This window comes from Tamandua tetradactyla, chromosome X (genome assembly GCF_023851605.1).
Source record: "Tamandua tetradactyla isolate mTamTet1 chromosome X, mTamTet1.pri, whole genome shotgun sequence".
NCBI lineage: Eukaryota > Metazoa > Chordata > Mammalia > Pilosa > Myrmecophagidae > Tamandua > Tamandua tetradactyla.
This window is the reverse complement of record NC_135353.1, coordinates 14221109-14365287: the sequence shown is the minus strand read 5'-3', so window position 1 is coordinate 14365287 and position 144179 is coordinate 14221109.

Sequence of the window (144179 nt, the reverse complement as noted above, 5' to 3'; positions counted from 1 at the left end):
AACACCTAAAATGGGTAGGAGAGTAATGAGATGGACTTGCCAGTTTGAGTTCCTCCCTTAAACTCAGATCCACAAGGTTATCAGACACACAGTAGCAGCTCTTCAGCCCAGGTATCTTCTGCTGTGATCTTTGACCACACAGCCACCCACAGCAGTGGCTTAGAGCACACATGTTCATACATAGGGACCCAAGGTCACATAGACTCATGGTGGGGCCATATTGGTAGGTGCATGCAAATATTCATCATAGTCTTCCAGAAACCAGCATGACCCATGGTGGAACTTTTGGCAAGCTGTGCACACTTTCAGCCTGGACCTTAATTTCCAACGCCTCTAAATGAAAAAAAAAATTGATTTTTTTGAACATTGATACCATCTGGTTCCTTTGGTCAGGATCTGTTAATATGGAAGTTACCAGAGGTAGATAAGTCGCACAGAAAGATGGAACCGAGCTGTTGAAAGGCAGTGCAGACTCCCGGCTGGAAGTTGGAGTGAAAGGGCAGCCTAGAGCATGAGAGAGGAGTGGGGCAAATCATAGATGCCAATGAAGAAAATTTGTATAAAAACAAAGAAAGCGGTCCAGCATTCTCAGATGAGGAACAGAAGAAAGGAAATCCTCTCCTGGATGGAAATAGTTGCACATTCTAGGGTAGCCTGGAAAGTTACTGCATATACACAGGGTATACACAGGTGCTGAAAGACCAATTTATAGCACTCTCAGACCTGTATATGCGCTTGCCCCCATCCACGCCCCTCAACTCTGGGAACATCAGTTTACAGCACTCCTAGACCTGCACATGCACATGGCCCCCAATCATGTCCTTCAGTTCTCGGAACATTTGTTTAGGGCACTCCTAGACCCATGCATGTGCATGGCCCTCTGACACACTTCCCAGCTCTGAGAAAAGGTTGACCTGCGCAGCTGGGTCACATCCCATGAAGGCATAACGCTGAACTGCTGCCAAAGCTCTGTGCATGTGCACAAAGGGCCCCACACTCTAGACCAGTGCACATCAGGGTTATGCACCCCCCGAGACCTGTGCACCACACAGCTAAATCCTCCCTGGCTGCTAAGCACCCATGTTCACAAGCACCAGCTTAACATTCCCAACCTGCATCTATCCCTGCACTGCAATGGATCACCTCACTGTTGTGCCATGCCCTGTACCCTATATCCTGCTACACATCCACCCGACAAACACAAGGTTTTAAACTACTAAAGGAAATCAAATCCCAAAGTATATAAATCAATATATTTACATGTGATGAAAACAACAGAAGATCACTAAGCATATCACAATGCAGACCGATATACAGCCCAGCCTAATGACCAAATTAAACACCAGAGAAGACACAGACATTGGAACAACTCATCATAGATGTTCATATAAGTATCCTTAATAAAATGAGCTGGGTGACTGAAGATATAAAGGAGATCAAGAAGACAGTAGAAGAGCATAAAGAGGGATTTGAAAGAATACATAGAAAAATAGCAGATATCACACAGATTAAAGACTCTGTTGACCAAATGAAAAACATATTAGAGGCACATAACAGCATATTTGAGGAAACAGAAGAAAGAATAAGTGATATAGAGGACAGGGTAACTGATTTCAAACACTCAAAACAGCAAATGGCCAAAAAGATGGAAAAACTTGAATTGAATCTCAGGGAAATAATAGATAAAACAAGGCACACAAATATGAGAATTATTGATGTCCCCAAACGAGAAGAAAGGAATAAAGGGCTAGGAAGGATATAATGCGAGAAAACTTCCCAATCCTTACAAAGGACATAAATATACGAGTCAAAGAATCCCAACAGAATAAATCTAAATAGGCCTTTCCCAAAACACATACGAATCAGTCTGTCAAATGTTGAAGAGAAGCAGAAAATTCTGAAAGCAGCAAGAGAAAAACAATCTACTATATACAAGAGAAATCACATAAGACTGAGTTCAGACTACGCAACTGACACCATAGAGGTGAGAAGGCAATAGTATAATATATTTAAGATCCTGAAAGAGATAGACTTTCAGCCAAGAATTCTGTACCCAGACAAATTGTCCTTCAAAACTGAGGGAGAGTTTAAAATTTTCACGGACAAACAAACCCTGAAAGAATTTGTCAAAAAGAGACCGGCCCTACAAGATATACTAAAGGGAGTTCTGCCAGTTGCATAAAAAAGGCCTTCTGTGAGGACAGCACAGAATTAAAGACTACCCGTAAGGGTAACGTAAGAATAAAAGACAAAGAGGGAAAAGAATATATAGATCTGACAAATAAGATAAAAAAGATAAGATGGTGGAATCAAGAAACCACTTTTCAGTTAGAAATCTGAATGTTAAATGGACAAAACTTACCAATTAAAAGATACAGATTGGCAGAATGGATTAAGAAATATAATCCAGCTATATGCTGCTTACAAGAGTCTCATCTTAGACACAAGGATAACAAATAGAGATTGAAAGTGAAAGGATGGAAAAAGATGTTCCATGCAAGTTGTAAGCAAAAGAAAGCAGCAGTAGCTATCCTAGTATGAGACAAAATACACTTTAAATGTAAGACAGCTTAAGAGACAAAAAAGGATACTGTATATTAATTAAAGGGACAATTTACCAAGAACATATAACAATTATAAATGTATATGCTCCCAACCAAGGACTTCCAAACTACATGAGACAGATATTGGAAAAACTGAAGGGAGTGATAGATGTTTTGACAATAATAGTAGGAGACTTCAATACACCACTGTCCTCTATAAATAGATTAACCAGACAAAAGATCAACAATGAAACACAGAAGTTTAACAACTTGATAAATGAATTAGATCTAACAGACATATATAGGTCATTGCACCCCAAAACACAAGGATATGCATTCTCCTCTAATGCTCATGGAACATTCTCCAGGATAGATCATATGCTGGGGCACAGAACATGTCTTTATAAATTTAAAAACATTGAAATTATTCAAATCACTTTCTCTAATCACAATAGAATGAAGCTGGAGCACAATAACCAGAAAAGAATGAGAACATTCACAAATATATGGAGATTAAATAACACAATCTTAATCAACCACTAGGTTGAAGGAGAAATTGCTAGAGAAATCAGTAGCTATCTGGAGAGGAATGAAAATGAGAATACAATTTATCAGAACTTATGGGATGAGGCAAAGGCTGTGCTGAGAGGGAAATTTAATGTCCTAAATGCCTATATTAAAAAACAAAAAAGAGCAAAATTTGAGGACTTAACAGCAAGCCTGGAGGAACTTGAGAAAGAACAGCAAACTAACCCCAAAGCCAATAGAAGAATAGAAATAACAAATATTAAAGCAGAGTTAAATGAATGGGAGAAAAAAAGAACAATAGAAAGAATCAAAACTAAAAGTTGGTTCTTTGAAAAAATCACTAAAACTGATGGGCCTCTAGCAAGATGGACAAAGAAAAAAAGAGAAAGGATGCAAATAAACATAATCAGAATTGAGAAGGGGTGCATTACCACAGACCCTGAAGAAATAAAGAAGTAAAAGAAATAAAACACTTATGCAGGTAGCCCAGAAACCATGGAGGCAAGAAGGCAGTAATTTGACATATTTAATTTGTAATTTGACTTCTTCAAGAATGAGGGAGTGTTTAATACATTCACAGATAAATACTGAGAAAGTTCATCACCAAGAGCCCTGCCCTACACTGTATGCTTGAGGGAGCTCTTCATGTTGAAATGAAAGGACAGGAGAAAGTAGCTTGGAGTAATATGAAGAAATGAAGATCCCTAATAATGATAACTATACAGGTAAATGAAAACATAGTATATGGTTTTCTCAGTATGTACCTCTACTCGTCATTTCTTATAAGATTTAGGATACAACTGAATAAGAACTTATATTTCTAAGCAATGGGCAAGCAAAATATTAAGAGGTAATATGTGACAAAAACAACATAAAGAGGGGAAATGAGGAGTGTATGAACAGAGACCGTGTGTGTTATTGAAGTTAAGATGTATCATTTCGAACTAGTATCTTATTCATGTAGATTGGTTAATATGGACCCTAGGATAACTACAAGTAAAGTTTTAAAAATATATAAAGAAACCGAAATGAGAAAAGCATCAATCAGTTATCACAAAACATCACATATAAACAAGACTGCAATAAAGGAAAAGTGGGACAAAAGATATATGATGCATAACAAAGAGCGAAATGGCTGAAGTTCTACTTCATCAGTAATTACACTGAAGGTAAATGGATAAACACTCCAATCAAAAGACATAGACTGGCAGAATAGATAAAATGGCAGAGCACAACTCTATGTTGTTTACGAGAGACTCACCTAAGACTCAAAGGTACAAATAGGTTGAAAGTGAAAGGATATAGCAAAACATTTCATGCAAATAGTAACCAAGAAAAGAGCTGGGGTAGCTATACTAATATTGAATAAAATTGACTTTAAATGAAAGGAAAACCACTATTACAAGAGATAAGGAGGGACAGTATATATTAATAAAAGTATCAACTCACAAAGAAGATAGAACAATCATAAATATTTATGTACTTAATTACAGAACCCACAAATACATGAAACAAACATTGACAAAACTGAAGAGAGAAATAAACATTTCTACAATAATAGTTGTAGACGTCAATACAGCACTTTCTTCGATGGATAGTCATGTAGACAGCAGATCAATAAGAAAATGGGGAACTTGAACAGTACTATAAATGAACTGTACTTAGACATATACAGAACACTGAACCATATTCTTCTCAAGTGCACATGGATCATTCTTCAGAACAGACAACATATTAAGTCACAAAACAAATCTCGTTACATTTTAAAAATTTAAATGATACAAAGCATCTACTCCAACCAAAATCCATGAATATATTGATGTTAAACAATATTCTCTTAAGCAATGAATGGGTCAAAGAAGAAAACAGGGGAAATCAACAAATTTCTGGAGATGAATAAAAATGAAAACACACAGAATAACACTTATGGGATGCAGTGAAGGAAGTGCTATGAGGGAAATGTATAGCTCTGCATGATTATATTAAAAATAGAAGATAGCTCTCTAATCCGAACCTTATCTTCACACCTGGAGGAACAAGAAAAGGAAGAGCAAACTAAACCCAAAGTCGGCAGAAGGAAGGTAACAAAGATGAGAACAGAGATAAATGCCACAGAGAATAAAAAATAACAGAATGAATGAAATCAAATCCTGGTGCTTTGAAAGAATCAATAAAATTGAAAAGCCTCTAGCCTGATTATATAAAAAAAGAGACAGATAAGAAATAAATTCAATAAATTATATAACCTACATGAAAGGGACAAATTCCTAGAAGTACAAAAACTACCTACATTGATTCAAAAACAAACAGAAGATCCCAACAGATGAATAACAAGTAAAGAGATCGAATCATTAATCTGAAAGCTCCCAACAGAGGAAAACACAGGACCGGATTACCTCACTGGTACTCTCTGCATGACTTTTCTGTAAAACTACAACTGCTTTAATTTTTAAAATATAAAAAACACATAAAAAACATACAAAGTTTCCAAAATGAGTTCATTTTTCAGTAAATTTTATCAAATTTTAAATTACAAATAATTCCCTCTTGACCTATGATGTTTTCTAGAATAAAAAGTGAAATGGGTATCCAATGCATTTGTGAATTCAGTTTACCTTAAAAGGAATCATACAAATAAAGTTATAGATCAATAGCACTCATATGTGTTGATAAAAAGCCCTAAATAACATATTAGGAAAATGAAGAGAAAGAATAAAATAAAAAGAAATTAACCATGTCCAAGTAGTTTATTTTAAAAATGTACTTATTATGAAAAAATATAATAATTAAAATGTGATATCAGTTGGTCAAATGTTTAAAAGTTTATGAAAAATCTATAAATAGCAGAGTATTTCATAAAATTCATATCACTTCTGAATAAAAGCCTTCCTAAATAAGTATATTTTTGAAAACAGAGTCAACGATATATGTCTTAAAACTATGACCGAAATTATTCTGACCAAAAAAAAATAGAAACTTTATGTTAAAAATCAAAGATAAGATGAAGATTCTGATAATCCCCATTATTCTTCACCATTGTCTGAGAAGTTCTGATAAATACAATAAAATAAAAAAGAGAAATACATTTCTTGGAAAGGAAGAGCAAATATTATCTTTGTTTGCATAGGATAATACTTTGTACCTAGAAAACTCAAGAAAATGAACTATAAAACTCTTAGAACTATTTAAAAAAAATTCTGAGCAAACACAAAAACCAGTTAGAAATGTAATGGGAACAACAACAAAAAAGGTAAAATGTTTAGTAAGGCATTTGAGAAAATAATCTTTTTTTTGCAAGCACGGGAGTTGTGAGGGTCTGAAGGGGAGAAAGGCTTTGCAGTGAGCATGTATGGGCCCTTTGTGCAAGCCACCCAGCTCAAAATTCTTAAGATATGCCATATCCTTTGAAAGAACCACCTCCTATTAGATCCCTTCACAGTTTCCACTTAATAAATGGATGAGTGAATGAAGGACCTTAGAGCTACTGAATTCCCAGGAAGGGAATATTTAGTCACTCCATTTATGGGCTCCCCTTTCATCTTACTGAAAGGAGGAATATCTGAAAAGTATAAATGAGCACACAAACTTGCAGAATGTCTGACAAGTAATTCCGCAGCTAATATGCTGTCTTTGGTTTCAGCTGGTCATAAATTTTTAAAGTTGCAGTCTTAATAAAATCAAAATCACATTTATCTCAGAAATTGCTTTGTTTTCCAGTTCTTTCAAATAATGCAATTAAGCAAATACTGAAATAATTAAAGGGACAAAATGATTAGCACATCTCAAAATTAATCAGGCAAATCTAATTGCCACCAATTACAATATGGTAACTTTTTGATACAGTTGTTTTTAAGATGTCATTCACTTGTTTATCACAAATAATTCAATCCCTACCCTATTCGGAAGGATACATCTTCAAAACATTATAATTCCTAAGAGAAAGGAAATGTTAATAAGTGTACAAAATTACACTAACAGTAAATTAGCTGTACAAAAACTAATTGCAATTGGATTTACAAAATACATTTGAATACTGACATATTCCTTCCTATCTTATTTAATTACTCGTCAATTTTAAAGAAAATATCAATTTCTTAAATTTATATCTAAAAACATGTTTTTTAAAAAGAAAAACCTATTTTATAAGAACATGAATTTCCTAAATAAAAATATTAGGAAAATTCATTAAACATCTAGAGAGATGTTTTACTAAAAAATGTACTTCTATAGCTAGTGTGCTGTAGTGACTGTTTGCCATTAGTAAGTTCACAATGCTTTTCATATTGAAGGGAATGTTTAGGTTCCAGAATAGATTAAGTAAATTCCCAATTGAATTAATAAGTTTGGGTACCTGCCTGTGCCAAATGTGGATCCTGAAACAAATTCAATCATTATCCATACAGCATCTGATATTTTAAGTTTTCTATGCAAAACACTAAACTTTTCTTCTCCAATTAGCTTTTCTATTTAGTGCTCATGAAAGTGAGAATAATAATTTAATTCTAAGTTATATTGACCAGTAAACTCTGGATGAGTCTTCCAGTTACCCATATCTGTCTTTGATTACATTCCTATACTAATTGTTTCTCGATTTAAAGAAAAATTTAGTTCTTGAGAAAATGGAAACAAAGTATAATGGCCAAATTTGTGTGAATATGTGTATGTACATGTACACACACACACACATATAACTCACTAAAGGTTATTCTTGATTAATATATGCATACACACACATGAAGAATCTCAAATCACATTTAGCTAATGATTCCTACATTAAAACTTTATTGAAGTCCCCAATATCCTTCTCATAATATTTTTCAACAGCATTCAAATTGGATTACTGAATCCCTGGAAGTATTCAAAGACTCACCCAGGGATCTGAGGGTATAGATATTTTTAAGAAAATCTCTTTTCAAATATATAAATTCCTCACATTGTCTTACTTAAAATAGACCTGTTTGTGAAGGCACCTGTGATGGCAATGCAAGCCAACCCTTCCTAATGTGTTTGCTGTTTATTAGGGAATATTTAATTCTGCTATAGAAGATGAGAAAATAATATAGGATAGATAATACTCATAAGGAATGTTTAAGGATAGACAGTAAGCTAGTAATTGAGGAAATGTGGGCACAATTCACATGCTAAGTATAGATATTGAGTAAGCAAGTAGCTTATGAGACAAAAGCAGCATTTATAACATTTATCAAATATAGATAGTACATACTCAAGATAGAGTAAATGAAATACAACAGAACAAAACGGAAAGCTACTTAGAAAGGGATTGAAAGACCAAGTCATGATTTATAATCATGCCAGCTCTTGGGCAACAGTTACAATATCTTTAAATTGCCCACCAATTGGTGACACTCAGTGTGATCCCATTATGGCCCTGAATGTGTTCTGCTAAAGAAACGCACTTAAAATCCACAGCTGTCCAGCCGGTTAGTTAGTAAGCCACAACTGTGTCCATGCATATTTTCACTCCTGTGACTCTGATAGAGCAAGTGTGTGATAGTTCCAAGTATCTATTTCCAGTTTTCCTTCATTGATAATACCAATCTCTTGTCTTCCTATCCATACTATCAACAGGGTAGGTGATGGGTGCCAGGGGGATAGCTGAAGATATGAAGAGTGCATACCTACTGTTTTACGTGGTATGGTCCTTCCATCCCACTTGCATCTTCCCTAGTGTGTTAACATTCCAATTCCTTTCCCTTCTTTGTCATTGTGTATTTAAAATTGTTTCAAGAAGCCGTGATTTGGGCTCCTTAATTTCTTCTCTGATACTTTTTGTTCTGTAACTTCCAGAGTTGCTTAGCTGATAGTGAATTTTGGGAGCTAACATTCCATCAGTGTAATTTCCCACACGGCAATTTTTTCAACAACTTTCCTTTCACAATTTCCCTATCCCACTTTACAAAAGAAAGGCATACTACTCACACATCCCTATTTTACCATGATGCATTGCCTCATGGGTATAAATATCACAAGAGAACCAAAGAAGGGACAATCTGAAATACTGGTGTCAGTTTTGAGAAACTAAATGAAGGAAAAAACTGAGTAGTTAATCCCCGGCTTGGAATTAGCCAGCACCCAGCATCACGGGAATGAGAAAGCCTTCTTGACTAAAAAGTGGAAGAGAAATGAAACAAAATAAAGTCACAGTGTCTGAGAGATTTCAGAGTTGAGAAGTTATCCTAGAGGTTATTTTTATGCATTATATAGATATCCCTTTTTAGTTTATGGTGTGTTGGAGTGGCTGAAGGGAAGTACCTGAATCTGCTGAATTGTGTTCCAATATCCTTGACTCTTGAAGAGGAATGTTTAACTATATAGCTTTTACAGTGTGACTGCGTGATGGTAAAAACCTTGTATCTGATGCTCCTTTTATACAGGGTATGGACAGATAAGTGTAAAAATAAAGATCATAAATAAATAAATACAGGGGATAAATGGTAAAAATTGGGTAGATTGAGATACTGGTGGCCAATGAGAGGGAGGGGTAAGGAATTTAGGATGTATGAGTTTTTTTTTTTTCTTTTTATTTCCTTTTCTTGAGTGATTCAAATGTACTAAAAATGATCACAGTGAAGAACACACAACTAGTCTTGTTATTGTGAGCCACTGATTGTATAATTTGTGTATGTGCATGGAATTTCTCAGTAAAAATATTTTTAAAAAACACAAAGTTAAAACTGTACAAAGAAAAACAAAATTGAAAGAAAATTGTAAACTGAAAAATCATTTGCATATTATACAGTATAACTTTAAATAATTGAGTTACAAGGTTCGTCAAAACACAAACACATACACACATGCATATACATACAGAAAATGACACAAAAGAGATAGATACTGAACCCTATTTCATCCAGGGTTTGATAAGTGCTATTCCTTCAGTAAGTGACATTCCTTCACAGATAAATTAATTAATTGAAAAAATGCTTCCTCCATCACATTAAGGGACACAATTGCAATGAAATTGCATCATTTTATATTTTTTTCTTATTTATCAAATTTGTAGTGTAATTTTCTTGGTTTGATCAAATGTGTACTAAGAATAGTATTGACAAATTAATCCGCATGTGATTTTTTAAACTTAGAGTTTATAATCATAGGAAATTTAAAATACCAGAAGAGTATTACATTCAAACATAAACTACATTTACTTAGGACAAAATCATGTAGCAGAAGTAGAATGGTAATATCCATTCAAGGGGAAGGAGTAAAGATATACCATGTTATAAACAAGAGCTTGTTCATAGATGTTTAAATGGATGGTAGCGAGTTTCAAATCAACATGATGTTTAGAATTTACTGGACATATTTAAAGGAGCAGTGAAACACTTTTATTTATAGAGGGTCTCTGAATTAAGGGTGGAAATAGGAGTAGTTCCTCTCATGAATGCACCTAATAACCCAAGAATAGACTTTTTAAAAAGTGTTTTATTGTGAAATATAAAGATACACAGAGAAAAAAAAGAAAAATCAATAATTTTCAATGTACTCTTTAACAAGTAGTTAAAAAACAGATTTTTCCTTCAAGTTGCTGCAAAACACTAGAGGCTAAAAGAAATATCAATATAGTGATTCAGCAGTCATACTTGTTAGCTAAATGCTATTTTCTCTGTTGTAACTCCTCCTTCCTCTTTGATTCTTCTCCCAGTCTACAGGTATCTTTAGGCAATGCCCATTCTGACTTTTTCATGTTGAGAAAGGGTGTCAACACTAAAGGATAGGGGGATGTAATTAGTTGATAATCTTGGAGATGCAGGTCCCTCTGAGTTTCAGGATTTATCTGGCCTAGGAACCCTCTGGGAATTATAGATTCCAGTGAAGCAATGATAGTGCATGAAACTTAAAGAGTCTTGGTTCAAGCTCTAGGTGTTCTTAGGAGTTAACAGAAGTAATGTTGGTTGAGGTTTAGCAAACCATGGCAATTAGCACTATCTAACTGAAGCTCGCATAAGAGTAGCCTCCAAAATAGCATCTTAACTTTATTTGAGCTCTCTTAGCCACAGATGTGTTATTTTATTATACTTCTTTTCCTCCTTTTGGTCAGGAAGATGTTGTTGATCCCATGGTGCCATCCCGACTCATCCTTGGGAGTCATGTCCCACATTATCAGGGAGACCTACACCCCTGGACATCATGTCCCATTCAGGAGAGTGGGCAAAGATTTTACTTGCAGAGTTGGGCTGAGACAGAGCGAGACTACATCTGAGCAACAAAAGAGACATCCTGGAAGCAATTCTTAGGCCCTGTTATAGGTAGTCTTAGTTTGTCCCCTACAGATATAAGTTTCATAAGGGTAAGCCTCAAAATCAAGGACTTGACCTATTTTCTTGGGATTCCCCAATGGTTGAGAGGGTACCCATGGTTTCCTAGATGAGGAAATTTAATTGTTCTTTTTTTTCTTCAGATCCTGTGCTGGTTTGAAAATATCATGGAGCAAAGATAAGTCATGCTCTTTTAATCCTCATTCAATATTGTTTAGGGTAGAACCTTTGATTAGTTTGTTTCCATGGAGATACAATCCACTCAATTTTCAGTGTGACCTTTTGCTTAGATGGAGCTGCGACTCTGCCCATTTAAGGTGTATCTTGATTAGTTTACTGGAGTCCTTTAAAAGGGGAAACATTTTGGAGAATCCAGAGATGACAGCCAAAACGATACCCAAACATTTGGAGATGTAGAAAGAAAATGCCTCCAGGGAAGCAGTTTGAAACCAGAAGTCACAGGACCAGCAGATACCAGCCATGTGTCTTCCTAGCTGACAGAGGTGTTCTGTACCTATCGGCCTTTCTTGAGTCAAGGTATCTTTCTCTCTCTCTCTCTGGGTGACATAGTTAAGACATTTTAGAATTATAACCTTTAAAACTGTAAATTTGCAACTTAATTCCCCCCCCCCTTTTTTTTTTTGCATGAGCAAGCACCAGGAATTGAACCTGTGTCTCCAGCATGGCAAGTGAGAACTCTACCTGCTGAGCCACTGTGGCCCACCCTTAACTTCCTTTTTAAAAGCCATTCCATTTCTGGTATATTGCATTCTGGCAGTGTTAGAAAACCAAAACAGACCCTCAAGGGACTCTTCCAATACTTTTTAATTATCAGGCCACCATGACCTGAGATGTATACAAGTATTACCTTAAACTATACAGAATTACAAGGCTTCATTCCTGTTCTGGACTCCAGGATTTTGGGTTGTATAAATGAGCTATCAAGACAGGTTGGTTTAGATTGTGTTTTACAGAACAATTAGGTTCTAGACACAGTAAACTTCTCTGTCTTTGGTCTCATATAGTAGGTAGAGGTCTAGAGTACATAAACTATCACCTTTTACCCTATATTGTGATTTTACTTTGTCCCAGCCAAGCTGGCTTCATTTTTATCTTTAATTGAAGCCTGATTTCTTTTTCAGTTACTTTAACTGTTATTGTATGTAGCTATGCTAACTTTCAAGGCTGCAGCATTCCATTTCTGTGTCTTAGGTATCACAGAACTACTCAATTTTCCAAGGAAATACCAGCAGATACCTATATAGCTCAGTATCTCAGGATCTGGAAATACACTTACAACTTCAGTCTAAGTGTGGCTGCTATAAGGCGTTATAATCTACACTCTAATTTTCTTATAAGTATTTTCTAAAAGAGACATTAGCATATTTATTCTTTTGTTTCCAGCTTATTTTACTCAACACATTGTCCCCAAGGTTTTTTAACTCCATTGCGTGCCTCTTGACATTCTTCATTTTTTTGTAGCCACACTGTATTCCATCATACAAATTCCAGTTCGCCATTCTTCTTCTCAGTCATTGCACACTTTGGCTCCCTCCATCTATTGAGCATTATGGATAATGTCCAAAATAAACAAACCATGTCTCACAGTGTCCTCACTTGGTTTGACAATCAACTGCACTCTCAATTTTAGGCAATTTTCATTGGTCCATAGTGACAAAAAATAGACAAATACAACCCCAGCAAATAGCAAATTTAAACTGCCCCTTATTACTTGTCACCTTCCTTTAATTAGTTTTGCTCTTGGAAGTGCTGTGTTACTGTTGATGTCTTCCTGTTAACTATTGGCCATAGCATGCAATTTTAGTTTTCCACCTATATCCTTCTACTATTAACTTTATGTCCAATTTCAAATCCTTGAAACAGTTCATGTAAGATCTTCTTTATAATTGTAGATTTAATCAGTGGGATATATGACCCTATACATCCCTTTTCAATCATATTAACCTTCAATATGGCAATGCTACTTAAAACCCCACTAATTATTATCACCACTTCTATCCATTCTCTTGAATTTAACTTCAACCTCATAGGGTAGACTTTCTCCCATCTCTAGCTTCTGTGTACCTCTAGGTCTGCAATATCTACAGTTTAATATCTGAGATTACCTTTAGCAGAGTCATAATACTGAAATTGTACAGTATCTGTCCTTTTCAGTCTGACTTATTTCAATCAGCATTTTATATTCAAGGTTCATCCCACGTTGTCATATGCTTTGGGACCTCAGTCCATCTTAATGCTGCATTGTATTCCATCACATGCATATACCACATTTTGTTTGTCCATTTGTCTGTTGATGGGCACTTAGATTGTTTCCATCTTTTGACACTTGTGAATAGTGTTGCTATGTACATTAATGTGCAAATGTCTATTTGTGTCACTGTTTTCAACCCTTCTGTTTATATACTGTGCATTGGTGTTGCCAGGTTATAAAGCAACTCAAAATTTAGTTTTCTGAGGAATCGCCAAACTGTTTTCCACAGTAGCTGCACAATTATACATTCCCACCAACAGTGAATAAGTGTTCCAATTTTTACACATCCTCTCCAACATTTATAGTTTCTTGTTTGTTTAATAGCAGCCATTCTTATAGATGTGAAGTGATATCTCATTGTCATCTTGATCTGCATTTCCCTTATAGCTAATGAAAATGAGCATCACCTCATGTGCATTTTAGCCACTTGTATTTGCTCTTTGGATAAGTGTCTATCCATGTCCTCTGCTGATTTTATAATTGGATTGTTTGTTCTTTTGTTGTTGAGCTGTATAATTTCTTTGTGTACACAGGACATCAAGCCTTTATTTGATATGTGGTTTCCAAATATTTTCTCCCATTGAGTTGGCTGCCTCTTTTTAACAAAGTCCTCTGAGGCAGAGAAACTTGATTTTAAGATGTTTCCATTTATCTATTTTTTTCTTTTTCTGCTTGTGCTTTAGGTGTAAAATTTAAGAACTGCTTACTATTACTACTCTTGAAGATGCTTCCCTATATTTTCTTCTTGAAGTTTTATGTTACTGGCTCTTATATTTAATCCATTTTGAACTGATTTTTATATACGGTATAAGGTAGGGTTCCTCTTTCATTCTTTTGGCTATTGACATTCAATTCTCCTATGTCCATTTATTGAAAAGACTATTCTGCCCCAATTCGGTGGATTTGGGGATCTGATCAAAGATCAATTGTCCAAAAATTTGGTGGTCTATCTCTGCACTTTAAATTTGATTCTATTGGTCAATACTCTATCTTTGTACCAGTACCAAGCTGTTTTGATAACTGGCTTTATAGTTTTAAAGGCAAGAAATGTTAGTCCTTTCACTTCACTTTTCTTTTTGAGGATATCGTCAGGTATTTAGGATCTCTTTCTCTTCCAAATGAATTTGATAACTAGCTTTTCCAAGTCTTCAAAGTGGGTTGTTAGGATTTTGACTGACATTGGATTAATCTGTAGATTAATTTGGGTAGAACTGACATCTTAATGACATTCACCATTCCTATCTATGAGCATGGAATGTCTTTCCATCTATTTAGGTTATTTTTTATTTATTATAGTAATGTTTTTTTAATTTTCTGTGTAGAAGTCCTTGACATCCCTGTTAAAGCTTTTTTCCTAGATACCTGATCTTTTGTCACAATTTTCAATGGAATTGTTTTCCCTTAATTGTCTTCACAGATAGGTCATTGCTTGTGTATGGAGACATTATTGATTTGTATACATTAATCTTGTATCCCACCACTTTTGCTGAATTTCTTTATTAACTCAAGTAGCTTTGCGTAGATTTCTCAGGGTTGCCTGGTTTAGGATGAAGTCATTTACGAATAATCAATGTTTTCCTTCTTCCTTTCCTATTTGGATGCCTTTTATATTTTTTTCCTGTCGAATAACTCCATCTAAGACTTATAATGCAATGTTGAATAATAGTGGTGACAGTAGGGATCCTTGTCTGATTCCTGATCTTAGGGGAACTGCTTTCTATCTCCCACTGTTAAGTATGATGATGGCTATGAGTTTTTCACATATGCCATTTATGATTCTGAGGCTGTTTCCTTTGATTCCTACCTTTTGAAGTATTCTATCAGGAAGTGATGCTACATTTTTTCAAATGCTTCTTCAGCCTCAGTCATAATCTGTTAATTTGCTGTATAACATTGAATGATTTTCTTGTGTTGAACTACCCTTGCATACCTAGTATAATCCCCACTTGGTCATGATGTATAATTCTTTTTGTGTATTGTTGGATTCAATTGGCTAGTACTTTGTTGAGAATTTTTGCATCTATGTTCATTAGTATCATTATGCAGTTTTGGCATTAGAGTAATGTTAGCTTCATAAAATCAATTAAGCAGTGTTTCTTTTTCCTCAATTTTTAGGAAGTGTTTGATCAAGATAAGTGTTCATTCTTTTTGGAATGTTCTTTCTCATATTTCTGTAGTTGCACAGTTAAGTCCTCGATTTTTGAACATTTTTTTGTTTTTTGCTCTTTTTTAATATAGGTGTTTAGGGTAATAAATTTCCCTCTCAGTATGGACTTATGCATCTCATAAGTTTGAATATATAATATTCTCATTATCATTTGTGCCAAGATATTACTGATTTCTCTAGTAATTTCTTTGACCCACTGATTAACAGTGTTTCATTAAATCTCCTTATATTGCTCAAGTTCTTTGGCGATTATCAATTTCCAGCTTCATTCTGTTGTGGTCAGAGAAAGTACTTTGGATTAAAAAAAATATAATGACTTTATCCAGGTAGGGCTACCAATCTTCCAGAAACTTCAGGAATGAAAACTTGGGTCACACCAGCAAACAAAGAACAATGACCTGCTGAAGTGCTTACTGAGAGTTAAGTGAACTTGGAGTAGGTAGTGGAAGAAGGTAGTGATAAGTATGGATTATAACCACATGGCCAGTTACAGAAATGAGGACTGTGATGATTTGAATATTTCCTAATTTTGTTATGAGTATGTTTGTACTTATACATGAAATTGATATCTTGTTTCCTTATATGACATAAATTGTATTGTTCATGAGAAGTTTCTCTGCCTCACTCTGAGGCCCTTCATCAGAATTGCCAGCCTCACAGCCTGCCCTATGGATCTTGGACTCATGCTTCCCCCAAGTTGTGTGGGACACTTTTATAAACCTCATGTTTATAGATATCTCCTTCTGGTTCTATTTATCTAGAGAACCCTGACTAATACACCAATAAAAGCAGGCTTACTTAGAACCCCAATGCAGTAGTTAGGTTCAGGTGTCAACTTGGCCACGTTATGGTGCCCAATTGTTCTGTTGCTGTGGACCTAAATCATCAGCATGTGAAATTCATCTGTGACTGATTACATCTGTGGTCAGCTGTGGTGGGGGGGTTGCCTTCCACAATAAGTGAAATTTAATTTAAGTAGCTGGAGGCTTAAAAGAGAGAGAGATCAGATAAGAACTCAGCAGTTCAGATCTGGATGTTTGGAGATACAGAAAGGAATCATCCCAGGGAGAGCTGTTTGAACCCAGAAGCCAGGAGGGAAGGCCAGCAGATATTGCTGAGTGCCATCCCATGTGACAGAGAAGGCCAGAGGAAAGCTAGCTGCTTTTCTTCTGAAGCAATATAAATTTGTAACTAAATAAATCCCCTTTATAAAAGTCACTCCATTTCTGGTGTATTGTATTCCAGCAGCATTAGCAAATGGAAACAGATTTTGGTACCGAGAGTCGGGTGCTGCTATGTTTCAAATACCAAAATTTTGGAACAGCTTTTTACATGGATAAGGGGAGGATTCTAGAAGAATTGTGTGTGAGGAGCTTGACAGAGAAAGTGTATATTACTTTGAAGAGACTGTTGGTAGAAATATGGACTCTAAAGATATTTCCATTGTAGCCTTAGAAATGAGAAATGTGTTTTTGCAAATTGGAAGAAAAGTGACCCTTGTTTTGAAGTGGCATAAAGTTTGACAAAACTGAATCCCGGTGCTGAATGGAAGGCAGAATTTGAGTGTGATAATCTGGGATACTTGGTTGGGAAGATTACCAACTTAAACATGGAAAATGCAGCCTGGTTTTTGCTTGCAGCTTATATTAAAATGTGACAACAAGGGGCTAACATAAGAACTAAACTTTTGGATACAAAGAGACCAGAGGTTGTTTGCCTGGAAAATTCTGGGCTTCCAGAAAGTGAGATTCCAGAGAATAGTGCTCCATGTGAGGAGTCACTCAAATACGGAACCAATCAGCCATTATAGGACAAGCCTGGTTTGGAGATGGGCTTATACAGAAATGATCTCTGGAAAGTCTGATGGCTTTGATCCTTGTATGCTACATGCCAAATTAACAAATTTTTTGTGATACCTATATAAATGGAACCATTGCCAATCTGGACTGGGAGGGACACAAAATTGACATATAGAAAGATAAATCACCTCAGAGACAGAACCATGGAAGCTAAGGTCTGAAATCAAGAACACTTAAGCTAGGAAAGTGGATCCACCTGTGCAGGTGGAGGGGCTGAGGTTGCTCTTGAGACAGAGGATGGGCCTTCCACCTTGATGTTCAGGAAGAGTTCTGGTGCCCAGGCCTCAGAGAGGGTAAAGCATACTCCCTGGGAATTGGGGGGAGCCTGACTGCCACCCCATTGTTCTGAAGGGGTTAAGCATGTTCTTTGGAGATAGTAAAGAATCTGGGTGATACCTAGGTGCTTGAGGGGGTGGGGCCAAGAAACGGGGGTTTTCCTAATATTGTAACCCTCATGCCAGTGTTTGGAGAGAACAGAGCCCTTGGAAAGGATGGAACTGCTGCCATCTAAAGCCCCAAGGTCGAATGACTCTCAGACTTTGCAATATAATGAATTGTCCCTGTCATGCAGGTTTTCAGAATTGTTTAGTTCTGATGACCCATTTTCCTTCCAATTTCTCCCTATGGCAATGGGATTATTTGTACTATGACTGCTCCTTCTTTGTATCTTGGAAGCAAATAACTTGCTCTAAGTTCACAGGTCCACAGCCAGAGGAGAATTTTGCTTTAGAACAGTCCATGCTTGTAACTGATTTTGATGAGGTTTTGTACTATTTTTGCGTTGGTATTGTATTTTCATTGTAACTGAAATGATTTAACGCTTTTGTGATATTGTGATGAAATGAATGTATTTTGCCTATGGAAAGATTTAGTGCATTGTATGCAGGACAGATGAGCACTGTTAGGAAAGAAAATGTCTGTTATTGTTTTCTATTTAGAGCTTAAGTATGGTTTAAGGTGATGTGTATAGTTGCCAAGTTAACAAGGGGTAGATGCTGTAGTTGTTAGGTTCCAATGTCAACTTAACCAGGTAATGGCACCCAGTTGTTCTGTGGCTGTGGATTTAAATCCTCACCATGTGAATTTCATCTATGACTGATTACATCTGTGGTCAGCTAAGGGGAGTGACTTCTGCAATGAGTGATGTTTACTTTAATTAGCTAGAGGCTTAAAAGATAGAGGTCAGATAAGAACTCGGCAGTTTAGACCCAGACATTTGGAGATGCAGAAAAAAATTGCCCCAGGGAAAGCTCTTTGAGCTCAGAAGCCAGGAGGGAAGGCCAGCAGATATTGTTGTGTATCTTCCCATGTGACAGAGAAAAGCAGAAGAAAGCCGGCTGCTTTTCTTCTGAAGAACAGTAAATTTGTAACTAAATAAGTCACTTTTATAAAAGCCAGTTCATTTCTGGTGTATTGCATTCTGGCAGTATAACAAACTAAAACACCTAATGAGCCAAGGTATTGATTAAAAGTAAAGTATAGCTACTTCTGCTTTCTTTTGGTTACAGCTTGCATAGAACTTTTTCCATTTTTTCACTTTCAATCTAACTGTGTCCTTTAGTCTAAGGTGTATCTCTTATAAACAGCATATAGATGGATTATCTTTTTTTGAACCATTCTGTTGGTCTGTATCTTTTAATGGGTGAGTTTAGTTCATTAACATTCAAAGTAATTACTGTAAAAGTGGTTCTTTAGTCTACCATCTTGTCCTTTAATTTTTATTTTTCAGATCTCCAAATTATTTTCCTTTTCTCTGTCTTTTCCTTTAAATTATTAGTATGAATCTGATAAAGCCATCAGTGTTTTGGAGCAGCAAGAAGAAAAATTCTGAGATGAGGGCATGGTAGCCCATGAAAAACTCTGGGAACTGTCAGCAGCTGATTGTTAAAGTGTGCTTTGAATTTATTGCTTTTTTCTTTCTTTTCTTTGTATATATATATATGTTATACTTCATAAAACAAAAAAATTAAAAAAAAAATTCCTGAAATAAAAAATTTGAAAATATTTAGTAACATAGTTCACTACTATAGCAAAGTTGATATTTGGAGCAACTTTTCCCGTGATATTTTGAGAACACACACAGTTTTGATAGTTAATCAAATGGTATTTAACATAGTGCTTAACATTTAGAATTTAAGCAATGCTGATATCTGTACCTATAGATAGTTCTCATTTCTTGCTTTAATTTGAAATTGTTTTATTGAACATATCATACAAACCAGCTTTACAATGATTATATAGATAGTTTTTTTAATATGCCTATGGATAAGCTAACTAAGATATCCATTTCAGGTGATTAAGATTTTCATATGTTAATTGTAAAAACATTTGTATATTCATATTTTCCTGAAATCAGGAAAATATTTAGTAACATAGATCTTACTATAGCGATGCAGATATTTGTAAGAATTTTCTACTTGATATTTTGAGAACATTCAGTTTTGACAGCAGATCAAATGGTATCTAAGTTAGTGTTTAATATTTAGAATTTAAGACCTTAGCTATTTGAATTTGTAGATTTTTTTCCTTGTTGCCTTAATTTTAAATTGGTTTATGAAACTTACTGCACAAACACAAGTTTTACAATGAATATATGGATACTTTATATAATATGCCTATGATTAAGCTAACTAGGATATCCATTTTTGGTGATTCTAAGTGTATTGTTTGTTTTCTTAAATAAAAAAAGTAAAGGGATATGGAATGGGTAGGAGAGAAAAGAAGTTATAAATATCAACTATAATCTTGTGACAGTTATATTTTTCCACTTCCCTTATTATTTTATTTAAGATATATTGATGTCACTAGGTCACGTTTTAATTTTTTAGATTAAAGAAAATACAGACGGTATTATTACTGAAATAGAAGAGGAACTAACATCTTGCAGAGTTAAATATGAGGATTTTATGTTTCCCTTTTTGGGGGGAAGAGTATGAAAGCATCCTTGTTTTCATGTAGAATAGTTTCTAGAAGGAAGCATGATATTCTTGTAAGTTTTCTTACATAGAACTTCAAAGATGGACAAAAAGATGAAAATGAATTCTAATCAGCCAAATGTGTGGACTTTTGTATTTGCTTTGGCATTTGTATTTGCTTTTGGCATTTGTATTTGCTTTGAGCTCCATTTCCTCTTTTCCACACCCTTCCCTGTAACGCAAATTTGCAAACTACTTCCTAGACTTCCATGCTAGTTAGCTTTCATTTAGTTCGTGTTCATGTTAAGCACAGGGGGAAACTGGAAGTGGAAGAAAGAGAGAGGGCATATTTTCTTTTATTTCTTAGGTTTCCTGTAGTCGTTCTGGGAAAGTCTGCTGCAGCATGGATGATCTAGTCTCCTGGGTGCTGCTCTGAGAGTGAAGTTGAGGGGTAATTTAGGTAGCTGGTAAAACACCAGGCTTGGAAGCGTGTTGCTCATGGGCTCTGGCTCTGGCAGCAGCAGCAAAAGTGATGGGTGACTCCAGTCTCCCTTGTTTTCAGAGGGTTAGTAGGAAATGAATGGTTTAAGTTATTAGGATTCCATTGGATATACTTTCAAGAGTGGTATAACAGCTCTGTTTTAAAATTTCAATATTTAAAATATGACAGAAATTACATCTTTTTCACTATCTAAAACTATGAAAAAATTTTAAATGTCAATGTAAAATGTGCAAGAGGGTGCAAAGTTTTTACAAACACCTTTAGTGGGTATGTGAACAAAAAGTGAGGCCATTATCCTGCAAAGTCAAGTCTGTCTCATAATAAAAAGTCTAATCCAGCTAATGGGAAGGGAAGAAGAGGAAGCCTGGGCAAGTAATTCCCTTTTAAGAAAGTGAGACAGAGGTTGCATTCCTTGCATCGGTTCGCTTTCCACTGGTGATAACATAGTGACACAGCCACACCTAAGCAACAGTCGTGGTGGGAAAACTTGACCATTAGCTGGGTGTCCATGTGCTCAGGTGCACTTACTATTTAAGAAAAGAAGACCAAGGTTTTATTAATAAACAGCAGTAACTGCCCCAATTTGTAAAAATTTCAATATTCCCAGTCTTAAATTTATATCCTTGACTTCCATAGTCTTCCTAGCCTTCAGCACCAATGGCCCCAAATTTCCACCTCTAAGAATATGTATAAATTTAATAGATATTTATCAAGCTGTCTCTATATGCCAAACACTCTTCTAGGTATGAAGATAAAATTCAGAATAAGGCAAATATTATCCCTACCTTCTGGAACTTACAGTGAGGGGACCAATAATATAGTTAATGAAGGAGAATAAAAAAAGGACAAATGTTAAGAAGGAAATGCAATGTAAGGATGTGCTAGAGATGGTAGGCTGAGGGGTGGACAATATAATAGAAGGTAGGCACAGCATTTCTGAGGAAATTATTAGGTCGGGGGAATGGGGAAGGGCACTGCAACTGGAGCTGTGGAGGCTGTGTCGCCCCTCCCAATCTGATTTCTGGAACTAATGAACTGCCCCTTCCGGACATCACCTGACCTCCATCCTTAAAAGCTGCCTGCACCAAGGCCCACGCGCTGACTCACCTCCCTCCATCTTGGGTTTGGTGAGCTCTGCCCGGGAGCGCAGAAATACCCCGCACACATACTTTAAATTTCCTGGTCTACCTTTCTTCTTTCTCACCCTTTCACCTCCTAAACCTTTCAGAAATGACTGTTTTAATCATTTCCTCTTTACCCTATTGGTTAGGGAAGGGTTCTTGCCTACAGTTATGTGGAAGGCTGAACACAAAACACCTGGAACTGCATAGTTGGGGTGGAGAGACATTTATTAGTCATATATACTCACAGCCTGAGGATGGAGGTGGCCCATGGAGGGCCAGTAGGAGGTTGAACTCAGGAACTGAACATCCAGGGGCTGGTGGAAGCAGATTCTTTATCATCAAGAATGTGACATGCCCCCTGTTTTTTGCAAAAGAACGTGATCTGTTTGAATAATTCCATTAGTTGTCAGGGAACCAAATGCTAACCAGGGATGAGCAGGAACTGTGTTTAGTCACTCTCATATGGCTTTATGGTAGGGGACAGAGTGGGGATAAGACCATGCAGTTAGGCCATTATTAGGCCTCTTAATTTTACCAAATGTCAAGGGACCACTTAATACCAAGTTTTAATTTTTTAAAGCAGTGCTATCGAGATATATTCACGTATCATAAAATCCATCCAAAGTGTACAATCAATAGCTTTAGTATAATCACAGAGTAGTGCATTCACCACCAGAATCAATTATAGAATATTTGCAATACTCAAAAAAAGGAAAGCCCCATATCCCTTAGCAATCACTTCACAATCCATCTATCCTTCTCCAGCCATACACAACGACTAGTTTATTTTCTGTCTCTGTAGATTTAATTATATTTATATTTCATATAGTTTGGATTATAAAATTTATATTTAATTTTATCTGGTTTCTTTCACTTAGCATAACATTTCAAAAAAATATTATTTGTTTTTATTAGAGAAGTTGTAAGTTTACCAAAAAATCATACAAAAAAGACAACGTTCCCATATACCACCCTATAATTGACACTTTACCTTAGTTCAGTACCTTTTTTAGAGTTGATGAAAGAATATTAAAATAGTACTATTAACTATACTCCATATTTCCATTAGGTGTATTTTCCCCATATACCATCCTAATATTAACACCTTGCATTAGTGTCATACATTTGTTATAACTCAAGAAAAAACATTCTTATACTTGTACTATCAACCCCATTTCGTTGTCGCAACAGGGTTCACTTTGTTATACATTCCAAGTTTTATCTTCTAACTTTGATTCTAGTAACATACATGACCCAAAACCTCTCCTTTAAAATACATTCACATACATAATTCAGCACTGTTAATTGCACTCAGAATAAAATGCTATCATCATTATCATCCATTTCCAAAACTTTACAGTCAACCTAACTAGAAATTATACACTAATTCAGTATAAGCTCCCAATATGCTCTACTCCCAATCTATCCCCTGGTAACCTCTATTCTAGATTACTTTTCCAAATAAATTTGATAGTTGTCTTTTCCATTTCCATAAAGTAGGCTGTTGTAAATTTGGGATTGCATTGACTCCGTAAATAAATTTGGGTAGAATTGATGTCTTAAGGATATTTAGTCTGCTAATAAATGTCTTTCCATTTATTTAGGACTTCTTTGATTTCATTTACTAATGTTTTGTAGGGTTTTTTTTGTATAAAGTTCCTTTATAACCTCGGTTAAATTTATTCCTACATTTTAATTCTTTTAGTTGATATTGTAAATGAAATTTTTAAAATGATTTCTTGCTCAGAGGTAGTGTACAGAAACACTAATGAATTTTGTGTGTTGATTTTATATCCTGCCACTTTGTTAAACTTGTTCATTAACTCTAGTAGTCCTGTTATAGATTTAATCAGACGTTCTATATATATATGATATTGTCATTTTCAAATACTGAATATTTTGCTTCTTCCTTTCTAATTTGGATGCTTTTTATTTCTTAATCTTGACTAACTGCTCTAGCAAGAACTTCTAGCACAATGTTGAATAGCAGTGTGGGCAATGGACATCTTTCTTTTTTGTTCCAGATACTACAGGGAAAGCTTTTAGTCTTTCACCACTGAGTATGTTGTTAGCCATGGGTTTTTCACACATGCCTTTTATCACATTAGGGGAGTTTACTTCTGTGACGGTCAGATTCATGTGACAATTTGGCCAGGTGGTGGTGCCCAGTTGGCGGGGCAGACAAGTGCTGCCCTGTCTGTTGCTGTCAGGATATTTCATGGACTTAAATTATGATCATGTTGGCTGTATCCACAGCTGATTGCATCTGTAATCAGCTAAGGGGAGTTTCTCCTGCAATGCATGACACTTATTCTAATCACAGGAAGGTTTCTAAGGAGGATTCAGAAGAGACAATCATTCTTCCTGCTTCAGCTGGTGAGCCTCTCCTGAGAGTTCATTGAGGACCTTCATCGGAGCTGCCAGCTCATAGCCTGCCCTACAGATCTTGGACTCTCACATCACCATGGTTGTGTGACACACTTTTATAAATCTTATATTTACAGATATCTCCTGCTGGTTGTTTCTCTAGAGAACCCTAGCTAATTGAGCCTGGCACCAGGAGTGGTTCTTGAGAACAGAATCTTAAAAATGGGTTTTTACAATTGGTTTTCTACTCTGACTAGACTCAAAGGTACTGATAATTCTGTTACCCATAATCAGAATGGCAGTAACAGTCCATGTGGTGAGCTGGCAAAAGAGATTGTCAACATGTCACCATTTGATTCTGCTAATTGTATGCTATATGAGGCCAGGCTCTGGGTGATAATATTTTTGACACCTTTACAGAGTTTTGTGGAATTAAGAGGTATAAAGATGTTGGCTGGTTATTGTTAGATATACTGGGTGCATTGATGAGGGAAAGGGATGAGCTGAAGCCTTCAAGTGAGAAGCTTACATGTCATATGACAGTTGTAAAATTTTCTATGAGTGCCGGAAGAAAAATCTTACTTCCTGTAGCTGCAGACTTGAGATCTCTGAAAATAAGACTCAGAGTCCCATTGTTAGAGTAGCAGCTTTGCGATGTAAACTGAAATCTCAACCTTGCAAGGTGTCTGCTATTAAAGTGAGGACATTGACTGGAAAGGAATAGGACCCTGAAAAATGGGGTGGCAACATATGGATGGATAATGATGGCAGTGGAGACATTGAAACCCTAGATTGTGTTGAATCTTTTCTATATAACCCTGTAATGGTCTGCCATGAGGACATAGCTGTCCTACCTCCAGCCTGCCCTAAGAAAATGGCTTTCCAACTCCTGTCAGTCCTGAGGAGTTGGCCACCCAACCTCAATCTGAAGGGATTAACCCTTCAGTGCATGAAGGGTTATGAAGCATGTAATCATCCCCCATGGGAAAACAGCCCCTGCTCCTCTGCTTGGTGTGATTAATGTTGTTTCACCAGATGAAACTTCAAAGGAATGCCTTGAAGTAATTGGCTTGGAAGATACTTTTAATTTTTTTCATGTCCTACCACCACCACCAGTCTTTTCTTCTAGACCTATAATTAGACTCAAGCCACAACAGGCCCCAAAATGTGACATATAAAGTGTCACCCATGAGGAGGTACACTATACTCCAAAAACTGAGTGAGTTTTCCAATTCATATAGACAAAAATCAGAGGAATATTTCTGGGAATGGGTTTTAAGGGTGTGTGATAATGGTGGAAGGATTTTAAACCTGGATCAGGCTGAATTCATTGATATGGGCCCACTGAGCAGAGATTCTGCATTCAATGTTACAGCTTGAGGGATTAGAAAAGGCATTAACAGTTTGGGTGGTTGATTGAAACAGTGATAAAAAGATGGCTAACATTACCTGAGGTTGAAATGCCAGAACTGCTCTGGTACAACGTAGATGACAGGATGCAAATGTTTAGAGAGATTGGAATGTTAGAGTGGATTTATCATGGAAAGCCTGCTCTTACATCCCAGGAATGCCAACAGGTCAAACCTTTTACCAAAACTGTGAGAAAGAAATTTGTGAGACTAGCTCCATAATCCCAGAAGAGCTCTGTAGTTGCCCTTCTCTGTAGGTCAGATATTACTGTGGGAATTGCTGTCACTGAGCTGTATTTCTTAAACACAATGGGAATGATCAGATCCTAAGCTGGCAGAAGTCAGATGGTAGCACTTAATCATTAGAGAAAAGGTGGGTGTGGGTATCATAATGGAAAGCAGACTCAAAGCAGGAGTTAAAATTATCTGACTCACAGAGACTTGTGGCATTGGTTAGTATATCATGGGGTACCTAGAAGTACAATAGATAGGCAGTATACTAAATTCTTATTTCAGATGTATAAGCAGAAGAGTTCTAGGTCAAGTGAACAGAAATCTAACTTGAATTACAAAAACAGAGAGTCATGGACCCTTTATCATTTTCCACACATGAGATAGTTTACAGACCCAGAGCCCCTTGAATGAGGGGAAGGCCAGGCCCCTTTGGGGAAGGTCTTTGTTACACTGCCACAAATTTATACCATTAATCTTCCTCCAAGTCTTCCCCAAGGAGACTTGTGGCCATTTACGAAGGTAGCTCTGCATTGAGGAAAAGTAAATGATCAGGTATTTGGAGGATAGTTAGATACTGGTTCAGAAGTGACATTAATTCCAGGGGACACAAAATATCACTCTGGCACACCAGACAGTGTGGGAACTAATAGAGGTCAGGTGATTGATGGAGTTTTGCTCAAGTCTGTCTCACATTCTTTGGTTATTTCCCTAGTTCCAGAATGCATAATTGGAATATACATACTAAGCAGCTGGCAGAATCCTGACATTGGCTCTCTGACTCATAGAGTGAGGGCTATTATGGCAGGGAAGGCTAAGTGGAAGCCACTAGGACAGTCCCTCACTATGCAAACAGTAAAGGAGAAGCAATACTGGATTCCTGGAGGGATTGAAGAGATTAGTCCAACTTTAAAGGCTTGTAGTATGCAGGGGTGGTGATTCCCACCATATCACATTCAACTCTCCTGTTTGGCCTGTGTAGAAAACAGATGGGTCTTGGAAGATGACAGTGGATTATTGTAAACTCAACCAAATGGTGTCTCTAATTGCAGCTATTGTCCCAGGTATGTTTTTCACTGCTTGAGCAAATCAACATATCCCCTGCTATTTCATACACAGCTATTTATCTGGCAAATGCTTTTTCTCAAAATCTGTTAGTAAGGACCACCTGAAACAGTTCGCTTTCAGCAGGCAAGGTCAGTAATATACTTTCACTGTCCTATCTCAGGGTTTAGCAACTCTCGGGCCCTATGTGGATTTTGAAACAAAGCCTTACCATCTGCTGAGAATAACTACTCTCTTTTGAAAAACAGCTTTTGGCCTGCTATTGAGCCTTAGTAGAGACTGAATGCTTAACCATGGGCCACCAAATTATCATGAGGTGGGTGTTTTCTGAACCACCAAGCCATAAAGTTGGGTATGCACAGCAGCAATCTATCATAAAATGGAAATGGTTTGTGTAAGATAGGGCCAGAGCAGGTCCTGAAGGCACAGGTAAGTTACATGCTGAAGTGCCCCAAATGCCCATGGCCTGCACTCTTGCCACAATACTTTCTCTTTTCTAGACTGGAGCTGAGACCTCTTGTGGAGTTCCTTACAGTGAGTTGATTGAGGAAGAGAAAAATCACTCCTGGTTTACAGATGGCTCTGAATGATATGCAGGCACCACCTGAAAGTAAACAGCCACAGCACTGCAGCCCTTTACCAGGATGCCCCTGAAGGACAGTGATGAAAGGAAATCCTCCCAATGGGTGGAACTTCAAGCATTGCACCTGGTTGTTCATTTTGCCTGGAAAAAGAACTGGCCAGAGATGATTGAATACTGACTCATGGGCTGTTGCTAAGGCTTTGCCTAGATGTTCAGGGACTTGGAAAGAGCATGATTGGAAGATCCGTGACAAACAGGTTTGGGAAAGAGGTATGTTCATAGACCTTTCTGAGTAGGCTAAAAGCAGGAAGATATTTGTTTCCCATGCGAATGTGCATCAGAGGATGACTTCAGCTGATGAAGGTTTTAATAATCAAGTGGATAAGATCACCCATTCTGTGGATACCAGTCAGCCTCTTTCCCTAGAAACTCCTGTCTTGCCCAATGGGCTCACGAACAAAGTGTTCATGGTGGTAGGGATGGAGGTTATGCATGGGCTCAGTAACATGGACTTCCACTCACCAAGGCTGACCTGGCTACAGCCACTGCTGAGTGCCCAATATGCCAGGAGCAGAGATCCACACTCAGCCCCTGATATGGCACCATTCCCTGAGGTGATGAGCTAGCTACATGGTGGCAGGTTGAATACATTGGACCACTTTCATCCTGGAAGGGACAGCAATTTTTTCTAACTGATATATACATATACTTTGGATATGGGTTTCCTTTCCCTGTATGCATTGCTTCTGCCAAAACTGTCATCCATTGACTTAAGGAATGACTTATCCATCATCATGATATTCCACACAACATTGACTCTGATCAAGGGACCCACTACACAGCAAATAAAGTGCCAGATTTGGCACATGCTGAAGAAATTCTCTTGTCTTACCATGTTCCCCATCATCCAGTGGCTACTGGGTTGAAAGGACAGTACAATGGTGTTTTGAAAATTGAATTTTGGTGCCAACCTCAGGGCTGGGGTGATGTACTCCAGTAGTCTGTATATGCTCTGAATTAGCATCCACTGTGTAGGGATGTTGTTTCTCCCATAGCCAGGATGCATGGGTCCAGAAATCAAGGGATGGACATGGCAGTGGCACCACCCACTATTACCCCTTGTGATCCATTAGGAAAATGTTTGCTTCCTGTCCCTGCATCATTGAGCTTTGCTGGTCTACAGGGTTTACTTCCAGAAAGGGGACTGCTTCCCCCATTAGAAACAATGATTCCATTGAACTGGAATCTAAGATTGCCACCTGGCCTCTTTGAGCTACTCATACCCCTGAATCAACAAGCCAAGAAAGTGATTGCTTTACTGGCTGGGGCAATTGACCCTGACAATCAGGGGAAAATAGTATTGCAACTACACAATGGAGGTAAAGAAGAGTTTTCCTGGGATATAAGAGATCCCCTAGGGCTTCCCTTACTTCTACAATGCATTGTGATTAAAATCAATGAAAACTTGCAACAACCTAATCCAGGAAGGACTAACAATAGCTCTGAAACTTCAGGAATAAAGATTTGGGTCACCCCACCAGGCAAAGAACCATGGCCAGCTGAGATGCTTTCTGAGTGTAATGGGAACACAGAATGGGTATTGGAAGAAGGTAGTGATTAATATGAACTACGATCACGTGATCTGTTATGGGAATGAGGACTGTAATGGTATTGTTCTTGTTTGCTAGTTGCCTGAATGCAATATACCAGAAATGGAATGGCTTTTAAAAAGGGGAATTTAATGAGTTGCTAGTTTACAGTTCTAAGGCCGAGAAAATGTTCATAGAATTTTATAGAAATGTCCAATCAAAAGTATCTAGGGAAACATACCTTGGTTCAAGAAGGCCAATGAAGTTCAGGGTTTCTCTCTCAAGTGGAAGGGCACATGGCGAAGAGTCAGAGTTTCTCTCTCATCTGGAAAGGCATGTTCCTCTCTCATCTGGAAGGGCACATGGTGAACACAGCATCATCCACTAGTTTCTTCTCTTGGTTTCCTGTTTCATGAAGCTCCCCAAGAGGCATTTTCCTTCTTCATCTCCAAAGGTTGCTGGCTGGTGGACTCTGCTTCTTGTGGCTACATCGTTCTACTCTGGTCTCTCTGAATCTCTCATTCTCCAAAAATGTTCCCTCTTTTACAGGACCCCAGAAACTAATCAAGACCCATCCAAATGTGTGGAGACATGTTGTCACCTAATGCAGTTTAACAACCACTCGTGATTAACTCACATCTCCAGGGAGATGATCGGATTATAGTTTCAAGCATACAGTATTGAATAGGGTTTATTCTGCTTTTATGAAATGGGATTTAGATGTAAACATGGCTTTTCTAGGGCACATACATCCTTTCAAACCATCACAGGTATGAATATTTCTTCCTTGCTTTTTAATTAGTATCTATGCATTTATACATAAGTCAAATAACATTTTTTTCCTCTTTGCTTTATCCCCTTTATCATATGACATTGGCTGTTTTGTTCATGTTATAGTATTTCAGTTGTAGTATATCAAGTTTAAGTGTGGATATTACCCAGGAGTTGAACCCTATACTGGAGAGATTTAATGTGTTTTTGCTTGTATGCAGGACAATTAAGCATTGGTAGGTGATGAAAAAATGTGTCTCTTAGTATTTTCTATTCAGAGATTAAGTGTGGTTAAACTGATGTGTATAGCTGTGAAGTTGACAATGGGTGGACTGCGATGGTCAGGTTCATGTGTCAACTTGGCCAGGTGGTGGTGCCCAGTTGTCTGGTCTGCAAGCTCTGGCCTATCTCTTGCTGTGAGGACATTTAATGGACTTAAATCATGACCTTTTTGGCTGCAGATGTAATCAGCTAATGGGAGTGTCTTCTGCAATGAGTGACACTTAATCTAATCACCAGAAGGCTTTTAAGGAGGTGCAATGTTCTGTATATATCTGTTAGGTCTAGTTCATTTATCACAACTTAAATATATCAAGTCTTCTTGTCTCAATGCTTTCTCATGAGAAATTGGCACGTAGTTTTATTGCAGTTCCCTTAGAAGTGATGAATATCTTTTTTTTTTGCTACTTTCATGATTCCATCTTTATTGTTAGCGTTTAATTTTCTATTTAGAATGTGTGTCAGAGTAGGTTTATTGGGAATAATTCTGTTTGAAGTGCACTGTGTTTCTTGGACATGTATATTTATACCTTTCATAAGGGGGGAGCTTTTGGCAACATTTTCCTCTAATATTCTTTCTGCCTTTTTTTCCTTCTCTTCTTCTGGGACACCCATGACATGTATGTTTGTCACTTCATGCTGTCATCCAAACCCTTGAGGACATGCTAAATTTTTCAAATTCTTTTCTCCACTTGTTCTTTAGTCTGTAAGATTTCAATTGTCTTGTGTTCTAGTTCTTGTTCATTGTTTCTTTCTTCTGCCTCTACAAATCTGTAGTTTTATGCCTCTAGTGTTTTTTTTTTTTTTTTTTTTTTGCATGGGCAGGCACCAGGAATCGAATCTGGGTCTCTGGCATGCAGGAGAGGACTCTGCCACTGTGCCACCATTGCCCATCCTCTAGTGTATTTTTAATCTCTTCTATTCTATTTTCATTTTTGTACTTTCTGTTATGTTTCTATTTATACTTTCAAATTCTTCTTTATGGTCACATAGTTTCTTCTTAATATTTTTTATCTCTTTAATCATATTTCCCTTCATCTACTTGAATTGATCCAGGAGATTTGTTTGAACATGTTTGAGTAGTGGTTTCAAAGTTCACATTTCATCTGAAGTTTGAATTTATTCATCTGACTGGGCTATATCTTCTTTTTCTTAATAAGGCTTATAATTTTTGGCTGATATCTAGGCATCTAATCATCTCAATGAGTTTACTCTGAAGGCCAGTTTCTCTCTCTTAGCTATGGTTTTCTTGTTAGTTGGCTTTTGTGTTAAGGCTTTTCTTTCACTCTTGGTTCAACTTACTCTAGACTATTAGAATAGCCAATGTTGAACTTCTCAGATATTTTCAGCTCTTTTCATCTGATTCTTGTCCTGTATATGCTTTACACAAATTTTAAGATTGCATTATTTGTTTAATTGCTTTCTGTTCCTTCTCTGGGAAACTTGATCTGTTCTGGCTGTTTTTTTATCCTCTATACATTTTTAAAAAAATTTTTACACTCTTTGTATTTTCCCTAGCTACTCTTGGAGGAAAACTTCTGAGAGGAGTGTCATCCTGAGAGTACTTTCACAAGTCAGCATTTCCCAGCCAAATTAGGGCCAAGGACCCTCAAAGGGGGCACACAGTGGCATGAATATGCCCTGGGGAGAGGGTCAGGAAAGATGCCAAAAGCCTTTTTGATGGCTCCCCAAAGCTGCACTTTCCCGGCCTGCTCAAAATATAGTATTCTTCAGCAAACAGTCCTCATAGTCCTAAGGAGAAACTATGTCTTTAAACCTCTATGGCCTCCATCCCCGTTTGGGGCAGGGTTGAATAAGTGGCTGGTCCTGCTTTTGTCTAGAGCAGGTTGAAACAGCAGCTCAGAGCCAGGACCCAGCCATCCAAATTTGCTATTCAAAAGTCATGATCATTGCTCAGCCATGCCCCTACCCATTTTTAGATGAGGATTTTTATGTCCCTTTCTGATAACAGCAGCTATCCATGGGCTAGATTCCAAGATGGTTCTCCTTAAGAGTGGGCATTGGGCCCCCAATAGTCTCCACTTACTTATGGTTCTTTATCTCAGTTTATCTCCTCTTCATCCCACTCTTCCCTGAACACTGTACAGTATTCTTCTGGCCTCTGGAACCCCAGAACAGTTGTTTTGTTCAGTTCCTACTTATGTACTAGCTGTTTTGGTGAAAGGTCTTTGAGTCCTGGAACTACCTATTATGCCATGTTCCCTGGAAGTTCCAATGAACTTTAATTTTAAATCACAATAATACAGCACACAATTTGAAATTTAAATGATGAGATTACTTAACCATGGAAAAATTAGAGGAAAAGTGTCTCAGCAGAAAGAACATAAAGGATTTCAGTGTCCCTGAAGCCAGTGAGGAATAAAGTGGTTGGAGATAAGACTGGAGGGATGAGCATAGCAATGATTTGTGAAGCTTTGTAAACCATAGTAAGGACATGATGGAAAACCCCTGGATAGTTTCAAGCTGAAGAGTGAAACAATCTCATTTGCATTTAAAATGAATCCCTCTGGCTGCTATTTAGAGGATATAATGGAGGAGGTGAGAGTTGAAGCAGATAAGCTGCCCTTATATTTTTCAGGTCCAAGGCAAGAGTGCAAACAGAAGCACTGTGCCTGATTAGGGGATATTTAATTCTATAATTTTTACAAATGACGATAGAGTAGTTACAAAAATTAAGAGGATATAATGTTACAAAGAAAGCCTCATGACTTCCTATAACTAGAAATAAAGATGAATGACATTCTCTGATTACAGACAACACAGAAAATCTTACATCTCAAACTGAGAAAAACAAAAAAATGTTTTAAGGAATTTGAGAATTAGTAGATAATCACAATAATAAAAACAGGAAGTAACAGAACCCATAGGTACAGTTAAAGCCATGGTTAGAAGACATTCCATAATCTTAAATATGTGTATCAGTAAAAAGAGTAAAAAATAAAAGAAATAAACATCTGAGCTAGATAAAGAACAACATAATACATAAAATTAAAGTAGAGGTAAGATATTAATAATGACAAAAGCCAAAATGAATGAATTAGGAAAAAATAACACGGCAATAGATAATTCTAAATTATAATTATTTGCTTCTTTTTCTCTCAGTTAGCTAAGAAAATTTTGGTGGTTCTTGGTGTGTTGTTTGTTTTCTTAAGTAAAAATATTTTAAAAAATAAATGAAAGAGGGAAATATACACTTAACCTAATCAAGAAAGAAAGAGAGACATACGCATGCATGGAATAAAAACGAAAAAATCATAGAACAGATTTTTATGTTAAAATTAAAATATTAGAAAATAATTTTAACTGTGTTAATAAATCAGAAAATTTGGATGAAATAAATTATTTTCTAAAAAAAATACTTTACTAACAGTGACCCCAAAAGGATAGAAATCTCAACTGATGAATTTCCATAACATAATGTGAGAAAATTATCAAAGTGATTGCCCATCCCATGGAAAATAAAACAACTAAAATCATAGCAAAACAAAACAAAAAAGCAAGTCCAAATGTTTTTTCAAGAAGAGTCTATATAATCCCTAAAAAATTACTATGCTATTTTCCACAAAACTATTTTAACACATATCAAAATTTGAAAGAATCACATGCAAAGAATCTATAGACTAATTTCACTTAGGAAAATTGATGCAAATATTCAAAATACAATATTACCAACACAACGGGACACTGAAAGAACATACCCATAGTGAGTGAAAGGGGTTTATTTCGGGAATGTAAAGACTGTAAAATAATAAAAAAAATCTACTAATTTAATTAATCATAATAGTAGATCTAGAAAGAAAAGGCTTTGATTGACTCATAAATACTGAAACGCATATAGCAAAATTCAACAATGCCCTGGATTTAAAAAATACTGAATAAAATCAGAATATCCAAATATTTATATAACACATAATACAATATATCTATCTCACCCAAAAAGTCATCATCATGTTTATTGGAGGAATAGCAGAAGCGTTCTTGCTAGAGTAGGAATTAGGGAAGAATGGGCACTGCTATTATTATTATTATTATTTAATACCATATTTGAAATATTAGCTAAAACATTTGGGCAATTGAAATAAATTAGGTCTAGAATAAGAAAAGAGCAACTAAAACTACCCCTATTTGAATATAATATGATTGCATGCATTGAAAATTGAAGAAACCCAACTGAAAAACAAAAACTAACAAAAATCAGTATATTCATGACATGTAAAATTAATATACAGAATCGAGTAACTTTCATATATCCAAATAACAACCAGTAAGATTGTTGTTATGAAGGAAAAAATGACATAATGGAAGAAATCACACAATTACAATAGCAACAAAAAAGAGAAAACATTTAGGATAAATGTTAGAAGAATTAGGCAAGTTCTATAAAGAGAAAAAAACATTAAAACCACTTGTAAAGGACACAAAAGAACAGGGGCAATATAGACTATCTTGTATAATAATTCTCAACAACATAATATAATTATTTCCTTCTAAATTAATCTTTAAATGTAATACAAATCCAATAAAAATAACAACAGTATTTGATGGAAAAGAAAAAAGCTGATTGTAATGTCCATATCGAAAAACAAACAAGAAAAATAGTATATTCTGAAAAAGAAAAATACTGAAACACAACTCACTCTATGAAGATATGAAAATACAAAAAAAAGCTGTAATACTCAAAAATTATTTGCTGCCGGAACATGAATAGCCCAAAGATGAAGAGAATAGAGTTTAAAATTTAGGAATAGACATAAATGCATATCGGAATCTGGCGTATGATAAATCTGGTGTCTCAAATCAGTGTGGATTTATAAACATGAATTTATTTTATAGATGGCATTAGAAAAACTGAGTGGATAAAAGCAGAAGTTGGATCTATACCTTCAATCGTACATCAGGATTTATTTCAAATGAAATAGCAGTCTAAATTTGAAAATGAAATCACTATATATCTAGAAGAAGCATGGTATAATTCCTATAAATCCATGGAGTGGGAAAGTCCTTTTGATCTACGAATTGGTACCAAGAAAACGTAGAAGAAAAATGATTAATGAATTTTACTTTATCAAATGTGTCACACAAAGGGAAGGCATTAATAATAGGGGGAATTTGTGTGAACTCTGCATGCTTTTTATGTAAACCTATAACTTCTCTAATAAAAATGGGACAAGCAAAACTTATAAAGCCAAATAATAAAACAAAATAAATTTTAAAAAAACAGTATGAACAAAGTGAGAAAAGGAAAAACACATGGAGAAAAAAAAAAAACATCCCTTTTATCAACAGCAAATAACTTAGTTTCCTGATACATAAAGAACACCTACAAATGGGGAAGATGACCATTTCAACCCTTAATGATAAATACTAGAAAAAATTATTTGAAAGTACCATTTTTCATCTACATGATTGACCAAAATCAAAATGTTTGATAATGCTCTTCGTGGCTTTGCTTTATGTAAATAGAACTTTTATTCATGGTTGGTAAGAGTATAAATTGGAGGGAAATTTGGCAATATCTAACAGAATTTCAAATGCATATATCCTTTGACATGCAATTCCACTTTGCAAATTGAACCCACAGATATTTCTGTGCATGTGTAAAACAAAATGATGTATATTTAAGGTTATTCATCACAGAATTATTTGTAATAGCAAAAATTGAAAACAACCTGAATGTGAATTTCGGGAAAATGAATAAGTAAACTGGTGCCACATCCATACAGTGGAATATGGTTCAGCTTTAACTAGAGAATGAGGGAACACTAGATAGACAGTATTGTGCCCTATTTTAGGTATTTGGCATTATAACAAGTCTTTCTGGTCTCCTTCCAAGCTCTACCACTTATTAACTGTGTCATTTTATATAAGTTTCATCATGTGTAAAATGGGGATAATAATAGAATTTACCTACACGGTTGTCATGAACTTTACATATGCTAACTCATTCAAAAGATAGTAAGTTCTATTATAAGCATTACTTATTACTTCTATTGCTGATTTGAATGTCTTCAAAATGCACTAAGTGAAAAAATGTAATCAAGGAACAATGTTACAGTATGATGCTTTTTGTATAAAAGAGGGAAGAGCAATAATATGAATTTATTTATTTATACATAAAAACCTGGAAAGTTATGTAAGAAACTTAAGTAATTAGAATACAATTTCTAAGACATTAGAATGAATTTCCAATTTCTATATGAGAAACGGAAATTACATTTGGACATGGGGTGGGAATTGAGCAAATGAGCCACAGTATTGGAAGAGGTATTTTCACTGGATAGTTGTATATATATAATTTAAATTTTTGAACCATGTGAATGGAAACCTAACCAGCAATTTAAAAGAAAATTAAATTATATAATCTTGAAGGTTATATATATAATGGCAACACTTTGGGTAGGTGCTTCTCACCTCACATTGGATCTGTGCTTTGAATTAGTATTTCAAATACAGTTGAGCTGAACTCCATTAGACCAATACGAATTTCATTTTGAAATTTAGAGACTTACTCTCTTGAAGATTATGCTTTGCTCACTTCTGTTCTCTATGTATTATTCTGTATCAATTATTCTAAGCCTTTGCAAGATTTTAGGCTAAAATCAAGAGTTCCTTGCAGAATAGAATCTCTTTACAGGAGTCTACTGCTAAAGATTAATTTAAAAAAACTCAATAGAAGCAGCAGGCCTTTGGGGGGAATTACAGAGTTTGCATTATTTGTAATACGAGAATCTGGTGTTCCGGAGAAGGGCAGAATTCATTAAAATATATTCTTTTCCATTAAAAGCAAAATCCATGCTCAAGGAAAGTGTTGTTAAAAACTGACTTGATTTAAGGGGAAAAGAAGTCACATAAACAAATGAGTCACCAGGAGATTGTTAATCAGCTTTGTGTGACTCATAATAAGAATCCTTTAATACTTGATAATAACATGCATTTGATATCATATTTATAGGACCTAATGTTGAATAAAACAAAAAGCCTACAGACCACATGAAGTATCACTTGCTTGAAAATTACTTTAGATATTTGGTCAAATTCATAGAGGAAATCTTAACCAAATGTGTTCTCATATTTGAAACCTCCCTTACATATGGCCCTATAAATGAGACTGTCTATGCCAGGTGGTTGGTGTTCTTCATAAAGGATTGCTGAATCTCTACATTCTGAAAAGTAGGTCAGCTGGGACATTGGGGAGGGAACACAGTCCTCATTTTGACATGCTACTAGATATTATCTCAAGTGGTACTACTGAAAGAGCACTGTGACATTTTAAAGGCTAGCAACCCTAGTACGTAATAGTGGTAGATATGGAAATGGTTAAGAAATGGTCAGGGAAATGTTTTAGCAATGGATGGTGGCGATGGTAGCCCAACGTTGTGAAGGTATTTAACAGTACTGAAATATATATCTGAATGTGTTTAAAAGGGGAAATGTTAGGTTGTATATATGGTAACAGTACAGAAATTCAAAATAAAAAATTCATTGAACTATGGTACACAGTGAACCATGGACCATAGTTAATAGTACAATTATTAAAAAATGGTACAATTGTAATTAGGGCAATTAAACAATTACAATCATCAATTGTAACAAGTGTTCCACCCTAAGATGCTAACAGGGTTATATATGGGACTCCTGTATTTTATGCATGATTGTTTTGTAAACTCACAACTTCTCTAATAAAGGGAAAAATAAATAAATAAAAAAAGAAAGAATGCTGTGATATAAAAGAAAGAGCATTAGACAAGGAATCCCAAAGCCTGGGTGGTAACATCAGTTCTACCTCTTAATAGCTTCAAAAATGTCCACAAATCACCTTTCCAAGCTTCATTGTTCTCATTTGTAAAGGAGAGGTAACAGTACAAAGAGACTTAATGTTGTAGGTTTTCCTCCAATATACAAGGTCATTTTGGGGATGAATGCGATAGTAGATGTAAAAGCGCTTTGCAATTTGTAAAATTACATGTCTGGAACAATATCTTTCAATTTCACAAAAAAGATGGTTCGTCTCTAATAAATGAATATATTTTTCAGATGAATAAAAGGAAGAGGAAACGTGAATGCCAGTCAACTATGCTGTCTTGTGTGCTCAGTCCAATTAAGGACACAAAACCATATTTTTAAAATGGTTGTAGAACACTGTATTTATTTATTGTTCCCTTTAGCTTATACAAACTTCCATTTTACATTGTATTTAAGCATATATCTTATATCTGTTGATAATAGCAAGAGTGCCCTTAAAAAGTCACTAGCATTTAATATAGTAGTATTTAAGAAGTGGAAAAAAAATAAATAGAGATTACACATAAAGAAATTGGCACCTAAAAATTGAAAGTACAACAGTTTCTAAAATGAGTCCAAGTGACATTAATATCTTATATCAGGATAACATTTTATAGTTTTTACAAATATTTCCACTTGAATTACCTTATTTAATTTTCACACCAACCTTGTGTAGTTTTTTATATCAGTTTACAAATGAAAAAAATAGAGATTTTGAGAGGTTGTTTAGGTTATTACAATTAGTATATGACAAGACTGGACTAAAAAATCAGTTAACCTATCCCATAAATCACTGTTCTAAGCTTCATGTTTGACTTATTAAAGAAATATGTATTGGGCACACTATATACCAACTTGAAGTAGAAATTATGGTTCAGTTAAATTGTTCTTTAAATTATTGTTTTGTGATTAATATTGTGCTTTTTTATTAGGGCAAATATGACAATATTTGTTCAATCTAATTATGTTCTTATACTAGCATTTTTCCTGCTCTGTTATACATTTTGCAAATGTTAAAAGGTTAAAAGTACTCTGTATGTACTAAATGAGTAGATATTTAAATCAGAATAGGTAATTTTAAGGAGTTAGTTGTCTGGATGGCTTTGCAATTGATGGGTACACACTTGAAAAAAGGATGAGGAAGAAAGCCCAGTTGTGTGTGTCTGTGTGTTTCCTGCTATTCTGTGCACCAGAGTATGGAGCTGTAAAAATTCATGGATCCATGCAAGTAGAGAGAGTTGTGAGGTTGGATAGAGAGAATTTTGGAAATTCTAAACTTCATGACAATTTCTATTCCCATAAGCAGAGGCAGTGTGAGCTGGTGAAAGCACTAAATTGAGAACCCATGGCTTCACTTGTGAGATGGAACAGGTCATTTCTTTCCACTCTTCCCAAATCTCAACAGCCGTATAAGGAGATAGGACCTCTCGAGAATTTCCGGGGCTCCTTCTGAGTTTTTGCATGTTGGTGCCCTTGAACAGCATGATCCTTCTGATTTGCCTTGTGTTTTCCCTCTTTTTGGCCTTTTCTCAGCCTGAGAAAATTCTTCTTCATCCTTTGAGTATAGCTCAAATGTCACTTCTCCTCTAACATTTCCCTAACACCCTCAGAAAAAATCAGTTCCTTGGGACTTTTGAATGTACCTACCTCTAGTGGTATATCATAATGTACCACATTTGCTTGTTTACGAAGGCTATCTCTCACCCTTCAAGGTGAGAGTTGCTTGATGGCAGATATATGATCTCATTTGTCTTTGTGTGCCCATTGCATATAAAACTACCTGGCCTATAACAAACACTAAATAAATGTCCATTGATATAGTAGTGTTAGGCTTACCAACAGTGGTGAATACTATCCCTAGGAGTACGGTCAATGTGTGCTAAAGGCTCTGCTTTGTGCTGGATGGAGAAAGTGCGCATTCTTTTCTAATATCATTTCAAAAGGAATGAGCAGGTATGTGATATGGGTAGGTGTTCTCTTAATGTTAAAAGTAAATGCACATTTAACAGAAATATAGTATTTCTTCTCCAGAGTAGTTTGAGTCTTCCTTCCAGTAAGATCTCCACCCCCACTGGCTTTAAGAAATAAAGAATTCATGCACACAATTTCCATTTGATGCAGCAGACATTGTGTATAAAAATCCTCATGTTTTACAAAACAATATACAACCTCAAAGTATATAGGCTAAGAATGACAGAATTTTCTAAATTTAATCTTTGAGCTTTCCCTTAATGGATTTCAGTAATGCATTAAGGGGTGAGTCAAATACATTATTTTTTTCAAATGGAATCCCCTTTCTTTATCTCCACCATTTGGTGATACAGAAATCTCAATAGGCCCCCTATTTCAACCTACCCTCAAGAGTATCTGAATATCATACTATCTTCACTATTACTTCATAGGTGTGCATTTTGCTGGTACATTTCAATGAAAATTTTACTTCAGTCAATAAAAAATGTGGGCTATAGATAATTCATTGAGAAGATGCTTACTTCAGGCTTTTTAATAGAACATATTCTCTTTCCTTTTGTTTATAGATCTTCCAGCACCTTGTGAATCTTAATTGCCTGATGTTATAATTCAGAGGAGGACATATAATATCATGCTTTGTGACAGGTAGGTGCATACACTGAAATGGAGGAAAAAGAAGGCAGAATGAATTTTAAAAACCCCATAGATCTCAGTTGTCTTGAAACCATGCCTGCCATATTCATGCTCAGCTCACACCTCTCTCCTGCCCTTCCCACTTAATCATTTCAAGGAGCCTCAAGTATAGACCAGTTGTGGCCTCATAAGTTCTCAAATATTTATATGAGGAGATAAGGATAATATTTTCTACTTCACTGCTTTTGTTTATGTAGAGAGTGGAATCAATAAAAGGTGACCATAATTTGATGGCATACCTAAAATGTGAATCTGATTTATTTGCACCTCAAAAATAGCATTAACTCTTTCAGTTCTTGGACAACTTCACTATCAGCCCTTGGTCATAACTTGTGAAGACATTTGGTTCAAATTCCCTTTCTCCGTTTGTGCGTAATTGTTTTGGGAAACAGCTAGGGCAGACGCTGATGAGGGGAAGGGAGCCTTACTGGAGTGGCTGGCTTAGGTCAATTCATTCATTTTACCTCATGGACACAGTGATAGTTCCAAAAGTAGGCAATGGCTCAAAATGGTTCAATCTATGCAAATAATAGGAGTTCTATGGTTAATCTTCAGAGACTATAAAATTAACTGAGAGGTGATAAATTTCATGAAAATAATACCAAGATTAGAGCTGCATGAATTCTGCTGCTTATACTCTGTAGTCCTCACCACACACCTAAAAGTCTCAATACCAAAAAGCATTTTAAATCTTGTAGGGTGATTTGAAGCTGTAAGTCCTAGAAAAACATATTAAATATCATCCATTCCTGTGGATGTGGACCCATTGTAAACAGAATCTTTTCATGAGGCATTAAGATGTGCCTCACTTCATTCAGTATGGGTCTTAATCCTATTACTGAAGTTCTTTAGAAAGAATGAATACAGAGAGAGAACAGAGTAGAGAGGAAAGAGGAAAAAGGAGAGAGGAGAGAGAAAGGAACTGAGGAATGGAAGGACTGAGGGAGGGGAAGAGGGAGGGGGAGAGATTGAGAGAGAGAGAGAGAGAGAGAGAGAAGCAGCAAGGAGCTGAAAGCCATGCCAAGTCTCTTGCCATGAGGCAGAGGAGTCAAGGATAACAGGTAGCCAGTCTTTGGGAGGAAAGCCTCACCTTGATGATGCTTTGATTTGGACATTCTGTCAGTCTCAAAACTGTAAGCTAATAAATTCCCATTATTTAAGCCAACCCATTTCATGCTACCTGTTTTAAGCAGCATAGGAAACTGCACTGGTTTGAAAAAATTATGTGCCCTAGAAAAGCCATGTTTTAATTCTGATCCATCTTGTGGGAGTGGTCATTTCTTTTAATCCCTATTCAGTGCTGCAGTTGGAAACTTGATTAGATTATCCATGGAGATTACCAAATTGTGGGCATTAACCTTTTTTTGGAACGTATTTCAGAGTTTGGCATGGATTACAATTCTACAATTTTAGGTTCATCAAACAAGAAGCCTGGAGAGAAAGCTGGTCAACTTCACCATGTTCGCCATGTGCCTTTCCAGTTGAGAGTGAAACCCTGAACTTCATCGGCCTTTCTTGAGTGAAGGTAACCTCTTGCTGGTGCCTTAATTTGGGCATTTTTATAGACTTGCCTTTAAAAAGCTGTTGCACTTCTGGTATAACACATTCGGGTAGCTAGCACACTAGAACAGAAACTAAAACAGATTTTGTTAACAGAATAGTGGAATGCTACTACTGCAAATACCAAAAATATGGAAACAGTTTTGAGATTGGGTTATGAGGAGAGTCTGGAAGAATTGTGAGGTACTTGATAGAAAAGACCTACATTGCTTTGAAGAGATTATTGTAGAAATATGGATGCTAAAGGTGCTTTCAATGAGGCCTGAGATGGAAATGATGATTGTGTTACTGGAAACTGGAAGAAAGGTGATCCTTGTTTTAAAGTGGAAGAAAACTTGGCTAAACTGAGTTCTGATGTTGGATGGAAGGCAGATTTTGAAAGCGATGAGCTTGGATATTTAAGTTAAGGAAATTACCAAGTTTGGAAAGTGTACTCTGGTTTCTCCTAGCAACTAATAGTAAAATGAGAGAGGAAAGGGATATGCTGAAAACTCCTAGGCACAAAAAAACAGAAATTCAGGTTTTGAAAATTCTGAACTTATGGAAACTGAGTCCACAGAGAATAGTGTGCGATAAGAGGGCTTAACTAAGGATTTAAATGAATCTAGTCAGCCATTTAAGTGCAAGTCAGGATTGGAGTGCAGTTATCCAGAAAGGATCTATGGTAAATTCTTCTCTTTGATCGTTTGGGCCCCTTGTGTACTATATGCAAAATCAACAAACTTTTAGTGAGATTGGTATTGTGCTGGTTTGAAACTGTTATGTACCCCAGAGTTGAAACTGTTATGTACCCCAGAGAAGCCATGCTCTTCTTATCCAATCTTGTGGATGGAGTCCTGGTGTTAGGTAGGACCTATTGATTAGGTTGTTTCCTTGGAGATGTGACTCCACCCATTCAAGGTGGGTTTTAATAAGCTTACCGGAGTACTTTAAGAGAGCCAACACAAAGAACAGAGAGGAAAACCAAGACACAGACATTTGGAGATGCAGAAGGAAATGGTTCAGGAGATGCCAGAAGCTGTGAACTGTTTGAAACCAGAAGCCAGGAGAGAAGGACAACAGGTGTTACCACATGACTTCTCATGTGCAGAGAATCGCTGGACATAATCAGCCTTCCTTGAGTGAAGGTATTCTCTTATTGATGTCTTAATTTAGACATTTTTATGGCCTTAGAACTGTAAATTTATAACTCCTCTGTTTAAACCAATCAATTTCTGGTATATTGCATTTCAGCAGCTTTAGCAAACCAAAATTGGCATGAATGGAACCACTGCTAGCCTGGACTAAAAGGAAAAGACTGAAGGAAAAATCACTTCTAGGAGTGGACCATGGAAGCTGAGGTCTGGACTGAAGACATCTTCTATGGCCAAGAAAGCAGGCTGAACCATGTGTGTGGAAAGGTTGAATCTGCCTTAGCACTTTGAAACAGCAGGTCTTCTGTCCCATTGTTCAGTAAGAGTGTTACTACCCCAGTTTTCTCAGATGCCTGGAGAAGTGTGGAGAGTGTAACTGCCACCCCTCTGCTTGACAAGAGTGGAATATATAACCTGGCTGTCATCCTGAAGCATAAGGAGGGTGGCACCTTCACCCCAGAGTTCCAGCAGAATATGGCTGCTGTGAAAGCACTTGGAAGGGGTTAGGCTACCACTCCATCAGGTCCAGAGGACAAAATGTGTTTCAAAAAATGACTTTAAGACTTTGAAATCTAATGGGGTATGCCATGCAAGGTTTTGGAGTTGTTTGGGACCCAGGAGTTCCCTGTTTTCCTTCAAATGTCTTCCTATGGAAATGGAAACATATATCCTATATCTGTCCCTCCTTTATATATTGGCAGCAGATAGTGTGTTCGGTAATTCACAGATCCACAGACAGAGGGGAGTTGTACTCCAGGACAGACCAAACCTATAACTTATTTTGATGAAAGTTTGCAATAAGCATTGTTTCTATAATGACTAAAGGCTTTTGGGATGTTGTAATGGAATAAATGTATTTTGCATATAGAAAGAATATGTCTTTTTGGGGTCCAAAGATTGGAGTGTGGTGATTTGAAGCTCAACATACCCCAGAAAAAGAAGTTCTTAAATCTACTCCATTCCTCTGTGTGTAAACCCATTGTAAGGAGAATATTTTGATAAGGCTACCTCAGTAAAGTGTGATCCACTTCAATCAGGATGGGTCTTAATTCTTTTTTTTTTGAATAGGCAGGCACCAGGAATCGAACCCAGGTCTCTGGCATGGCAGGCAAGAACTCTGCCTGCTGAGCCATCGTGGCCTCCCCTGTCTTAATCTGTTTAATGGAGTATTTTAATAATGAATACAGAGAGAGAGAGAAAGCCACAGAAGCAAGAAGCAGCAAAACTTGGAAGAGAAGAGAGAGACTGGAAAGGTACTGCCATATGCCTTACCACATAGCAGAGGAGCCAATAATCACCATCAGACAGCTTTTGGAAAGAAAGCTTTGCCTTGATGATGCCTTGATTTGGACATTTCCCCAGCCTCAAGCTGTAAGCTAATAATTTCCTATTTTTTAGGCCAACTCATTTCATCAAATCTTCTTTAAGCAGCCTAAGAAATTAAATGCCTTGCAAACTGAGTCTTTGGCACCATTTCCTCAAGGAGTCCAAACTAGTTCCCAGGTTGGGTTTTCTTAATGGGCTTTCAACAAGCAGATATCATAGGAAATGCTTTAAAGCAAACTTGAAGTATGAATGTGCCAAGAAATTTTATTAGGGAAAGAAAGTGAGTGCATATAACTTAGTAAATGAAGAAATAGGACAATTAAAAAAGAAGGATTTCATTGTGTATTTTGATATACTTAATTTGGAAAGAAATTCCCAAGTATGGAAAAGTAACCCACAACATTTTGGAAAAGAACAAAGGGACACCCTGGAAAAATAAGATTGTGTGCATTAACACACACACTAAGGGCAGCTTAAATTGTATAAAGAAACTCAGATATGCAGTCTACTTGAAAATCAAAGCTTTAACTGAGGTAAAGTTGTTGCTTTGAGTGATGAGCTCTGGTACAGTTTTGTGTAGAGCATCTTGTTAGATTACTCCTCTGGTTATTAACTGGTTTAAACTACTGTTACTGCACCTGGCTCTCTTACATTCTCCTTCCAAAAGAAGCAATGTGGGTACAGAAAAAAGATATGCTATGAGTAATTGCAAAAGATTGTCTTGAATCCTAGCTGTGCAAATTACTGGCAATGTAACTTGGAAAACCCACTAAATTTCCTACATCTTTGTGCCTTCTTCTATAAAATGGGAATAATGCTATTGCTGTCTAAATCTAGTACATATAAATTTCTTATTAATATTATAATTAAAATAACATGTACTTAATTCATAATGTTGGTAAACATGGGAAAACTATAGAAACAAAATTGAAAATTACCTATATGCATACCTCCTGTTGGTGTTAATGCATTCACTCTTTTGATGTAATTTTTAAAATAATTAGCATCCTTCTAGTATATAGTTTTGTATTTTGCACTTTTCTTTGGTGTTTTATGATAATTTCCTGATAATTTTAGAAATATTTGGTAACATCTTTTAATGACTATATATTATATGTTGCTTATTTATTTTAAACTAATACATGGATATGTAAGTCCTTTCTATATTTTTGTTCTTATAGGTACTGATTCAGTGAAAATATTTATGCATAAATATTTCATTGCATTTTAGTTTATTTCTCTAGACCATTTCTCAAAGGTGGAATTAGTAAGTCAAAGATGATGAACATTTTAAATGAGCACGCATACTGCCAAATTAACCCCTGAATAGTTCAAGCCAATTGATTCATTCACCAGGTTATTATGAAAGTATCTGTCTTACAGCAACTTTGAGGACATTTTGCCTTTGAAGAATTTGAATTTAATAAAAAATATCATTTTATTCTGCATATTTTTGAATATTCATAATATAAATAATTTTGAATAGGGCTTCAGAAATAGTAAAAATACTATATATACCTTATTCCTACTTGAAGCCATTGTCTAGCACTTGTCTACTGTCACCTCTGGGCTCAGAGGTGCCTACCCATGCCTTGAACTACAACTACTACAGTGCTCGGCACCTCTGTGTGAGGCACCTCTCAGAGTTCTCAGATTCCTCAGGCTTTGTATTGAATAAAAGGTTATTTGCCTTGGATTTCTTATTTGGTACTCTTTGAATTCTGATGTATGAGAATTTATTCACTCTCCTCAGAAGACTTCTCCAAAGTCCACACTTCATTTATTGACTTCCTGAATAGGCATTCCACAGATATTATGAAGTTGTCATTATTGGGGTCAATTAGATTCTGTGAAGATATTATAGAGACATCACTTGTTCAATTTTGTGGTGGCTAAGGGCAAAATTAGAAGCTTATAATATAGCTCACTTCATATTCTTATTTCCCATGGAAAATATGCCAGTTTGAAAATATTATGTACCTCAGAAAAGCTATGTTTTAATCCTGATTCAAAACTGTGGAGACAGCTATTTCTTTTAATCCTGATTTAATATTGTAGGCTGGAAGCTTTTGATTAGATTATCTCCATGGACGTACGACACGCCCAATTGTATTAACTTTTGATTAGATGGAGATGTGATTTCACCCATTCCAGTTGAGTCTTCATTAGCTTAGTAGAGTCTTTAAACTGGGAGATATTTTGGTGAAACTGCAGAAATGACAGCGCTTAGAGAAATGACTGAAGCCTCAGAGCCAACAGAAACTTCAGAGCAGAGCTGACACAGATATGGACAGGTGGAGAACAGAGACACGGATGTTTGAAGGTGCTTGGAGCCCAGCAGACATCACCATGAGATGTTAAGCAAGCCAGAACCTGGAAAGAGCCAAGGGAAGCCAATAAATGAAAGCCAGCCCCAGAGAAGCAAATTGTGGAACCCCTGCAGGAACAGAAGCTGAAAGCAACAGAGCCCAGGAACAAGGGATGAGCAGATGCCAGCCACCTGACTACCCAGCTGATAAGGTGTCTCTGACCCATAGTCCTTTCTTGAGTGAAGGTAACCTCTTGTTGGTGCCCTAATTTGGACACATTCATTTCCTTAGAACTCTAAACTTGTAATTTCTTAAATTCCCCTTTATAAAAGCTATCCCAGTTCTGATATGTCACATTCCTGCAGCTTGCAAACTAACACAGAAAACTATATCAAAGTTTAATTTTGTTTCCATTAATTATTTTAATGATTTTACTGAAAACATAATTGTTAAGTAGGTAGATAATATTAGTGGTAGAAAAGAAACAAATTAAAATTTACATTGTGAACTATGCAGTTCTGGTATGAAATCCAGGCAAATGTTTCATTCAGCCAAATCCTTCAATTCATGGAAAATATCTGTACAACCCGCTGTTGGACTGAAATAATATGTAAATGGAAAGAGTTTGATGATCTGGCAGTATTTGGTTTTGCAGGTTTCAGTGGGAGAAAACAAAAGCCAGTAGGACACAGTATGTTCTATGTTTGATTCCTGGTCCTTGTTGGACTCTAACTTGGCTGTCTACTTTTATTCTGATCTCTAGTAATGGTATTTCGCCTCCCCCTTAGGCTGCCTTAACTTTTTTTTTTCTGCCGTACTTTTTATTTTTTGTATGCTGTATGTCAGGATCACATTGCATTCGTTTTCCAAGTCAGGATCCTGTTATTGCAGCACCATTTGCTGAGTATTTGTTTGTCTGTCTTTTAAGGAAAGTGCATGGGCTGGGAATTGAACCCAGGTCTCCTGCATGGCAGGTGAGAATTCTACCACTGAACTACCCTTGCACCCCCCTGTTGCCTTACTTTTAATCTCCTGAATTGCCTTTTAGAGGTGCTCATTGATAAGGGGTAACTAACTTTGGTTAAACTCTTTTGTTACCATTTCCACCTAGACTTTATTACTCTGCTGTCCTATTTCTTGAATATTAAAATATAGACACAGTTTCAGAATTTTCCTCCAGCAAGCCACCACTGTTGAGATAAACTCCTTCTGATCCTAGCAAAGATTTTAAAGCAATTTAATCTCTCAAACCAAAGCAAATTCTAATTAATACAGCAATTTTCATTTTTATGGAAACTTGGATATCTATATAACAGTAAACAACACCAAAAAACCAAAAATGAAACCACCCAAGATAGCTTTGTGATTAACCCTTGGTGATTTTAAATAATGCCGCTCTGGACACATTTGTGAAATGAGCAAAATTTGATTAAGTGCCCTGGCCTTTTCCACAATACTTCTTAGGGCTCCCCTTTCTCCTCATGACTGTAGTGCTCTCACAATCTCCTCTCCCTTCCTACTATCAAATTCTTCTTTTAGAATGAGATCCCATTAACTTATTCACAGAATGAGGTAAGAAATGAGACTGAAGGTAGGCCTTCTCCCGAGAGAACTGGACTATTAAAAGCTGGAGCTAATTTTACATAAACCAAGGTAATAATTCACTAGTTCCATGATGGCAGAAACTTGACTGTTATGTCACCACCTTTCCCTACTACACCCACAGCAGACATTGCTGATTGATCATAACACTCTTTCTGGCCGAGGCAGGATACATGCTCCTCAGAATCTTTCTCAACAGAGTGCTAAAGACATTGACTGACAAGTAATCAAAATTGGTACTTAAAGTGAAACCTATTCACTACCTGTGGTTTTAATAGATCTTTTGTTGACTTGGGAAAGATAACAACTGTAGAAGTTTTGGAAATACACTCATTCCCTCCAAAATCATACCATGTACATGTGTGCTTAGGTTCCATGCATACAGCACACATGCATCCTAGAAAAATTATTCATTTTTATATTGAGATATCAATTGTAGAAAGAGAGCAAACCTTTTGCATCAAATAGACCTGGGTTAAATTCCAGCTTTGTAACTTAATGTATAACTCTGGGAAAGTTATTGAACTCATTTGAACCCCAATTTCCTCATAGATAAAATGGGAATAAGAATGCCTACCTTTTAGCACTGTCAGGAAGCCTGAATGAGGTATTGTGGGCAATGAGCTTTCACTGCCTGGTTATAGGAGTTTCTAAATTTATGTGCATTCTATTTCTAAACCCTCCTCAAATGTAAGATTAAAACTCCGATTCATTTAACATTATTGTGAAAAGCAAAGTGTTTAGTGCAAGTAATGTACTTTGGAAGAAAATTGCATAAATCATTCAATCACTGAATCACAGTCCCAGAACTGTAAGGAACTAATCAGTGGCATATATTAGAGTAGCCAAATGTTCCACTTCTGCTTGCTGTATGTGCTCCTGTTTGTTTGATCACTTTTCTTTGACCCAGTTTTCTTAGAATCTCACTTCTTAAGTGGTATTACATTACAGGGAAAACCTTCCTTCCCTACTCTTTCAACATAATATAGAATTATTCTAAATTTAGATTCCCTCAGATCTTTGAACTGCCTAGATTTTGCAGTCTATATGAAATAAGGTCCATCCCTAGCTTTTTATGTCAGACATAAATTATAAAGAAGTCAAAACTGAAATAGCATCCCTCATGCACTGATATTTTTCAGATTTCATCAATTTTTTACTTTAAATAGGATATGTTTGAAGATATTGGACATCTTCAAAATCTTCTGATTTCATGATTCTCACATCCCTCATAGAATGACTCTTCAAGACCATGACAAAAGTCACATGAAGTTTCTAGAATTTTCCTGTTTAATAACTAATCTTTAATTTGGATAATATTTTATAATCCAGAAAGCACTATCCTGGACTATTCTCTTTGACTTTAATAACAATTATGTGAGATTCCTAGAAAAGGAATATCATCTTTTGATGTATAAAAGAAATTAAACTCAAGCAAGGTTAAATAACAAGCATGAGGGCAAAATGCTAATATACAGAAAGGCCTAGGGTAGAAACAATTTCTATTGAAGGTTCAAACTGTAAGCATATCCCAATGCATAAAATACATGCAGCATACCTCTCTAGTCAACAGAGCTAATAAATATTATTCTATTTCCAGGTCAGAGAAACATAAAAAATCTTTCAATGCTAGTTTATTCTTGATCCTGAGCAATGAGTTGTCTTTCTTACTTTCGCTCCAAGTTAACTGCTTCCTTCTCTCAATCTGAAGGTCTTTAATGGAAGTTGGATCAAGAGAATTCTCTATTACCCATTCAGAAAGCCCTGGAAACTTCCAAATTCCTGTTACCAGATGATCTCTAAGGCAAATTCTGAATTTCATTTCTTAGCTTGGCAGTTCCTGGGGCATTAATGCATCTCCAGATGATTGTGTCTGAGCTTTCTTCAAAATGTTTTCTTCTTAAGGGATTCCAGTAAGCTGATTAACACCCACATTGATGGGCAGGATCACATCTCCATGGAAACAACCTCATCAAAATATCCCACCCCCCACAGTGTTTACTCCTACATGACTGGTTTAAAAGAGCATGGTTTTTCTGGGGTACATAACAGATTCACTATCATGCAACTATACTTTTAACTTTCTTAATATAAAATTATATATATTAAAAATGTAAAGGTAAAAACAAAAACACCTACTACCACCACAACAGAAAAACTAAGGGTAACTGCTAAATATTTTGTTTGTTTGTTTGTTTTTTCTTAACAAGAAGAGTTTAATGGCTCATGGTTTCAAAGGCTAAAGGGCTGGCTGGCAGTCCTTGGGTTTTTATTTTGTTGTTGTTGTTGTTTTGTTTGTTTGTTTATTTTTGTCTTAACAACAGGAATTTATCGGCTCATGGTTTCAGAGGCTAAAAAACTTGCTTCCTCTAGGAGTCAATAAATATTTTGAAGAGAATAACTAACTTTAAAATTAGTACTGTGGGAATGCAGAAGTAAAGAAAGTCTGATCAATGCAATAGAAGACCGTAAAAGAGAAAGGAAGAAGAAAGGAAAGAATGATACTTAGAAATATAAAAAAGAAGAAATAAGTTTGAATATCAGGCATCAAATTAAATGTAAATGTCTTCAACTCTGTATTACATAACACAAACTATCTGATAATTGGGGAATGCAATTATATTATTCCTACAAGCAATAAGTATAAAGAAAAATATTACTAAAAGTTTCAAAAAAGTTAGAAGAAAATATATTCCAAGAAAATTAGAACCCAAGAAAGGTAGTATAATATTATTAATTTCAAAGATAATATATTTTAAATCAAAGGCATTAAGTGTATAGATAGACACTACCAAAAAGTTATAACAGTCATAATCTTGTATACAGAGCATTGCTTTGAATCATACAAAACAATATTAGGAATAAGATTTACAATTTCAGCTCTTTGCCAGTTTAAAAGGATTATGTAGCCTAGAAAAGTCATCTTTTAATCCTGATTTATCCAGTGGAGGCAGCTGTTTCTTTTAATCCCTATTCAGCACTGTAGGTTGGAAATCTGATTAGATTATCTCCATTGAAATGTGACATGCCCAGTTGTGGGTGTAACCTTTGATTCAAAGGACATGTGGCTCTACCCATTCCAGGTGGGTCTTTCTTAGTTTATTGGAATCCTTTAAAAGAGGAAGCATTTTTTGGAAAGAGCAGCAGAGCCACAAGAACCACAAGAGCCCACACAGCCCTTTGGAGATGAAGAAGGAAAATGCCCCTGGGGGACCTTCATTAAACAAGAAGCCTGGAGAGAAAGCTAGCAGATGTCACCATGTTTACCAGGTGCCTTTCCAGTTGAGAGAGAAAACCTGAATTTCATCGGCCTTCTTGAACTAAGGATCTCTCCTTGGATGCCTTAGATTGAACATGTCTATAGCCTTGCTTTAATTTGAACATTTCCACAACCTTAGAACTGTAAATTAGCAACTTAATAAATTCCCCTCTTTATAGCCATTCCATTTCTGGTATATAGTATTCCAACAGCTTGTAAACTAGAACATTTTTTGGTACCAGAGAAGTGGGGTGCTGCTTCAGTTTGCAAATATCAAAAATGTTGAAATGGCTTTTTTTTTTTTTTTTTGGTGTGTTTAACTTTTTTTTTTATTAATTAAAAAAAGAATTAACAAAACAATTAGAAATCATTCCAATCTACATGTACAATCAGTAATTCTTAATAACATCACATAGTTGCATATTCATCATTTCTTAGTACATTTGCATCGATTTAGAAAAAGAAATAAAAAGACAACAGAATAAGAATTAAAACAATAATAGAAAGAGAAAAAAAAAAACCTATACCTCACATGCAGCTTCATTCAGTGTTTTAACATAATTGCATTACAATTGGGTAGTATTGTGCTGTCCATTTCTGAGTTTTTATATCCAGTCCCGTTGTACAGTCTGTATCCCTTCAGCTCCAATTATCCCTTCTCTTTTTTTTTTTTTTTAATTAACGGAAAAAAAGGAGTTAACCCAACATTTAAAGATCATACCATTCTACATATGCATTCATTAATTCTTAACATCATCACATAGATGCATGATCATCATTTCTTAGTACATATGCATTGGTTTAGAAGAACTAGCAACATAACCGAAAAAGATATAGAATGTTAATATAGAGAAAAAAATAAAAGTAATAATAGTAAAATCAAAACAAAACAAAACAAAACAAAACAAAAACCTATAGCTCAGATGCAGCTTCATTCAGTGTTTTAACATGATTAGTTTACAATTAGGTATTATTGTGCTGTCCATTTTTGAGTTTTTGTATCTAGTCCTGTTACACCGTCTGTATCCCTTCAACTTGAAATGGCTTTTTAAATGGCTACAGGGAAAATACTCGAAGAGTTGTGAGGAGCTTGATTGTGAAGGCCTAAAATGTTTTGAAGAGACTGTTGGTAGAAACATGGATTCTAAAGATACCTCTAATGAGGCTCTAGACTGAAATGAGGCATGTTTTATTGCAAATTGGAAGGAAGATGATCCTTGTTTTAAAATGTCAGATAATCTGGCAAAATTGACTAGTGGCTTTGGCTGGAAGGTAGATTTTAAAAGCCATAAACTTGCACATTTAGCAGAAGAGATTTCAAAATTAAATGTGCAAAGTGCAGCCTGGTTTATTCTTGCAGTTTATAACAAAATGTGACAAGAAAGAGGTAAGCTAAGAACTGAACTCTTGGGTACAAAGAAACCAGAAATTGATGTTCTGGAAGATTCTAGGCTTCCAGGAAGGTAGAACCCAGAAACAGTACTCCAAATGAGGACCTAACCAAATGTGAAACCAATCAGCCTTTTCACAGAAAGTCAGGATTGGAGATGGAGTTATTCAGGAAGGATTTGTGGAAATTCCTTCTGTATGATGGGCATGATCCAAGGCTACTGCACAGAAAGCCAACAAGAGTATGGTATGATCTGAATAAACAGAACCACTGTCAGTCTGGACTGAGAGGAACAGAGAAGGAAACATTGGAGGAAAATGACTTCAGAGGCAAAACTATGGTAGTTAAAGTTTGACGTCAAGAAACTGTGGGCCAGGAGAGTGGAACCACCCAAGAACTTGGAGAAGGTGAGTTTTGCCCCAAAGGCAGAGGACAGCCCTTCCACCTCATTGCAGGGTATGAGTTGTGCCACTTCAGGCCTTGGAGAGGGTAGAACACATTTCTTGGGCGTAGGGGAGAGCCTGGCTGCCACCACATGCAGGGGTCGAGGGTGTACCCCAGAGGGGTTGAACAGAGAACCTGGATGTGGCCCTGATGCTTGGAAGGGTGGAGCCGAGAAAAAGATGGTCTCCCCAATGTCCCCCAAGGTTGCATTGAGAGAGAGGCAAGCCACTGAATAGGCCCTTAGAAAGGTAGGGGGACTGCTGCTTTCTAAAGCTCCCCAAATAAATGATTCTTTGATTTTGAAATCTAATGGAGTTTTCCCTGCAAGTTTTCAAAACTGCTTGGGTCCAATGACACCTGTGTTCCTTACAATTTCTTCCTATGGAAAAGGGAGTAATTACCCTATGACTGTCCCTCCTTTATAAGTGGGCAGCAAATAACTTGTTCACAGATTTACAGGACCAGAGCAAGAAGAGAATTTTGCCTTAGGACAGACAATGCCTATAGCTGAATTTGATGAGATTTTGTACTATTTCTGATATTGTATTGCATTTTATTGTTATTGAAATTCTTTAAGGCTCTCGGATATTGTGATGGAATGAATGTATTTTGTGTATGGGAAAAACCTATCTTTTTATGGTCCGGAGGGTGGAATGTACAGTTTGAAAGGATTATGTGCCCTAGGAAAGCCATGTTTTAATCCTGATCCATCTCATGAATGCAAGTCGATTAGATTATCTCCATGGAAATGTGGCACACCCAGTTGTGGCGCTTAACCTTTGATTAGAGAGAGATGTGACTACACCCATTCGAGGTGGGCCTTGACTAGTTTACTGGAATCCTTTAAAAGAGGAAGCATTTTGGAGAAAGCATGAGAGCCACGATAGAGCCATTAGAATCATAACAGCCCATGCAGCTAGAGACCTTTGGAGATGAAGAAGGAAAACACCCCTGGGGGAGCGTCATGAAAAAAGAAGCCTGGAAGCAAATGTCACCATGTTTGCCGGGTGCCTTTCCAGTTGAAAGAGAAACCCTGAATGGAATTGGCTTTCTTGAACCAAGGTATCTTTCCCTGGATGCCTTAGTTTGGATACATCTATAGCCTTTCTTTAATTTGGACATTCTCACAGTCTTAGAACTGTAAGTTAGCAACTTAATAAATTCCATAAAACCATTCTGTTTCTGGTATACTGCATTCCAGCAGCTAGCAAACACCCTTCTTTGAAGGTCAGATATTACTGTGGGAACTGCTGTCATCTAGCTGGAATCCTTAAACACAATAGAGATGATTGGATCCTGAGATGGCAGAAGACAGATGGCAGCACTTAATCCCAAATACAAAGTGGACATGGCTATCATAATGGCCAGCAGGCTCAAGGCAGAAGTGAAAGTAATCTGACTCTCAGAGGTATGTGGCATTGGCTAATAGATCATGAGGTACTTAGAAGTACAATAGATAAGCAGTCTACTAAACTCTTGTTTGAGCTGTATAAGCAGAACTGTTCTAGGTCAAGGACAGAAATCTTATTTGAATTATGAAAACAGAAGGTCATGGCTCCTTAATCAATTTCCAGACTCGGGACAGTTTGCAGACCCAGAGCCCCTTGAATGATGGGAAGGCCAGGTCCCTTGTGGAAAGGAATCTGTTACACTGCCACAAATTTAAACCCTCAATCCTTCTTAAAGCCTCCCCCAAGGAGACCTACTGCCTTTTAGGAGGGTAACTGTGCATTGCAGAAAAGGAAATGATCAGATATTTGGAGGATAGTTAGACACTGGTCCAGAAGGGACATTAATTCCAGGGGACCCAAAACATCACTCTAGTCCACCAGTCAGAGTGGGGGCTTATGGAGGTCAGGTAATCGATGGAGTTTTAACTCTTCTGTCTCATAGTCAGACCAGTGGGTCCCCAGACCCATTCTGTGGTTATTTTCCCAGTTCCAGAATGCATAATTCAAATAGACATACTGAGCAACTGGCAGAATCCTGACATTGGGTGTCTGACTTTTGGAATGAGAGCTATTATGTTAGGAAAGGCCATGTGGAAGCCACTAGAATGACCCTTACCTAGCAAAATAGTAAATCAAAAGCAATACCAGATTCCTGGATAGATTGCAGAAATTAGTGCCACTCTTAAGAACTTGAAAGATGCAGGCTTGGTGATTCCCACCACATCCCCATTCAACTCTCCTATTTGACCTGTGCAGAAAGCAGATAGGTCTTGGAGGATGACGGTGGGTTATCATAAGCTCAACCAGGTGGTGACTGCAATTGCAGCTGCTGTCCAGATATGGTGCCATTGCTTGAGCAATTCAACACATGGCATGAAGCCTGGTAAGCAGTTGTTGATCTACCAATTTTTTTTTTTCTCAATAGCTGTTAGTCAAGACCGCCAGAAACAGTTTGCTTTCAGTTGGCATTGTCAGCAATACACTTTCACTGTCCTACCTCAGGGGTATATCAACTCTCCAGCCCTATGTCATAATCTTGTCTGCAGGGACCTTGATCATTTTTCCCTTCCACAAGACATCACACTGGTCCATTATTTTGATATTATGTTGATTGGAACTAGTGAACAAGAAGTAGCAACGACTCTAGACTTATTGGTAAAGCATTTGAGTGTCAGAGGATGAGAGATAAATCCAACAAAAATACAGGGGCTTTCCACTTTAGTGAAATTTCTAGGTGTCCAATGATGTGGACCACTTTGAGATTTCCTTTCTAAGGTGCTACATCTGGCCCCTTCTATGACCAGAAAGGAGGCACAACACCTGGTTGGTCTTGTTGGATTTTAGTGCCAACATATTCCTCATTTGAGTGTGCTACTCTGGCCCATTTATCAAGTGACCAGAAAAGCAGCTAATTTTGAGTGGGGACCTGAACAAGAGGAGGCTCTACAACATGTCCAGGTTACTGTACAAGCTGCTCTGCCACTTGGAACATATGATCCAGGAGATATAATGGTGCTGGATGTGTCAGTGGCAAATACAGATGCTGTGGAGACTTTGGCAGGCCCCTATAGGAGAATCACTACGCAGACCCTTGGGATTTTGGAGCAGAGCCTTGCCATCTGCTGCAGATAAATACTCTACTTTTGAAAAACAGCTTTTGGCCTGCTACTGGGCCTTAGTAGAGACTAAATGCTTAACCTGGGCCACCAAGTTACCATGAGACCTGAGTTGCCTATCATGAGCTGGGTGTCTGACCCACCAAGCCAAAAAGTTAGGTACATGCAGCAGTACTTCAACATAAAATGGAAACGGTTTATATGAGATAGGGCCAGAGCAGGTCCTGAAGGCACATGTAAGTTACATGAGGAAGTGGCCCAAAATGCCTATGGTCTGCACTCCTGCCACATTACCTTCTTTTTCCCAGACCAGAGCTATGGCCCTTGTGGAGTTCCTTACATTGAGTTAATTGAGGAAGAGAAAATTAGGGCCTGGTTTACAGGTGGTTCTACACGATATACTGAAAGTGGAAAGCTGCAGCACTGTAGCCTCTTTCCAGGGTGTCCCTGAAGGAGAGTGGTGAGGGGACATCCTTCCAGTGGGCAGAATTTTTCAGTAGTGCACCTGGTTGTTCATTTTGCTTGGAAGGAGAACTGACCAGAGGTACATTTGTATACTGACTTATGGGCTGTTGCTATGGCTTTGGCTGGATCATCAGGGACTTGAAAGAACATGATTGGAAGATTGGTAACAAAGAAGTCTGGGGAAGAGGTATGTTGATAAACATTTCTGAGTGGGTTAAAAACAGGAAGATATTTGTGTTCCATGTGAATATGCACCAGAGGATGACTTCAGCAGAGGTAGATTTAAATAATCAAGTGGATAAGATGATCCATTATATGGATACTGGTTAGCCTCTTTCCCCAACAACTCCTATCATTGCTTAATGAGCTCATGAACAAAATGGTCATGGTGGTAAGGATAGAGGTTATAGATGGGATCAGCAACATAGGCTTCCACTCACCAAGGCTGACCTGGCTACAGCCCCTGCTGAGTGACCAATCTGACAGTAGCAGAGACCCACACCCAGCCCCCAGTATGGCACCTCTCCCTGAGGTGACCAGCTGGCTACATGGTGTCAGGTTGATTTCATTGGACCACTTACATCATGGAAGGGGCTGTGATTTCTTCTGATTGTAATAGATATATACACTGGATATGGGTTTGCCTTCCTTGCATACAATGCTTCTGCCAAAACTACCATCCGTGGACATACAGAATGCCTTATCCACTGTCATGGTATTCCACATAGCATTGCTTTTGATCAAGAAGCCCCCTTCACAGAAAATTAAGTGTGGGAATGGGCACATGCACATGGAATTCTCTGGATTTACCATTTCCCCATCATCCAGAAGCAGCTGGGTTGATAGAACTGAGGAAGGGTCTTTTGAAAACTCAATTATTGGGCCAACTTGGTGGCAATACCTTGCAGGCCTGGGGTGATGTTCTCCAGGAGGTTGTGTGTGCTCTGAATCAGCATCTGTTGAATGGTGGTGTTTCTTCCATATCCAGGATTCATGGGTCATCAGTCACTATTTCCCCTAGTGATCCCCTAGGAAAATGTTTGCTTCCTGACCCTTCAACCTTGAGCTCTGTTGGTCTACATGTTTTAGTTCCAGAAAGGGGAGTGCTTCTACCTGGAGAAACAATTATGCCATTGAACTGGAATCTAAGACTGCCACCGAATCACATTGACCTATTCATTCCCCTGGATCAACAAGCCAAAAAGGGGATCACTTTCCTGGCTGGGGTGATTGACTCTATCAGTAGAAAATAGGACTGTAACTACACAATGGAGATAAAGAAGAGTTTTCTGGGAATATAGAGCTCCCTTAGGGCATCTCTTAGTACTACCATGCCCTGTGATTAAACTTAATGGAAATCTTTAGCAACCCAATCCAGGCAGGACTACCAATGGCTCTGAAACTTTAGGAATGAAGATTTGGGTCACTCCACCAAGCAAAGAACCACGGCCAGCTGAGTTGCTTTCTGAGCATAAAGGGAATATGGAATGGGTAATGGAAGAAGGTAGTGATAGATATGAACTATGACCATGTCATCAGTTACAGAAATGAGGACTGTAATAGTATGAACACTTCTTCCTTGCATAGTAATTATTATCTATGTATTTATACTTAAATCAAATATCTTTGTTTTCCTCTTAACTATCCCCTTTATCATATGACATAAACTGTTTTGCTTATGTTGTAATATCTAAATTGGAGGATATCAAGTTTAATAATAAATATTACCTGAGGACTTGCACCCTATTCTGGAGAGATGCAATGCTTTTCCAGTTGTACGCAGGACAATCGATTATTGTTAGGCGAGGAAGAAATGTGTCTGTTATTGTGTTCTATCAAGTATGGTTTAAGGTGATATTTATAGATGCCAAGTTGACAAGGGGTGGACTGTGATGGTCGGGTTCATGTGTCAACTTGTCCAATTGGTGGAGTCCAGCTGTCTGCCCAGGCAAGCCCTGCCTTATCTGTTACAGTGAGGACATTTCATGTACTTAAATCATGACCATGTTGGCTGCATCCACAGCTGATTTCATCGGAAATCAGCTAAGGGAAGTTTCTTCTGCAATGAGTATTGCTTACTCTCATCAACATATGGATTTTAAGGAAGATTCAGAAGAAAGTCACTCTTCCTGCTTCAGCCAGCCAACCTCTCCTGAGAGTTCATTGAGGACCTTCATTGGAGTTGTCAGCTCACAGCTGGCCCAACAGATCTTGGACTCTTACATCCCCACAGTTGTGTGAGACACTTTTATAAATCTTATATTTATGGATATCTCCTATTGATTCTGTTTCTCTAGAAAACCCTAGCTAATACAAGATCCAACAGGTAAGGAGCTTGGAGGTTGGTACTCCCATCCTCAAAACAAATAAAAAGTTGAACAACTGAAAACAATGATGTCTTAGTCAACAAATAGTTGAGGATACATCTACCCTTAAATCTAGAAAAAAAGAGATATATAGAGAATCACAGATGGAATCAGCTTCCCTGTAGAAGAAGCTGTTAGAGCCACACATTGGCAGGAACAGCTGAGTGGTAATTTTGATGACTGGCTGGAGGCTCTGTGTGGACTAGCTTGAGAATGAGAAACTCCTGGGGCCCAGTCTTAGTGGACACCAACATTTTCATGGAATCCCACCATGCCCTCATGGTGAAGAGCCAAGAAAAAAATCCCTCATGTATCTCAAAGGAGGAGGGAAAAAAAGTAACCAGTTTGAAATACACCCAGAGAGTTTTCCATTCCAAAGACTACACTTCGGGAAAAAAGACTATACCAGAGCCTTATACAATGGGGTGTGGCAGGGAAATCAGTCCCCTCTAGCCTTCCTTCTTCACATAAGCGGAGAGAAAATCGGTAAGAAACACTTTTGAGGGCCACAGCCCAAGTATTTAAGCCCACTCCTTCCTACCACATCAACAGGGCTCCAGTATATTAATAGTATGTTGCAGCTGAGAGAACTGCAAGTTTCAGACTCCATTTAAAAAGGGATTTTGAGGGAAACCCAAAGAAAATAGGTGAAACAAAAACAAGGACTAGAAGAATTTGAACCTACAGATACAGCAAGCATTAAATATAGCGCAACTCCTAACCAGATTAACATAAAACCTCATGAAAAAGGCCAGTTTACCTACATTTCTATGACCTGATACACCATGTCTTTCATTCCACAAAACAATTACAAGGTATGCTCTTTTAGCTTCCTAGGGTGCTTAAGCAAATACCTTGCAATAGACCACATTGGACAATGGGAATTTATTTGTTTACAATTCTGAGGTCAGTAAAATGTCCAAATCAAGGCATTGTCAAGGCCAGGTTTTCTCTCCAAAGTCTAGTGTTCTGGGGCTGGCTGCCAGCAATCGTTGGTTCTTAGCTTGTTACATGGCAATCATTTGATTGAAGACTATACAGGCTTTAAAGATGGATAGATTCTGAAAACATCCTATACATAGGGAAAATCAAGTTGCACAATATTATGAAAATGTACTGCATAGCTATGTATGTTGTTAGTACACACACAGAATCCATGTCAGCGAAAGGAATGGGTCTAAGGAGAATAAAAGGAGTGCTTTTTGTGTAATGTTCTATACTTTTTATAAAAAGCAAAATTCTTAAGTAATAAGTATCTGAAGTAAAAATATGATTTTTGTGTTAACAATATAGCAGAGGGGGTGGTGCAATGATGGCTCAGTGGCAGAATTCTCACCTGCCATATTGGAGACCCAGGTTCAATTCCAGGAGCCTGCTCATGCCAAAAAAAAAAAAAAAAGGAAAAACAACAACAACAACAAAAAAGCAATATAGTAAAGGATACTGCATTTATGAGCTAAGAATCACCAAATATAAGGGGGGAATCTGAAATTAGAAATGATTTGAAGGAATGAATTCTGCAGTTGACAAATAAAAATACACCTTTGGGGAAGTACTTAACAGATTGAATGTTGGACATTCAAGTCATTGACGTAGAATGCAAATTTGTCATATTTTCCCAGAGTGCTGAAGAAAAGAATGAAGAGGTTAACATAATGATATAACCTGTAAAATACACAGAGAACGAACTATTGAAATCCAAATTAAACATAATATGAAATACAGAAGGCTGGGAAAATATTGAAAATAGAAATGAAATTAACAGTTAAAAAGTATTGAAGAAACACTTAAGGTAATAAAAGACTTAATTATAATTAATGAAAGTGTGCACCAAACATGAAGCAAGTAATGATGGGAAACCAAGATTTAGATATATCTTGGGGAAATCCTTGAATTTCAAACTTTTTTTCCCCCCAACATGCCATTTAGAAGAAAGAACATGTTTACTGCAAAAGATCAAATATCTTTTTTCTTTTTTGTTGTTATTTAAAAACTAAAGGAAATAGTTCCACAAAATGCTAAAAGGAAAATCTTTGTGAATGATAAATTATATACATAGGCAAAGTGTCATTTATTGAAAGTTAGCAACAAAAAACAAACTCTATCAGATATTCAGGGTGCAGAAAGAATGCCACATACATAATTCCCAGAACCACACTGCTTTCCTGAAATTGTCAGACCTCGACGATTTGCTCTAGTCTCTCCAGAAAAAAAATCAAAGCAAACTCCAGTTATTTATTGAATAAAGGACCTGCAGAGAGCACAAAAACCAATTAACATATAGACTTGTCTAAATATTATCAACTGGCAATAAAATCTAAAGCTACATTAAAAAACTCTTAATGTAGAATTCAGATTTTTAATAAAATGCTTATGTAATGATAAACAATCATCTGAATATAAAATTTCACAGCGAATGAATAGAAATTTGCAAGGAAATGATGGATAGCTAGAAAAGCAATGCTAAATCTCTCATCAAATAGATATGGTTTCATTGCTAAAATTAATGATGGTGATTAAGGTCAAATATGCATTTCAATATCAAAGCTACCTCTAGAAAGAAAACTGGGTAAATGTCTTCAAAATAAATTGAAAAAAACATTTAAGATATTATATTTAATAAATATAAAAACCATAAAAGAACATACAATATCAAACTGGATGACAGAAGTAGCATTAAACATATCAATTTTGTCAATAAAATAAATGGATTTATTGCATGCAAGGATATCTTATCTAGAGATAATCAGCAAGGGGTTCTCTTCCAGTGAGTAGAATTGACATTTAATTAAGAGATGTTTCCCAGTTTCCCACCTCTAGGGTAGAAGAACTTCATTCGGCTTGATTTTCAGATCTGACTGATGGGTATATATTCCTTTATTCACTTTTTTGAAAGGGAAGCTTCTTTCTTTCTCTCTCTCTCTCTCTGTCTCTTTGTATGTCTGTTTGTGTGTATGTAATATCCTAATCGTGAGGGTTTGAAGCTGTATGTACCCCAGAAAGGATCCTGTTCTTTTCATTCATTCCTTTTGGTGTATACCTATTGTAGATAGGACCTTTTGATTATTGTTTGGTTCGCTAAAGTTGTCAGAATACAGTATACCAGAAATGGATTGGCTTTTATAAAGAGGATTTATTAAAGTACAAGTTACAATTCTAAGGCCATGAAAATGTACAAATTAAGGCACCAACCAGAGGATACCTTCTCGGAGGAAAGGGAACATCCTGGTTCCTCTGTCACATGGGAGGGCACCTGGTGACATCTGCTGGTGCTTCTGGGTTGGTCTCAAAATTGCTCTCTCAGCTCTTGTGGGTCTTTCTGGCTTCTGCAGGGAAACTTTCCTTCTGCATCTCCAAATATCTATGTCTAGGTGTCTTCTCTCTGTATCAGCTCTTTTAAGGACTCTAGTAAACTAATTAAGACTCAACTTGAATGGGTGGAATCACATCTCTATCTAATCAAAAGTCCCTCCCACAATTGGATGGTCACATCTCCATGGAAAAAACCTAATCAAAAGATCCCTCCCACAATAAATCTGTACCCACAAGATTGGATTAAAAGAACCAGGCTCTTTTCAAGCCAGCACAATTAGGTTATTTCATTTGAAGTGTGACTGATCTCATTCAAGGTGTGTCTTAATACTCTTACTGGAGTCCTTTATAAGAAGATAAAAGACTGGGGAAAAAAAAAAAACAAAAAAACAGAGACACTCAGAGTCAAAAGATGGAGAAGCCAGAAGCTGAAGCATTAAAACCTAGGAGAGAAGGACCAGCAGACACAAGCCATTGTGCATTGCCCTGTGACAGAGGAGTACAGATATCATCAGATGATGCCTTGATTTGGAAATTCTCATGCTTCAGAACTGTAAACTTGTAAGTTAAAAAATTCCCATTGTAAAAGCCAACCCATTTCTGATATATTGCATTTCATCATCTTTAGCAAACTCAAACAACCTGTTTTTCTGTCATCCTCTCTCTCATCTCTCTCTCCATATACCTGCTCCATTATTATATTTTGGATATGTGTGGTGGTGGCAGACAGACAGCTTCTCTTTGTTGATTCCCAACTCATCAAATCAAAAGACCTCACTCAAATTCAGTCATAACGAAGAATACTAGGCATTACCTGGAGAGCCTAAAATTTGACCTGGATATAGTACATGAATGGGGCTCTGGATTGTTTCCATGATGGGGGGAAAGTGAGCATTTTTTGTGTGTGTGTGGTAGGAAGAGTGAAATGGGTATTTAGTGAACAGAAGGGCAGACTATGCAGTAACAGTTCCAGCCACCTGGCAGCACAAGAAAACCACATTTCCCAGTCCCCCTTGCATCTAAATGAGACTATATAAACAGTTTTGTCCAAGAGAATATGTTGGAAATGAGGTATTTTGTTAAGCCACTGAGATTTTTGAATTGTTTGTTAAAAAAACAGGTAGCTTACCTTAAATAACACAAAGCAAAACACAGATTACACAGAACAAAGAAAAATAGCTAGGCAAAGATATACTACCAAACACAACATCGTGAAAACAGATGTATCGATATTACCAATAGAACAAGTTGAATAAAATCCTAAAAGCATCCAAAGTATATAAGATGCTTACTTTATATTTGAAAGGCACAATGCAGATACACAAATATAATTTGTGTACTGAATAATATTACTTCAAATCATAAAATAAAACTTATTACGGACAGTAAAAAGTGTCAAAAATATTTTAAGTGTGTTATACAGTTTGCTCTGTCATTGATAAATCAAGTCAATAAACATAAATTGCATAGACGTTGTGGATCTGAATAATTCAACTAATGGCATGATTTGTGTGCAAATTTATATATTCAAGGAATTATAATATTTGTTTCTGGCATACAAATATCAGTTTCATGAGGTAATTGTGTATTATGCCATGCAGAAAATCAGTTAATTCTAAATTTCAAAAATGGAAAAGGCCACATTTTTTTATTATAATGCACTTAATTTTTTTGACATTTTTACTGTGAAATATAACATAAAAACGGCAAGAAATCTCAAAGTACATAGCAACAAGTAGTTATAGAACAGATTTCAGAGTTTGATATGGGTTACAATTCCACAATTTTAGGTTTTTCCTTCTAGCTGCACCAAGACACTGGAGATTGAAAGGAATATCAATGTAATAATTCAGCAGTCATACTCATTTGTTAAATCTTATCTTCTCTGTTATGACTCCTCTTTCACCTTTGATCCTTCTCCCAATCTTTAGGGGCATTTGGGTTATACTTATTTTAATATTTTCATACTGGAAAGGGATGTCAGTAATACAAGATAGAAGGATGGAACTGGTTGATATTCTTGGAGAGACTGGCACCTCTGGATTTCAGAATGTATGTGATCTGGGAAGCCATCAGAGGTTTTATATTTCTGGAAAGTAATTTTAGTGTGTGAAACTTTTGTAGAATTTAAGGTAAAGCGCTAGGTGTTCTTAGAGTTGACAGGAATAATTTTGGTTGGGGTTTGGAAAACCATGGTAATTAGCAATATCTAGCTGACGCTAGCATAAGAGTATCCTCCAGAATAGCCTCTCAACTCTATCTGGACTCTCTTAGCCATTGCAACCTTATTTTGTTATATTTCTTTTCCCCTTTTGGTCAGGAAGACATTGCTGATCCCAGACTAATCCTTGGGAGTCATGTCCCACATTGCCAAGGAGACTTTCACACCTGGATGCCATGTCCTATGTAGGGGTAAGGGTAATGATTTTACTCGCAGAGCTGGGCTTAGAGAGAGAGGCTCTATCTGAGCAGCAAAAGAGATTTTCTGAAAGTAACCCTTAGGCATAATTATAAGTAGACTTAACTTCTCTATCACAGAAATAGGCTTCACAGGAGCAAACCTCAAGATCAAGGGCTTGGCCTATTGACTTGGGAGTCCCTAATCTTTGAAACAGTATCAGGGGGTTCCTAGGTGTTGAAGCTTAATAGTTCCATATTTTTTCCGCTGTCCCTCGAGGGACTCTGCAAATACTGTTTAATTATCTAATGCACTTAAATTTAAAAGTAATAGAGACAATGAGAATGAAACACCAAACTACATAAAATGTATTTTTAAATCATTAAAATATTTCTTAGATCAAAAAGTGTATGGTAACTTCAGTCATAGATGGTTCTAAAAATGATGTTCTACTAAAACACAACTTGCAAAACCATAAACAATGTTCAGTAAAACAATAATTAGCCTGAATTGTTTTCATTATGAAAGAAATGAAATAGTGAGATATGTCATCTAAACATTAAAAAATAAGTACTGAATATTACAGCATAAATGAACTAATACAGATAACATAGGAAATTAGTGAACATAAAACAGAGTTGATTTTTTAAATGGAAATATAGTTATAAGAAAATACCAATAAAAGTAAAACTTCTGAGAATGGAATGATATTGTTAACATTTTTGTTTGTTTGTTGTTAGTTTTTTTAATTAATAAAAAAAGCAAAACTTCTGGCAAAAACTTCTGGAAAAAGAGAGAAAGCACATATATACAAATTTAGAAATGAAAAAAGAGATGTAACTACACATATGAGAGGTTGTAAAATTATGTTAAGTAGGTACCATGCTTATTTTTAAGTAATTATGTTAAAAGTCTTGTGGACCTAGATAATGTTTTTAGGAAACAAATGTCAGCCATTGAAATATATTCAAGTTATGAAAATCTGTTATCAATTGAGATAAACTGAAATGAAAGGAAAAGGACTACGTTAAAAAAAGGTACGCAGTCAAGATGGCAGAGTAAGAATGATTCAGAGTCTTATTCCCCCAAAAAGCTTTCAACAAAAGCAAGAACTAGCAGAAACATTTGTCTTAAAGTTCAAGAAAACAGTTAAAGGACTGAAGTTACAAGATGAGTGTCAAATCAAGAAAATGGACACTTAAAAATGGCAGTATCTCCTGATGTCCTGACTGGTTCTTTCCCAACCCCATACCTAGTCCTGGCTCTGGAGGGAGTAGGGTAACTCTTGTGCACAAATAGGGAATATGCGTATCTTATACATCCTGTCTGATGGTGACCTAAGAAGTTCAGGACTTTTCCTGTGTGTAGAAAGTGTATCACTGAGTTCTATATAATACTGTTGGGAAGCAGTCAAATCATGCTAGTTCTTGCTTTTGTTGAAAGCTTTTTGGGGGAATAAGACTCTGAATCATTCTTACTCTGCCATCTTGACTGTACCTTTTTTTAACGTAGTCCTTTTCCTTTCATTTCAGTTTATCTCAAGATATTTATCATTCAGTTTATCATTCAGATGCCTCAGAGTCTAAACCCCAGTGATAATGCCTCAAAATATCCAAATGTCCTGTTTTCAACAGGAGATTACAAAACATAAAAAGAAACAGGAAGTGTCAATCCTAATGAAGGAGAAAATTAAGGTATTACAAACCAACATTCAGAAGGACCAAACCTGAGACATACCAGAGAAAGACTTTTTTTAAATGGCCCTAAATATGCTCAAAGAGCTAAATGAAAACATGGATAAAGAACTAAAGGAAATCAGGAAAACAATAGATGAACGCAGAATATCAAAGAGTGGTGGAAATTATGAAAAGGAACAAAACAGAGCTGAAGACCATAGTTATAGATTACAAATTCCCTAGAGGAGTTCAACAGCAGATTATAGTTCATAGAAGAATCATCCAGTTTAGGAGGAGAAAGAAGAAAGAGTGAAGAAAAGTGAAAAGAGCCCGAGGAACCTGTGGGACACCAATATATGCAATGTGGGAGTCTCAGAATGAGGAGGAAGAAAGAAAGTGGCAGCGAGAATATTGAACAAAATAATCGCTTAAAAATCTCGAAATTCAACAAAATTTGTGAATGTACACACTCAAGATGCTGAAAGAGCTTAAAACAGAATAAACCATAAAAGCAAAACAAAACAATATGACAAACATGAACACATTATAATCAAACTATTAAATGCCACAGATAAAGAGAGATTTCTGAAAGTTGCAGGAGATAAGCGACATATCACATACAAAAGAGCCTCAGTAAAATTAAGTTCCTTCCAATTTCTTATTGGAAACCATGGTGGTAAGATGGCAATGGGATAACATATTGAAAGTGCCTAAGTAAAACATCGAATTGCCCACCAGGAATTCTATATCTGGCAAAAATGTCTTTCATAAATTAAGGAGAGATTCAGACATTCAAAAATAAGTAAAAGCTTATCGAGGTCTTCACCACTAGAATGGCTCTTTAAGAGATGCTAAGGAATGTTCTGCAGGTTGAAAGGGAAGGATACTAGATATTAAATCAAAGCTGCATGAAGAGGGCGGGCCGCGGTGGCTCAGCGGGCAAAGTGCTTGCCTGCTATGCCTGCTATGCCGGAGGACCTCGGTTCGATTCCCGGCCCCAGCCCATGTAACAAAAACGGAGAAACAGAATACAATAAAACAAGAAAATGTTTAAAAATGTTTCCCTTTCTTCCTTCCTTCCTTCCTTCTCTCTGTCTTTCCTTTAAAAAAAAAAAAAAAAAAAGCTGCATGAAGAAATAACTGAGCTCTAGTAAGGGTAACAGCATGAGTAATTATAAATTCCAATACTATTTTATTTTTATTTTTGTAAATCCACTTTTTTTTCCTACAGAATCTAAAAGGTATATGCATTAAATGTAAAGATAAATCAATGGTTTTAGACTCATAATATATAAACATGCAATTTGTGACAAAAACTACATAAAGGTGGTAGAATGGATAGAGGGTAGGAACATAGTTTGTGTACACCATTGAAATTAAGCTGGTATCTAAGCAAACAACAGTGTTAGAGATTTAAGATGCTAAATTTAAGCCCCATTGTAATGACAAAGAAAGTAGTTGAGATAATGTAAGCTCATCAGGGCAGAAATGAGAGACAGGTCATGAGGGGCAGGAGGACCGAGAGAATGAGGTATTCATGCATAATGGGTGTAGGGTTTCTGTTTGGAGAAACAGGAGTTTCAGGAAGGGAAGGTGGTGAGGGTACAGCAACATTGTAAATATAAGTAATCTCACTAAAGGTTATACTTGGTAGTGGCTGAGATGGGTAAGTTTATGCTGTATATGTTTCCCCACAATTAAAAAACGAATGAGAAACAAAAGAGACAATGGCATTTAAATATAATATATGGTCCTGGATGAGATCTAGCAAGGAAGGGAAAAAGGCTCAAAGGATATTATTGGGTCATGTAAAAAATGTGCAAGCTATACTCAAGTGTTCAGGAAATAGATTGAAAAATAGATAAATAAGTGGATAGACAGATGGATTAATAGACTGATGCAAAGATAAAATTGGTGGATCTGAGTATCTTGGGGTAATGGCATATTGGAGTTCTTTCAATGGGGTTTGTATTAATTTGTAACTGTCCTGTAAATTTGAAAATGTTTTAAAATAAATTTTTTTTTCTAAAATCGCTGCCCACTTTTTTATAGTTGGCTGTTTCTTCCAAATTATTATGAAATAGCTGATTCACAATTTATGCTGTTAGGGAATACAAAAGAATATGAGCTACAGCTCTATTATTCTTTATAAATATAGTATATCCTTGAAATGAAAAAGAAAACAAAATACAAAATTATATTTTTGTTCAATTTCAGTTTTGTACTCAGAAATACATTCATTGAATAAAATTCTACCACATCAAGCACAGTACAGAACTTTAGTTAAAGAACAATACATTGTGAACAAGCAATATTTATTTCAGGAGAGTGTATTTTTTTCATTCTTGAATCTTCTGTTAATTTAGTTCATCACATAAGGGGACAAGGAGGAAAACCATATGATTGTCTTGAGAATTTCCAACAAGGAATAAGTAAAACACAACTAGAAGCTATCCTTTATATATAACAAACTAAACACTAAAAGTATTCTTAGATTACAATGAGAAAGCATATCTATGCAAAAATTACATATGAAGTAAACGTTATAAGTTAATTTGAAGAGATATAAAAACATTTCTATGAATGTCTAGAGCAATATTAGGACAGTTCCTATCTTCTGGAAGTTATAGCATTACAAGAAAAAAGTATATTCTCGAAAAGCAGAAAAAAAAAATCTACTCAGATACTATGGTGGTCAAACTGGAAAACCCAAGAAAATTGACTTCAGTTTTTCTGAAACTACAAGAAGCATCAGTAGCCTGGTTAATTTAAAAATAAAATACACATAGAATTCCTGTATATCAGTTTAACATATAATAAATATTTCATTCTTAACAACAAGTGTAAAATACTAATAATGACATGCACAGTATATACATGAAAAAATGAATTAAGCTTTATTTAAGATAAATGAATTAGAAGATCTGTTGACATGTACTTTGAAGGCATACTGATGTTTAGAAATACATCTTTGTAACCTAAAGCTATTATTACATATATGCATATTCTAAGATGTAGGACTAAGCATGCACCCATATAAAAAGAAATAGATGGATCCTATTTCTAAAATGTAAATGAAGAGATGCATTTGTGGTTGGAAAGACTGAATATAATTAAGATGTCTGTCAGTATAAGAGAAAAGCAATGCCAAGCAGAGAAAGTGAATGCAACAAATAGACCAGGTAAAATATCCTTAATACATTAAGTGCTATTATAAAAAATAAATCACTTTATTGATAATAAAAATTCTATGTCTTTCAGAATTCACATATTGTCATGTTTTACAACATCACTATATTAGCATTGCCATTGTACAGATGAGAAAACTGAGCCCTATTAAGATTTAGTAACTTGTCCAACTTTCCCAGCTAGCAAATCATAGCCCAAGGATCCAAACTATGATTTATCCACCTTAGAGCTCATATGTGTTCCACTAAAAAAACCTGTTGGTTAATTTATATCATAAAAAGAACCCGATTCTTTCTGGATTTTTACATGGTATAAATTTGCCTTTGAACAGGATAAGCCTTGCCTCAAACTATTTAAAGACTCTACAATTGATATTTTTACATAGTCAACCCACTTTAACAGTTCAAATTTCCAAAGTCCTAGAATAAATGGGTTTCTGTATAATTTAGTTTACAGTAGCCATTCATTAAATTGATCTAATAATTATTTATCAAGTTGCTGCTATATGTCAGATACTGGTTTAGGTACTAGGGATATAGCAGTGAGCAAAATATAAGTAGTTATTTTTCCCCTCCTGGAGTTTATTTTCTAGTGGGAGAGAGACAGAAAATAAGCATCACATGTGAGTGAATTCATTATATGATATCTTAAAGGGTAACATGAGGTATGGAGAAAAATCAAGTGAAGAGAATGGGGAACGGTAAGGATGATTTGTGAGTGTGATATTTGCAATAGGACGATTAGGGTAGATCATCTTGAGTTGATGAATAATTGGGCAAACACTCAAAGGCGGTGAGGGAATGAATGAGTCATGAGGATGTCTGGAGGAAGAATATTTCAGGTAGAAGGATTACTAGTTCCTCAGTGGGAGGACTAGTTCCTGAGTCTGTGATGATTCAGCAAGAGCAAGAAGGCTGGTACGGCTGGAATGAAGTGAATGAGGGGGAAGAGGAGTCAAAAATGAGCTCACAAATTAATGGAGGTCCAGATGGTGTTGGGCCTTGTAGACCATTGAAAGGACTCTGGCTTTTATTCTGGGTGAAAAAAAAGGTTATCCAATAGAGGATATGAGCTGAGGAGTTATATGATTTGACCTATAACACAGTTACTCTGACTGCTGTTTGAGAATAAACTATACGGCATGAGGGGGGTGTGTGGTGGGAGGTAGAATCTTAAAAGACCAGCTGCATTTCTTAAGATAATCCAGGGAAGAAAGAATGTAGTGAGTGTTGGTGGACATAAAATGAAGGGGAAAAAATTTCTTGATGGCTATTTCTTCAGATTATAAAAAAAGTTTGAAACTTTAGATGCTGGATAGAATTTACTGTATTTTTACTTTCAGTAATACAGGTTGTTAACTACCTCCTGTTATTTTCTGCAGATGGCAAAAATGCCACAGATTTGTTATTTTTATGCCCAGTGTAGAAATGAAGTCATCTGCTGGTAAGTCATCTTCCTCTACCCCACTTCTTCTGAAGACTCCTCTGAAGACTGCAATGTGTTTCCCAGAGTGCATATGCATTACCTTTTGAAAAAAAAAATCAATGTTTTTTTTGCAGTCTATTGCTGAAATCATATAAACTGTGAAGAAGATGAAAGGAAAAACAACTGTCCAGTTGTAATTATATAAAGTCTATAGATAGTGCATAAATGCTGGACTTCTTGTACTCAAACATTCACCAGTCGTTTTGAAAGACTGTGGTCCTTATCAACTCAAAGTGAAACTCCCAGTACCTAAGTCTTTGTGGCTATCTTTAAAGAAAATTCAACTCTTTAATTTCCTAAAGCAGAATTTGGCAGACGCCATATGTGAAACACCTGGAGGACAAGGTCTTTGATTTAATTCTATTGAAACTTCAATGACATGCTGCCAACATATTGTCTAAGTGCATGTCATATATTATATCAAGTGAAAAAGCAAAAAAAAATTTGTTTTGACCAAACAAAATTTATTACACATTCAGACATGGGGTTTGGTTGTGTTATCCAATTTCTGTTTATGCCATTTCATCACCTATAAAAGCCTTTTTAAAAGAAAAATCTCTGCCTCGTCAGTTATTTGAAAGCCTAGAAAATCTGTTGACATGTGCTTTGAAGGCATACTGATGTTTAGAAATACTTCATTATAAGCAAAGCTATTATTATATATATGTATAGTTTAAAACACAGGGCTAAGCATGCAACTATATAAAAATAAATAGAAGGCTCCTCATTTTTTCATCATATTGTAAAATACAGAGCATTGGGTCTAGAATCAAACCATTCTGGATTTGGCCCTGGGGAAGCTTATGTACATTCACTGAAATTCAGCTTATTTTTTGTAAAAAGTGGAAGATAATATCCATTGCATTATGAACTATCTACTGTGAAAAGTACATCAGACAATACATGTAAAATTCCTGGCACAGAATAGGTGTATAAGAAATTATAATCCCCTTCCTCTTCACTTGGCCTTATCACATGGCTGAGGAAACAGATTGAAATTGCTAAAATGTAAATAATAAAATAGCAGACAAGAGAGGTAAAGAGTAATATGATTAGTGTAGGTAATTGACACAGCAAAAGAATGGAGGAAGTTTCTTACGAATGGGTCAGCGGAAGCTTCTTGGAAGACACAGGCTTTGATCCAGGAATTAAAGGATAAAATGTAGAAAAATGGGAAGACGAATGGGGAGGATCTTCCAAATGTAACACATTTATTTAGTGAACCGGACTTGGTGTGTGTGTGTGAGGGGGTACAAACAAAAAAGCTTATTCTTTCTTACTTCAATTCTCAAATATAGTGTCAGATATTTCTTTACTATCCTTTGGAAAAATTCTAAAGTTTTTCCAGCTATATCCGTTTATTAGCATGTTCTCATTTGGGGGTGTTTATATGGTCAGTAAAATCCGGATAAACCTCCATCATCATTCATACAATTGCAAGATAACTACCCAGCTCCACTTTGCCCTAATGAAAGGCAGCCTTCCTGCTCTGGGTTCTGTCAAGATTTCTCTAGCATCCCTGCTACCCAAGCATTCATTTGGCCCATTGGACAAAGGGAAACGTTCCTGTGTTTGGCAAAAGTGGTACAGGCTTTCAGGGGAGCCCTTTCTGGTCAAGTCTCAGAAGCAAGTCTATAAACATTTCCAGACATGAATCATGCATGAGTCTGTGTCCCTCAGAATTCTGGAGGACATTATCACAAAATCTATCTCATCCCTTTGGCTATATGACATTAATTGGAAAGTGCTGAGCCCCTTATTTGTCTTAGGGTGGGGTGGAACACCCATTGCAAAGAGTACTGAAATTCTAGTTTGTTAAAGCTGCGGAATACAATATACCAGAAATGGATTGGCTTTTACAAAGGGGATATATTAGGTTACAAATTTACAGTTCAAAGGCTGTGAAAATGTCTAAATTCAGGCATCCAGAGAAACATATAGCTTGACTCTGAAGAAAGGCCAATCACATCTAGGGTTCCTCTGCCATATGGGACAGCATGTGGCTGGCATCTGCTAGCCCTTTGCTCCCAGGTTGCATTGCTTTCAGTTTCTGATTCCGGTAGCTTCTCTCTGATCTTCTGTGAGTCCTTGCTTGCTTCTCTGGAGACAGCTCTCTAAGCTTTTCGTGTCCGATGGGTCCACTCTTTGAATCTCTAGGTAGTTTTTTTTTTTTTTCTCTCTCTCTCTCTCGGCTCTGTATTGGCTCTCTCTAAGATGTCTCTGGGTTTTTCTTTTCTCTCTCAGCTCTCTCAGCTTTTACTGTCTTTTTATCCTCTCACCAAGGACTCCAGTAAAGATGATTAAGACCTAACTCAAACTGGGTGGGTCACATTTCTACAGAAACAACCTAATCAAAAAGTCCTGCCCACAATAAGTCTGCGCCCACAAAAATGGATTAGAAGAACATGGCTTTTTCTGAGATACATAACAGTTTCAAACAAGCACAGGGAGTAATTTCTTTTTAATGTCTCAGCCTCTGTCATATAGTCTGGGTGGGTTATGGGTTAAGAATTCAGAATCAGTTCTGGCCAGCTATTAAGTGTTCTATGAAGATGTGGCCACCAAAACTCTTTATAACATATGGGTACTTGGTACCCACTATCCTCAGTGTTGGAAATTATGAGATAATAGGCAAAGTTCCACTTAGCATCCTGTTAAATAAGCAAAGGGAATGGCATGAACAACAGCTTAGAGGTGGAACACTCCTTTGACTAATTCAAGGAGCAATAAGAAGATTAATTTGGTTGAAGTGAAAGATCAGCAATAGAATAATATATAATAATGTAGAGGGGAAGTTACATATAGACTGAGGAAGAAGTTTAAAGGAAACTAGGAAATACATTTTATCCTGTAGAAGATAGGTGATCATTGAAGGCTGTGGATCAAAAGAGTGACATACAAAAGGTACTCTTTTTTTTCACTTTGATGATTAATTTGAAATCTATATGATGTTTTGAAGTAGGGTCAGGGACTCTGTGTGTGTGTGTGTGTGTGTCTGTATCTCATTGAACATCTTTATAACGTAATTATGAACTATTTTCTGCCATGTCAGAATACTTTTCTGTCCATAAAAATAAATAAATAAAATATAAAGGATTTAGGCAGTACTTCTGAAAATTATTCCATATTTCAAAGTAATAATTTGTTACCAATTCATAGAATTATGGAATGTATAAGCTGCCTGGGCTATTATGGGTATCATCTAGGCCAAACCCTACAGTAACAGATAAAGAAATTGACATCCAAAGAGGGGAAGCCAGTTTGCCCAGTATTACACAGCTAAATGGAGGCATAAATAAACAGAAAGCCAAATCCACCTACCTTCCACATCAGCACTCTCTCACTAAACCAACTGACCCAGGGGATCATCAAACAAAGTGGTTTTCTGTTTTGTTTTAGTCTGAATATCAGGAGTACATATATTTCTTCTCAAATAATCATTTATTTTACCCTATAGACCTCATATAATCATGTAACAGGTAAATGGAACAGGGCAGTGGTGGGGAACAGGGGTTCTGCTTTGGACATTGCAGTGGTGTTTGACCACCATGCTGAGATGTAAGCTCTATGAGATCTGAGACCACATCTAAATTATCTTGTGCACTCAAAATTTCAAATACAGTGCCCCACATGAAGTAGGCACTAAGCAATAAGAATTTATCACTTTCATATTATTATTATTAGTAGTAGTATGCTCTTAAGCTTTAGGAGGACAGGGACAGTGTCTGCTTTGGTGCTTAAAAATGTGAGGAGATGATGCAGAAGGAATCAATAATGAGGTATGGCCGATGTATCTCTTTGGGCCATGAAGCTATCTCAGATGTTCCCTGGGGCTTATATACCACATATTTTAACATGCTGCTGTGTTACTTCTCCCTGTAACTCTTCTGCCATTCTTTCATTTTTTCATGCAACATTTATGGTGTGACTACAATGTGTCAGGCTCTGTGCCCAGCGCTGGGGCTCGAGAAGAGTATCAGGGATCTCAAAATTTAGTAGGAGAAGCAATAAAAAGTAAACAACTCAGCTTCCTTAAGCATGAGGAATGGGATGAAAGAAATGCTATGGTATTACAGAAGGGGGAGCAATTAAACCTACTTGAGAGGAGAGAAAAATCCCCACAAATGAGTAAAACTGGCACTGTTTTTCATAAAATTGATCCTCTTTGATGTGAATAGATGTTGTTTCTATGAGAAAAGTTTATGTGTCATTTTCTTTTATATATATTTTTTCTTTCAGCTTCTCATGAACCTGTTTCTCAAGAATTACTTTTTTTGATCTTGTAATCTATTTATTCTATTTATATTCTATGTTTTTATCTCCATTGAGTTTAATATTTTGGCTTTTAGTGAATTGAATCATATAGAGAACTCGTAACATACATGGTAAGAAAATAAATTGCAAGCAAAAGCAGTATCTACCTTCCATTGCTGAATAGTGGCAACAGGTTGAATTTAAGTTGTCAGCTGGCAGAGATACGTACTTCATGCATAAGAAATGAAGTAGCATACAAAACATCTTAGGCAGTGGGAAGGAAAATGTAATATCTTGCTTCTCAACTGCCAGGATTCGAGTTTAGGCTTGTGAGGTTACATCGAGGCACATCATAAAAGGTAAAAGCCTAATAGCCAAAAACATTTTAAGCATCTGAGTTTAAAATTGGCCAATGGTACTAGAAATTGAATGTTAAATGAGCTCCAGAGAAATCCCTCATAAATTATGATTGTATTCCTAATCAAATAATGGATTCATAGGAACTCCAAAGAGGTAAGTCAATCATTGCTCCTTCTATTTTTGGTCAGTGATAGGACTCGGGCACTTTTTAATTCAGCACCCAACTGAGAATTAGCTTCTTTCCTGTGATCTGCTAACAACTCAGTCAATTGCTAACTAGTTTGTCCATCTGCTTTCTGCCCAAGAACATCCCAGTGATGAAAGCTCTGGCTGGTCTCCAACTGTTAATTGCAGGAATGAGCAATGGAGTATGTGGAAATTACAATGAATTTCAGGAAAGGATTTTAAAATGCTTGATTAAAAAGCCTAAAATCTTAGGCTTTAGGCTAAGCTAAGACTTATTTTAGCTTTTCAGAACATGGTCCAAATGTATGGTGTTATTATAACAAATGGAATGTTCTAATTTCTGATATGAACATTTCTATGAACTACAGAGCACCAAGTAACCCTTTAAAAAGTTGTTGGTCTCCTGATACTTAGGTCAGTCTTGCATGTTCAGGAAAGGGTGGAAGTCTAAAAGTTGGAGGGGTTTATTCTATAAATTGTCATGGCTAGAATTAGAATCTTACCTATGCATGTAGATGACACTAGCTGCTAACAATTATTGAGCATTTGCTATATGCCAGGCACTGTGCCAACCACTTTGCATGGATTGTCTAATTTAATCACCACAAAAACCCTGTGATAGAGGCAGGTATTGCATTCATTCTTGTTGTAGAGGAGGAAACAGGCTCAGAGTATGCTCAGCATTCTCCATTTGTCCCTCCAGATTCACTCTCTGCCTTTCTCTACCCTTTGTTCCATGCCTAGAAAGGCTGATTGCTCACCTGGGTCCATTGCTCTAAGGCTCAAGGTTGGGTCTGGCCAATAGGAAGCACCACGAAATTAGAGGCTGCAGGAAGAAGAGGTTGATGTCTCTTCTAGTTTGCTAGCTGCCAGAATGCAATATACCAGAAACAGAATGGCTTTTAAAAAGAGGAATTTAATAAGTTGCTAGTTATAGTTCTAAGGCCAAGAAAATGTTCCAATTCTAGAAATGACCAACCTAAGACATCCAGGGAGAGATACCTTGGTTCAAGAAGGCCGACGAAGTTCAGGGTTTCTCTCTCAAGTGGAAAGGCACATGGTGAACATGGTCAGGGTTTCTGTGTTGGCTGGAAGGGCACATGGTGAATGTGGCATCATCTGCTAGCTTTCTCTCCTGACTTCCTGTTTCATGAAGCTCCCCAAGAAGTATTTTCCTTCTTCATCTCTGCTGGTGGACTCTCTGCTTCTTGTGGCTATGTCATTCTCTGCTCTCTCAGAATCTCCTCCATTCTCCAAAATGTTTCCTCTTTTATAGGATTCCAGTAAACTAATCAAGACCTACCTGAATGGGTGGAGACATGTCTCCATCTAATCCAGTTTAACAACGACTCTTGATTGAGTCACATCTGCAGGGAGTTGATCTAATTACAGTTTCAAATATGCAGTACAGAATAAGGATTAGAAGAAATGGCTGCCTTTGCAAAATGGGATTAAAATTAAAACATGGCGGGGCGGGCCGCGGTGGCTCAGCGGGCAAGAGTGCTTGCCTGCCGTGCCGGAGGACCCCGGTTCGATTCCCGGCCCCAGCCCATGTAAAAAACAAACAAACAAACAAAATATAATAAAACAAGAAAATGTTTAAAAATGTTTCCCTTTCTTCCTCCCTTCCTTCCTTCCATCCTTCCTTCCTTCTCTGTCTTTCCTTCCCTTCCTCCCTCTCTCTTTATAAAAAAAAAAAAAAAAAAAAAAAAAAAAAAAAAATTAAAACATGGCTTTTCTAGGGTACATACATCCTTTCAAACCAGCACAATGTCTTTATCCTCCAGTTCTCCTCCTGATGGGTATAGCATTACACAGGCTGCATCCCTCTACCAAATGTCAGAGCTCCTATCAGATGGCCTGCCCCATTCATCTAAAGCCCCTGCAGTGTTCTGGAAATTGCTCGTCCTCTTGCACTTTCAGATCTAGGCATGTCAAAGGTTTACCTGTGTTAACTGCTGGGTGCTTCATCAACATTTGTTGGTGCACACATCCTTTAATTCTATTGACACCTTTATAAATAACTATGCAGCATACTCTTTTGAGATATTTCTTTTGAATGGCATGTACTTTCTGCTAGACCCAGATCACACAGCTAGATAATTACTCAGATGGGATTTAAACCTGGTCCTCTTTGATCCCAGACACCATGATTTTATGTACCATGATATGCTATCTCCTATGTGAAGGTCTCCATATAGGTTATCTCCATTTTAGGCCTAAATTCACATTCCTCCCCTCTCACCATAGTCACTCAACAGTGAATAAGGCTTAGAAATTGAGATGGCTATATCATCACCAAATTTCCCATTGGTGAGTCCTTTTATACATAAAACTTTCAGTTAACACAATTTCTAAATGCTTATGATTTATACCCTTTATTCAACAATTATTATTTAGCATGTACACATATACAGAAGTTAACTTAGGAAGAAGGTAAAGAGGTAGTGACCTAGAATCTCTTTCAGGTTTGTGAACTATACTGTGTCATCTACAAAGTACTATAGTAGAGGTTTGGACAAACTCCTGGAGGTCTCCAGGAGAGAAAGTGGCTTCATATCCTTGGCAATAAAAGAATTCCTCACAGATGATGTTGTCATTTGCATTTGGTTCTTGAAAGATAAATAGGAGATGATTAGGTAGTCAAAAGTAATATATTTTTTTTTGCAAAGAATACTGTAGGTAAACCTGAGGAGGATTGCTAAGAAATGGTGAGACTTTCATTGTAGCAGAAGTCAGAGAAAGGGAAGGGCAAAGGGTTACTATAGAGAGTGGATTGTAATTTTTTAAGTCTCTTGTATCTGGGCTAGGGGAGGCTTATTAATGAGACAGACTATGCTTGCTTTGGTGTCAGAGTTAGAAGTGTCCGTGTGAGTCATTGCATGCATTTTGTGTGGTTGCTCATAGGGTGTTCTGGTTTGAAACTGTTATGCACCCCAGAAAAGCCATGTCTTTTTCCCTGATCCATTTTTGTGGGGGCTGCCATATTTCTTTCAACCCTGATTCAAAAATGTGGAGTGGAAGCTTTGATTGGATTTTTTCTTTGGAGATGTGATACACCCAGTTGTGGTTGGGACCTTTTGACTAGACTATTTCTGTGAAAATATGGTGCACCCAATTGTGGGTGTGGCCTTTTGATTAGATGGAGTTGTGACTCTGCCCATTCAAGGTAGGTCTTGACTAGTTTACTGGAGTCCTTTAAAAGGGGAGACATTTTGGAGAAAACAAAATTGCTTCAGAGTTCACAGAGACATAGACGTTTGGAAATGCAGAGGCCCCTGGAGACACCAGGAGCTGAGAGAGCTGGCAGAAGCTAGACAAGAATCAGAGGCAACAGAGATGTAGAAATCTGGAAAGGCTTGCAGTGCCAACAGAGAGAGCAGATGTCTAGAAATAGATGTTTGGAGATGCAGAGTAGAGCAGATGCCAGCCATGTGCCTTCCCATGTGACAGACATCAACCTTTCTTGAGTCAAGGTATCTTTCTCTGAATGCCTTAGTTTGGAAATTTTTATGACCTTAGAACTGTAAACTTGTAACTTAAAAAATTCCTTTTTTAAAAGTCATTCCATGTCTGGTATATTCCATTCTGGCAGCATTTAGCAAACTAAAACAAAAGGTTTAGTTTGACTGTCCAAATCTGATTCAGAAGGATCTTGGATGAACTAAACACAACTGCCTGCTCTACAAACTTCATTCCAATCAAACCTGTAAAGATTGCCTTAGACTTTAGGAAGTAGACCCTAAGAATAGGGCCAAACAAAACCATCCCAAAGATGGACATCATGAAGCTGAAGAATTCCCTGGATCCAAATTCACATTTCATCATGACAAGCTTGCCAAATAGACTTAAAGTTTCCACCTTAATAAAGTTACTTAATCTCTTTGAACCTCAGGTTCTTCATCTCTAAAATGGAGATAATGATGGTACCTACCTCAAAGAGTTGTAAGAATGCAATGTGATAATGCATGTAATGGAATTTATGTATTGTGGCATATAGTACACAAAATAAATAAGATACCACCTCCATCCCACCCCACCCAGGGTTATTTTTGTATTGCTACTCTCTATTTACTTGACACTGAATAATGTTTCCCTCCTTACCATTTCTATAACCAGCCTTAAATGCCTATAGTAATGGAGATTCAGGCTTCCATGGCCCTGGATACATCCTAGCATGGATCTGTAAAAATGGCTGAAATAGACTTTACTTTGCTGTCTAGACTTCACTGACCAAGCTGTTGACCTTCCCCTTATATGACTGTGTTTATCACCATGGAATCCAATTCTCTATTGGTGAATCCCTGCTTTAATGGGCCTTATTTGAGTGAACAGAACAGAAAAAATCATTCATTTTAGTGTTTGATCCTTGAATGAACCTTTCCTTTGTGTAATGCTTTGATTTCTTTCTTTAGAAAGAGTCATTTGCCAATGTCCCAAAGGATGCTTTGATAATTCACTCATTGTCTTTTCTAGCTTCTTTCCTTTCCATGATGAGTGAGCTTCCACTGAACTGTCTTTGAAATTCTACTTGTCAGGAAAACAGCCAAAATATTGAAACAGATGTCAAAAATTATTTTCTCAACTTGGAATCATTTAATGGATCGCTATTCATAGAAAATATTAAATATAATTATATGATGTAACTGAATTTTAAATCTAATGTTTTCTTCCCAAATATTAAAAACAATGCTTTGATACAAGGGTTCCATTGCCATAGTATGTCTCTTACCCAGGAATCACTTCACTTTTGGCTTTGATTTCCAAACTTTAAAGAAGGTTTTAATAAGGGAAGCTCTCTGAAGTTATTAAGATTGCAATAAACTCATGCTTTCCCAACCCCTCCGAGCTGGAGTCGCTACTAATACTTCTACTTTCCAGATCAACAGCAATCTCTCAACTCCACCCTGCCTATTTGGTCTTAAGTTAATCCTGGTCAGAATCAGAATTAGATGTGTAGGCATTAGCCAACTCTTTTTAAAATTTAGATTTTTTCATGTTACCCAAGGTGCAGAATGTGTTGGGTAAGGCCTGTAGCTAAATCTGTAGGACTTTTGTTGCAAACTTTCTTTGGTGTATCATCAAATGCCCCACTGACCTATACGTATGATTCAACTTCAGTGCTGTGTGTGTGTGTTTAACTTTTTTATTGTATAATATAACATATACAAAGCAAAGAAAGAAAAAGGCATTAATTTTCAAAGCACTTTTCAACATGTAGTTACAGAACAGATCTCAGAGTTTATCATGGGCTATGATTCTATCATCTCAGATTTTTTCTCCTAGCTGCTCCAGAACATTGGAGGCTAAAAGGAATAAATATATTTTTTTATCATAACAATCAACTTTTTAATCTTTTTTTGTGAAAAATAGCATATATACAAAAAAGCAATAAAATTCAATGCACAGTATCACAATTCGTTGTAGAACAGATTTCAGAATTTGACATGGGTTATTATTCCATAATTTTATGTTTTTACTTCTAGCAGTTCTGAGATGCTGGAAAGTAAAAGAAATATCAATATAATGATTCAGCAATCATACTCATTTGTTCAACCCTACCATCTCTGTATAACTCTACCATCACCTTTGATCTTTCTGTCCCACTCTTTAGGGATGTTTGGTCAATGCATATTCTAACTTTCCTATGTTGAAATGAGCTGTCAATAATAAGGGGTAGGGAAATGAATCTAGCTGACATTCTAGAGAGGCTGGCCCCTCTAGGTTTCAGGACTTATCTGGTCCAGGGACCCATCCTTATTTTTTTCTTTTCTCTTTAAGATAAATTATTTCATCTGGGATAAAAACCCATGAGCTTGGCTGAAAATTTGACATCCTGATATCATGTAAGGCACCTATAGCAAGGGTTTGATCAGTATTATCTGGGTGGGTTTCTACAACAAATATAGATTAGACCACAGAGTTTGAGAGCTGGGCTCTGAAAGCATAGACCTTTGAATCTCAGTCACACAGCTTGGCCTAAGTATTTTCTTGAAGCCACAATTTCCTTGCATATAAAATGGGGGTAATACTATGTATTCCCATAGGGTTTTTGTGAGGAGTAAATGAGTTAATGAAGGCAGTGCCTGGCATGTATTAGTGCTCATTATTACTATGTCCTAATTACTCAGGAGCAATAAATTATAAATTCTACTTCTCATGAGCCTTTTACCTCCTCCAGATTAAATAATCCCTACTTCCAGCAAATTTATATGTGCCATTTTTGACTTCTCAACACAGGAATCCAAATTATCCAGTATCTGTTATCTCCTGGTCCCTGCTCTACACACAATAGGCTTCCTTTTCCTTGCAGGAGAACCCACGTTTACCACCAAAGTCTGCCTAAGTGGAAAACAGGACAGCTGTGGAACTCGTAATTATGGTATTCATCCTGATAAATTCTGATAAATCAAACCACAATATCCCTTTCCCGGAATATGTCCCTCTAAATATCCCAGGTAAGAAATCAGCATACTTGTTTATGGGGGTGAAAAGTCTCATGCTTTATGAGCAGAATAAAACATGTAGGTTGAATTTGCTAAATATAACATTTAAAACTTAGTAAGCATGGCAGGAAATGAGTTATTCCTTGTCCTAACCTCCTATTGAAATACCAGAGAAGAAACAGACAAAAGACCTCAGAAACAGGTAGTTCGTATGTCTTATTGTGGTAGAAGATCCACTAAACATATCTTTTGTGTGAAAACAGAAGGACTCATAGAAGAAGGGAGGAAGTGCTTTTATCTTATTTTTGGTTAATACAGACATTATGGATACAATTAACTGCTGCATATTCTGTTTGTTCATGATGGTCCCATTTTATACTTCTTGTTCTGATAAAATTATTAATAGTGTTCCTATCAATCTCAAGAGTCATGTTCTGTCTTATATATTATAAGGTCATTCTAGAATCACAGAGTGCCACAGTAAAACATATCCAATATTAATTAATGGCCTGTTAATGTATAGACATATATATATTTAACAACTAGTTTGGATAGATGTTAATGAGCAGATATTTTGTTTACCTTTAAATCACAGAACTGCCCCCTCCATAATCAGTAAATTGTTTTGCTAATTTAAAATATATAAGAATTTGGGGAGACATACTATAAATTCTACACTAATCAGAGTTTGTTTTCTGAGTTGCAAAAGCAAAGGAGAACATCTATGAAACAAGAGGAAGGACCGAAAAAAGAGATTAGACTGAGATATAGGAAAATATGCAAATATATGGCTAAAACAAGGAAATAACATCACATGCAAATAAATTCAATAGTGTTGACTAAATTTCCACATTGGCAGCAATAACTGATAGAATTTTACATAAAAACCCAATCAGTAGTGTGGAAGATAACGTTAGAAATGGTAATAACACAAAAACACTTTCTGATTTGGAGGACCTAAGATTTATAGGTGTTCAGAGAGAAACTAAAATAGGAATCCAAGTGTCTTAGCTTTCCCTGCTGCTACCACCAATACCACCAGTGGGTTGGCTTTAAACAACATAAATATATAATCTCACAGTCTCAGAGGCTTGCTTCCTCCAGGGGTCGGTAGTGTTCTGGTGCTGTCTTGCCACAGTCCTTGGGTTGCATCTCTGCCTTCTGTCACATGGTGATGTCCTCTGATTCTCCACTTCTGTGACTGCCACACTGTTTTCATAAAACCTCCAATAATTCAGATTAAACTAGATTCTGTTTCAGTTAGCCACGTCTTCAAAAGGCCCTATTTACAACGGGTTCACACCCATGGAGACAGGGATTAAGATCAATAATATGTCTTTATTAGGGTTCATAATTCAACCAACCACAAAAAGCAAGAAATAAAGATGAAATAGAAGAAAATGTACCCAGCTGGTAACAGATGTACAGATACAGTTTCAAAGTAATGATTGATATCCAGGCAGAATTAAGGAAAAGTAACCCATATGTTGCTAAATCTTGGCACTATATTTAAATTCCAAACCTAAATTGACAAATCCTGTAATTATTAAAGCAGAAGAAAAGTTTACCAACAAAAGCAGAAAATCAGGCTGAACTCAGCTTTCCACTCAGAAAAACTAAATGCAAGAAGAAAATGAAGAAATGCCCACAATGTTTTGGAGAAAAAAGACTGACACAAGATTTCTACCCAGCAAATTTGTTATATAGAGAGGAAGGAAACAATGATGTTCTAAGAGAGCAGTATCTCACCTCATTTTTTCCATTTAATGACATACACTGAAAATAATGTTTTTAAAGCGAATGTTGTAAACAGCTGTGGATTCTCATAGAAATAGACTATTTTTGAATATTCTTGCAGCCCCAATCTATGCTCATCTACCCCCACATTTGAGGGGATCAATTTCTCAGTGCAGAAGAAAGCTGTGGCAATAGTTAATGAGCTCTCCTCTAAAGTGTACAAAGATTCACAAAACATATTGTTTGTTCACTCCTCAGAAGAAAGCTACTTAAATTTCACCTCACCTGAGTGATGAACTCAAGAATAAGAGTGTTTTGAAGAAGGTGATTGGTGGGTAACTCAAACCAACCAAATATAGGATATTCAACATGAACAACTTCTAGAAATGCAGTTGCTACATTGATTTCAAAATCCTAAGGCTGGGTTCCACCACAATCTCTATGGCAGAGTGAGATACTTCAGGGATCCTCAAATTTTGAACAATCAACAAGTATTGGCAGAAAAGTCTTTTTTAGGGTTCCAGAAAATATTTAAAGGACTGTAGTAGTATGGTAAGTGTCAAATCAAGAAAAAGATATCTTAGAAGTTGAAGATTCTCTTGGTACACTGGCCAGCCGTTCCCACACCTCCTACAGGCTCAGCATGGAGCCAGTCAGAGTTTTCAGTGTGGATCTCTGGTTGCAGTCCTGGAGGGAGCATAGTGGACCTCATATGCATACTTCGAGCATATATGTCTGTCCAGTCTGTCTGCTGATGGCCTGAGGGACACACCATCACAGAACTTGCACTGTATGTAGAAGGCATCCTACAGAATGCTCTCAGAGAGCAGTCAAGTTATGCTGCCTGGGGCAAGGGATTGCTAGCTGTAGGACATACATTACAGTGCCCAGGATTGAGAGGAAGCTTCTTCTAGGAAGATGGGACATTCATATCTATGAAAACAAGGGAATTCCTATGGCTGCATGGACATGCCCCAGAGAATACCCATCTGAAAGAAGGATCAAGTGGTACTTGTGCTTTGGCCTAGAGCTGTCTGTAAACTCATTGTATGGATAAACCCTGAAGAAGAGCAGTGCAAAAATTGGAAACGGTGTTTTCCTTCTATTTTCTTGTTAGCTCTTGGCATTCAAGGAAAACTCGGTCGTTATACTGCCTGGATATAAACTTAAGGAACAGATCCTGTAGAGTTTAAATTTTACTAATAATACATTACAATACTAAAATGTCCAGACTTCAACAGAAGGTTACAAACCATACATAGAAATAAGAAGCAATGGCCTAGGCAAAGGAGAAGTTTAAAGCATTGGAAACCATCAGTGAGGAAGACCATACTAGGGAAATACCAAAACCTTTTAAAAGTGGTCCTAAATGTGCTCAAAGAGCAATACAAAAACATGGACAAAAATGAAAGTAAATAAAATAATAAATACTACTAAAATAATAGGTAAATACTAGTAGTAGTAGACTACTACAGAATATCAATAGAGAAATTGAAATTATTAAAAGGAACCAAACGCCTGAAGACCACAGTAACAGATATTAAAAATTCCCTAGAGAAATGCAACAGAAGATTGGAAGTGGCAGAAGAAAAAAATCAATGAACTGGAAGATAAGACAGTTAAAATCATTATGTCTGAGAAGCAGAAAGAAGAATGGAGACAAGTGAACATGGTCTGAGGAACTTGTGATACCATGAAGTATACCAATAGAATCCCAGAAGGAGAAGAAGGAGAGAAAGTGGCAGATAGAATGTTCAAGAAAATGGCAGCTGAAAACCTTTAAAATTTATTGAAAGATATGACTACACATATCGAACGTGGTCAATGAACTCCATAACAAGATAAGTCTAAATAGAGCCATGCCACAGCATATTATAATCAGACTGTTAAATGATAAACAAAAGGGAGAATTGTGAAAGCCACAAGAGAGAACCAATGTGTCACATACAAGGGAGCCTCAATAAGATTGTCAATTCCTCTTCAGAAACCATGTTGGTGAGAAGGCAATGGGGTGGCATATTGAAAGTGCTGAAACCAAAAAATTGCTGCCAAGATTTTTATATCCAGAAAAACTGTCTTTGAGAAATGAAGCAAAGATTAAGACATTCCCAGATAAGGAAAAGCTTAAAGAGTTGGTCGCTCTAGACTGGCCCTTTAGGAGATGCTAAAGAGAGTTCTGCAGGTTGAGAGGAAAGGACAATACACAATAGATTAAAGCCCCATGAAAAAAATAGAGTTTTGGTGAGAATAATGACATGGGTAAATATAAAGTCCATTGCTATTTTAATTTGAATTGTAACTGCACTTTTTACTTCCTACAAGATCTATAAGGCAAAGGCATAAAAAATAATGCTATATTAGGGATTTGGGACTCAAAATGTATAAGCATGCAATTTATCACAAGAACTACATAAAGGTGGGAGAATGGAGGGGTATAGGAACTTAGTTGTGTACACTATGGAAATTCAATTTCAATAGTATCAAATTAAACAGCACTGTCACAGATTTAAGATGTTAAGTTCTTCCTATTGAAATGGAGCTCGAAGGATATTAAGGAATGATGAGAAAAAAAGAAAGGAAGAAAGAAAGAAAGACACAGATGGGCTCAGGGGATCTGAAGCTTGAGTTTACTTCAGACAGACTTCAGACAATTTTATTCTCACCCAGATCCTAGTTATATACCACAGGATGTCAATAGATATGCAGGCATTTCCTGAGGGAGCAAAGTTCTTATCTTACAGTGTTCTTCATACTTAACATAACGATTTGGGGTAAACATTCTCTTCCTCCCAGACTGCTCTACATAACAGTCTCCACAGTTTACTGCCGCCATCCTGAGGCCAGCTGCTTCCAACAAATTCTGTAGGTCTTGCTTTAAACCCTTGGCTCCTACAGTTAAGTTCAAGCCTCATGGTAACTAAAAAGAAAATATTTGAGATAATGCAAGCACACAGGGACAGAAATTAGAGACCGGTTTCTGGGATGGGGGTAGGAGAGGTGGAATAGGAAATTAAGGCATAATGGGTATAAGGCTTCTATCTGGGTATAGAGGAAGGTTTTAGTAATCGAAAGTGGTGAGGGTACCATAATACTGTGAATCTGATTATTCCCATTGAATGATATGCTTGGGAGTCATTGAGTACAATAAGTTTATATTGTATTATGTTCCCAGAATGAAAAAAAGAAAGAGCAACAAAAGAGACAATGACAGTTAAATGTAATATATGGTCCTGGATAGGATCTAGCAAGGGAGGAGAAAAGGCTCAGAGGCAAATTATTGGCTCATATGAAAATATTAGAATATAGAAAGCAAACTTTACATTAATAGTAAGTTGTTTGAAGTTGATAACTACTCCTAAAGTGGTTACATAAATGAGTACCCTTGTTCTTAAGAGATGTACATGGTAATTTTGAATGTTTGAGAAGCATTTTGTGTACAAACTTTCAATTGTTCAGAAAATGGATAGGTAAACAGATAGATGGATAAATGGTTAGATAGAAAGATAGAGATCTGATCGCGTGGAACTATGTACCTAAGAAAACATATTATTAAACAATTCATTTCTGAGGGCTTGAACTCAAAAATTAGAGCTTTTGATGTGGTTTATTTAGTTAAGGTGTGGCCTAGTTGAATCACTATGGCTCTTAATCCTACTATTGAAGGCCTTATAGGAAAGGTTAGAGAGAGAGAAGGCCAGAGGGAAGAGCCAGAAGCTGAAAGGCCTTGGAAGAAAAGGGAAAATCAGGAGAGCTGCCATGTGGTTTTTCATGTGACAGAAAAACCAAGGACCAAGGATTCCTGGCAACCAGTCCCAGAATGCAGTTTTCTGGGCGAAATCATCACCTTATTGATGCCTTCAGGTTGGACTTCTCCTAGCCTCAAAACTGTGAATCAATAAATTCCCAATGATAAGCCAACCCATTGCATGGTATTGTTTTTTTTAATCTTCAGATTTTCTTGAGATATATTTACATACCATATATTCCATGTAAAGTATACAAACAATGTCTCATAGCATCATCACTGTATTTGTTTTTGCAGCCTAGAAACTAAAGCAGGTACATGGAAGAATGCAAGGAAGAATGGAAGGAAGGGAGGGAGGGAGGGAGGGAGGGAGGGAAGGAGGGAGGAAGGAAAGGAAGGGCAAAGGTGAGAACAAGTTCAAATTGGTAGTCTATGTATCCGGAGGTGGGGAGATTTCAGAGTTCTTTGTATATGATTTGTATTGTTTGAAACTGTCCTATAAGTTTGAACATATTTCAAAGTAAAAAGTTTAAAGAAATACTAAAGCTGTTCTCTTAAACTAAATGGTTAAACTATAATCTTATGGCTTTGATTTTTTAAGTATGTATTAATTTAACATTGAAATTGCTGTGAACACGGTGACCAATATTGCTAAATCAAATGAAAAGCTATTAGCTTTTGTTTTATTCTCTCTGTAGCATTTGCCATTGATTTTTTTAAATTATGTTTTCAGAACTATGTTTATTGCAAACACTTTTTTTTTAATATCCAGAAGTATAGGAAATTAGAGCTGAGGGGAAAATTCTACTCCTCCCAATGTGTCCTCTAATTTTAACCCACAAAGATAAGAACTGTTAAAACTGTCATTTTTCTTAAAAATTTACCTATATTATGTCATAGGATGTAATTTTCGATGACATGTAAAATTAGTCATGCTACATTTTTGTTTTCTATAAAACAAAATGTATTGCTTTTCAACATTTTTTTTGTTTATTTCTTTTAACATATGCCAGACATTTTTTCCATGTCATTTCCTCTGCATTCACCATTCCTATCCATTGGTACATGATATTCCATTGTATCAGTGTATTAAAATTTACTAAATTACTGACCAGATCCCCTATTGATACTTAAGTGGCTTCCCTTTTTAAATTTTCAATAATGTGGTACTGAACATCCTTATAAACCCATTTTTAAATATTTGTGCATGCATTTCTATAAGATAATTTTCTAAAAGTAGAATTGCTGAGTTAAGGGAGCTGTGCATTTTAAATGTTTAGAGATGTTGCTGAGTTGCTCTCCGAAAAAGTATGCCAATTTGCGGTCAACTGGCAATGAATGATAGTCTTTTTCCTCATATCCTTACCAACAATGCAATTTATCATCTTCTTACTTTTTTTTTCAGATAGAACATGTACAATACAATGTATTTCAAGAATTTTTAGTAAGATGAAACATCTTTTCATGTTTATTGACATTTGTTTTTCTTCTGTCTTTATCTTATTCTATTGTGTGCCCACTTCTTCTTTACTAGTCTATCTTTGTCATGCCCTCATAAATTTGTAAAACCTTTTGTGGTTGTTTAGAACTGTATGTATCCCAGAAACATCATGATCCTAAAGCTAAACCATTCCTGTGAGTATAAAACTATGGTAAGTAGGTTTTTTTGAGTTTACCTCAGTTAAGGCACAGCCCAGCTAAACTTGCAGTCCTTTATGAGAGAATGAAATTCAGACAGAGAGAGAGAAAGCCATGGGAGCAAGAAGCTGAAAGTAGCAAAACCTGGAAGAAAAGGGAGAGACCAGCAGATGGTGTCATATATCTTCCATGTGGCAAAAGACCCAAGAATCCCCAGCAGCTGCACTTTGGGAAGAAGGCATCACCTTGAAGATGCTTTTGGAGAGCGAAAACCAGGAATGAGGCCACAGGCCTCCAGGACCATTCCTCAAAGTTAGAACAGGCTGAGACTACGGATCCGTAGTTTTGGGAAGCAGGTTTATTTGCTATGGCCATTGGGCTCAGTGAGTAACCTCTGAAAGTTTGAGCCCCGAACAAAAGGCAACCTTAGCTTTTATAGACTCTTTGACATGTTAAAGACAAGGTAAACAATTGGCTGATTTAAGCTGAGAATGGCCCAGAGCTGAACCGTTGAGGGGCCCCCCACCCCAGGAATGTCTTCTTTTGCCTTCGTGCATCTTCACCAGTTCCTGAAGGCTAGGGGAGGGGGTTTCTATACCAGGAAATGTGCCTTATCTCGCTTGCCTGCAAGAAGAGGGGGTTTGGGGATTTTCTACATAGAGCACAGCTAAACCAGAAAGACGGGATGGCCTGCCTGCTACACTTTTGACTTGGGTGTTCTCACAGTCTCAAAACTGAAACCGTGTAGCTAGAAAATTCTCACTGTTAAAAGCCAACCCATTTTATGCTATCTGCTTTCTGCAGCCTAGCAAGCCAAAACACTGTTTGCATATTAATAGTAACTGCCTTCTATCTATTAGACAGTTACAACTTTTCCCAAGTTGTTTTTTGAAATGTTTATACTGTTTCTTGGTACATAAAAATATTAAATTTTTAGGTACTACACATTATCAATCATTTCCTTTGCAACTTCTCATCAAAGAAGGCCTTCCTTACTCCAAGACTGTAAAAATATTTCTCTTATATTTTGTTCTGTTTTTATGGTTTTGTTATTTTTTTAATTTAAAATCTAACTAGAATTTAGAATGTTATAAGAAATGAAAAGGACTCAACTTAATTTTTCTTAAATGATTGTTTTGTCTACAAATAATTCACTGAACAATTCATCTTGTCCCCATTAATAAGAAATGTCCTTTTATAATATACTATATTTCCATATATATGCATATGCAAATCTAAATTTAGATAATTTTATCTGTCCCACTGATAGTTCTGTCCATGCTCACACCAGTATCACTTCATTTTAGTTGTGATAGCTTCTAGTAGATTTTAACGATTGGTAGATCTGGTTCCTTCACTTCTCCAGCATTTTTATTTTTCAAAAATTTACTAGACATTGAATGCTTATGGTTCTAGATTAATATTCAAATTATATTGCATCCCAAGAAAAATTTTACTTTGGTGTAGTAATTACATAATTTTAAAAATTCAAAAGAAGTACTTTAGATCTTATAAATATCTGCTTATTGTATTTGCTCACTCATTCATTTAAAAGTATACCTATTGAACACAGCAGATAAAACAATGAGCAAAACAGATCCTATCCTTATCTTTATGGAGCTTATATACAGTAAGTACATAAATAATAGAGCATAGAAATATATAACAAATTATTGTGTCCGACAAAGTAATGGAAGAGTAGTGTAATTTGTGATAAGTTTTTCCAGGGGAGTCATCAAAGGCTTCACTGAGGAAATGACATTTAAGCAAAAAATTAAGGGATGAATGACTAAAAATTAGCCAGGCTTTGTGGTGGTGGCAACCCCAAGTGTGAAGGCCCTTATGCAGCAAATGCCTCAGGATTATTTGCGAAAATAAAAGGCCACTGTGACTGGAGTGAGGTAACAAGAAGGAAAATGGTAAGATGTGAGGGTTTAAGAGTATAAAGCCTCATTGTATGTTAAGCTGAGGAGTTTGCTCTTTACCCTAAGTACACTGGAAAACCACTGGAGGGTCTTAAATAGGGCAGAGACAAGATCACCTTTGTATTTTCAGAAATGACTCCTCACTGCTATTAGGAAAAAAGATTGACTTGGAGCCAGAATAGAAGCAAAAGGAGCAGTTGGGAAATAAGGATGGCAATTTGAGTAAGGGATGACAGTGCCTTAGTTTTGCATTGGAATGGGGATGGAGTTAGAGCTAAACAATTTAAAACACATGTGACAGGCTTGGGCTATGGGTTAGACTGAGGAGCTCATGGGGGAGATGGGGTTGTGGTTTAAATAACTTGATTTTCTTAAACATGTCCTCCATGTACCTGGTTCTTCTGTTGTATTTGTCCACAGCTTTGTTTTTCTGCTTTTAAGTAACTTTTACTTCTGAAATGGCTTTATTGTTTCCTACTACTTTTCTACTTCAGTCTTCATCTCTTTTCTTTGCTTAATTGACTGATAATTGATTTGTTTTATTTTTCTTTGAATTCCTTTTCCAAGGAATCTATTTTAATTAACTTTAAAAAAGACCTTTCTGGAATATTCTCCCTTCCCAGCCCCATTTTGTATTGTTCACTCCTAATTATCCTTCGAGTGTTAATAATATCCCTTATATCAGGAAATCATTCCTGACCACTAACTTTAGGTCACATTAGCTGTCCCTCTAACATGCTATAATGAGCTCATTAACCACATAGAAAAACAAATTTGCTTATCTGTGGAAGGCCCTTACTAGACTTTGAGCTCTATAAGGGAAGGAATTATATCAGTATTTTTCACGTCTATCCAGCATGGGAACACTTTAACAAATCCTTTTTGAATCAAATAGTGGACTGGATGAGTGATTTTCAAACCAGATACTTCAGAGTTCTAAAAGTTCCTCACAGGTAACTTGAAGGCTGCCCTAAGGAAGTGGTAATTATGAAGGAAAAGAGGAGGTAACATGAGGAGGAGGCTCTGGGTCCCAACCTGACTTCCAGTAGCACAGCTGTACTTTTATCAATATTGCACATGGATCTTTTGTATTTGATTTGTTTGGAGACTAGCTTTTGTTAAGGAAAAAAAAAAGATGTCTAAAGCAACTGGGGTCCATGATATTGAAGGCTCCCTACAGCTCTGAAATTTTGTGATTTTGTGAAATTGCAAATGAGTCAAAGGACAAGAATATTTTCAGATGAAAGCATTAGACTCTAAAACTACATACAAAAGGTTTTCAACGAGGTTTATACTAGGCTTAGACCATTTTAGAGATAGTTCACCACATAGTGAATATTACTGTATGAGACAATCATTCAGTAAGCAATTTCTAGGAGGATATTTTTCAAGTGTGCATATCCTAATGCCTAGAAACAAATTACTATGCCATGCCTGCAGAACCAGAATTCTATTTTACTGCAACTGGTATTGAAATTCATGATAGTTCATTCCATTTTAGTTAGTAAGCAAAATAAACTTATAAAATCCATAAGCCTTTCTGTTGCCTGTGGGAGCCTCTTGATTCAGGAAATGTGAACGAATATAAAAAGAAATATTCTGAGAGGAAAGACACAATTGCATGACTAATTAAATCACTTGCCTTTTGCCTTGGAGGTTAATGAGCACCCCAAGCAGGAATCAAACAAAATTAGGCATTTTAGAAGTGAGATAAAAGGTATTGCAACCTTGCTATTAAAATTATTAAATCTCTTAGTGTCTCTCTCACTCTCCCTTTCATAGCATTTTCATTTTAAGTAGGAATTATGAAGCATAGGAAGAAAGAACTGGCAGAGGCCTTGGAGATGATGTGGCATAATTTTTGTGCTGATCAGATGTGGAAAGGAAGTGCAGGGAAGGGAAACAGCTCACTCTAGCTCATTCATTACCACAGCAGCAGAAGCAAGACTGGAAGTTAGGTCTTCTGACAATTTAATTTTGATATTAATTTTTCATCCAGTTCAGATTTTCAAAGAAATGTAATAATTTATGACAGAATAATATTGCTCATTTGCTAATGGAGCACACTAAAAAGAATATGAGTTGTTGAGGTAGGCACATCTGTGTTTGCGTTCTAGCTCTGACTCTTTCTAGTGACTTAAACATGTTGGGTATCAATCTTCCCTGCCCCCCAAAATAGCATAGAAATACCAAGTGTGGCAGATAACATATTTTAAAGATGGCTGCAATAACATCTCCCATTCTGCAGGCTTTTCTATAATGTGACATTGACACATCCCCCATCAATAAGGGGGTGAGGACAGTCTTTATCCCAACCCTGGAAACTGCTTGGGCTGTGACAGCTTTGAACATCGGCATGCAGCAGAAGTGATGTTCTGTGTCTTCCCAGGCTAGAACAGAAAAGGACATACAGTTTTTACCAGGTTCACTTGGGATGCTTAATTGGAGGAGGGTTGCTACCATATATGAAGTCCAACTACCCTGAGATTAACCTGCCAAAAATGCCATGTGTTTGTGAACTGGTGGACAGTCCTGGCTGAACTACCAGCCTACAGTCAGTATCTACTGCCAGCCATGTGAGTGAGCTATCTTGAATGTCCAGTCCAGTTGACCTCAGGCAACTGCAGCCCCAGCTGATATCTGTCCCCAAGTGAGAATGCAGTAGCATAGACTTTCATGAATCCATGGCCAACTAAATCTTAAGCATAGCAAAATGGTTTTTGTTGTACACCACTAAGTTTGGAGTAATTGTCTATGCAAGAATAACAACAAGAATATAATATTAAAACACAGGGTGGAGCTTACATACACACACACACACACACACACACACACACAAAACTAGTTATTACGGAATTAGGTCTAAAGTAAAGAAGTGCTCAGTTTTTACAATAAGGCAATGCCAGTTTCTCATCTCATGCAATTTAAAATACAGGAGATGATAAGATTTGCTCAAGTTAAATTTTGAAATCACTTTTTTTTTTCTCTTTCACTCTCTTGATCTCATATCTATTCTCTATCTTCTTCTTGCTCCCAATCTTGGTCCTGGTCATTTAGACTTGACTTTAAATAAATATGTATGCATTATATTTGAAAAGATACTGTAATGTAAAAGTGTGACATTTTGTAAGTTATCTCAATGCAGACATGCATCCACTTATAAAAATCAATATCCACTTTTACCAAACACATATGCTTCCATTTAACCCATATGTACACACTTATATGCCTAGAACATATAAATATAGCCCCATAAGGTAATTGAACTACACCGACTCAGGTTTTTGTCCAATGTGTAGACATTCAAAATAGGATTGTCTAGCGTAAAGAGAAAATGCCTATTCCCTAAATAATGATGGGAATATTTCCTGTGTAATGAATAAGATTAAGACTCAAGCTTTGAAGAGATGATAACTAAACAGAAAAGAATACCATTTCAAGGACAGTCATACGGCAATTTGCCTGAATATCACAAGATCTGTCAACAGGCATATCTCTAAATAACAATTATTGTAGTGAAAACTGCTAAATGTCAGCATGAATTAACAGGCCTGGAACCAACTCATTGTCCGGACAGTTAATTTTCAATTTACTAGGTCCCTTGTTCTTATAAGTCTCAATACTTAACATGTAATGCATAAGCAAAATTTACACTTATTGCTCTGGAAAGAAGGAAGGAGCTACCACTCATGGAGTGCGTGTTAGGTGCCAGGTGAGACACTGCGATTGCATACATCAATGCCATTTAATTTTCCTAAGACTGTATTGTGAAGCAAGAGGAGGCATGGGTAAAAGTGTTTGGTACAGTACAATTAAGCAATTATTTCCTTCATAGATCCATAGAACTTTAGTCTTGGAAGAAAATATTACAGATCATTTAGCTCAGTGGCTAACCATATTTTACTCTCAGCATAGTTAACATAGGTAACATATTATCAGTAAGTATATGTGTTATTAAACCAAAAGATCTGAGGAGAGGAGAGTTAGTGTAGGAGCATGCAGAGTTTGAAAAAAAAAATCATCAAGGATTTTCTGATACGCTCCCACTTTGGAGATGTATTGCTATTGCCCCTCCTCTCCATACCTCCACATTTGAGAATCATGATCTTGTCGCACGTTCTTTCTTTACAAATGAGTAACATTAATAGCCAACTGAGAGGAAGTGACGTGGGCAAAGCACACAGTGGAGATATCACCTGAGGTGAGTTTAGAACCCTTTTCATTTCTATGCAATTTTTTTGTAGGACATTGCTTCCATCTTTCCAAATGTGTACTGACTAATTTTGCTGTTTTCAGGAAAGCTAGATTTGAGAACTGATTAGGCCATCCTTATGCAAGCAGAATTTGTCTGATATAGAAGACAAATTATATGAGTCCAAAGGCCCCTGGGATCTTCATATCTTAGCCGATGTCCTATTTTCAAGAGAAAGCCTAGAACACTGGTGCTGGAGTCACTGTTTTTAATTCCAAGTGAACGAGAAAAAACGTCATGCATACTGATTACACCTTATACAAAACTGAAGTCGATGGGGAATTTGGGATATTCACCTTAATCCCACCATAGGAATTAAGCTATAAACTCAATGGCTATCTTAACATGGATCATAATATTTGATCAATCGCAGAAATAATTTAATTGGTGGCTACTCCCTCAGAAATGTATGCTTTTGCCCATTTTGTTGATTGATTCTTATCATGATTGTAGGTATGGGAAGCAGATGTACTTTATTTCATTTTCTAGTTTTTATTTGTTTTATTTTACTAATCCATTGCAATGAAAGATGGAATGCATTTTAATACAATCAGAATAGGAAATGAGCTCCTTCCAGATGCTTATTTCACCTCTATAAATAATTATTAATTTAATTCATTTGACCAAAAAAAGCAAACATTTTTTCTTATATATAAATGGCAAATGCTACAGTTAGTGGTTATCAAGCATCTTGGCATTCAAATTCAGGATAGATTCAGCTTTTGCTAGAAATAAGAGATTTACCTTTAAGTCAAATGAGCTACTTCACCACAACCTACTTAGGTTCTTCATCCAAAGCATTTTCAGTTTAAAAGAATTGTTAAACAGATTCATCCTATTTCTCCCAGCTTGCAAATCAGCTTTGGAAATTTACCAAATAGAAGACTCTGTCTGTTTACTTAAGGGCAGGAGATATTTGCTTTCCCTGTGACTTTTATTCATTGATTACATGGAAGCTCAAATTTGGGGTCCTACAGCTTTTAACAAATATCATTTCGTAAAACATAAACTTGATCTTTACTCATCCAGTGTACTATTCATTCTGAGCCTTCGGTCTTACTTTCCTCTCCTATGTCATCCATCTCCTCCAGATGACATCACCCACCTTCTCCACCAAAGGGCAACTCTTTCTCCTTTTATAATTCTAATCAAGATCCCCTTGGACCCTGACACTTTTTTGCATGTACTTTTCCCCTTCTCATCTCTTTGAGCATTATGACTTATGAAAAAATTATAATTAATCTGTTCAAAAGCTGCTTTTCTAGTTATTCATCTATTGATCATGATTTATAACTTGGAAAAGTCAATACTTTCAGCTTAAAATTGGAGTCAGAGAGAACATGATTTTCAGTCTATTTAAATGGAATCAAATGATATAAACCATAAAAGGAGAGTCAACAGAACCTCCATAACAGATTAGAATTGAATGCTTAAGAGTGTATATACAGGGGAAAATGTGTTTTGTTGTCACATTTAATTCAATTGGAAGAAAAGAGAAACAAGGTCCATTTTGCTCCTATAACTAAGGCCCAGAGAGAAAGTTTAATGTAATTTTTGTTGAATATCATCCATAAAGGGAAAAGTTTCATCTGCAGCACCAAAGGTGAATCCTTGGAACCAGCCTGTTTTCTAGCAATATGGGTTTAAGAGCTCAGAATATAGGCTGTGATGATACTGATATTTCCTAACAGATTAAACAAGTAAAAGAAAAGTAAAAGGTGCTAGCAGCACATTCATTTTTATTAAAGAAAAATTATTGTTCCATTAAAAAGATTCACAATGTAGGTATCTGTATCTGTATACTGCATAACCACCATATCAGTACACAATATGATAGCTTTAGTTTTCCTCCAGGGTTTTTTTGCCAAGTCCAAAAATTCCCACTAGCATTGCAACTTACTCTAAACATAAATCCAACTGCATAATGCCTGACAGCTACCCTAGGTCTTCTTATCCCCTTTCTAAAGGGCTGCATCCTGTATACTGCATCCTTGTTCACCACCCTTCCTACCCACCTCCACATTCTGTAAACACTAGCTAGGATCTTGCTAGGAAAGAACTGAACCATAATGCTTGCTGAAACAAACCCAAACTTATCTCATGCTTTTTGACCAGATAAGTTGGCCAGTTTGACCATGCTTCTTGGAATTCAGCTCTATAACCTCCTATGGCCCCTGCCTGGCTACCTATCCCTCTCCCCACCCACTGGCCCCAACACTAAAGCCTCTCCGCTTTTTGATGAGCCTGACCAAAAGATAGTAACCATAGACCTTAACCAATGTCCCAGCATCTCCATGGTCCCTTTCCCTGCCCTACCTTCATCATTTTCCATTACACCATAGTGAATCTCTAGTAAAATAACAACAGTATGCATGATTCTTCATGGATCAATTATGGTGTCAGCATTTTCATAGCTAGCAGTTTGCTAGCTGCATTACATTAGGGCTGGCCACAACAAAAAGCATGGAGAATGTAGAACATGATGTCTATGACCAATCCTTTGAACAAATCTGCCTCTCTTTCCTCCTGATCACTGCTTCTAATGCATTTTTATTCTGAGATACAATGCTCTGTAATAAACACTATGTTTTAAATGTCTGCTTTGTAATTAGATAGTCACATACATGTAGTTGAAAACAAAATCATAATACCCCACTTGGAAACATATAATTTAAGCGAGTAAGAGGTTATGTATTCTAAGCAACCTTTTGTTTCTTGAGCAACTATTTTTAGTATGCAAATATCCAGATGTGCACACTTGTTGCTCTCTAATGAATAAGTTGTGTCAGAGCTAACAAAAGCAACAAATCTTGTCTAGTTATAATTTTAAAAAGAAATTTTCAATGCATCTTTCTTGTGTTTTATTTATATGAAGCTTCCATTTTTTTTGCTACAGAATCTACACACTCCACATCTCATCAACGTGAATATTGTGATTTAAAAAAAACCCAAGACTATTAAGCTGACATGCCAGCATATGTTTAAGTAGTACGTGATGTTTTAAAATGGAATACCCTCATTAGACCACATATTCAGCTTAGCTAAATCAAAACAAAAATCTTGCAGCTGATTATAAAAATTACTGTCAAATATTCATGTCTTGTCCAAATTGGAAAGGGTATAAGAATCCAATGTTCCCTGCTACATTATATTTCTTTGCAAGGTTACATCAATATCAATTATGTGTGAAGATGTGAAGTGGCTTGTCCAGGGTAGACTAACACCTTCATTAATATATTTCAAATTTCATGGTCTTGATATATGCATACCTGTGAAATAAAATGATGAATAAGAAGCACTTTAATAGAACAAAGAGAATTATATCTCTGTGGGAATTTGTTTTGCATAGCTACAAAGTTTAATGACATACACGATAAATGTATTAGTTTATTTATTGGTAATGGTACTACGTGCATATTCACAACATATATATTTATATATGTGTGGGTTTATATTACATATAAAACATAAAAAGGCATGCATGCTCATATATCTATTATCAGAAATAAGTATACAATTTGGGAGGACACATACTATTTATCACTCCTAATAAGCATGCATATCACATGTTGTAGCTAGTATAATTTTCACAAGAAATATGTGAAGAATCTGTAAAGGTTTTAATCTATTATGTATTCCAGAAAAGCCATGTTTTAATCCTGCTCCAATATTGCAGGAACAGCTATTTATTTTAATCCTGATTCAATATTTTAAGGTGGAAACTTCCAATGATCTTATTTCCACAGAGATGAGACATGCCCAACTGTGGGTGTGATCTTTTAATTAGATGGATATGTGACTCCACCCATTCCAGGTGGGTCTTGAGTAGTTTACAGGAGTCCTTTAAAAGAGGAAAGGATTTTGGAGAGGCTTCAGAGCAGAGCTGATAGGCAGAGCCAATGCTGATGCTTGGAGAATAGTTGCTTCAGAGAACAGAAATACGGAAGTTTGGAGATGCTGGGAACCCAGCAGATGTTCCTGTGTGCCTTACCATGAGATATTAAGCAAGTCAGAACCTGGAAAGAGCCAAGGGAAGCCAAGGAATGAAAGCCAGACCCAGAGAAGCAAAGTGAGCAATCCCCACAGGAACAGAGTCTGAAAGCAATGGAGCCCAGGAGCAAGGGACCAGCAGATGCCAGCCACATGACTTCCCAGCTGACAAAGGTGTTCTTGATCCATTGGCTTTTCTTGAATTATGGTGTCTTTCCCTGGATGCCTCAGTCTGGACATTATCATGGGATTAGAACTATAAACTTCTAATTTATTAAATCCCCTTTATAAAAGCTGTTCCATTTCTGGTATATTGCATTCTAACAGTTTAGCAAAGTAAAACAGATCCCAGAGTCTAAGATCTGTCCACTGTATTATGAATCACCAAGCATTTGATCAATTATTTTAGATTTTCCTACCTGACTAATGGACCTTTCACTAGTTTGGTTTTCATTGTGGCAATTTTATAGTTGATTTGATGAGCATTATCAGTCAAATTGGATTATTTTCATGTGAGTACTCTTTTATATTAGATATATTAGGTGTTAGGTGGGATGCCAAGAAGAAAGAAGATAATGAGTGGTGGACAGATGATATAAGACAGTGTATACTGATTATAGAAATGAAAAGGTGTGTGTAAGCATATGGGAGTCAGTCTTAAAGGAAAATAATCAGAATTGAGAGAAACTCGTCCTAGTGGAAGGGCAGTGGAGATGAATCATATCCTCGCTACCAAAGTAAAAACTCATACTGCTGCTTTAAGACGGTATACAACTAGTAGGCCATCACTAAGTCTTCCCCTGACATAATAAAAACACCCAAGAAGACAAGAAAAGCACAAAGACTCTTTTAGAAAAAGGCCTACAATTTATAGCCATAATTTAAGAGGATTTTGTATTTACTTCAACACCCATGGAGCTGAGTTGATTCACGATAAACTGATGCATTCCACCCCATGTGAATAAAGGAAACCTGCAAGCCAGTAAGACCGTTTTACCTTTCTTCCTCTGGCTGTCTTATGACTAAGATGTCCAGGGCCTGTACCAACCAGGAAATTATATAATGAACTCTCTATGTATTATTATTTTTATTTTCTTTCACAGACCTTTATTGATGTATAATTTCCTTACATATAATAAAAGGAATCCATTTTAAGTGTTCTGGTAGATGAATTTTGAACAAGTACATACACTTCTGTAACCATCCCTACAATCAAGACAGGGAAATATTTTATCACTCCAAAGTTTACCTAGCCTGCATCTAGTCAATACCAACCCACCATGACAATTATTGATCTAGTCTTTATAAACTGAGGTTAGTCCACCTAGTTTTGAATGCCATATAAATGGAATTGGGCAGTAAGTGCTCCTTTTGTCTGACTTATCAAGCGCAGAATAGTGTTTCTGAGATTGATCCTTGCTTGTGTAATTCTTTCTTGGTGTGTCAGTAATTGTGTTGTAGTATTAATTGCATGAACATAGCACAACATTAACTGTTGATGGAATTTTTTTATTGTTTCCAATAGTTAGCTATTATTTTAAAAAAAGTCTTCTATGAACATTTGCAAACAAGTCTTTGTATGAACATATGTTTTCATTTATCTTGGGTAAATACCTGGAAGAGATCCCTTTGAGGATTATTTTCAAGCCCTTTAGGACAACTCTATAGATGTCTTTACTCTAAACTTCGTCATCCTTCCTACTAAAGTGTGACTCTCTTGAAATCTCCACCGAATGTTTCAGGTGTCCAATGAAGTGTCTCTGCTCTGACTGGTCAAAACTCAAAAAATCCAAGTCCTCTGTGAACCCTCACAATTGTTCAACTCATAACTCCCCAATGGTTCATAGCCTGATCTTGTAGAGCTTCACCCTATATATGTGCATCTTTGTGTTCAGCAATAGATTCAAGAGGACTACATGCAGATTTCTGAAGGACCCTCTTCCAATACTTTGCAGCACAGTTCTAGCCACCTCACTCTCTCCTAATTTTAATCTGTCTCTCCAACTCAGAAAACCATTGTGTTAACGCTTGGATCCTGCCTTTCCATACCATGACCCAGAAAGTATTTCTGGGCAATAAGCCTGGGCTTTCATAGGTCTCACTTTGCTTTTTCCCTTCTCTCCAGGATCACAGTAGTGAGCTGCATGTTTTCCAATATTTGAAAAACAGATATTTCATACTTGTCCATTTTTTTACTTGAGTATAGTTGGGTCGAAGTCAAAACCCAGATACTCTGTCATGACGGAAAGCCCATATCCATGGATATTGTTTTTGAACATGGTCACAGTATTATGCTCCTCCTCTTATATCTTTAGTTCTCCCCACATACATACCCTTGGATATCATCATTCATACAAAACATAATGGAAGATTGAGGGGAATGATTACTATTTAATACACCTGGAGGGAGATAATGACTACCTGTAAAGTTGTAATGGATAGGATATTGGAAGGAAGAGCCCTGATGCCATAACACGTTGGTTATTATTAGGTTGTGTGTGCCTGCTTGGTTAAGTATGTTAGAGAAAGAGATGTTGGTTATTTAAACACAATTCAAAAGAAATATATTAGAAGATTATTCACTAGAAATTGGGTCAGTTTCTGTGTACATCCATCTGTCCTTTAGCTACAGATATGCCAAGAGCAGTCTACCAAAACCTAAGTGTAGGGTTTACCAGGTGTAAATTTTACATCTATTTGTGGTAGCTAAGCATCTTGTCAAGTAAAGACATGTTATGTTGTGAATTGCATGCAACTGCTCTTACTCTAGTATTCTGAAATTCGTTATTCTGTTGATTTGCTGCTTTCATATGAGACCATAAACTTTACACTCCATTATTTCTGTAGAAATTATCTGGCAATATCACTCATGTGGAAAGTCAGTGGTGCCCAGGGAAAGCACATACTCTATTTGTTGGTAAACACTAGATCCAGATAGGTATCTTCTTTTTCACAAAGAATAAACAGAAAGAAAACAACTTTGTGTCTCTGAAAAAAACAATATACAACCAAGGAAACAGAGTTTTGCCTTAAAAATTCTCTACGCTTCTGAAAATTTAATAAATAAAAGAAGTAAAGTATTCAAAAAAATATATTGGAGTCCTCAATATGCTACCAAAAGAAACCCAAAAAACAACCCACAATTGGTATGAAATAGTACCACAAGCCACAAAAAGATCCAGTTGACAAAGTCATAGAGATGTACAGCGATGGTTGATTTTTTTAAAAGCAAGAAATCCATAAAGCAATTCTATGATTTTAGATTCTACATTCAATGGTTATGCCATCCACACTATTGAATTAGAGATAGATGAAACAAATTAAACAGTTTGCAGGTTCCAAGAAAAATGAAAAAAAGAGAAAATAAGGAAGTTCCCCACGATTTGGAAACTTCATTGTTCAGCTTTGTTATCAGTTCTGCTAGATAGTCCATAATCACCCCGTAAATTGCTTCTTTCAAACAAGTTATGAAACTTTGGCTTCTGATAATCTAATTAGGAAATCATAACCAGTATAATATTTATCTCATCCCAGGATCTGGATTATCTTTCTAAGCATAAAATCAAAGGAAGAATGCATGAAGAGTTTTTAGCAGCCATTTTAACCCTTTATAAATAAATGTAAAAAATCTATTTCCCCATTAGAGAGTCTTCTGTGTTTCCATAGGCAATATTTCCACTTAAGAATCATTGTTTGTACTTTTTTGCATTTCCACCAACCACGGTGATTTTTTGTTGAACTTTCCTATGTGTTATGAAAGCAATGTTTTTATTTGATTTTCTCAAATGAATGTTTAGTTTATTGTTAAACATGCTTCTTCATACCACATGCTATTCTTTCTTCACTGCTTGAAATTTACTGCTATAAAGAAAAAAAGAGCGGTAGATCTGTCTACCTAATTATTTAAAAATTTAACAAGCAAGAAAAACAACAATGTAAAGGCAAACAATGAATTGGAGATATGCATCTCCATGTTTATATATATATATATATTGCATACATATACATATATGTGGCTAATTATGGATATAATTAATATAGAGAGAACTCTCACAAATTCGTTATAAAAGAAAACATCCCAGTTTAAAAATGTGTGAAGTACCATTGGTATTACATAATTATTTCCATTACCCATGGACCATTTATAAATATTGATCATATCCAAGATCAAAAGCTGATCTCAATATATTTTTTAAAAATCATGAAGTAAGAAGATTACATAACTCTGCTCAAAACACAACACAATATAAAGTGAAATTTAAACCCCATCACTACCAAAGTTAGAAGAAAAAAAAAAACCTCTCCAAACTGCAATAATTGAGTTAAAAGGAAATTGAATATGCAATTGCATCCTGTGTATAAAATAACAAAACCTTACATCGCAAAGCTTAATGGATATGGTCAAGGTGATAGTAGGAGGAAAACTCAGTTATAAAGGTTTTTATTATTTAATAAAAAAGAATGAAAATAAATTAGCTCAATATTTAATCAAGACTTTGATGAAGGGAAATTAGACAATAGATTAGAGAAAAAAGTAAAGTTGGTAAGTACATCTTGGATGTACGCCTTTGAAATCAATAAATTTTACAAATATCTAGCAAACGAAATCAAGAAAAGAAGTGTGAACATGCAAAGTCGTAACAGTAATAGTAATAATAAAATAATAAGGGATTGTGCCAAGCACTTTGCAAATACTATATCATTTCATGCTCATATCATAGCTCCTCCTTAGGTAGTGTTATTTTCATTTTATAAGAAGAAGCAAATATGGATCAGAAGCAATACATGATTTTTCAAGGATCACATAGCCAATAAGGAAAACAGTGACTGATTCAAATCCATCTGACTATAGAGCCTGTCTGACTTATATTATCACAATCATTCCCACAAGCATGTTGAGCATTACGAAAATGCATTTGAAAATCTCAATAAAATTGTCCATTTGCTGAGAAAATTATCAGCCCTCCCCTAAACTTAGAAGCTAGATGAAGTAATAGTTTTGGCAAAAATGAAAAGAAAAATAAAGTATTGCACTTCTAAATACTTTGGGGTATGTGATTTAAGGTATGCATTCTTTCAAGCATCAGTTAAGAGATCATTCTGATCTTTTAAAAGCATTTGAAGCAGAAAAAAGGGACTGATTTGCTTTGTTCTTTAAATTTAGATTAATTCTTATTTATATAAGTACATCTATATGTAAAATATTCAAATTTTACCCTATCAAAGCCCTCCTTCATTACCACATTACTCTAAACACTCTTCTCTTTTCATTGGGTGTATGAATTTGCTGGCGATTGTATCATACATTTACATACAGAAACTGGTAGAGAAATAAGCATCGTTTTTATATATGCTTTTGTTTACATGACTCCACAACTGTCATTATGCAATTTGCTTTTGTTAATAATAATGCTGTGGAGAGCTTTCCATTTCACTGCATGTCTACTTAGTTATTTTTAATGTTTTTTATCGTGAAATATAACATACATACAAAAATCATTTTCAAAGTACGTTTTTTAAAAATTCCTTTTTGTACTTTTTGCATGTGCAAGGCACCTGGAATTGAACCCAGGTCTCTGGCAATGCAGATGAAAATACTGCCACTGAGCTACCATCTCACCACTTTCAAAGTACATTTTAACAAGTAATTACAGATTTCAAAGTTTGGTATGGGTTACCATTTCACACTTTCAGGTTTTTCCTTCTAGCTGCTCCAAAACACTGGCTAAGAGAGTTCAAGTGAAGTCCAGGAGCCATTCCAGAGGCTATTCTTATGCAAACTTCAGCTAAATATTGCTAATTTCCAGAGTTTGCCATGCCTCAACAAGCGTCATTCCTATTAACCCTAAAGAATACCCAGGACTCTAACTCTAAAAAAGCTTCATGGAAGTCCAGACTTCCAGAGAGGCCAGCCTCTCCCAAAATATCAACTACTTTCAGCTCCTTATCCTATCTTGTTGTCACCCCCTTTTCATCACGAAAATGTTAGAATGGGCATAGCCCAAAGACCTTTATAAATTGGGAGTAGGATCAAAGGAGGAGAAGTTGATACAGAGTAGATAGGATTTAACAAATGAATATGACTGGTGAATAACTATAATGATACCTAGTTTTATTTTTAATTTATTTTGTACCTGCTGCAAAATATTTCATTGTGTGGCTGTACCATAATTTACTTATCCATTTCCATGTTAATGAGCATTTGCATGGTTTCCATTGTTTCACTATTTAAGTGTAATAACAAATATTCTTATTTAAACTGTGCATAATATATACATGCATGTTTATCTCAGGACTGAGACATGAGAAGTGAAAAGGTTGGGTCATAGGATACAAGCATTTCCATGTTAATTATCTCCCAAAGTGTCAATACTAATTTACATAAACATTTTAAAAGGTAATCTAATTCTCAATTTGTTCAAGATTTAACATGACAAACTTTTAAGTAATTGTCAACCTGATAAGTAGAAATTGACATTTCACTATTTTTGGTGTGTATTTTTTTATTGTACTTCTATTAAAGTAAGAGTGACCATCTTTTCAATCACCTGACTGAATGTCCTCTGGTAAATTGTCTACTCAATTGTTTTGCCATTTTCTATTTAATATTTGTATTTTATGTATTGATTTTTATGTAAAATTTATGCATTCTATCTGTTAAACTTCTTTTTATATGAAATATGTTTTTCTGACCTCCCCCTTCTTTCTTTGCTTAAGTTTTTTTTTTTCTTTTAGCATAGGCAGGCATCGGGAATCGAACCTGGGTCTGTGGGGTGGCAGACAAGAATTCTGCCACTGAGCTACCATTTCCCACCCTGCTTAAGGTATTTTTGTCATAAGGATTTTATAAAATCTTGACATGTCAAATTTAACATTATTCATCACATGTTTTGCCTTTTATCTCTTGATTAAAAGAGCTTTATAATCCAATATTATGAACATGTGCATATTTTCTGAAAACAATTTTGTAATTTCCTTTTTAAATATTAAGATCTTTTATTCACCTGAGAATGTATTTTTTTCTAAGAGTTGCAAGGACAGAAATCTGACTTTTACTTTTTAAAAAAACATAACAAATTGCCCCCAAATTTTTATTAATGTTCCTTTTCTCCAATAATTTGAAATGCCATTGTAACCGTAAAGCATATCCTTACATGTATTTAAAACACTTTGCATCTAACTTTCTGTTATTTTCCATTAACTCCATTCTCGAACAATCACTATATAGTTGTTTCACTTTAGCTTGATGATATATTTTGAATTTGGAGTGTTATATTCCCCTCCTCCCATTCTTCTTTCTCAAAGTGGCCTGACTCCCTTTGTAAATTTACTATTTTGATGGATTTTTACATTAGTTTGTAGATTTTAATGAAAGATCCAGCACTGACTTTGAGTGGCACTATGTGGACTTTAAATATTAACTCAAGAACACTGACAACTTTACAATATCAAATCTGCCTATCCATGAGCAAAAGTATTTCTCTCCAGTCACTAATGCCTTCTTTGATGTCCATCAGTAGAGTTTTATAATTGTCACTTTAAAGGCTTTGGATTTTTCTTGTCATTCCCAAAATATATATTTTAGTTTTGGTTTTTATTTGTGACTAGGATATCTGTGACCATAACAAAAAGTTAAATTCTATAGGTTGGGGCCACTGGTATATAGGAAAACTATTGGATATTATAATATATCGATCTTGTATCTGGCCACTCGAAGACTAGTTCTAATGTTCTGTTGCTGCAGCTACTGCAGCTTTGGTCCTCAGGGCTCTAAACTGACTAATCACAACCCTTGGTTCATGATTCACTTAGTATCAGTCCTTATCTGGCTTCTTATTCATTTATTAATTCATTTTAATAATATAAGCATTCTTGTAACCAACATTTCACACTAAATCTAAGACAGTGACAAGAACTAGCATTTAACCCCATGAACTTCCACTGCCCAAGTTTAACCACTATCCTGAATTTTTGTTTCTCATCTACTTGATTGTTAAAAAATACTGTTTTATTACATATATATATGTATGCATTTCTAAATGATTTTACTTGCTTTAACTTCACAGAAACAGAATCAAGCTATGTTTATTTTTTCCTGGGATTTACATCTACACTCAATAATACATTGCTAAGATTCATCTATATGTTGCATATGGTCATAGTTTATTCATTGCATAATATTCTTTGTTAGAATACATCATTATTTGTTTATCAAGTCTTCTGTCATTGGGGAGAGCAGGGTTTTTTTCTCTCTCATGTGTGTGTGTGTGTGTGTTTGTGTGTGTATGAAAGGTTTTTCAAATATTCAAATAGTCGATATCATTTGTATGGTCTTCTTGAATTGATTCTATCTTTAATGCTTAGAAAGTTTCCTTCTTTTCCTACTTTGCTAAGAATTGAATATCACTAAGTGCTTTTTCTTGGCCATCATTCAGATGATCACATGCCTTTAGTCCTTTAATTGATTAATTAAGTATATTATATTAAATTTAATAATATTGTAAAATACTTGCTTTATGAGGTGGTTCCTAGTTGGTCATGATGTATAATTTTATAATGAATTGCTAAATTCAATTTGCTGAATTTTATTTTTGTTTGTTTTCCCTTCTAAGTTCTTATATTTGGTCTATCACTATCATTTTATGTGCTATCTTTTTAGTTCCAACATCAAGATTATGCTAGTTTCAAAAAATGAGTGGGTAGCTTTGCATATTATTCTTATGCTCTGGAATATCTTGTGGAAGACAAGATTTATTGTTTCTTGAATGATTGGTAGAAATCTTCCTTAAATATATCTGGACACATTGTATCTTTTTTATTGGGGGGGTGGATCTTTGACTTTTTAAAATATTTTTTATTGTGAAATACATATGTACAAAAAAGCCATAAATTTCAAAGTACATTTCAACAAGTAGTTTTAGAACAAATTTCAAAGTATGGTATGGGTTACAGTCCAGCCAATTCAGGTGTTTCCTTCTAGCGGCTCTAAGACACTGGAGACTAAAAAGAAATATTAGTATAATGATTCAATAGTCATGCACATTTGTTAAATCCTAACTTCTTTCAAAGAACTACTTCTCCTTTGATCCTTCTCCCAATTTTTAGGGATATTTGGCCTATGCCCATTCAAACTGCTTCACATTGAAAAGGGATGTTGTACTGACTTTTTGACTTTAATTATATGTCAATTTCAGGTATGCTATTTCTTTCTGGGCTTATTTTGGTAATTCATATTCTCATAGAAAAATGCTTCCTTTATCTAGGTTTTCACATTTAAAAAGTAGTACATAGTATTTTCTAATCAATAAAATGTATATATATCCTTTAGTTGTAGTTAGGGATATATATGTGTTTGCATGCATGTATTTAAGTTCGTATACGTTTATCTATCTCTAGACATCATAGATGAGAATTGGAGTGCTCAGTATATGCTTAGTTCTGCATCTTAAACATTTTGTATTCCTAATAGATATTTGACAAAGAAAACAAAATGTCCAATTTGACATTTGGATAAAGATACAGACTACAAGGAAAGGCAGAGGGCATGGGACAAATGTTTCCACGGTTTTGCAGTTTTTCCTCTGGGGATCTGGTCTTGTCATCAGTCAGTGAGTTTTAGAGGTCTGAAAAAAGGCTAACTCAGGGAACTGGGCAAGGATTGCAGCTATTTATAGGGGCAAATACCCTTAGTTTTGTGATCATCCAATACTTGATTTTATATTATTTTATTGTGTATATTGAGCCATGTTACCCGTATTGGCTGTGCATCAATTTTGCCTCTAAGGATGTTGTATTTTATTAGGTATCTCTATAATTCTGCAGGTTAGGATCATCTGGCTGCCACTGTGACCTTGCTGTTTGTGCTAGATTGAAAGTGTTGTGTACCACAGAAAAGCCATGCCCTTTAATCCTGATTCAATATTGTAGGGTGGAAACCCTTTTGATTCTATTTTCTGCATGGAGATGTGACACTCCCAGGTGTGGGTGTGACCTTTTGATTAGATTGTCTCCTTGAGATGTGGCATGCCAAAACATGGGTGTGGCCTTTTGGTTAGACAGACGTGATGCCACCTATTTAAGGTGGGTCTTCATTAGTTTACTAGAAGTCCTTTAAAAGGGGAAACATTTTGAAAAACCTCTGATGCAGATGTTTAGGGAACAGTTGCTTCAGAACTGACAGAGACATGAATGTTTGGAGATGTTTGGAGTACTGACAGAGAGAGCAGATGCCTAGACACAGGCAGACCTGAGCCGACATCGTCAAGTGCCTTCCCATAAGATGTTAAGCAAGCCAGAACCCAGAGTTGTCCTGGGGGAACTAAGTGAAGGCCCACAGACACTTATAGAGAAAACCACTGGCATCAGAAGCTGGAAACAATAGAACCAGGAACAAGGACCAACAGATGCCAGCCATGTGCCTTCCCAGCTGATAGAGGTGTTCTAGAAGGCATCAACCTTTCTTGAGTGATGGTAACCTCTCGTTGGTGCCATAATTTGGTCATTTTCACAACCTTAAAACGGTAAACTTGTAACTATTTCCCTTTTAAAGCCATTCCATTTCTAGTATATTGCATTCCGGCAGTTTAACAAACTAATTCACTGCTCATTATGAGAACTACATCCACCTGACTTCTGATGGTAAGCACCATCATATGGTCTCTATCTACTCAAGAGCCCATCATCGCATTACTATCGGTGATCCCAGTTTTGTAATAGCAATTTCTGCTATCAGCCTTCGTCCACACAAGTCACCACCACTGCAATTGATAGTGATGCTGGTGTCCCTTTCACTGCTGCTTTCTTTACTGTTTTCAAAAATGGTATATCCTCTGAGACCCCCAGTGGGAAATACTTCTCATGAGTATTTCTTCACTTTGCATAGTGTGTCAACTCTAGAATATCAACTCATTTATGCCTTTTAATCCCTACCTTCAATTTCTGCCATGGTAATTTTGAAATTTTCATCACACTTCTTTTGGGACATCTTTTTTTTTCTTTTTCTCTTTATTTTATAAGAACCATATCAGTAGCATTTTCCCTCATTCTCCTAAGATCTTTGCAAGACGTTAAATTCTCTTACTTGGGTGGGTGCTCTACAATGGACAAATTCTCCCTGATTCACCTTTTTAGTTTCTGCTTCGCTTGATCTAGTGCCCTCAAAATCCAGGCCCATTCTGTGTGTGCTTTCCTGACTCCTGATTGTAATAATAAACTCCTAATGGCTGAAATATTTATATAAATTATTTAACCCTCACAGAAAACTTTCCCATTTTGAAAATTTGTAAACTATGACTTAAAAGGAATTAATAGCTAGCACCAGGTAACACCCCAAGTGGCAGCTTAATCTCATTCCCAAATCCATGTTTTCAAGAGTATGCCTCGCTGCTTCAAGATACCCAGGTCATAAGTAGTAGATCTCGACCAAAGGATGATTTCCTGACTCTCGGTATAATGCACTAGTCTCATTTATCATTTATTTTAATTTTTATTGAAATATATTATATATTCACAAACCATGTAATAATCCAAAGTACACAAACAATGGTTCATAGTATTATCATATAGCTGTACATTCATCATCACAATCGACTTTTTTTTCTTTTTAGTGAAAAATAACATATATGCAAAAAAGCAATAAATTTCAAACCACATTGCAGCAATTAGTTGTAGAACACATTTCAGAGGTTGGTATGGGTTACAATGCCACAATTTTAGGTTTTTACTTTTAGCTGCTCTAAGATACTGGAGACTAAAAGAAATATTAATATAATGCTTTAGCAATCACACTCCTTTGTTAAACTAACTGCTCTGCATAACTCCACCACCACCTTTGATCTTTCTCCCACTATTTAGTGTTATTTGGACTATGCTCATTCTAACTTTTTCATGTTAGAAGGGGCTGTCAATAATATGGGATAGGGGATGGAACTAGTTGCTATTCTGGAGAGACTGGCTACTCTGCATTTCAGGACTTACCTGACACAAGGACCCATCTAGAGGTTGTAGGTTTCTGGAAACTTATCCTAGTGCATGGAACCTTTGTAGAATCTTAAATAATGCCCTAGGTGTTCTTTCGGATTGACAGGAATGGTTTTGTTTGGGGTTTGGCAGGCTATGATAGGTAGCAATGTGTTGCTGAAGCTTGCATAACAGTGACATCCAGAGTAGATTCTCGACTCTATTTGAATCCTCTCAGCCACTGATATTTATTATACTTCTTTCCCCCTTTTGGTCAGGAGACATTGTTGATCCCACAGTGCCAGGGCCAGGCTCATCTCTGGGAGTCACCCCCAACAATGCACTAGTCTTTAATGCATTATTTTCTATCCAGTTACTAAGATTTTAACTGCCAAACAGAAATCTCACTGAATGAATCTGTGCACACACTGCTGTGAGAGAAATGTTTTTTAAATGGGTAAATTCCTACAGAGAATAATTACTGAAACTAAGTACAATAAATGCATTTGAATTCATACAGATAAAAGTAGGTAGAAGAACATCTGCTAATTTTTTAACCATGCCACCAATCAGAACTTTCCTTCAAAGAATGTGGCATCCAGATTTCTTTTTAGAGGGTGGACTATTTCGAACTATGTCTATGGAAAAGCCAAAGTAGGTCAGCTATTAAGGACTCACATAGTTGAATGGGAACCAAATTCTATAATTTAAAGATCCAGAAGCCTCATTTTTATAAGCAGTAAAATATAAAGGTCAGAAGCATAATTTATCTCTACCCTTTTGTACAATTTACACAAAACTTATGTTAACACTTGTCGCCTTAGGACAATCAAGGTCACCTTGTCTACCAATGCAAATTGCAAACTGGAATTTTTTGGTAAAGTTAGGAGCATTAATACATAACCAGTCTTTATAAACTGTATCCAATCAGAGATGAAATTAAAAGATGTGGCAGACCACCATGAGTTAGAGAACCCAAGGGGGGGTTTATTTTACTAATTACAATATTGCCCTAAAGGTATGCCTCCAAAAGCATTCAAAAGAACTAGACACCATAAAGCATTCACATGAGAGAATATTTATTCTAGGCCTAGTATAATCAGCAAGTAGTAAAACTGAAATGGAAAGTTGATGGTTTGAAACCTATCATTTAATCCCATAACTCCACCAATCCAAAGCAAGCCCGGTCTCAGATTCAGTCTCAGAGTAAAAGGTGCAATTTGACCACTTGCCAAAATAGAAACAAACTTGAGCTAGAAATACTTGGGTTCTGGCCCTGGTTCTGCCACTAGCACGGTGTGTGAACTTGGTAAAGTCACTTTCACTTGCCAAGGCTCACCTGCTGCATCAGAAAAATGAAATGACTTCACGAGCACTTTCAAACTTGTAAGAAACTATGACTGCAAATCAAATACTCTGTAGTTTCTAATATAATAATATACTTAAGATTTCTCTAAAGTGGTTTGACTAAAATATTCCCTTTCATTACAGTTGTTGTGCAGATCCTGTTTAAGTAGAAGTTCTCAAAGAAGGGACCATTTTCCCACTTTCGCGCAAGTGGGAGAAAGTTCAGAACATGCTAATTGGGCAAGTTTGAAATTCCAGAGATCTGCAAATGGAACAGGTGCAAATGTAACTGGTGATAATTGATGGATAATTATGCAAGCAATAACACACCCCAGGGTATCGGCTTGTCTGCCAATAAGTGCACGTCTAGGGTGTGAGTTTATTAGCAGGCAAACACACACCGTGGAGGTTGTACTGTGAAGAAAAAATGCTTTTGAAAACACAACATGGTTTTAAGTAGCGTGTTTGAAAACATATTTGCACACTACATACAATGAAATATTGTATGAAGTTGAAATAACTAGAGCCAAGTAAACAGGCCCAAAGAGTGCAATTCCAAGGAAAATTACCCTGAGTTTCTTTATTTGTTTGTTTGTTTCTTTGCTGTATGGTGGGGTCATATTTCATTCTTTTTCCATGTGAATATCCTGTTATTGCAGTACTATTTGCTGAATTTTTTGTCTGTTTGCTTTACTTGTTTGTTTATTGGGAAGTGCATGGGCTGGGAATTGAACCCAGGTCTCCCGTAGGGCAGGCATGAATTCTACCAGTGAACTACCCTTACACCACCTGAGTACCATTTTTAAGCCCTCACTTAGCACTTTATCACCCTGACTCTTCCCCCCCACATCTGCTTAATCCAAAAAAAAAAAAAAAAAAAAAGGCATTTGGAAAAATATCAAGTGCCTTCATTTGCCTTTAAAAATAGACTGCACTGACTTGAATTAACATTTATTAAGAATTCATAGGACTATGCTAGAAAAATGTTTTCTCATAGAGGATCAATTATATTTGGCCAATATGTAGTAAATGTTTTGCTAGTCTTTTATATTCAGAGGATAGCATGTAGAATACAGGAACTAATGTTTAATGCTGACAACCAGAAAAGCAATGCTCTTAGCTAAAAATAAAGCTGCTGGAGGAAAATTATGAAAGGACAGGATTATGACTTGGTTTAGGGGAGTGTCTGTATCAAAAATGTCACCAGAACAGGCTCCATGGATGGGACAGTTGTCCCAAGTGAGTGTTTTCATTATGGAAGAACTGGTCAGATACAGACTGATCAGGGACATTAGGTCTGACTATATATTAAACTTATGCCATTAAACTTACACCTCTCATAATTTCTACTGTGGCCACTCTAGTCAAAGCCACCATTGTCTCTTACCTGCATTGTGGCTTTAGTCTCATGAACTGTTTTGCGTCCAACCCATCAGAATGTCCTTTCTCAATATATCAATCAGCCAGAGTAATTTTGTTAAAACATCAATCAGGTCACATAACTCCTCTGCTTAAGACCCTCTATGGGCTCCCACCTCATTCAAAGTAAACATGCAATCCCTGTCATGGATAAAAGCTGTACATGATGGGCTCTTGTGACCTCTCTGACCTCCTGTCCTCTTGTTCTTACTAACTCTGCTCCTGCCACAATGGCCTCTTTGTTTTGCTGTGAAAATACAAGTCACATAGGTACTTAAGGGACCTTGAACTTGCTCTGCTCTCTGTCCAGAACACTCTTACCACAGATACCTGCATGTTTTTGTCCTTTGCCTCCATCATTGGTTTTAGATTCCTGGGCTACTCAAGTAAATACCACGCATGGGGATTTATTGGCTCAAGGCTTTTGAGGCTAGGGAAAATGTCCACACCAAGGAATCATGAAGGTGATGCTTTTTCCCAAAAGACTGAAGTATTGTGGGGCTGGATGCCAGTGATCCTTGGTCCTGGAGTCCTCTGTCACATGGTAATGCACATGGTGACCTCTAATGGATGCTCCCTTCTCTTCCAGTTTCTGTTGAATATCACATTGTTGCTTCTAGTGATTTTCTGTCTCTCTGTCTCAATTTCATTCTACTTATGAAGGACTACAGGAATAGGATTAAAACCCATCCCAGGCCCCTTTAACTGAAATAACCTCATCAAAGACCTGATTCATATTGGGTTTACACCACAGGAATGGATTAAGTTTAAGAACATGTTTTTCCATGTGGTATTAGATGAGTCTCTGTGAAGTCAAAGGGAAAGATATTCTCTCTTATACTGGTGGATATTGTTTCTCATTAAAGAGTAAAAATACAGTAGAAAGACAAGATTATAAAATCTTAAGACAGCTAAGAATTTCCAAGGTTCGAGTAGACCCCAGAAGTTAGACTGCAAAATGTTTAAAATACCAAGCATGAGTATTCCTTGGGTCAGTTTGAATCAATAATGTGAAATTTTCTGGAGAACTTAGAAGGTGAAACTGTTCAAAAGTGGAAATACTACAAGCTCCATTCCATAGGCAGACAATCAAATGAGTACCTTAGTTGGAAAGTTATGAGCACAGAACTCTTGGGCTAACCTAGAGAATCTCCACCCATTGGGGACTTCTTTGTTTGTTGTTTTACTAATCCATTTCCTCAAAACTCACCCCAGACCACATGTTCTCAACCTTTGTTGCATATTGTAATCACCTAGGGAACCTATAGTCCAGGACAGAAAAGACCAATTACCCAATACTTTCAGCTGTGTGGTACCTAAGTATCTGGATTTATAAAGCTCTTTCAGGTGCACAATGCACACCTAAGTTTGAGAAAAAAACAAACTAAAACAAAATGAATATCTGAGAGTGGGGTCAAGGTATTAGTATTATTAAAAAGCTCCACAGGTGCTATGGATTTTTGGAGATTTTTCTCTCTATAGCTCATCCTTATCCATTACTCTGTGACAAAAACCTCTGATCTCTTTCTCCTTAATTCTATGATACCACCTATTTCTGCTTGGGTTTCTTTTCCTTGCACTATAAGCATAAAAATTCCTTCAGTTTAACCAAAGATGTGAAGGACTTATACATTGAAAAGTAAAACCTATTACTAAAAGAAATTAAAGACCTAAATAAATGCAAAGACATCCGCAGTTCATGGAATGGAAGACTTAATATTGTAAAGATATTAATACTACCCAAAGTGACCAACAGATTCAATGCAATCCCAATAAAAATTCAAGGAGTTATTTTTTTCAGAAATGGAAAAGCGAAACCTAAAATTCATATGGAATGACAAGGGATCCCAAATAGCCTAAACAATGGTAAAAAAGAACAAAGGTGGAGGACTCATTTCCCAATTTCATAATTAATACAAAACCACACACACTGTAGTATTAGGGTAAGGATAGACCTATAGATGAATGAAATAGAATCAAAAGTCCACATACTAATCCTCACATCTATGGCTAATTGATTTTTGACAAGAGTGACAAGTCCATTTAATAGGAAAAGAATATTTTCTTCAACAAACAATGCTGGGAAAATTTGATAGTCACTTGCAAAAGGATGAAATTTGATCCCTATCTCACTCTACATACAAAAATGCACTCAAAATGGATGAACTATAAAACTTTTAGAAGAAAAAAGTAGGGGAACATCTTCAGAGCTTTGTGTTTGGCAATGGATTCTTAGATATAATACCGAAAGCATGAGTAACAAAAAATAGATAAACTGAGCTTCATCAAACTAAAAATTTTTGTGAAAAAAATGATATCAAGAAATTGAAAAAGACAACTTACAGAAAATATTTGAAAATCACATATCTGATAAAGGTTTAATATCCAAAATATGAAAAATAATTCCAGGCAGTGCAATGGTAGCTCAGTGGCAGAATTCTTGCCTGCCATGCCAGAGAGCTGGGTTCTATTCCTATAGCCTGCTCATACCAAAAAAATTAATTAAAAAGCAGGAAAGTAACTCCTACAACTGAAGAACAAAAAGACTAACCTTTTCTTTTTTTTTTTTTATAAAATAGGGTAAGGATGTGAATAGAAATTTCTCCAAAAGAAGATATACACGTGGTCAATAAGACATGAAAAGATGTCCATCATTAGTCTTTTGGTAAATGCAAATCAAAATCTCAGGTGATAACATGTCACACCCACAAGAATGAATATTATTTCAAAAATTTAAGATAAAATATGTGATTAAGATGTGGAGAAATTAGAATCCTTGTGCATTCTTGGTGGAAATGTAAAATTGTGCATTCTAATGTGGAAAACAGTTTGGTGATTCCTCAAAAATTTAAACACAGAAACGCCATACGACCTTGAATTCCCCTCCTAGGTATACACAAAAGAATGTATAACAGGGACTCTAGCAGTTGCTTATACACCAATGTTCATAGCAACATTATTCCCAATAGCCCAAAAGTAGAAACAGCCCAGGTGTTCATTGACAAATGAGTGTATAAACAAAATGTGATATATACATATAATGGAATACTGTTCATCATAAAAAGAAATGATGTTATGATACATGCTACAATATGAATGAATCTTAAAAACATTATGCCATGTGAAACAATCCAGATGTATATTGTATGATTTCACTGGTATAAAATATTTATAATAAGCAAGTTCATAGAGACAAAATAAGGGACCAGGGAAGGGGGAATGAGTAGTTATTGCTTAATGGGTATAGCTTAATAGGTACAGTTTCTCTCAAGGATCACAATCCTGCCCTGCTAGCTGTCCAAAATATGAAAAAAAAAGTGTTTTTCATTTATTTTGTCCAATTCCTTAATTACACCATTTTGCTTATGATGGGAGGGTAAATTTAACACCAGTTACCACATCATAGTAAGGTGTGGATGTCGTATTTTTCACGTTTGAGAAATTTTCTCAAATTATTTCTTCGTGTGCTTACTACTCTCCATTTCCTTTGCTTTTTCTTTCTGGGACTCATATTATTCAGATGTTAGACCTATAGGTGTGACCTTCTGACTTACTTATATTTTGTTGTCTGTTTTTCTTGTGGTATTACTTTAATTTTAAATGCCTACCCTTCCTGTAAGTTTCATATTTCTAGTAACATTTCTAATTTCCCCAAATTCCTTCTTTCTCCTTTTTCATAGCATATGTATTCCTCTCATAGCTCTGATTTTATTATTGCACTGTTTGTATATATATTCTTCCTGCATAGTTTTTTTTTAATCCATGTGTTTTATTTCCCTTTTTTCTGTTTATTTGGGTGCCTGTCTTTTGTGTTAAAGGATTTATTTATATATCTGGTGATCTTTTATTATCAGATTATAATTAATTATGGGGCATGAAAAAATATTTTTAGATCTGAGCATGTAAATGGGCTGGTTGATAGTAGTCTCCTCAGATGGGTGGTCTGGTCTACCTAGTTCCCTCCACTTTAGCTACCTTCAAATTACCTCCATTCTTCTTTCATACTTCTAAACCCCTGGCATTCAAGCAGAGCTGGACAGGGGATCTAGAGATCCAGCTACTTCTTAAACATATTTGCAACCACTTCTAATCCCTCAATTACCTACTTTTCTAATGCTTCTTGGTGTCTCCAGTTCAAGCCAGTTGGGGTTTCAATAATATAAAATAGTTTACTTATCAATTAGTATTACCCACTGCTAGTTTAGGATTGAACTTTCTTGGCTCTGCTTAATAACTTATCATCTGTCCAGAGTTCCTTTCCAGATTCTTTCGTTTTTTTTCTTTAGTTGCCTCCATTCTTGTTCTCCCCACCATCATGAGTTTAAGCCTTTATAATCCTTTTACTACCATTTTAGTATGGCTCCTGAAGAGAGTGACTGTTAAAGCAAGTGTTCTCTTATCTTTACGTAAGAAGACAGTTATATATATTTTTCAATGATTCACATATATTTAGATAAGTAAATCCATATTAGGTACTGTAATCACATACATTAAACACCAGATTTGGTTAGTTACTATATGAAATAGAGAATGAATGTGTTTTGTGAAGTGATATAAGTGGGGGGAAATAAGAGCCCTTGCACTGACTAATGACATTGTGACATGAAACAAAAATACAAGCAATTCAATTCTGTGTATCTGGGATTAAATAAGTACATTCATGAAGCATACCCAAGAGGGGTTCCTCATAAGTATTGGTTGATGTAGCTAATTAAGTCCTTAAATTAGAGTAATTCATGGAGAAGATGAAATAAACCAGAGTAATTTTTCACAGTAAATCCTTGCAAATCAAAAATGTTGTGGATACTTCCTGGAAGATGGCGGCTTAGTAAGACGCGCGGATCTTAGTTTCTTCTCCAGGACACCTACTAGGGGAGTAGAAACGATACAGAAAGCGCCCAAAGCCACAACAGAGATAAAAAAGACAGCGTACCCCATCCTGGAACGGCTGGCTGGCTGAGAGAAGCAGCTCGGGTGAGATCGCCGAGGCACGCGGGCCTTACCGGGCGGGGTGGCAAGCGGCCGGAGTTACTCCCTTCCCCCTTCCCGGGCCGGCTGGGAGAATTGGAGAGGTGGTCCCCTGAAACCAAGGCGACTGGCGCCCACACCACGCGCAGCCCCCGGACCAACTGAGAGAATTGGATCGGAAACCCCCAGGCCGCGGAGAACGGTGACCCCGTGACTCCCGGGGAACATGCACTCTCTCAGGCGGGCCACTGCCGCTGGCGCCCTCCCGCCACGCTTGTTGCCCAGGGCCGACTAGGAAATTCGGACGGGCTCTTTCCCTGGCTGCGGCGACCAGCAACCCTCCCTGCGTTCAGACACCCTCCCTGCGTTCGGACCCCGGGCCGGCTCAAGCCGCTTCGGCTAGCGAACCCCCAGGACGGCGAGAGTTTTCCAAAGTTTAAGGTCCCACAGCACCTTTTACTGGTGGGACCCGCAGACAAACGTGTGCCACGAGCGCCACCTACTGGGCAGGATAAGAAAAACAGAACCCAGAGATTTCACAGAAAAATATTACAACCTTGCTGGGTCCAACACCAAGAGAAATCTGAATAAATGCCCAGACGCCAGCAGCAGAAGATAACTGTCCATGCTCAAAAGATTGAGAATATGGCCCAGTCAAAGGAACAAACCAATAGCTCAAATGAGACACAAGAGCTGAGACAACTAATGCTGAATATACGAACAGAAATGGAAAACCTCTTCAAAAATGAAATCGATAAATTGAGGGAGGACATGAAGAGGACATGGGCTGAACATAAAGAAGAAATAGAAAAACTGAAAAAGCAAATCGCAGAACTTATGGAAGTGAAGGATAAAGTAGCAAACATAGAAAAAATAATGGATAGCTACAATGATAGATTTAAAGAGACAGAAGATAGAATTAGTGATTTGGAGGATGGAACATCTGAATTCCAAAAAGAAACAGAAACTATCGGGAAAAGAATGGAAAATTTGAACAGGGTATCAGGGAACTCAAGGACAATATGAACCGCACAAATATACGTGTTGTGGGTGTCCCAGAAGGAGAAGAGAAGGGAAAAGGAGGAGAAAAACTAATGGAAGAAATTATCACTAAAAATTTCCCAACTCTTATGAAAGACCTAAAATTACAGATCCAAGAAGTGCAGCGCACCCCAAAGAATGTTAATATAGAGTCCAGCAGGAGTTAGAAACAGGGTAAGATAATGGGTAATTGAAGCTGAAAGGATACAGACTGTGCAACAGGACTAGATACAAAAACTCAAAAATGGGCAGCACAATAATACCTAATTGTAAAGTAATCATGTTAAAACACTGAATGAAGCTGCATCTGAGCTATAGGTTTTTGTTTTGTTTTGTTTTGTTTTGTTTTGATTTTACTATTATTACTTTTATTTTTTTCTCTATATTAACATTCTATATCTTTTTCGGTTATGTTGCTAGTTCTTCTAAACCAATGCAAATGTACTAAGAAATGATGATCATGCATCTATGTGATGATGTTAAGAATTAATGATTGCATGTGTAGAATGGTATGATCTCTAAATGTTGGGTTAATTTCTTTTTTTTCCGTTAATTAAAAAAAAAAAAGAGAAGGGATAATTGGAGATGAAGGGATACAGACTGTACAACGGGACTGGATATAAAAACTCAGAAATGGACAGCACAATACTACCCAATTGTAATGCAATTATGTTAAAACACTGAATGAAGCTGCATGTGAGGTATAGGTTTTTTGTTTTTGTTTTTTTTGTTTTTTTTTCTTTCTATTATTGTTTTAATTCTTATTCTGTTGTCTTTTTATTTCTTTTTCTAAATTGATGCAAATGTACTAAGAAATGATGAATATGCAACTATGTGATGTTATTAAGAATTACTGATTGTACATGTAGATTGGAATGATTTCTAATTGTTTTGTTAATTCTTTTTTTAATTAATAAAAAAAAAAAAGAATTACTGATTGTACATGTAGATCGGAATGATTTCTAATTGTTTTGTTAATTCTTTTTTTAATTAATAAAAAAAAAAAGAATTAATGATTGCATGTGTAGAATGGTATGATCTCTAAATGTTGGGTTAATTTCTTTTTTTCCGTTAATTAAAAAAAAAAAAAAAAGAGAAGGGATAATTGGAGATGAAGGGATACAGACTGTACAACGGGACTGGATATAAAAACTCAGAAATGGACAGCACAATACTACCCAATTGTAATGCAATTATGTTAAAACACTGAATGAAGCTGCATGTGAGGTATAGGTTTTTTGTTTTTTTTTTTTGTTTTTTTCTTTCTATTATTGTTTTAATTCTTATTCTGTTGTCTTTTTATTTCTTTTTCTAAATCGATGCAAATGTACTAAGAAATGATGAGTATGCAACTATGTGATGTTATTAAGAATTACTGATTGTACATGTAGACTGGAATGATTTCTAATTGTTTTGTTAATTCTTTTTTTAATTAATAAAAAAAAAATGTTGTGATTGACAAAATTCTTTAGGTGACCCCCACAAACTTTGACCTTGTATAATCCATTCCATCTGAGCATGGGGGCAACCCTTGATGTGGTGAGATTTCACTCCCATGATTATGTTAGTCTATATGGCACACTTTGCTCTAAGAATAGGAGACTGCCTAACATGATCACATAAGCCTTTTAAAAGCAGAGAATTTTCTCTGGCTGGTAGAAGAGGAGTCAGAGAAATTCGAAACATAAGGAAATTTGAGATAGCATTCCTGGCTTGAAAATGTAGGGAACAGCATCGAAAGCACCTGAGAATTCCTTCTAGGAGGTGAGAGTGCCCCTGACCAACAGTAACTGAGAAAACAGAGACTTCAGTCTTACAACCATAAGCAACTCCCAACAACCTGAATGAATTCAGATGTGGATTCTTCCCCAGAGCTTCCAGGTAAGACCCCGAACTTGGCCAAAACCTTGATTTCAGCCTTGTGAGACCCTAAGTGGAAAACTCAGTTGAGCCTACCTGACGTCTGACTAAAGAAATGAGATGTAATAAATGTGTGTTGTTTTAAGCTGCTGGTTGTGGTAATTTTTTACTTAGCATTAAAAATGAATACAAATGATTTCTCCCAACTCTATACTAAGGCTCCAGAAAATCTGACCTGCAGAGAATGCACAAACAGTGTGTAATTTTCAGGTTATGATATAAACCCAGGTTTAGATAGCTCCATGGTTATCAATAACAAATTTTAAATGGAAGATAGCCAATTGTCTTCTGTGTCTTCCATTGCACTTTCACCTTCACATATAACATTTCCGTATGATTATTGTCTTTCTCCAACTGTGACTCTCAAGGGCAGAGACTTTTGCCTGTTTTTTCACTGGTGCAACCCAAGGGTCTAGAACAGTACCTAGCTCATAGTACTGAATAAGCATGTTTGAATAAATGAATGAGAGGTGAGCTCTGTTTCATGATATGAGGGATTTCCCAAACATTGGAAGGATTTTCAGATTGAGGGCAGTCTGCAAGTATGGCAAGGACAGCTAATAGTTATATTATTAATAGTAATGGAGCTACAGGAGTGACATTCATTGGTTTGCCCAGATATCATTGTCAGAAAGATCCTTACATAAAGTTTTCACACAGCATATAGACACTGTCACAAAGAAATGTCCAAAAAATTAAATCAAATTCAAATTTTCTTAATGTCATGCTTAGAAAAAAAATAGATTTTTTTCCCTTTTATAATTTGTCAAAATTTGTATGACAAGGAAGAGCTATTTGGTTGGTATAAAAGACAATTCTTAATCCTGCCATGGAGCACTCAGGGATAATTACAGCAACTGGAAGACAGCACAGGTGGTAGCTTTCTTTCACAATAATGTACCATTTCATTTCAACAAGTCATTGGCAACTGTCTCTGCCAGGTTCTACTCTATACTAAATGATAACCAGAAATGCAAAAGCATTGGCACAGGCGTTCATATTCCACAAGAGAATAAGAATAGTCTTGTTATTTAATTTGGAGATACAGTTAAGTCTTCCCCCATGTTCTTTCTTTGATGTCATTTTTTTCTGTCATAGACTCTCTGTCAATAAATTGGTTGCAACAGGAAACACTCAATTGGGTACTAACATGTTGTCACACATGAGATCAAAATGTAATATCTGTCACCATATAGGACGATATTATAATTCCAGCTGGTGACAAGAAACAATTGCTACTATATCAACTGTGATGGCATCAAACCTTAATGTAACTCCCAGAAAACTGGTAAGTGCAATTTGTCTTCCAGAGAAATACATTGTGAACTCCTCTGATCAAACTCTGTCATTGAAAACTCAACTGGGTTTAGTGATGGACAAGAAAATAAAAGAATATTGAAGCATAAAGCATAATTTTCATCCTTATGGCAATAAGCAGTCTGACAAATCCTGTATTTAGCATGTTACAAAATTGTATTCCTAGGTCAGTTCACCACATTTCCCACTCATACAGGATTCTTTTCATCCTGATTAATAAGGCATTTAATAAGGTGCTCATTTATATATAGTGAAGGAAGAAAAATTTGGATGGTTTTGTAGAGTGATAGAAAATAATATCACTCAGAAGATGAATCAAACAGCGGATAGACAAACCAAAGGAGCGATAAACTGAAAGGGTCCAGGTAGTGAGAAAGAGTGTGATAAGAAAGATAGATACTGAGAAGATGCCAGGAAAGCAAAAGCTTGAAAGAATGATTAGAGACAAGGCAAAGAGAAATCGTTTTGCCTATGAGGGAATACTGCAGTTATTTGTAATTGGCTCGTCAGTCACTGAATAATGGAAACCTTTGAAGGTGCTTCTATGGCATGGATAGAGAGGCAGCATGGTATTATGACGGACATGACAGCTTCAATCATACATGTCACCTCTATTTGATTGTTAATGGCTATATTGAGCTATGCATTGAGGAGCATTCTGATAGTACAGCTGGACTCAACAGGAATGACTGTCCCAATGTCTGCCATGTCTTCTTTACAGGTTTTTGGTGAGGTTTAAATGAAATAACCTCATGTAAAGAGCTTAGCACAAACTCTGGTGCTGTGTGAACTGTATAAATTAGATGCTTTCAGCAGAGTGTATGGTAAAACCCAACTCAAACGTATTTCGAGAATAAATAAAACGGACTGGCTCATTAACTGAAAGGGCCTGAGTTGGCTGTGATTTAGTCATGGTTTGAACCAGAGATTCACAATGCCATCAGTGGCTCCATTTCTGTGATTATCTCAGTTCTGCTCTCTTCCCAGTATCATAAACTTCCACAGCCTGGCTTCTCTCATGGTAACAAAATGGCTTCAGTAGTTCTGGCACCCAAATACACATGAAAAATGCTCAACCCCAGTAGTCCATCCTGGAGTCAACTTCTCTAGAACAAATGAGGAATCAATATTGGGGTTTCAACCACAATTATCCATTGCATAAGCTCTCAATAAAAGTAAATTATTATACTTATTGTTGTTGTCAGCAGGATGGTTGACTGGAGGCTTCTGTGCTGCAGAATTGCCAAATCTTGTTTCGTTCACTTATCAGCAGGTATGTCCAATTTATATTTAATAAAATAGTCAAAACTAGTGAAATTCAAATAGCAAGGCTGGTACCTTTGTATAAATCTATCCTTGGAGAACTCAAGGGTTGTCATGATGTCAATTATAATCTACCTGGTACACATTACTGGAATTCTAGTCAGGTGCCTGATCTTGTTAGAGGAAGAGATTAGAATTTGTACAATGCTGACCAACCCTGATTATACTATATTCATGACCATCATATTTGCTGATGGCTGATTTCACAGGGCACTCTTGTCTCCACTGGCCCTAAGGCTAGATATGCTTTGCTCCTTATCTATGGCCAGGTAGAAGCCTACAGAATTTGGAACACTGGTCACACTCTTCAATTATCAAGTTAGCACCTGTTTTAGTTTGCTAACACTGTTGGAATGCAATACAACAGAAACAGATTTGCTTTTACAAAGGGGATTTATTAAGTTACAAGTTACAATTCTAAGACCATGAAAATGTCTAAATTAAACCATCAACAAGAGGGTAACTTCACTCAAAAGAGGCTGATCACATCCAGGGTTTCTCTGTCATTTGGGAGGACACATGGCAACATCTGCTGGCCCTTTGCTCCTGGGTTTTGTTGCTTTCAGCTCCTGGTTCCAGTGGCCTCCTCTCTGAGCTTCTGTCTGTCTCCAAGAGTCTGTGTCTGGTTTCCTCTCCCTGCTCTCTGTGTCAGCTCTCTCTTTTCCATGAGCTCTTTTTAAGGAAAGAACTTAATGGATAGGGTCACATCTCCATGAAAATAATCGAATCACAAGGTCCCACCCCCATTTGTGTGGTCACACGTCCATGAAAACAACCAAATCAAAGATCCCACTCACAATAGGTCTGCACCCACTAGATTGGACCAAAAGAACATGGTTTTTCTGGGCCACATAACAATTTCAAACCAGCACAGCACTCAAGTACCCACTATGTACCAGGCATTCTATTCAGATCCAGGAATACTCTGAGATACTCACCATACTGTGATGAATTCTATAATCAGATATAGCCAGTGTCCTAAGTGAGTACATTAGAAATAAATTCCTTTGCCTGGAGCAGTTGGAAAAATTTCCCTAGAGGAGGATGACACTGATTTCATGCTTCAGGCTCGGAAGTTCAGAACAAGCCATAGTTTAAGGAACATGATCCAAAGACAATCTACACATGTGGTACCAAATCCACCAAGATTTTTTAACCATCAGAAATTCCTTAATTCCATTAACTGAATTATGTGGAATTTTACAAGTTGGATACTTATTTAAGAAGCATATTTTAATTTTAAAGAACATACAGGATTCTATCAGTCATTTATAATTTAGTGTAATTGCTCGAACATGTTGCTTTTCTCCTAATCCTTAATAGACGTTCCTTGCTCTTAAAGAGTGAGACTTAGAGTTAAGCTCATGAGCAAAAGAGTTTTCTCTAACTTGAAATTATTGTGCTGTGATTAACTATAATTATGCAAGAGTACGGATTTCAGTGGTTTCTAGTACGTATACTAATATAAGACATGTTGGCTTACAAATTTCTGAATTCCTTAAACAACCTACCTTATTAGTTCATGGGATAGACTATGTTGGGCAACTGGTCATGGCATCATTCTTAAAAGTGATCAAAGAATAAGAGGGAGCAAGACCATAAGGAATAGGTCATTATGTCCATCTTACTCCTTTCTCCCATGGATGCTATTAGAGAAAAGGGATGATTTGTTTTGAACTGTAATTAAGAGTGAAGCAAAATGCAGCACCTTTATGACTTTACTTTCCTTACAGGAAAACATTAATGATAATCTACTTCTTACAGGAAAACACTAATGATAATCTACTTCTGCCTCATTATTTTATAGACAGGGAAACTGAAGTCTATGTTTGCTACCTTATCCCTAAGCCAGCAATCGTTCTATGATGATTAATTCAACACAATACTCCACCACAGATATTTTTTTATGCATCTTGTATGTGTAAATGCTATGCTAGACCCAGGATTTGGGGGTAGCTTGCAATCAAATGCTTATTGTGTTTTGTTTTTTATTCTTTCCCAGCATCCAACACAATCTCTTACATGTAGTGGTACATGTTTCTTGAATTGATGAATTGAGATTCAAGGCATTTCTACAGTGAACTATATGAGAAATTGTTAAATGTACCAACACCTTCTCCTTTACCTAACACACCTTAACTACTACAATTGTAACTTCCAAATCTTCTTTAGTCAACAAGTCTCATTTTTTACAGTTGATTATCCTCCAAAAAGAGAATTGTTGGAGAAATTTTTAAAACACATTGAAAAAGAGGGATTTTATATCAAGATGGAATTTGTCATATTGGGCTTGTATGGCAAAAGATACATTGCAAATTAGTGTACAAGGTTTAAGAAACATATACAGACTTGAAAGAAAGATGGGTGAGGGAAAGTTCTATGACTTATCCTTTATATTTTAAGTTTGCATTTCATGGAATCAATTTTTTTTTAGTTTGCCAGCCTCATTGTTTAGCCTATTAAAAATTGTAAATGGTAAAAAAAAAATTGTAAATGGTATGCTGTGGGAACAAAGAGAGAAAATGAGATCAAATGTATAAAGATAATAAAGAGCTGCTATTTCTGAACATTCATTTAGTTGCTCTCCAATATGCTATTACTATCTCAGAAAACGTCACCGAGGCTTCCATTATTGTCAATAGGAATGGTCACAATGACTTTTTCAAAGCCATTATCATCGTTAATGTCAAAGAGTCTTTAATCTGTACGTCTTCAGAGCTGAGGCACCTTACAACCAAATTCTGCTTTTTTTTTTTTTTTTTTACTATGGCCTTGTTATTGTGTCAAGTTGCACAAGCACAATCCTAGCAGCTTTTCAGCATTGACTAGCAGTCATCTTGCCCCTCTCTCACATTATTATCTACCCACTAACTTCAACCTACAAGTGGCACCTTTCCAGGGATGTATGTGACTGCATGTGTGCAAGTATATGTGTCTGTGTGTTTGCGTGTGATCATGCATATTGCAATGCATTTTACAGAGAAGTCCATCTACAGAACAGCAGTTTAGGATGGCTAAAGTGGCCTAGAATTGCACATACTTATGGGAACTTTTAATGTGATCAAATCAGCAGGAAATGCTCAGTGTTATTTAATCTAGGCTAGCAGTTTTCAAAATTTTTAACTGCTGAATCTCTTTCTTCAAACAGAATATATTTGGCACGGCAATAAATTGACTGTGAATAAAAGCAGATATTTTCTTGCCTAAACCCTTTACTTTACAGATGAGAAAACTGAGTGCCAAAGAGAGGATGAGATTTACCTAATGTCATTCAGCTAGTATGTGGCAAAGCCAGTTCTTAACAGTTTATTTCATATAACACACTGGTTTTAATCCCACTTCTACCACTAACTAGCTGCATAAATTTGGCAAGTCATTTTAATTTTCTGAGTCTCAGTTTTCATCATTTGCAAAATAGGGAAAATGAGCTATCTATTCCCTAATGCCCTTTGCCAAGAATTAAATGAGATACTTTATGTGATCATCTCCAGTAAATTATAATATACTGTATGGATATTATTTATCATCACTATCACCAACTCTTGACACTCAACACAGTGCTTCTGCCACCACATGAGTACTTTTTCAACTTTGCATATTTTAACAGTAGAATCCTTTTTTATTCAAATATAATATTGCCATAGAAGCCCCCAAAATAAAACAAAAATTTGGAGCTGTTTTGATTGAAGTGGAGATAGGGCCCAGGTCTTCTCCTGTTGGCCTTTCCCTTTTCACTAGGAGACATGGAAGGGCAAAATCTAGAGTCTACAGGGAACACACTTAGAAAACATTGTGTAGCCCTATAATTTCTTTATTACAGAGGGACAATAGCTTTAATTTTCTCTGCCTTTAGTCTCAGATCTTCTGGAATATATAAGTACAGATTTATGCCTACCCCTAAAAATCAGCAGAAATAACTGGGGCAGTTTCCTGCGGAATAGGTCAAACCAAACAGAACAACGTTAACAAGATAGTTAGGTCTACTTAGGCTGAGCCTACTATACTCTAGACTTTTCTCCCCAGAGCCTTGGTAATCAGCTCACACCTAGTGATTAGGCCCCATGGGATCTGGCACATACCATTCAGCTGCACCTGAAATACAAAGAGCTGCAGAAAGCCTTGTACTGATTGACCAGAGAAGGTGCAACACTGCAAATCAAGGAATGCTGTTATCACCATCGATGGTATTCTGATATCTGTGATTTCATTTGATCTTCAAATTGACTTTGTGAAGAAGCCCAAACCTCCATTTTAGAGATGATACATCTGCACCTCAGAAAATTCAATGTCTCAAGTAAGAGAGCCTGCACTCAAATCCAGCTTTATCAGATTTCAAAGCTCTTATTCTGTTATACCACAAAGCCTCAAGGCAAATCCATTAATTAATTCATCCAACAAATAAATATCACTTGCCACTATTCTCAAGCCTTGTATGAAAATGAAACAAATAAATGAGATTACATACTGCATGATTCCAGAAAAATGACAATAGTACACAGGCAAGTTTAGAAATGATCTAAAACTTCTGGATTGACTGAGAAGGGTATTTTTAGACCTATGACAGTAATGGTTGACTTGAGTGACAGTTTTTTTTTCATTGTTAGAAGTCACATATTTTAGAACTGTACTTGAGGAATCAAATACTGACATGGTTAAAAGACACAGCTTGTAGGTTTAGATAATCTTACTAGATCCTCATGCATTAAAAAGCCTTCTAGTTACTGAATTATACATATGTGAATTTATATATATATATACATATATTTATGAAACATGAATATATCTAGATATATTTACATATGTATATAAATCTCATCTATCATTTTTTCTCTCTCTATATATACATATATTTCTATAAGGTAAAAGAGCATATTATTGGACATGTTCGGGGTAATTGAAAAAAATGTAACAACATAATTATCTTACAATGGAAAATGAGTCTAGAAGAACTGAGGGTCACAGTTTGAGCTATGCTAAAAAAACAATATAACTTAAGAGCGAAATCGAGTCTATATCTGCCATTTCCTCTGAACTTACAGTCTCCACTTAAGCAAAGTAACTTTCTTGCTTTTCCACCAACGTACTTTTTCACTTTGTACATTTGGGACTTAACTGTTTATGTCCTATAAATGTGTTTTGGCCTAGCAGGCTATATGCTCCCACCCTGAAATCCACCCCCACTTTTAATACTTAGTCATTGTAGGAAAATAAGAATGTAGAGATAAGAAGAAAGAAAATTAAATAGTAAATTTCACGATATCCCTCACCCAAAAATAACTACGTATTAAAATAATAATGTATGAACATCCAAATATTTCAGATATTTCATGTGTAAATGCATATATTTTTATATATTTCACATGCACATTAAAGCAATCCCCTAGCCTATATGGTTGGAATTGATCTAATATACTTATAATTGCGGCCTCTGATCAAGAGAACAGAAGAGAAAAAAAAGGCAAAAGTATAGCTCAGGAAACTTTTCTAATTAAAAGAATATTCAAGATTCTAGTGGCTTCACCATGTTTCAGAAATATTATTACAATCAACACCATCATATTTACAAATAATAAAAAGAATAATGGCATCAAATGTCTGACGATTCAATTTTGTTTACTTTCCATATCGACCATTAGATTGTTATCTTCAGCTGTACACCTTTTACTATTAGAATGAGGTCCTTGTGAGGTTTTGCCCCTCGGGGTGGGCTATCTATTTTAGAGAAAACCATGGCCAGGTGGTTCTGTTAAATAAGAGAGCAGCAAGTATGTATTCTTTCTTAGCATTCTCCTTCATCATAGTGCAAATTTGTCTGCACCTGGCAGCCCCTCTTTATGTGCTTTGAGTTATGGAGTTACAACCTTTCCTTACTTTACAAAAGATGAAGACTCCGACTTGGTTTGGAGTGTTTTCAGAGATGAGAAAGAAGCTAAGCCTGTTAACATTAGAGCTATCACCTTAGTCATCAGTTATCCACAAAATCAACTTGTAGCTTAAATATAAAAAATAATAGAAAGCCATATTTTGGAAGCTTATGTGTATTTTTATTCTTTCGACCAAAGACCAACGTCTATCTGCTGTATACATGGACTTAGGTTTTGACTAGAATTTGAAAATAGAAATTTAGAAGACACAAAAATGAACCACGAACATCACCTTCTTAAAAAGAAAGCTGTCTGTTATGCTCTGTACACTATGGGAACTTGGCAGTTCTTGTCAGAATGAGCCTCATCTGTTGGTTGTGTACATGCTGTTCATTTCTAGTCATTTTGAGTTCTGCAGCATCATCTATTTAGAGCTTTGAAAAACAAGAATTTCTTGATATTTTGATCTTTCATTGTGAGGTTAGACTTGAAACAAATCCACATTTTTCCTACAAAAATATTTTTTTCCTTACCATGAAAATAACATGCATGTTTTTTTTTAAATTGGAAAAGCAGAATGAGGGGGAAAAAAACACCATCTGTATTAAACTTAATTTCTTGATGAAGTCTGTTCATTACTGACCAACTGTTTCTCTGTATACTCTATCCACGTCACCTGACTACAGTCCAATCAACCACAGTGAAGTTTAGTATAATTTAATTAAACCAGTCTGTGGGTTAGAAAAAGGGAAAGGCCAACCACAAAAGAACAATGTCCTTCTATTTTGCAAAGCTATCTTATCATTCCTATATATTGTCTATTCATCAGAATTGCATAATTCTGATCACCTGCTTTTCACATTTGAGTTCAATACTTTCACATCCCTAGCATGAAAATAAAATAGACACTAGCAGGCAAAGAATAATATTAGAAACCAGATAACTTATCTACTATTCCAGAATTATCAAACTGGTTTGACATACAAGGCTGAACATAGCTTAAATATTAGTTGGATGTTTGCCAACTAGTTAGTGTTAAGCATTTTCCATTGATATTACAAGGAGGAAACTGGGATACAGAGATATTATTCTTGCCATCACCCTTGCCTGTCTTCCTGGGTCCTAGCTCTATATATCTAGTTGAAGCTTCGAAAGTACCATGCTCGCTATAGCTTTCATATTGCTTTGCTTCTGTATTTCCCTCTGCATGAATGCCCATCTTGCATATTTCTTCTCGCAGACTCTTTTTGATTATTAAAAAGTCAACACAGTTGCCATATACTCCAGAAGGCCAATCTGTAACCCACCCTCACACAAGTTGGGTTAGGTGCACCTCGAGCATGCTGAGCATCACCCAATCACTGTCTCACATTTCTGTACCTGTATTCCCCACTTGGCTATCAGATCCTTGAGGGTTCTGGATTCCGAGCATCTCAGACAAGGTATGTCTCAAAGGAGGAACTCAGCAGATATTTGTTAAATCAGTCAATGGGGAAGAGCTTTGCAAAACACCATGCGCTTAGGTGAGTGGACAATTGCATTGAATTGTTTCATTTCATATTCACAATAAACCAGTGCAGTAAGCAGGTCAGCTATTATTGTTCCCATTTTACAGATGGAGAACCTGATCCTGAGCTATCAAGTTACCCAAGGACACTTAGTTGCTAAGTAGAAGATCTCTCATTCATTTATGTTCCATTCCTACCTTTCATTTATCAAACTGTCTTTCCACCCATCATTTCAAATCCTGATAATGCCAGACACTGGGGATACTAATATAAAGAAGATCTCATTTATATGTTTCAGTGAAAGTGAAGGATTTATAAACAGACAATACAGAAATGATAAATGTATTCAAAATATATTGGGGTATTGAGAAGAGGAAGGTCACTGTGTTAGTTCAGGTCCTCTGAGAAGCAGATGCCAAGATGGAATGAGATATGTATGAGATTTCTTGAGGAAATACCCAGGAGGGAAAAAGTGGCAGGCCCAGAAAGAAGACTGGAGGGAGCCAGAAGACTGTAATGAAGATCTAACCCCTTTTCTAGAGTGAGGGAAGGAGGGTGGGCTAGGCAGAGTCTCAGGTTGCAGAGCAGTTCTAAGAATGTTTTAGGGAAGCCCATGGGGAATGCTTGAACCAAAGCTGCCCATCAGAGGAGTTGTGCAACCTGCAGGAATGGGCCTGCCTTAGTATTCCTGCTACATCCAGTCACTGATTGAGAGTATTCCGTGGGAAGTACAAATTTAGTGGTGTATTTAGAATGCTGTTGCTGAGGCCATCTGTCAAGTATGTAAACTTGGAGCGGGAGATATGAGTGGCATATTTTCATGGCTGCCAACAACACCTTCTCTATCTGGGAGGATGGGGGAGGTGTCACAGGAAGAGGGGAGAGGCAGAGGATAGGGTGGGCTCATTACATCCCAGACAGACAACAGAACAGGAGAACCCAGAAGGAGTACAGGGTGTGCGTAGATGTGTATTTGTGTGTGTGTGATGGTGTGGAGGGGTAACTGAACACATTTTTCCCTGGAGACCCTTATTGAATATAACAATTTTCAGGTATTTTAATTAATATTAGCATACTCTTGGTAAGTTATTCAATTTACAGTCAAATCATTAAAATGGTTGAACAACTTAAATCAGCATTTCTCAATGTATAACTCATTGAACACTAGTTTGTAGGACTTTAATGTAGCTCAGGAAAGGGTCAAAAGAACAAAAGCTTTCATGGTCAAATATGTTTTGAAAATACCGAGTTAAACAATGTAACATGATTCATGTGCACACACACAGGTGTGTGTGTGTGTGTGTATGTATTTCCCTGAGAGGCTTTTAGAGCCTGGGGTATTTGCATTCTGAATCTCCATGAACATCATTTAGTATACAGTGGGCCTCAGATATATTTGTCTAAGAATCCGTATTTTTTCACAGAGTAGTTCCTTATTCTAGTGCTTTGTGGAACATTTTGAGAATTGGTGACTTAGTTTTTCAACCTCACATTGCTGAGATTCTGTTCAAACAATCTGAGGGAATGAGGGATTCGTCAGAGCCCTGAAATGTCACTTTTATAACCCAGGAATTCTTTCTATGCTTTAACAGAGTTATTATAGAGGAGTGGTTTAGAGTTTGGGTTCTGGAACCCTGCAGAAATTGGTTTGATTCCCAGGCCTGCCACTCACTAGCTGTGTGACCCTGGGGTGTGTCACCAGCCATGGTACCCTGTGCAAATTGAGGATAAGAAAGGGGAATCCCCTTTTAGGCTGTTGAGAAGGTTATGTGAAACTGTGTAAATCACCTTAGCTTGTAAGCACCTGATAAACTTTAGCTGGCATTATTAATAAATATTTCTCACAATCAATTTTCCCCATGTGTAAAAAGAATTTCCGGAAATCAATAATTCCTTTTAGCCACAATCCATTCTGAACTTCCTTCCTTCCTTCTTCCCTCCCTCCCCCTTTCCCTCCCTTCCTTCCTTTCTTCCTCCCCTCCCTCTTTCTTTCCGATTTAGCATATATTGTGAGGTTGACAAGAATGATAAGGCCAAGAAAAAGGAAGACATTCATGGACTCTAAAATTTAGTGGCTGTGTAGTTCAATGCTAATCTTTTTGAAGTGAAAACAATTTTTGTCTGTATTTTTTTTTATTAGAGAAGTTTGTAGGTTTACAGACAAATCACGCATACAATACAGGATTCCCATATACCACCCCGCCACCAACACCTTGCTTTGCTGTGGAACATTTGTTACAATGGATGACAGCACAATCTTATTAATTGTACCATTCATTAAAATCTATGGTTTAACTTAGGGCTCACGGTTAGTGTAGTGTAGTTCTATGAATTGCTTTTAAAATTTTTATTTTGTCACTAAAATTACTTTCAAGAAAAGAAAGGCCATGGTTTGGAATGGAGGTGAGTTAATTCATTCTTGGAGAAGAAGGGCAGGAATAAGCAGACTGCAAAGGTCTATAGCAGCCTGATGGGAGTAACGGCATGCTGGAAGCGTGGCCTGCTGGGAGCAGTAGCATGGGCATGGCACTGGAGCCATATCCTGATGTTATCATTGTTTAGTTAGAGGTCTAAGCACTTACAGTATTTCTGCTTCAGGTTTCTCATTATAAAATGGACAAATCACACCTCCCTAAGACGGATGTTGTGAGAATTAAATGAGATAATATATGTAAAGGAACTAGTGAATGCATATGGAGTGCCCAGACATTGTTAGGTTTGCTGTCAAGAATCCGATGTGGGGATTTTCATAACAATTTGCAAAGTATCTGAGTATCGTTAGAGGGGCTAATTTAATCCCAACGAAAAGTTTAAGAAAATGTTCCTTGTCTGTGCTTCGCAATAACAACTTTCTTGAAAAGAGAGAAAGAAAACCAGCAAGGAGAAAGCTGAAGTTGACTTATTAAAAAGTAGAAGAAATATATACAATGAGATTATAACATTTCACATCATTTTGTCTTTCTTTTGAAAACTAAGGTCTTGATTAGTTTTTGTCAGGAGTGGTAACACTTTAACAAGTAGGAGATGTCACTAGGGGCTTTGACTCAATTTCAATCACTCCCTAAAAGCAACTTAATTATTGGAACTTTAAAATATCAATACCTGGGCTGATACCCAGAGATGCTGAATTATTTGGTCTAAGATAGGACTTGGGCATCCATGCTTTTTACAAGGTTCCCAGAAGATTCTAATGTGCAACCAGGATTAAGAACCAGTGCTCTGGTTACTTACTAATAGTTGATTAATAGACAGCTCTGAGGTTTGATGGATATGATGTCAAACATATCCCTCCTTTGGGTACTTCCACTTTTCAACTGTTTCTCTACCAGGCATAGTAGGTACCACTCCTATTACCCTATTGGGTAAAGCAATTCTATTTCAGCAACTAGCATTGCTCCACTAGACCCAGAGGACTCCACCACTGCTCTAACAAGCCTGGATTTTTCTGCTGATGCTTCAATCAGAAAATCATTCTGTGCTGGAAATGTGCAGTTTGTCTAACTGGGTCAATGAATTACAAAGTTATATCACTAAATGTTGTCACTCTATGGAACATGGCATTTATAGCTTCAAAGAAGATACAAGTGATGACCAGAACAGGTGATTGGACTCATGCAAACAACCATGGAATACTTAAAATTATTTGGAATGGAGAATATCAATAGTCAATCATCATACAGACATGGGGTCATTAGAAATTGAATGTTATTTTTAATAAAATCACTTCTGTTTTTCAGAGCAGAGTCCAGAAAACTTTTGGGTAAAGTGTTAGAATGTAAATATTGTACACTTTGCAGGTCGTGTGGTCTAAACTGCATTTACTCAGCTCTGCCACTGTAGTGCAGAACAAGACCAGAGACAATACATAAACAAATGAACATGGCTGGTTTCCAGTAAAACTCTATTTACAAAAGCAAGTGGCTGGTTGGATTTGTTCCTTAGGACCATAGTTTGTTAATTCCAATCATACTGGAAATTTCTGATGATGCTTAATTACTCCATCTGGATCACCAAGAAGCAACCAGAAATAAGTATCTGGAGAATGACCAATCCATTTAGCAGGGACAACAATTTTTAAATTTGAATTTTAAATTAAATTTTAAATTTGAATTTAAAAATTGTAGATTACCAAAGTTCTTGCTGCTAAACCAAGGGAGGTTTGCTGAAAATTAAGAATTGCACTTCTACATCGAACTCCTTTTGATAAGAAGGAATTTGGGTATATACTAAAAAATAGCCCCCAAAATCCCAATTTTAATATTCTAAACATTCTAGGAATGGCAGGAGGCTACTAAAGAAGGTCATAAAATGGCAAACATGCAGAGGATTTGGGATAGCATAGGTTTTCAAGATGATAGGTTTGTAAGATTCCTACCAGGTCCTGTAAAATAGTTTTAAAAAGTATTTATTTTGAAAGCTTCCTAATACCAAAACCACAGAAGGGGAAAATAATGAGGAAAGTAGAAGAAAGGAGTAATTTTCTGCCTCCATGCTTGAGATCTGTATGCACCAAATTGAAGATGAGTCACATCAGAAAGTATTACAATATTCTCAATCTGCTACAGAGTGGTTTACAAATATTGTCCTACTTGTACCTGCATGACACCCTAAAGAACTAGTATGTAGTGCCATCACCTTGACCTCTGTTCTAGTTTGCTAGCTTCCAGAATGCAATATACCAGAAACAGAACAGCTTTTAAAAAGGGGAATTTAATAAGTTGCTCATTTACAGTTCTAAGGCCGAGAAAATGTCCCAATTAAAGCAAGTCTATAGAAATGTGCAATCAAAGGCATCCGGGGAAAGACACCTTGGTTCAAGAAGGCCGATGAAGTTCAGGGTTTCTCTCTCAAGTGAGAAGGTACATGGTGAACACAGTTAGGGCTTCTCTCTCAGCTGGAAGTGCACATGGCAAACATGGCATCATCTGCTAGCTTCTTCTCCTGGCTTCCTGTTTCATTAAGCTCCCCGGGAGTCGTTTTCACTCTTCATCCCCAAAGCACTGGTTGATGGTCTCTCTGCTTTGTGGTGCTATAGCATTCTCTGCTCTCTCTGAATCTCTCTCATTCTCCAAAATGTTTCCTCTTTAATAGGACTCCAGAAACTAATCAAGACCCACCCAAATGGGTGGAGACATGTCATCACCTAATCCAGTTTAACAATCACTCATGATTAAATCACATCTCCAGGGAGATGATTTGATTATAGTTTCAAGCATACAGTTTTGAATAGGGATTATTCTGCCTTTGTGAAATGGGATTTAGATTAAAACATGGCTTTTCTAGGGGATATACATCCTTTTGAACCAGCATAACCTCTGAATTCTATATTGCAAATGCTTCACCAATAGAGATAGGATGGGAAAATATCAAATAAAACTCTCACATGAGCTGAGAAGATAGTAAGTACTTAATTTACACATTAACTGAATGAATAAAGGACTAATTTTTATATTATAAATAGATATACCTCTGTAGCAGTGTACTATGCTCCACATTTAAGATGCCTTAAAGTAGAGTTTCTTTGTGAACCTTCTTTGGTCAACTCAACTGACCCCATCAGTTTTAATGACTCACAATGAAGTGATCCTCAACCAGGGAAGAGGGCTGGTGTATATATCTCAACTAAAACATGTATGAAAGTTGGGCAATTCAGGGGCATTTAAGGACCTTAGAAGTAATTCAGATCCCAATGACACCTGAGTGTTTTACCCCATCCATAAAACTTGTTGCCACTGTGGGAAGCTATGATAACAGCTTATCTGGAAACCAGAGAACTAGGCCCCAGAAGAAATGTACATAAATTTGGTGGACGTGGAACCAAAAGACCAGAATATCTGGAAATCACTGATATGCAAAAGCATAACCCATCAGGAATCAGAGGACCTAAATAGTTGCACAGGTTTCATAAGAGAAATAGATAAGAGATATACATTTTGGTTTATGAGTTTCCTATTTAAATTTACCCAGATGGATATAAAGATTTTGAAAAGTGACTACTGCATGAAATAGTCCAAGGAGTTGGGACACAAAATCCTAGGTCATTCCCCTACAACTTGTAAGTAAACCTGCAACCAAATAGAATCAATGGAACTTTATTAAACATACTGTAGATGCTGTTGCCTAAGCAACAGTGAAGACTTTATATTTTTCTGCTTCATGCCAATAATGCACCTTAGGATGTTGCTACTGGCTTCAACTGCAGGTTTTTTGTTTGTTTGTTTCTATCTTCAATGGACTCCTCAAATGCCTAATGATCACTCTTTTGAAGCAAATGATAAAGGTCGTGCCAGGGAAGAATTAGAACTCACGATGAAATAATAATTGCTCAAAAAATAAGATGCAGAAGAAAAATATGCATTGAATACTGTTCATTCACGCTTCCAGTGGAAATGTATTTGGTGCTTACTATGTGAGAAGCACTAAGCTAGGAGATGATAAAGAATCCATGGTTCTTGCCCTCAACAAGTTAGCAAAGGTAGGAAGGTAAAAACTCCAAATTACTTATCACCCTCTACTTACATTTTGCTCTCCTCTTTATGACTATCAGATACTGGAAACCAATAAGCCACATCTAGCACTTCATGAGAGTTACATAGATAACTCTTATCTGCCCCAAACTGTAATCTCTTCTAATCATACTGGCAACCAGATCCATGGAGGCAAGTCAATCCGGAGTGCCGCTCTCAATACTCCAACAGTGATTCAGCCATAGAAAACACCAAAATAAGGTATCCTTGTGTTCATTGCATTTATAGTTTTTAATGGCCTATCTTAAAATTAAGGCTTGCATACCACAGCCTCAGCATTTAAGTGTGGAAGAACAGACCAATCAAGCCCACATCCTGTTTTTCAACTTCACCAGAACACCAGAGAACAGCTGCATACCAAACACCATTTCTCCTCAAGAAGCTGAACAGCTGTTGATTGAATTCTTATCTCTGAACATCCAGTCTGCTTAAATTTTATGTTGAAATACAAATTGTCATTGATGCCTATCTTCAACATAGAGCTTTTCTAAGCAAAAAGCCACTTTCCCTGGTGTGGATTCATCTCCTGCTTCTCAGCAAAACTTCAAATATGTTTTCAAATGTGCAGTATTCAATGCCCCACATAGCCACTGAGGAAACCCCCAAAGAATTTCATTTCTGAGTGTAGCTAATGTGAGGATGAAACTGATTTCCAAGTGAGGCTCTGAAAATATTCTTATGGAAAGTGTGACCAGTCTGGAGAAAGAGTCTGTAGCCCTGCACATAATGAAAAGTCCAGTCCTGCAATTGCAAAATGTCACAGGTGCTAAGGCTGTCAGCTGTGTCAGTGGGCCAATCCAGCTGTGGTATTCTTATCTGAGCTGTAAATTAAAAAGCAGATGATGGAAAAACTTCTGGAATGCACTGCTGCAACATCTTAATCTGCATTGAGCATTTCTGTAAATGTGTGTCTAAATAGCTTAGAAGAGAGCTTCGGACTGGGAATCATCTCTGAATTCTAGTTTTATTTTTGGCTGTGATCTGGGCAGGACACATACCCTTCTATTTCTGTTTAGATTGTTCTTTTAATCCAGACCAACCCAAGAATCCTGTGCCCTACACCAATAAAATGATCATCATTTTGTGAAAGAATCAGCCTCTCCTTGCCCCCTGCCTGCTCATATTTTAATTGTGCCCCACTTAGGTCTAGAATTTCTGTTCAATTTCTTAAATTTCCTTTTATTTGAAGGATTTTTCTAACTTAATTTATTTTTTTAACTTTTTATGGTGAAATATAACATATGCACAAAAAGCAATAAATTTCAAAGTACATTTTAACAAGTAGGTATAGAACAAATTCTTAAGTATGGTATAGGTTACAGTTACAAAATTTCAGGCGTTTCCTTCTAGCTGCCCCAAGACACTAGAGACTAAAAAGAAATATCAGTATAATGATTCAGTAGTCATACTCATTTGTTGAATCTTAAACTGTCTGATATAACTCCTCCTTCTTATTTGATCCTTCTCTTAATCTTGAGGGATATTTGGAGAATGACCATTTTGACTTCTTCATGTTGAAAAGGGATTTTGACATGTTGTGGTAGAGTATGCAACTGCTTGATTTTTTTAGAGAGACTGGTACCTCTATTTTTCAGGGTTTATTTGGCATAGGAACAATCTGGAGGTTTTAGGTTTTTGAAAAATAAACTTAGTGGGTGAGACTCTTAGAGTCTCAGATAGAGCCCTGGGTATTCTTTAAAGTTTTCAGGAATACTGTTGTTTGGGGCTTGGCATATGGTGACATTTTGCAATATCAAGCTGAAGCTTGCATAAGAGCAAGCTCCAGAACAGACTATTCTAGTTGAAATCTCATAGCCACTGAAACCTAATTCTGGTACATTTTTTCCCCCTTTTGGTCAAGAAGGCCTTGTCAATCCCACAGTGATCATTACTAGGAGTCATGTCCCACATTGTTTAGAAGATTTATATGCCTGAACATCCTGTCCCATGTAGAGGTGAGAGTAATGATTTTACTTGTAGAGTTGGTCTTAGAGAGAGAGAGAGGCCACATCTGAACAACAAAAGAGGTTTTCTGGAAGTAACTCAGGCATAATTATAGGTAGGCTTAGCTTCCCCGTTATAGAAATAAGTTTCATAAAGGCAAGCCCCAATATTGAGGACTAGGCCTATCAATATGGGAGTCCCTAATGGTTGAGAGAGTATCAGTAACTTCCCAAATGGGGGAGTTTAACTGATAAACATCAGTGTGCAAATGTCTATTGAGTCCTTGCTTTCGGTTCTTCTAAGAATATTCCTAGTAATGGGATTGGCTAATAATATGGCAACTCTACATCTGGCCTCCAGTGGATCTGCTACATTACCCTCTAGAGGGGCTGCACCATTCTACTACCCTACCAACACTGAATTAGGTATACCTTTCTCTCCACATTTTTTCTAGCACTTGAATTTATCTGTTTATTTGTTTTGAATCTGCCGATGTTACTTAGATCTATTCATATTCTAGGCAAAATAAACAATCAATGTCTCACAGTATCCTCACAGAGATGTATAATCATCATCACTCTCAACTTTAGACAATTATCATTGTTCCAAAGAGAAGGATAACAGACACATTCACTCCAAAGAAAGAATCCAAAACTCCTTTTAACTTTTACCCCACCCACCCACCCAATTATTTAACCCTAATGGTACTAGGGATGTCTTCTTGTTAAATATAGAGCATAGCATGCAATACGTAGCTTTCCCCATATATCCCTCTATTACTAGTCTTTGTACAAGTGTCAAACTGTTGAAGTCTTCATGCAAGAACTTATTTATATTTGTATTGTTAATCAGGGAGATACATGGCCCTAAAAATAACCCTTTCAATCATATTCACCTTCAATATGGCACTATTACTTATAATCCCGCTAGCAAACTACCCTGACCTCTATCCATCCCCATATATTTAAGTTCAACCTTGTTAACAAGTCTGAACATATTAGGTAACCACTCCCCCTTCTATAGCTTCTATTTATCTCTAGGCTGCCTATATTCTGCATTTTAAGACTTTAAGTAAACTCAATTTTCTAGGGGGCTCATAATTGTGGAATTATACAATATCTGTCCTTTTGTGTATGACTTGTTGCGATATGCTTTGGGACCTCATTTCATTTCACTGCTGCATTAAATTCCATTGTATGTATACTCCACATTTTGTTTATCCACTCATCTGTTGATGGGCACATGGATTGTTTCCATTTTTTGGGCAGTTGTGAATAATGCCACTATGAACATCTGTGGGCAAATGTCTGTTTGTGACACAGCTTTCAGCTTTTCTGGGTATACACCGAATAGTGGTATTTCTGGATTGTAGGGCAACTCGATATTTAGTTTTCAGAGGAACTGCCAAACTTTCTTCCACAGCAGCTGTACCATTATACATTCCTACTAGCAGTGAATAAGTGTTTCAATTTTTCTGCGTCCTCTACAACAGTTTTGTTTCCTGTTTGTTTAATGGGAGCCATTCTTATAGGTACGAGATGATATCTCATTGTGGTTTTGATTTGCATTTCCTTTATAGCCAATGAAGGTGAACATCTCTTCACGTGCTTTTAAGCCATTTGTACTTGCTCTTCAGAAAAATGTTTATTCATATTCTTTGCCCATTTTATAATTGGGTTGTTTGTTCTTTTGTCATTGAGTTGTCTGCTTTATCTATATATACTTGGTATCAAACCCTTATCAGATACATGGTTTCCAAATATTTTAGCCCATTGTGTTGGCTGCCTCTTCACCCTTTTGACAAAGTCTTTTGAAGCACAGAAGCATTTGATTTTGAGGAGTTCCCATTTATCAATTTTTTTTCTTTTGTTGCTTGTGCTTTGGTTGTAAGGTCCAAGAACCTATCTCCTATTACTAGGTCTTGAAGATGTTTCCCTATATTTTCTTCTAGGACCTTTATAGTACTGGCTCTTATATTTAGGTCTTTGACCCACTTTGAGTTCATTTTTCTATAGGGTATGAGATAGGGGTTGCACAATTTCTTTTTAATAATTCTGCTTCTGTCTCTTTAGATTTGCTTTTGTAATTGGGTTGTTTTGTATATTCTGAGCTTTCCCTCAAGAGATATTCCCAAACCATTCTTAATGTTTGTTTCTGAATCAGACAAACTTAGGGAGGATATTCTGCCACAGTGAAACTTTGGAGGCCACGTGGATAGCTAGAAATGGTGCCTGCCTAGTCCCCTGAGTTGGGCAGCAAGGCATGCTAGGACTCAGTTTGCTTGATGCACAATAAGGGAATGGAGTCCATGAACACCATGGTGACTTCCTGCCCTCTTCCTACATATCAGTTATTCTTAAGTTTTATGACCATGGAAATAGGAATATCATAGAAAGATAGAGACTTTCTAAAATGTTCACATTATAAAGTCAACATATTTTGTTTATGCATAACACTTAGTGAGAATTACAGGGATTAGTCATTATGTACAAGAAAGCAAAAACTCATGTCAGATAGATAAAATAAAATAAAATGGCTTATACCTCCATGGGAATTATTTGACTTTTTGATACCTGGAA